General features: G+C 37.7%; 10 protein-coding genes across 20 annotated transcripts; 5 read left to right on the top strand and 5 right to left on the bottom strand.

Moving 5' to 3' along the window:
- The first annotated feature begins 2,995 nt into the window (after positions 1 to 2,995).
- On the top strand, positions 2,996 to 5,529 carry LOC100250835 (acid phosphatase 1). The gene is made up of 3 exons (XM_002283349.5): positions 2,996 to 3,624; positions 4,797 to 5,006; positions 5,182 to 5,529. The coding sequence occupies exons 1-3, from the start codon at positions 3,089 to 3,091 to the stop codon at positions 5,357 to 5,359; spliced, it is 924 nt and encodes a 307-aa protein (XP_002283385.2). The 5' UTR covers positions 2,996 to 3,088; the 3' UTR covers positions 5,360 to 5,529.
- Positions 5,530 to 5,952: 423 nt separating this feature from the next.
- On the bottom strand, positions 5,953 to 7,968 carry LOC100254286 (leucine-rich repeat extensin-like protein 4). Its single transcript, XM_002280209.5, has one exon. The coding sequence runs from the start codon at positions 7,395 to 7,397 to the stop codon at positions 6,147 to 6,149; it is 1,251 nt and encodes a 416-aa protein (XP_002280245.2). The 5' UTR covers positions 7,398 to 7,968; the 3' UTR covers positions 5,953 to 6,146.
- A 4,964-nt stretch (positions 7,969 to 12,932) lies between these two features.
- On the top strand, positions 12,933 to 16,975 carry LOC100255975 (phosphatidylglycerophosphate phosphatase PTPMT2). Of its 2 annotated transcripts, none has more exons than XM_002283305.5 (7): positions 12,933 to 13,242; positions 13,384 to 13,632; positions 14,124 to 14,246; positions 15,365 to 15,458; positions 15,573 to 15,655; positions 15,872 to 15,961; positions 16,439 to 16,975. In XM_002283305.5, the coding sequence occupies exons 2-7, from the start codon at positions 13,438 to 13,440 to the stop codon at positions 16,694 to 16,696; spliced, it is 843 nt and encodes a 280-aa protein (XP_002283341.2). In that variant the 5' UTR covers positions 12,933 to 13,242; positions 13,384 to 13,437; the 3' UTR covers positions 16,697 to 16,975. The 2 variants fall into 2 exon arrangements, with proteins under 2 accessions (XP_002283341.2, XP_010656247.1); XM_010657945.3 differs by having other exon boundaries at positions 12,971 to 13,248.
- A 3,990-nt stretch (positions 16,976 to 20,965) lies between these two features.
- LOC100261063 (NAC domain-containing protein 75) lies at positions 20,966 to 26,707 on the bottom strand. Of its 8 annotated transcripts, none has more exons than XM_059740542.1 (8): positions 26,531 to 26,704; positions 26,331 to 26,459; positions 25,071 to 25,384; positions 24,735 to 24,912; positions 23,992 to 24,554; positions 23,129 to 23,434; positions 22,608 to 22,709; positions 20,966 to 21,679 (listed from the first exon to the last, which is right to left on the bottom strand). In XM_059740542.1, exons 3-8 carry the CDS (start codon positions 25,191 to 25,193, stop codon positions 21,590 to 21,592), a joined length of 1,362 nt encoding a protein of 453 aa, XP_059596525.1. In that variant the 5' UTR covers positions 25,194 to 25,384; positions 26,331 to 26,459; positions 26,531 to 26,704; the 3' UTR covers positions 20,966 to 21,589. The 8 variants fall into 8 exon arrangements, with proteins under 8 accessions (XP_059596525.1, XP_010656242.1, XP_010656246.1 ...); XM_010657940.3 differs by having other exon boundaries at positions 20,966 to 21,685; positions 22,608 to 22,712; positions 26,531 to 26,703; XM_010657944.3 differs by lacking the exon at positions 26,331 to 26,459 and having other exon boundaries at positions 22,608 to 22,712; positions 26,531 to 26,707.
- A 2,627-nt stretch (positions 26,708 to 29,334) lies between these two features.
- LOC100266273 (mitochondrial-processing peptidase subunit alpha) lies at positions 29,335 to 35,583 on the bottom strand. Of its 2 annotated transcripts, XM_002283274.5 has the most exons (13): positions 35,244 to 35,583; positions 34,174 to 34,416; positions 33,765 to 34,061; positions 33,516 to 33,683; positions 33,233 to 33,400; positions 33,064 to 33,144; positions 32,807 to 32,873; positions 32,439 to 32,536; positions 31,353 to 31,425; positions 31,166 to 31,236; positions 30,991 to 31,040; positions 29,866 to 29,978; positions 29,335 to 29,767 (listed from the first exon to the last, which is right to left on the bottom strand). In XM_002283274.5, exons 1-13 carry the CDS (start codon positions 35,280 to 35,282, stop codon positions 29,715 to 29,717), a joined length of 1,521 nt encoding a protein of 506 aa, XP_002283310.1. In that variant the 5' UTR covers positions 35,283 to 35,583; the 3' UTR covers positions 29,335 to 29,714. The 2 variants fall into 2 exon arrangements, with proteins under 2 accessions (XP_002283310.1, XP_059596609.1); XM_059740626.1 differs by having other exon boundaries at positions 29,335 to 29,978; positions 35,244 to 35,478.
- Positions 35,584 to 37,824: 2,241 nt separating this feature from the next.
- Positions 37,825 to 40,059, top strand: LOC100264581 (nudix hydrolase 8). The gene is made up of 9 exons (XM_002280178.4): positions 37,825 to 38,107; positions 38,200 to 38,468; positions 38,597 to 38,662; positions 38,800 to 38,937; positions 39,022 to 39,096; positions 39,194 to 39,244; positions 39,352 to 39,386; positions 39,544 to 39,652; positions 39,749 to 40,059. The coding sequence occupies exons 1-9, from the start codon at positions 37,996 to 37,998 to the stop codon at positions 39,932 to 39,934; spliced, it is 1,041 nt and encodes a 346-aa protein (XP_002280214.1). The 5' UTR covers positions 37,825 to 37,995; the 3' UTR covers positions 39,935 to 40,059.
- A 2,119-nt stretch (positions 40,060 to 42,178) lies between these two features.
- On the top strand, positions 42,179 to 49,557 carry LOC100243946 (ATP-dependent 6-phosphofructokinase 3). Its single transcript, XM_002283238.3, has 13 exons — positions 42,179 to 42,855; positions 44,180 to 44,226; positions 44,358 to 44,397; positions 44,749 to 44,811; positions 44,901 to 45,038; positions 45,261 to 45,419; positions 45,547 to 45,600; positions 45,784 to 45,852; positions 46,011 to 46,140; positions 47,349 to 47,614; positions 48,090 to 48,138; positions 48,219 to 48,373; positions 49,114 to 49,557. The coding sequence occupies exons 1-13, from the start codon at positions 42,610 to 42,612 to the stop codon at positions 49,315 to 49,317; spliced, it is 1,620 nt and encodes a 539-aa protein (XP_002283274.1). The 5' UTR covers positions 42,179 to 42,609; the 3' UTR covers positions 49,318 to 49,557.
- A 10,235-nt stretch (positions 49,558 to 59,792) lies between these two features.
- On the top strand, positions 59,793 to 63,288 carry LOC100249106 (AP-4 complex subunit sigma). The gene is made up of 4 exons (XM_002283143.5): positions 59,793 to 60,073; positions 60,865 to 60,951; positions 62,706 to 62,774; positions 62,912 to 63,288. Exons 1-4 carry the CDS (start codon positions 59,933 to 59,935, stop codon positions 63,044 to 63,046), a joined length of 432 nt encoding a protein of 143 aa, XP_002283179.1. The 5' UTR covers positions 59,793 to 59,932; the 3' UTR covers positions 63,047 to 63,288.
- Positions 63,289 to 65,161: 1,873 nt separating this feature from the next.
- Positions 65,162 to 69,324, bottom strand: LOC100247429 (glutathione hydrolase 3). 2 transcript variants are annotated; one of them, XM_019223154.2, is made up of 8 exons: positions 69,041 to 69,324; positions 68,792 to 68,947; positions 67,748 to 68,085; positions 66,976 to 67,494; positions 66,446 to 66,681; positions 66,089 to 66,353; positions 65,806 to 65,943; positions 65,162 to 65,723 (listed from the first exon to the last, which is right to left on the bottom strand). In XM_019223154.2, exons 2-8 carry the CDS (start codon positions 68,901 to 68,903, stop codon positions 65,451 to 65,453), a joined length of 1,881 nt encoding a protein of 626 aa, XP_019078699.1. In that variant the 5' UTR covers positions 68,904 to 68,947; positions 69,041 to 69,324; the 3' UTR covers positions 65,162 to 65,450. The 2 variants fall into 2 exon arrangements, with proteins under 2 accessions (XP_019078699.1, XP_002280190.1); XM_002280154.4 differs by having other exon boundaries at positions 68,792 to 69,049.
- Positions 69,325 to 70,976: 1,652 nt separating this feature from the next.
- Positions 70,977 to 117,194, bottom strand: LOC100252538 (uncharacterized). The gene is made up of 22 exons (XM_059740863.1): positions 115,936 to 117,194; positions 102,037 to 102,152; positions 101,645 to 101,853; positions 100,673 to 100,792; positions 90,675 to 90,803; positions 90,405 to 90,530; positions 88,784 to 88,839; positions 88,587 to 88,686; positions 88,360 to 88,477; positions 87,913 to 88,122; positions 79,485 to 79,815; positions 78,632 to 78,725; positions 77,904 to 78,012; positions 77,223 to 77,494; positions 76,963 to 77,090; positions 76,597 to 76,831; positions 73,159 to 73,347; positions 72,732 to 73,021; positions 72,471 to 72,645; positions 72,107 to 72,349; positions 71,511 to 71,587; positions 70,977 to 71,367 (listed from the first exon to the last, which is right to left on the bottom strand). The coding sequence occupies exons 1-22, from the start codon at positions 116,760 to 116,762 to the stop codon at positions 71,220 to 71,222; spliced, it is 4,302 nt and encodes a 1,433-aa protein (XP_059596846.1). The 5' UTR covers positions 116,763 to 117,194; the 3' UTR covers positions 70,977 to 71,219.
- Positions 117,195 to 119,634: the final 2,440 nt, after the last annotated feature.

The raw sequence follows: 119,634 nt of genomic DNA, 5'->3' as shown, positions 1-119,634 counted from the left end.
AAATAAAAAAATAGATTAAAAGTTGATAAATTATTTTTTTTATTACTTCAAACTCATTTTATTTATTTTAACTCATCAATATAAAGATTAAATAATTTAGAAATACATAAGTTTTTAATTAATTTTAATTATATTTGATTTTCTTTTATATTTTTCATAAGACAACCAAACATGAGAAAATCATTTTCTTTAACATTTTTTTTCTTTCCTTTGTACTTTCGGGGAACCAAACATAATAAAGAAAAAATTATTTAGAAGTTTTGAGGAAATCATCTATAAATTATTTATGAAAAAACATTATAAATGATTTTTTTATCATTATAAGTAATTTTTTTTAATTTTTTAAATATTATTTAAATTTTGTCAAACATTTAAGATTTTTTTAAAATATTTTTTAGATTAAAAACTCTTTTTAAAATCATAATCAAATAAGTGCAACAATATGCATTGATTAAAGTCCAAGGATTAAAAAAAATAAAAAATGGAACGTTGGATCAAGAAATCTGAATTGATTCATACGTGCCCCTTACCCAACGCAAGCTTCACTAAAACAAACATAAGTAAAGCCAACTGGCCCCTTGAATATTAGCACATATAAAAGGGTTCCCATTGGCAACCAAAATGTAAAGAGGTCACCATTTGTTTTATTTTTCAGAAATATGGAGCAAGTTTGTATTCCCAATGGGTTGACAAAAATATATATATATAAAGAAGAATTTCATATTATCTTTAGATATGTCTAAGAATCCAAATTTGATTATTTCATTGACAAATTTTTTTACCTCAAATTGTGAATGAAACTACGAATGTGAGATCCATCGAAGTTTCAGAACACAAGAGCTTTAACTTTTGTTTTCATAAAGAAAACCAAAAGAAAAACTTTAAGAGAGGATCTTAAGGAGAAAACCTTTTTTTTTTTTTTTGTTAAAAAGAAGTATGCACTTCTTTTATATTTATAGCAGTTCCTATGTAGTTAAAAAAAAAACCTCCTAGAAACTATTCCCTACACTTTTAAAAGTAGTAAGTCAAGTCAGATTAACCCAATTAGGCATCCAAACCCATGTCCAATATCTCCCACTTGTACAAGATGAGCTAAAATAACCTAATCAATAATATCCAAGTTCATCTTATTTTTCTTTTGAAGGTAATTCATATAAGGAAATGAATCATGCAACCATGTGAGCACATTGACAATTTGAAAGGTATAATTTTATGTGCCTACTCAAGACTTATTTAGTTAGATTTTAATGTATACACTTAATCCTTCAAAGTTGAATACTTTACAATATTATAAGTGTATTCATAATTATATTAGTTATAAAAGCAATATGTGAATAAATCTTTGTCAATGTAACCTGAAAAAATCTTTATTTTGAACTCACATATTTTATATTCAAATTTATTGTTTGTCCAACACGTTTCATAAAGATAAATTATTTTATTTATATTGGAAACATATCAAAATAGCAACATTAATTTGTCACTTCAAAACATAGCCAAAAGTACAAAAGAGTACTTTAACGGGCTATTATAATTGCAATATGCCCTAAGGATATTACGTAGTGAGAATACAAAGATTGATCACTTACTTTCCTCATTTATCATATTCAAATACATGTAGTACAAATAAATTCAATTAACATTATACAACTAGAAATGGAAGCACATGAGATTGTTGAACAAGATCATATCTGTTTTGGTTTAGTGCACTTTATGACCAAAGTGACTCTTGTTGCCACAATTGTAACATTTTAACTTTCTCTTATCCCTCTTAATACACTAAAACTTCTTGCATGCCCTAGACTTCTCTTTCTTTGAATCATCATTAGACTCAAATTTCTTATTCTTTTTAAAGAATTTTATATTACGCTTAAAGCTTGAAGCTTTACACGAGTTCGATTCAGTTACATAAGCTTATTCATTAGGCTTAACAATTGTTAGTCACTCGACTTCTAATTCAAGATGGTAAACTATATCATCTAAAGTCTTTATGCTCTCATTATGTGTCATGTTCACTACCATGTGTTCTTAGCTTCTTGGTAGAAATCTGATGATAGCCTCAACTTATTGCTCACTGAGGACATGTCCCGATGCCTTAAACTCTTTTATCGTTCTTTTTATCTCCTTAAAATATTGGTTCATATTATGGTTTGGTCTTATCTTATAACTTCCAAATTTCATTACAGCCTATCTTAGCTTTGTAGTAGAAAGACCACCATACTTTTATTTAAGAGTTTTTCACATTTCTTGAGTAGTCTTGTATACTTCATACTCAATCAAAAGGTCATCTTCCATATGACTTAGCAATGTAATGCGAGCTAGAGAGTTCTTTCTCTTCCAAATCACATAAGTCTCTTGATCCCTTTTATGTTGAGTAAAGTTCCCCTTGTTCAAATTCTTGCAATACATGATTTAGTGTTTTAAGAGCTTCTTGCTCTTCAAGGATATATCGAACTTTACGATGCCAAATCTCATCATTATCCCTATCCAATTTCTCCCTCTTATTTAATTATGTTATGATGTTCTTAGATGTAATGTCTGAGTATTTAGTTATACTATAATGTTCTTAATTGTAATCTGACATTTCCAGTTTTAAAGAGATATTGCACGATCTTATTAATTTCTCCCTCTTGTTTAGATTTGAAATTGTTTTCTTCTAACATAATTTCCACCCATTCAATATTATCCTTGCCTAATCACACAAATTCCTTTTTGAGAAAATGTTTGAAATCATAGGTGTCAAATCATTTTCTTATACACCCATTCAATATTGTCCTTGTTTAATCACAATGTTCAATATTGTCCTTGTTTAATCACAATGTTACTTTCTTGCGTTACATAAATTGTTGTCATCTTTATTTCAAACATCAGAGGCTAACATGAAATTATAAGGAAATTTTTTTTTTTAAAAAAATCTGCAACTGTGTAGGAAGAAAATGATCCAAAAAAAAATCCAGTCCACATATGAAGACTGGTGGACATCCTCCACATTACACCATTGATTCCTCAATTCATTCCCTGTAAAAGGCACGTGCGTAACATTATCGTTATCAAACATTTCCTCCTTTTTATAGTATCCTCTATTAATATGAACAGCTCGATCATCACCCACAGTATTTATACCATATCCATCCCACACCCAACACCCAACACCCAACCTATACTCTCTCCCTATTCGCTTCTCAATCCAGACCCAGAAAGCTCCTTCGAAATCGAAGGGCTTTCTCGGTTTCCTCCCATGGATTCCGGCCGCCTTCTCCTCTTCTCCCTCTCTCTCGCCCTCGTTTCTCGCGCCTTTTCCGATTCCCTCATCCGAATCACGCCGGATCGCCGCAGCTCCACCAAGCTCTCCAGAGACGATGTCCTCTTCTGTGATAGCTGGAGATTCACCGTCGAGACCAACGACGCCGGAGTCTGGGTGTCTGTTCCAGACAGGTGCGTGCAGTGGGTAAAGGATTACATGACCGGCGACCGGTACAGGTCGGACTCGGAGTTCGCGGCCGACGACTCGCTGTCGTTCGCCAAGACGGTGCAGATTGCCGGCGATGGCAAGGACGTCTGGGTTTTCGACATTGACGAGACCCTGCTCTCCAATCTGCCCTACTACGCGGCCCACGGTTTCGGGTAAGGGATAGAATCGTAGCCGTTGGATTTGTCGAATGTTGCCACGTGACGTGGATGTATTTGGCCTTATCCTGGTTGTGGATTGGTTGGTAGAGATACCATTAATTAAAAAAGAAGTCTAAAAACTTGGGCTTGTCAGAGCATACCCTTTTTCACATACGTTTGAATCGCACGACAGTGAACCGTACGTTAGGTTAAATAAATCTACCTTCGTGCTTCCGTCACAGGAAGGCGAATGGCACAGTGGGGTGAGTCACTTCGGTCCAAACCCTATTCATTCGATAATAGACCCGCATCTACTAGAAATTTGATTGACTGGGTTCTGTTTGCTTCTTTCACCCTCCACTCTTTTGAATTCAGTATTGCATTCTCGGCCATTATTGTTGGCAGTAAAATGGTAGATTGATTATGCTCTGGAATCTGTTCTTTGTGAGATGATAGCTGCATTTTCATTCCAGATGCTGTTATGCATTTTTGACTTCCCCCCACGTCTTAGGATCAACCACTCTCCTAGTCCTAGCCCACTTGATTGTTACCGCATATGGGTTTTTGCTTTCGGCAGCCAACCAAGACAAACTTGTGTCCTTTCTAACCTTTTTGACCGAATAAAAGTGTGGCAATGATGTAGAAGAAAATGATCATTTTTGTCACCAACAATGGAGGAAACCCCCTTTCTCCAAACCACTCAAGGAGTAGCAGGAGGGCCAAAGGAACGGTTTCTCAACGCTATGAGAAAGGAAATTAAGGTCATGATTTGATAGAGTATGTGGCAGTAGATAGATTGCACAGTTGATCCCAGATAGTTGGGAGAAAGCTTTGTCAGATTGAAATTGAGTGAGGTTAGAATTGGATCAGATCTCACTATCTTTTAGAGTTTTTGTTTGATTTGTGAAGAAAACTAATACATTTTGGATGACTTATATTTGTTGCTCAAGATAGATAAACCTCCACTAACATGAAAGAGTGTTACTGAAATTTTATGAGTTGTGCTTCTTTCCCCATGTACCTGTTTTGTCCCCTAACATGAAAGATGTGTTCTAGAGAGATTAATTCATGAACGATCATGAGGCATACGAGTTCATTGATTTCTACTGCTAAGACTGTTGCCACAGAGTGGAGAACTTTATTGTTGGTTTATTGAACTTATTTAGACCCACTTGTTTTGGACATAGGTCGGAGGCCTTTGATGATTCAACATTCGATGAATGGGTGAATTTGGCTGAGGCACCTGCTTTGCAGGCGAGTTTGAGGTTGTACAGGGAGGTTGAACAGCTGGGATTCAAGATAGTTCTGATAACTGGGCGGATTGAACCCCAGAGGAATGTCACAGAGAAAAACCTTGTATATGCGGGGTACAGTAATTGGGAAAGGCTTTTCTTAAGGTATATTAGCCAATTTGGATTGATGTTTGTAAATCTCTTTACACACCTTATATATTAATATCAATCAATATTTGCTTTAAGCACTTATGCTTAAGAAGTTACTGATATAAAGAACTAACCATTTATGTAAAATGTCATTGGTTAAATGATGATTGAACCTTGGTGAATGAAACAGGGGGCGTGCAGATAGTGGCAAAACAGCCCTAGTCTACAAATCTGAGAAGCGAAGGGAGTTAGAAGATGAGGGTTATAGGATCCATGGAAGCTCTGGAGATCAGTGGAGTGACTTGTTGGGTTTCGCAATAGCTAGACGGTCCTTTAAACTTCCAAATCCAATGTACTACATTCCTTAATGCAAAAAAAAACTAATAATAGCATTAGGCAGTTGTGCCAATGTTATTGTAATTCATTTGCTTGTTTGGAAGTTCTTAGACTCTGGTTATTCACCACAATTCTTTCAAACAATTTGTATGTACTTGTGGTTTTGAGAGGTTGTAGGTGCTTACAAGGCTTGTCTTGTTAACGTTGTTGGTTAATCTCTTGAGTTCTTGCTTCCTATGGTTAGGGAGGGATGGTTTTTTTGAGTCTTACCAGATTACAAAAATGATGTCCAATCTCGTTTCCATAAATCCCATTTCGAAAAAATTTCATGGGATATTGGTTAACTGGATTTCTGAGAGTGACTTGAAAAGAGTCATGATAAGAGCTGCTGCTGCAACTTCTTTTAAGGATGGATTGAGATCTCTTTCTGGAAGAGAGAAAAAACAGGGTTGAGTGCAGAAACATAATTTTATGATAGGATAAATCTTATATTAGGATGCGCCATGAATGGTGTAGCACGGCAATTGCGTGTGAGAGATAAAAGATATTTTTATATTATTTATTTTCTAATATTTTGTCTTGCAAGTCAAAGATATGATTAAAGCACTCCAGCCAGAATCATACATTAAGGGACTAAAATAAATTCATTTCTATCACTTTCTGAGCATGTCTTATCCATTCAAGAGAGATAATAACTTACAGATGTACTGAATCCAGAAAAATAAATTAGGAAGCTCTGCATCATAATTACTGTCATTTGATGAAAGAGACGTCACCAACCTGTTTTACAGCACTGGTCTCCCTCTCTGTCTCTCTCCCTCATGGAGATGATGGGCTTGGATCAGTCTCTGGGCTTCCAACCAACCCACAAATGAGGGGCCTTGCAGAAGGGATTCTCAAGCAGTTCAACCCACCTCCCGGAATCACAGAGCAATCTGGTTGAGGCCTCTGCATGTCCCTTCCCGGAATGCAGTTCACTGAGAAATCAAAACCCACATTCCTGAAGAACAGCTTGGAGCATTCTTGCCCAAACCCAGAAAAGAAATTGTAAGCCACAGTCAGATTCACAATGCTTCTCAGTGAACAGACCAGGTCTGAGAGTGACCCAGACAGCTTGTTGTGTGCCAAATTAAGAACTTCAATCTCCTCAAGACAAGAAATTGAATTTGGCAAATGGCCCATCAGTGAGTTGTGGCTCAAATCCAAAACTTCCATTCCATCCCACATCCCAACTCCCTCAGGAATGCACCCTGTTAATTGGTTGTTGAGGAACAAAATCTCCTTCAATTTAGGATTCATGTACGCAAAGCTAGTTGGGATGTTCCCACTGAACTTGTTGTTAGCCAAATTTATCACAGAAGCTGGTGAGTTCCCCAAATTTGGAGGAAGTTCGCCATCAAACTGGTTATTGTTGATTATGATGGCGTCAAGCTCCTTGTTGAAGAGATCATCAGGAATGGGCCCTGCAAAGTTGTTGAATCTGATGTCCAGATATATGAGATTAGGCATGAGAAGAGTCACTGTAGGGAAAGGACCCGAGAAGTGGTTGTTACTTAGGTCCAACTCTTTGAGAGAGAGGAGATATCTGAAACTTTCAGGAACTGTGCCTGTGAATCTGTTGCCGCTGAGGTGGAGGAGAGACATGTCCGTAAGGACAGAAAGTTCCTTCACAAGAGTGCCCTGAAGATTTGCACGGTTGAGATCTATTCCTGCAACAACAGGGCCGGTTTGTCCAGACCCATCTTCTTCAGGATCTGCACAGAAGACTCCTCTGTAAGCACACACATTGGAGCCAACCCAAGTGCGCAAAACCTTCAATGGGTCATCTGTAATAGCAGATTTCCATGCCTGGAGAGCTGTGTACGCACTGCTGAGGCTTGAAGCTGTATACCCAGGTGGGTTTTGGCCGTCAATCCCACCACCAATCCACACAGATGCACCCCCACCACCACCCCCACCATCACCATTGCCAATTCCAACACCAATTCCGGCACCCACCCCAAAATCACCTTCTGTTGGAAGTACTTGGAGGAGGAGAAAAGCCAGAACCCAACTCTTCTCCATTTTCATCTCAATAATAAGATGCCTACTGCTTGTACACTAGTGTAAAAATATAGCTGAAGGCTGGAGCATTAAAGGAAGAAATTTGATGGGATTAATCTCTCCTCAACTCTGCTTTTATTTTTTCACTTGCTAACATTTATTTATCCATGTCCACATTTGTGGGCTTCACTGTTCTACAACCTTTTCCGTACGCAAATGACTTATGATTGCTGAAAGCATATACACAGTAGAAAAGCTGCTGAATTTGTTGAAGAATACCAGTTATGAATACTTTAATAAAACAACAAACCGATGCATGATTTTCTTGGTTAAACATTACATTTGAGGCAAATCATATTCTATATTTATCTTAATTTCCCACTTCATATGATTGATGCTTACCTCCCTTTCCATTCTGTTCGGTGTTTGAATTTATTCTTGCATGAATGATGGCACAAGAGCACAAGTGCGTCACATCATAATTTTCTCTAATGATGGTAACATGCTCTGTTCTCGTATGTGAGGGGTGGAGAGTATGGCAAAGGTCATCTTTAAGATGAAAGGAAACCCATCTGGAAGTGATTTTGACAAAGCTAGTGGGCTTGAATTTGGAACCCAATCGGATGGCAGCTAGCTCCCATGGCAACCAATTTACCACCAAAAAATTTATAAAATGAAAAAAGAAAAAAGGACTCTTTGGTTGCAATTCTACTGGCACGCTATAAGTGGAAGACCTGCAAAGTCGTTGTTTTGAAGCATGGCCACATGAAAATTCAAATACCCTATAAACAAAGTGATGTGATTTTAGTATTTAGTATGTTGGTACATAGAAAAAGTGGTGATGCTTGTTGAGTCCCCTACACTCATCAATGACCCCGTTGATCTTTTTACAGTAAGACAAATCCAGCTCGAGTTCCTCCCCTATTGATCTTGTGAACCCACAATCATTTTGGAGTGCAATTTTGCTTTAATTTGTTAAAAATTATGATCATTGCTAAAACCAAAGTTTGTCCTTTTGTTGTTTGGACTGGTGCTAGATTGGGTCTGTGCATTCACGTGGTTAAATTTTGGTGAATTGCGGTAGGTGTAGGTTCCATTGCAGTGCTCTGTAAGGTGTTCATCTTGTCTCCACCCCTTTCTCAGGTAGATTTTGGCTTGCCCATCAACAAATTGGATGTGCAGGTGAGGCATTTTTTACCTGTGTTGGAGCTCTGGAATGGTATGCATAATGGGGTCGCCATGGGCTCCAACATTGATACCTTTGATGGATGCTTATGATAATTAAAGTGTACTCGGTTGATAGGGGATATGCTAGAGGACACACCTAGTTTATATCTTATTTGCTTATCATTTTCTAGGTTTCGTCATGCCCAGGGAAGATGACTGGACAGAGTCTATGAGCCCACCTCAAAAATTGGCTTCTGGTGAAGTGGTGGCTTTGAGATTGGGGCTGGACCATGAGGCATGGGCACATGCTTTCGTGGGGCGGTGTCAAGGGTACATGGTCCTAGTTCGTGCTCTATGTCCCCACATGTTGACCATCTCTAAAAAAAAAATTCATATACATATCAAGTAAAAACTTTTTTTTCTACCTAATATTGAATATTGCAATCATTTCATATGTGTCTCGTAAGATCACAAAATCAAATAAATTCTTACATTAAAAACGTTATAATACTATTTATAAAGACTCACACTCAACCCTATAAATATTATCCATTCTAAGTTTCACGACTTTAAAATATATTTATATAATTAAGAATAACTTATAAATAACATCATACTTTTTCTCTTATCTAATGTCAAAAGTACATTACCCTTGAGATTTAGAGTAATATAATTACTCGTTACTGTCTGCTAACAAAGGAGGAAAACAAGGCCACTCCCACGCCATTTCAAGCATTTGAGGCACCAGACAGCAGCGAACAAGAGATCGTCCATGTGTTGAAGGAGACCTGAACTTGAAGGACGTCATGGGCCTGTGCATGGTGTGGTCAAGGCATTAACTTGACCAACCAACCAGTCCAGTGTTAGAAGATAGGAAGCAGATGGGCAGGTGGCAACCCTTTCAACTAAAAGCATTCACCTAATTCACTAAATATGGTTGATTCTTGAAAAACCGTACACAGTGATTCCTTCATGATGGATTCAACTATAATCAAAAGATTCAATGAGCCATTTCAAAGCATGGGTTTGTGGCCAGGTCTTGGGTTTGTGTGGGCTCGGATTGGTGGCTAATCGAAGCTTAAATCTAAATTAAGAAACAATTAATCTAAATTCAATCCAATCTAACTTTAACAGGAGCTATTTAACACAATTCCAAGCTCATTTTTCTAACGATTTGGTTGTATTAAGTTCAGTTGATTGGCTTTTTCATGTTGTATGTTGCAAAATCTATCCACAAATGTTTTTTAATCTTTTATTTTATTTTATAAATTTAAACTAACTTTTGAAAAATAAATAAGATCAAATTTCAATACAATAACAAAAAAATAATAATAAATTCATATGTCCTTTTTAGAGAAATGAAAAAGGATATAATATAATTATAATGTGATATTTTTTAAAAAAATTAAAAATAAATAGGTAAAATAAATATTACTATATAGTATATATATAAATTATAAATATTATAAAAATATTAAATAGAATTTGGATTCGGCTTAATATGATATCTTACATTTAATTGAAGAAAAAGTTCTTAATGCTATGTATGTATAGACTCTTTTTAATATTACATACACATTTTAAAGTCATGAGAATTCGTTAGTTTTAGAACGATCAATATGTATTGAGTTGAGAACAGATCACTATAAATGATGTTAAAGTCAATTATCAATTAAACTTAAAAGTTCGTTTGACCCCACAAGGAGTATCTGTCTATTTGGTGCAATCTTGTGGACATAAATTAAGACATTATATGAGAGTTTGTTTGAACTAGATGTTGTATGAAACGATTATGATATCTTATATTGAATAGAAGAAAATATTTATGATCTTATATAAGGACGTTTTATTTGCATAAGGAATATTGATTATGATATCCCACATCAAATAAGAGAAAAAATGTATAATCTTATATAAGGACATTGTATTTATATTAAAAGATGATTATGATATTCTACATCTGGATAACGAAAAAATAATCTCCTCCAGCCATTATACTTAGGGGTGTTTGGTACGTCGGAATAGGGAATGGAAATAATATTTTGTTTCCTTTCCTATTTCTTAGTGGAATGGAATGAATTTGATGATTCCATTTCTAGCATTTGGATGAACTTAGGAATGCAAGATTGGAATGATTACTTGTTTCCATTCCAATGTTTGATAATAATAGGAATGGAAATGAAAAGGAAATAAATTTACAATAATATCCTTACATATAATTTAAAATATTTTTTTATTTTTACTTTTATTTTAAAAAAATAAAATTTGAGAGGTTTTTTGTTATTAAATAATAAGACTAAAAAATATATATATACTCAATAAATAAAAAATTAACCATAAAAAATCGTATAACCCTAATGCACAAATATTCAATTATTATTTTTATTAAAAATTTGAATAATTTGTCATGCTTAAGTAGTTATAAAATTATATTTTTCAAAAAAAAATTATTTATTATAATATTTAAATTCTCAAAGCTAGCAAATGTTTTTCCTATTTTCAAAAGAGGAAATAAAAGAATTCAAATTTATTCTAATTTTCAACAAGTATCATATCCGATAAAATCCATAACCTTAAAAAATTTTAAATATTCATTTTTTTTTATCAAAATTTTAAATAATTTGTCATGCAAAAAAAGCTATAGAATTATATTTTACTAAGAAAAAAAAAGAGAAAAAAAATATAAGAAGATATAAATTGTCAAAGCTACCAAATACTTATTTCTTATTTGCAAAAAAGGAAATAAAAAAACACAAACTTTATTATAATATTTTTTCCCTAACCATTAAAAATTTTTGAAATCGAAAAATCTTTTTCCAACCATTTCAATTTTTCTCTCCAGTTTCCATTATTCCAAACATAAATTAATAAAAAAAAAAGTTAATCGATTTATAGAGAAGAAGAAACACATATAAAGAAATAGAAGAAGAAAGAGAAAATAAGGTAAACTTGATCGAAGATGTAGAAGGAAGTTTTCAGAACCTAGTTGCAGCAAACAATGACGAATCCTAGATCCAACAATCAAAATGAACATCCAAAACCCTATAAATTAGAAATTGATTTTTTTTTTTTTAAATATCGTGGAAGGTTTAATTGATTCAATTTAGAAGAATCACTTGTTGTAGAGAATTGGATGAAGAGTGGGTCTCTAGCTTTGCAAAGAAGATAAGAACTGGATGATGAATGGATCTCTACCTTTACAAAGAAGATAAACATCGGGTTTGAAAAACAAGATAAGAGGGTAAAATAGTAATTAGGTTATTTTATATTATCAAATAGGTTTAATGAATCAGAATACCACCTACTTTTAATGAATGCAAATCCAACTCATAAGTTGGATTTGATTTCTGCCGGAATAATTTTTTATTTCATTTCCACATTCTTAACATTTATCCAAACACAGGAATAAGAGAGAAAATGAATGAGATGTCTATTCCCACTCTCTATTCCCGTGTACCAAACACCCCCTTAAGACTTAAGTTATCTTGAAAGCACCAATGGGAAAACTATATGATTTTCTTCGCCTTATTTCCAATGAAGGTGACATATAAAGACAACTATGATATTATCCATTCAAAGAAAGATGATTCAAGATTAAGAGATATGTGTACATTCCAAATTGAATTAGTCCACATTCCATATCTTATCTTTTAAGTCTTGGCCAAAGTTTTCTATTCAACCTTACTCATATAAGATTGAAAAAACCAAAATCATGTGTATATCTTTATTTATGGAAAAAAAATAAAAAGCATGATTTCAAAACTTTAATTCTATCTTTGTCTTCTAGAAAATTTGAGAAAAAAATAAATCAAATTAATAAATTATTTTAAATAATTTTTAAAATTTATTTTAATTACATAAATTTATAATTAATTTTAATTACAATTATTTTTTTTTTCATATTTTTTGTGATAGTCATATATTAGAAAATAATTTTTTATAGATTTTTTTTCCTTTTTATAAATCCCAAATAATAAAATTTGTCATGAAAAAAAAAATTGGAAGTTTAAAATACATAAAATTTATTAAAATGTGATTAATGAAAAGGGATAAATTTTTAATGGTATTTATTATTTTTAACATTTTAAAAGAAAGGATATGAAAAAAAAAATTTGGAAGTTTAAAATACATAAAATTTATTAAAATGTGATTAATGAAAAGGGATAAATTTTTAATGGTATTTATTATTTTTAACATTTTAAAAGAAAGGATTAATAAGTGGGGGTTACAATATCCACGTCTTAAAAAGGGAAATCTCATTGGATGACGTGGCAACAAAACGGATGGGGTTGTTCTTATTTCATGATGACGTGGCAAGAATACAGCAAAAAGCACAAATTGCAGAGAGGGTGGAGTGTAGTAAAGCAGAAGCCTCTACACACAGGGTCACATCGTAATTAAAACAAAGTCCAAGGGCATAACTAAATCACTACATGGTTCTCTCTCCATGCATTGACCCTCTCTTGTAAATAAATTAAAAATAAATTGCCAAAAAAATTACAAAAACTTTCTCGATTCGATAACCTTATTGGACGCATGAAGTCACATGACTGTTTCTTTCTCAATCTCGATCCTGAAGACACCGAGAATCGCAGTAATAGTGCCAGCTCTCGAAGGAGAATCACTAAAAGCCTTCCAATTTCATATGCTGCTGTAGAGAATCCATTTTCTCTGCTTTCGTTTGGTGTAATTTTCGTACAATTTGGTAAAGGTTTGGAATCCGCAGTACCAATTTTATTCTGGGGTTTCTTTCTTTTGTTCCAATTGTGTTATTCGGTTCGATTTCTTTGGTTTTTCTTTTCTGTCTATTTGATTGTAAACTGGACTTTAATTTGTGTAATATCAGGTTGTTAGGGTTTGGATTGATCAGGGTTGGTCTTAGGGTTTCGAATATTTAGAAATGAAGATCGAAGATTTGGATGATGTTGAATCTGATGGGAAGGAGAGTGTTTATAGAAGGCAGGTTGTTAAGGTTGATGCCAAGATGGCTTTGGTCGGGGCGGGGGCTCGGATCCTCTTCTACCCGACTCTTCTGTATAATGTGTTTCGGAACAAGATTCAGGCGGAGTTCAGATGGTGGGATGAAGTTGATCAGGTTTTGTTTTCTCTGATTTTTGTGCTTATTTTAATGATTTTTGTTTTTTCATGATAGATTTCATGTTTATCCTATGTTTGATTGCTGATAGGAGGTGGGTAAAGGAAGCGAATTGAGTTTGAACTTTAGATATTAGATTTTTCATTGTTTTGGAGCACAAAAAAGAAAAAAATTTCCTAATCCAATTATATGGGTTAATTGTGGTGTGTATTCAATTTTTGGTTATCCATATAGAGAAAGGACATATGAGGTTTAAAATTTTCTTTTGTTTTGTCTTCCATGGTATTCTGGGAAGCCAAACTGAAGGTTTGATGTCTTTATGGTTTTGAAATTCATGCTATGCATATGTATATGAATCGTTGCAGGAGTGTTTTTTGAGTTTTTGGTCCTTTGATTTTCTGGAATGGTCATGACATCCTGGGACTGTCAAAAAGCTCACTTTGATTTTTATTTATTTTTTTAATTCATTTTGCAAATATCATATGTTTCAGTTCCTTCTGCTTGGTGCGGTTCCATTTCCCAAGGATGTCCCACGGCTGAAGCAGCTTGGTGTAGGTGGCGTAATTACTTTAAATGAACCTTATGAAACTTTGGTTCCCACGTCCTTGTATCATGTGAGTGGTTCTTGACAATATGATGCAGTTAGATTGTTATCCCTTATATTGATATGATTTTGTGGCTTTTGTAATTGAAGATTATGAGTTTATCACATCAGAATCATAACTAAAGCATATAAGTCAAATTATAACAAATAGCATTATGTCATCCCTTCTATTGATATGCTTGGATTGGCTTTTGTTGTTGAGGATTATGAGTTTATCACATCAGAATCATAACTAAAACATATAAGTCAAATTATAACAAATAGCACCATGCTTGAAGAAAATATTGTGGCAGTGCTTAATGAGTAATTTCTTTAGTGGATTGGACATGTGTATTCAATGCTTGTGGTCTGTCCATTCCTTGCTTTTTTAAAACATGTAATTGTGCTGTTAAACTCTGCATCAAATCATTCAAGACTAGAATAAAATTGAGGGGCATCCTCTTTCTGGGGCCTAGGTACCGCTTTTACTATGACTGGTTGGGGAGGGTCCCAGGGATGAAAAGCTAGGATGTATTTAGGGAGTGGTCTATTAGTCATCTGTTCTAGCATTTAGGAAAGAAGAAAATATAGGGTTTGTTGCTCCAGAGGTAATCAATTAACTCTTCATGACAAATGGTCTTATGAAAGGAAGTGTTTTTTGTCTATAAAAATAAAAAATAAAAAAAAATAAAAAAAAGTGTTTAAAACAAATTGATTTTACTATATTGTTCTTAGTACTAGAAATTTTTGTATAAATACTTAAATAAATGAATTGGTATTTGTTTTCGTTCATGAATATTCCTTAATTCCATTTTTTGATTGTTGACATTAGATTTTATAGATTGTTTGAATTTCAGGTAAGGAGAAGGTTTTTTTTGGGTCCTTACCTCTTTGCTTATATTGGGCTTTGATTGTATACTTCATGTTAATACATGCCCTCTTTTTGCCCATAAACAAAAAAAAAAAAAAAAAAATCCATTTTTGATTGTTATCTTCAAAAGCCAAAATATTAGTATATCATAGAGCTCATCTTAGATATCATCAATGTATCCTTTGCTATTATTCCCTTTAAGTATTTAAAATTTTGGCTTGAACATTCTTTTTTGTGGATTTATGACCTCTCCCATTCCATTGTTTGATGGTTTTCAGGCTCATGAGATAGACCACCTGGTAATTCCCACAAGAGATTACCTTTTTGCTCCTTCATTTGTGGATATTAGCCGTGCTGTAGATTTCATTCATAGTGAGCAATTCTTCTTTGACTTTACATCTGCCAGTTCTGTGATTCTTAGATGCCATGGTGTGTAGTTGAGATGAAAGTTTCTTTTCTTTTTGGGTTTTCCCTTCTGGGGAACAGAGAATGCATCTTCCGGTAGAACTACTTATGTTCATTGTAAAGCTGGACGAGGAAGGAGCACAACTATTGTGCTTTGCTATTTGGTAACATTTCATCCTCTTCATTGAATTGCACCCCCTTTTGTTAGGCACCTTCGAACAGACTTTCTAATTGCCTATTAAAAAAAAAAACCTGTGTTGAAACTTTTTTATCTGTTGCCAAAGGTTTTCCTGTTGGGTTAGCTGAATGTCAAATGTTTTAGTTCTTATCTCTTGTATAAACGTTATAAAGTTGAGGTTTTGTTTTCTCAAATTTTGCAGGTTGAGTATAAGCACATGACACCTGCTGCTGCCCTGGAATATGTTCGTTCTAGAAGACCACGTGTGCTATTAGCTCCCTCACAGTGGAAGGTAAGCAGTAAGGCTTCATTTATTTTGTATTTTTTGGTGCTTTTAATACAATTGCTTAATTTATTTTGTAAAACGGAAAACCTGTAGGGTTTCTGTAAGTTCTTGTTGTAGCTTCTTACTACATCCCACCTATGGAAGGGAACAAGCAAAAAAGGTGATCTACAATGAGTCTCGAAAAAATGTGATCTTGACTGGGCTGAGGCCAATTTAGTCTATGCCCAGGAGAATTTAGAAATTAGTTAGATACTTTACATAGGACTTCATTCGAAAGTTTGTCAAGGAGACTTTGTCACACGGAACAAGATGGAGTCTGCAACTTTTTGAGGGAACTGTCCCCTTGCAATGCAAGGTTATCTTACATATTAAGATAGTTATAGCTATTTGTTCTCAAAATGTTGGCAGTACTAGGGTTTTATAACCAATATTTTGCTCAGTATTTTTTCTTGTTTCTTACACATCAATGATTATAATAAGCAGGCTGTTCAAGAATATAACAAGCGCCAATTAGCAACTACTACATCATATTCTCCATCTGGAGATGCAGTGCTGATAACAAAAGCAGATCTAGAAGGTTATCAAAGCAATTGTGATGATGCTGGCAAGGAGCTGGCAATTATTGCCCGAGTGGTGAGGGCTAGACCCATGGCAAGGCTGTCCTGCCTGTTTGCATCCTTGAAATTTTCTGGTGGCTGCGGACCTGTTTCTAGGCAGCTGTCTGAGGCACGTGCTTGTTAAGTCCCATGGTCTTCATGGTGGTTTGTACAGAAAAGCATTATGGAAATAATTGTAGAAGGATGATCAATTTCCCATGCTTTCGGTATCATTGTGTTTAGCAGAGAAGAAAAAAGGTGAAAAGAGAAAAAGAAAGTTAAAGAGCTCTTCCATGTTGTGTATAAATATAACACTGAATTGATGGGTGAGGAGTGATCTGCAATTTCTACTTGTACATAACCTTTGCTTCAGTTTTTATTTGTTTCAGTCTACTGCTTATGAAGCCTGGGGCTTTTGTACCAACGAGGCACACTCTTTAAGGTTTCCACTCTGAGAAATTCTAGTATTTTTTGAGTGAGTGTTGTTGAGCATGCTATTTTCTTTGTCCCACACTGGGGACAAGAGATGGGTCTAGCAGAGATGCAGGAAAGCAATTGACAGCAGTTGTTCCAATTTGTTCCTTCCATTGCTAGGTCATCCGCACATGTTCTCGAGTCTTTAAGTGTGCAGCCCTAATAGCTGGTGTGATCAAATGGTGCCAAACACTAACAGTGATAGCGGATGCCAGTCATCCGAGGTCAGTTTGCAGGCTACCTCTTACTGCTCCTATTGGCAGTTTGAAGTTGTGGAATTAGTCCATATGGGCTTAGTTTGCAGTATGCATATTTACGACTCCTTTCCTTTTTAGTCAAGAATTAAGCAGCCTCTTTTCCTTTTTAAAATAGAATTTGCTTTTATATTTTGTTCTTGAGGGTGACTACTGACAACCCCAAAAATTCCATTTTAACAGGTTCTCACATTTGCCAGTAGCTGAAGCCCATTATGTCTCTTTGAATGACTAGTTGTTCACTTCAATTTTTCTTAATTGATTTATTGTCTTAAAGACTTTGGGCCCATGGATCTTATATGTGTATGCCTCATATTTGCCTCTAGGTCAACCTGATCACTTGGCATGTACCCAATTGATCACAATGTTCGCTCCATTTGCATTGGAGCTAAACAGGATCTATAGAATTTAGAAGTTTGGTGTACTTTTATGGTAGAATAAATATACGCATAGACTAATCAAGTCTTCCCAAATATATGAACAAATTCATCCGGGTACTTTAACTTTGTTAATGGTTTGATACCATTACTATGTTGATTGATCCTTATCCATGTCCGGGAGCCATATTAAATTGTATCAACACCCAGAGTGGCATTCCTTCTATATTCCATCATTCTCTTTCGCACCTCTTTGTTGCCTTTTTAACCCACTCCCATTACATTATATTAAACTTGCATTTGTAGTCCATTGTACGGTCACTTCCACATTGTCCTTCTTATTCCTCGCATTTTTTTGCTTAGTTCAACCAAATGGGAACCACCAAACCTATTAACTTCATTGTCTTTCTAAAAAAAAAAAAAAATGGCCTAGCCTTTTTAAACACGAATCATATCTGATATCTTAAAAATTCTCTCTAGAATATTTCAAATGTTAGGCATTAACCTAAGGATATGGCGTAAACAAAGAAATCTGAGTTCTTGAACCAAGTAAGAAAACTAGTAGTTCCAACTACTCCCCAACTCTCCTAGTGGAGTAGGATCCTCTCTGCTTCTACCCATCAGTGCTTCCACCTACCAGTACTACTGCCTATCTGTAACTTGACTAAACCCAATCCAAACAGATAATTAAAAATTCGAAGGTTCCATTTTTTGCATTTGGGCATGTGGGAAGCCCACTGATGACTGAACCCATGTTGAATGGAAAGTAAAATAGCCTATAGCAAATGTTGGGTCTCACTCTCTCCTGTACTACAAAGACTTGATGTTAAAAAATGAAAATCAAACTGGACCCATGAAGTACAATGGAGGGGAGGTGAGATTGATTTTGTAGCATTGGAGGAGGAGGCAGTGTGCATGGGTGTGGTGGGTTTGTACCTGAAAAGAGAGGAAGGTGATGAGGCACTTCTTGTTGAAGAATCCAAAAAAGGTGGGTATGGACACATGTTGTGATATTCCTTCTTGCACTATCAACAATTCTTCCTGCAACTTCTTTATGGGACCAAATCTGCACACAGAGGAACCCTAAAACACTGCTAACACTTCCCCCTCTCCAAAAGCATCCAAAATCTTCTATAAAGTGAAAGAATTGAATATCACCTTTTTAGGTTGAACAAGACTTGTCATTCTTTTTCATATTGCATGTGGAAAGAGACACTTGCCCTTCCCCCCCACAACCCCCTTCCACTCTATTTTCGCTCTTTTAATATTATAAATGTATCTCCTTCCCCACCACCACCACATTACCACCGCCGTTCCATTTTGGATTTTCCATTTATTAGCAAAAAGTAACCCAAAGAATCTCAGTCTCAACTTAAATTCAACGCCTCACTGAATGACATATATCACCCTTACATTTCTATTATTATCATTGTTCAGTTGACCAATTAACATCAAACCAGTACATAATCCAAAGAGAAAGAGGATTTGATACAATATCATATGCAGAAATATTCAAAGATAATACAAAAAGTTTAGAGATTTAGTGATGTTATAATCAATAGGAACATTCCAGGAACCTCAGCATCCAAGAAATTTTATCTACATATGACAAAACCTTCACAATACTCATTTTCCAAAAGTGGCAGAGTTAATTCTCTTTCCTTTGGGTTGTAATTGTACAAACACAGTGTTGGCCTAAACTTTCAATACATTTCATTACATTAAGCAAGCATTCTCCTAATTAATGTCTTGGTTGTTGTTTTCAAGTTAATTTTTGGAGAGCATGAATGGATCTTAGTTTAGAACACAAAGACAAAGTTCTTGAAATCACCTGTGGGAGAAAGATTTGATACGAGCATCATAAAGTGAAATGCAAAACAGTACAGCCATCTTTTGCACCGAAAAGATCTTTTGGAAAACAAACTAAAGATGTATGGCTTTTTTTTAAAATACACTTTTAAGAGAAACTTCGCATTTGAGTCATGAATGGGGGGTTATAGGAAAAAGATTGGTATGTGATGGATACTTGCTCTTTGAATGTGTCTGCTGGAATAAACCAAACTGAATCATTACAAAATTTCATGCATGCTGATTAAGAGCTATGCATGATACCGAAAATTTGATTAATCATCATGCTTTGTTAATAACTTCTGCTTTACGGCCTTTTACTCATGTCGTGTGCGAGAAATAATGGGGTCTTAGCAGATGAGTAATTATGAATTAGTAGTAAGAAATCCATATTGTTAATGGCATGTATAAATATGGAAGAAGATTGTGATGGGGGGAGGTAGGAGACATCGGTAATTTCTAAGTTAAAGTTTATTCTTGTCCTCTCATTCCTTGGTCTGTCTTTATTCCCTAGAGAAACTACTATGAAGTTGCCTGATCAGTTCCATGTTGATTTTTGCTTTATTTCATGCACGTCCCATAAAAGAAAAGATGGCATGCACGTTACTCTCTCTTTCTTTCTCTTTCTTTCTTTCTTTCTTTCTTTCTTTGATGAGTTAAGCACATCTCTATTCTCTACTATGTAATGTTGCTGATGAAAAGGCTCGAATCTGGAATAGAATAAAGCTATAAAGAGCTCTCTCTCCCTCTTTCTCTCAAGTAACAGAAAACAAAGGGAGTGATATAAAATGTGACTTCTGTTACTACTGTATGGGGATTCTAAATTTCCGGAACCATTAACCTAATCCCACCTCCTCATTTGCTCCTTTTTTCTTTCTTTCTAGTAATACCTAATTAAAGAACCCAATCAACACCCTGGGCATGGAATGAAGTTCAGATAATGTATATTAACCTTTATCCTTGCTGCAGTATCCCATTCCCTTAATGAAGTTCTACTTTTATGGCAAAGTTTGGAAATAATTCATCAAACAGCTGTAGTACAGGTACTGATGGAGCTCTCACTGACAATTGCTTAAGGAAAGAAGGGCATTCACAATCAAATGATTCAGTTTTTTCTTAATAATGTAACTCAAATTTATCTCCATTAATATGGTAATAAGAGTGCTACTATATATATATATATATATATATATATATATATATATATATAGAGAGAGAGAGAGAGAGAGAGAGAGAGATAGAAATTGTGTTATCTTTTGAGAACAATATGATATTAGGGCTCTAAAGTAGTAATCATAGTGATGTGAAAATTTGGTTTAGGAATGTGACAAGACCTATTGATATCAAAGCAGGTAAAGTGTGAGGCACTCTTGTACTCTTCAACATCCATTGAGACATGCTTTGTTTGTAATAATAGCAAGGCTAAGCCATGTTTGGAAAGGGAGGCAACAAAGACGCCAATAATATCGAAACACATCTTTATTTTCTGTAAAGGGAAATCATATGAACCCCAATATTCATATAGTAATCTACTAGGAAAGTGTTTAAACACAACACAATTAACAATGATCCTGTCGAAATTTGCACAACCCCTTTGGTATTTTCTTTAAAAAGAAAAAGAAGAAGAAGAAGAAATTATACAAACAACTACAAATAAATAAATAATAAGAATAGGCATATATAAAGATGATACTGTAATGATAATGGTGATGATTTTCATGGTGGGATGGGATTTGCTTTGGGTCTTTGGTTCTCCTTCTATTGTCAGTAGAGCAGCAGCCTTTCTTGGTTTCTTTTCTTTTCTTTGGTTTTCTTTCTTTTTCCTTTTGTTCTCTCTCTCTCTTTCCAACATTCCAGCATGGACTGTTGCACAGTTAGTTCAGTTGAGCCATCAGACACCTTCTAGCCAGGCCCCCAAGTAAAAAGAAAGGGAAACAATAAAAGCAAACCATGGTTGGGGGTTCTTGGACTCGTCTTGAAAAGAACTTCAGGAAGACTTCAAGTACTAATGATGATGATAATGATGTTGTCTCCGAGAGTATTTTGTTTATTCTCCTTTATTTTTATTTTTATTTTTTTTTGCTTCTACCCATGATGATCCGGGTTGTCAGGGTCAGGCCAGAAGGGAGAGTACTTCAACCAGTCTGCTTCCTGTGGGTTTGTGATGGATGACTCCTGCAACTCCCACCCCCAAAAAGGAAAAAAACTAAATTAATAAACAAATACAAGCATGCATCTGTACATTAGGTTAATTTAGGGTACAAAAAGCTTATCATATATTAAAAAAAACAATAAATTAAGCAGGAAGCTTCCTCCTTCTGTCATTTTTTTCTTCCTCAAATTGTCTTCTTGTGGTGGGTTTTTTCTTCATGTCAGGCCACAAATAAAACCCTTAATTAACTCCTTCCACCATTTTTTCTCAATTTCCTTGATTACTACAATGTTAATGGGTGGTCACATCGCCTTTGTTTTCTGTGTTAAGGAAAAGAGGTGTAATAAAGTCATGAAACCCTCCATTTTATATTGTATCTATGTTGATTGATTCTTGTATCCCGTGCCTCCAAAACCACACGTGGAAAAAGTTTTCTGGTCATTTCCAAACTCTCATTCACTACTTCCACAGCAAATTCAAAATGAAAATCAGGCTCAAGAGAAAAGTTTCAGCTTCAGTTAGTCACTTCCCTTTGTTGTTCAAAAGAAACCTAAAGGGAGATCCTTGTTTCTTGATCAATATTTCCACAATATCAGCTTCTCATTTCACATTAGCTAATTAATTTTAAAGATAAATTCTTCGAGAGTCTACTCATGCTAGAGATCTAGTCTTCCTCTTTTTTCTCTTTAATTTTTGAAGTTGCATATGATATAAGATGACATGAAATAATCTTAAAAACCGCCTAAACATGGAAATGAAAAAGAGAAAAAGAGATAAAGAGAAAAAGAAAAAGGCTTCTAGTTTCTCATCTTTAGTTTAGAATAATTACTAATAAAGATATTGATTTCTATCTTTTTCTCTCTTTTTTTATTTTAGTTGCCTACATATTCTTTGGTTGGTGTCATGGCATACATGGCTCATGGATTTCAGAGTCAAAAAGTTCATACTTACTTCTTTGATATCAGTTGAAGTGCAGCCCATTATGAGTTCCTCCAAGCCAGATGCAGACCTCCCCCCTAGTTTATGATGTTGCTGCTGCGGCTGCTGGTGATGCTGCTGCTCAGAATCCATTTAAGAAAAACAACAAAATACCCATGTAAATGATCATGTCTACAACTATTAGATTGGCAAGTGAAATGACAGTTGTTTGCCTGCAATTTAACAGACACCAAAAACCATCAATGAGTTACTGGGTCGTGTCTCAAACTCAGTCACTGTACACCCGAGTTGCACTTTTATGCAACTTGGTTTATATATATATATATATTTAAATATATATTTGAATATGTCCGACAGATACAGATATACATAAGTACTTTTAATTTTATTTGAAAAAAAATAACAAAACGACATTTTATCGAAAAAAAGCAAGATAACATTATTGATTTTGTTTGACAAATTAACGTAACGACATTTTATCTGTCAGAAAAGCAGGCCGAATAAGAAAAATACATGTGAGGGTGCATTATTACCTGAAAATTTTCATTTTGGAGCATTATTCTAGAGACATGGTAGGAGTCTTCATCAAGAATAATGGAGGTGTGATGGAGGGGTGGGGGAGAGATGATGGCGGAGATGGAATGTGAAGGCCTGGTGATGTGGAAGGCAGCAGTGGCGAGTTGATGATGTGGATGGTGGTGATGGTGGTGGTGGTGTTGGGGTTGGGGTTGGGGGTCATGGGTCACGTGGTGTGGCCTCTGGTGGTCGTGGATCTCATGCTCTTCGCATGTTCCAGATGCTGGGGCCTCCCTTGCCGTTGAAGCCTCTCCAATGCCCACCTGCAACAAACAACACAACACAACACCAAGACACGCACCCATGAATGAGTTTGCTAGCCAGTCCATTTTCACACTCTTTTTCTTCTATTTTTTTTCCTTTTTCATAACTTTCTTTTTTTGGGTATTTTCTTCTCATTTATTCTTTCTTTATCTTTGGTTAGATGATGGGGATAATCAAGTGAGGTCCCTAGAGTTTTTCATGCTGTTTGTGCAAGCAATTGGAATGAGAAAAAGCAACCCTAGATAAAGCTTTTGTCACTGTTCTTTCTCTTTACTATTTTTTTTTCTTTATCAAATGATACAATTAAACTATTGTTCATGTTGATGGTAAATCCTATAAGCAAAAACCCTTTTATTTGTTTATTTATTTATTTTTTAAATTTTGTTTAAACTAAAGCATGTATTGATAATTAATCAAACTTCATGTTTCAAGGTCAATGCAGTTGTTGGTTTCTCTCTTTGTTTCTTAGTCATCAGTAAATGTTTGAACATGGAAGAAAATAAATGGAAGGTTTAGATAATGAAAAGATTGATTAATATTGGATGAAGAAAAGTACCTCATCAAAGCTTTTCCTGAATGGGGCAAAACTAAAATGATCAGATTTCAACTGCTGAATATCCAAAGGACTGTAACTTGATATTGCAGCACCAACCCCAGCTCCAGACAGTTCATCTCTCTGGGGAATTACTTCCTTGGAAGAACAGCTCCCGCTACCACTATCTCGACGGCTATTAGGCTCACTGTTTCCTTCACCAGTGGTTGCACTGCGGTCGGACCAATTACATTGCCTTGGTTGCGTCTGATAGAATATCTTTGAGACCACAAGCTCACCCTCTTTCTCTTCCTCAAGCTGCCCCAGGTGGTACTGGTGCATGACCCAGTTGGTCTTTTCAGGTTTTCTGTTTTTCCCAAAATTCGTATAGAGGACTAGAATTTTCTTGCACCCTTTCTGTTTGCCATTCACCATCACCGGCCTGGTCTTGCCGGTTTTATGCCACCGGGTTTCTCCGCCTTGCAAATCGCATTCGGTTTGAATTTTCCTTCTCTTTCTTGTTCCAGTAGTGTAGGCTTTGGAAGGTCTATGGAAGAAATGCCTGCTCAAACCATCTCTTGTAACTCCTGTAGGAAAAAAGAAATAAAAATGAAGCATTGCCAAAATCAAAGTTAGGTTAACTTAGGTGCAACAAACTGAAAGACAATGGGATTCTTGGAAAGTCATAACAAACCCTAGAAATGATGAGAATACAATAAAATTTTACATTGAATAATGTTTAAAAAAAAGGAAATTTAATTTGGTACCTGGAAGCTTTTCAGGATGAGTATAGCATATCCCATCTTCTCCTTCAATGGTAGGGATGAATTCATCTATCAAAGGGTGAGATTTCATGTCCTTGGCTTCTACCTTTGCTTCAAGGTGCTCTATCAGTTCTTGGTCTGTTGGATCAAATTTCACTCCAGCTGGTAGACCTAACCAGTCCTGAAAACCCCATCCGAAAATCAAAATCGGGTAAAAATGAAGGATTCAAATATGGTTTTTGTTCAGAAAAAAACCAGCAAAGTCGGATGAATGGATTCTTTATTTTTTCTATGAGAATCTTGTAGCTGAAGGGAAGAATATGATGAAATTATACCCACCGGCTTTGTTTCGAGCTTGTGTCCGCAACCGGGGCACTGCTTGGATCCACACATCTGATGCTCTTCAAGCTTGGCATCAATGAGATCAGAGCTGCTGATGGAGCCCAAGTGAGTCTTATTCATTGTTCTTCCAACTTGTACGTAGAGGAGAGACTTTTCTTAGTTCTCTCAACTTGACCGAAAATCTTCTACAAAATTCTCATCTTTATACAACAAACCACTATTCATGTCCCAAAAAACTCTCTACAGTTGGGAACTTCGGTTTAAAGTAATACCCTTCTCATAAGTTTGATTGAGATCTGATGTTCCGTGGACTATAAAAAGAAAAACAAATTGATGGGTATGTTAGCGTGAGCTTTAAAACCCTGAAAATCCAAATCACAAAAGGAAAAACTATATATAAACAGTTGTTGGAATTGTGATTTTCGGACATTTATCAAGGCAACAACAGCAACAAAGTTGCCGAAGATTCTGTGAAAAACAAAAGAACAAGAAAACAACAAAAGGGAAACTGAAAATAAATGGAGTGGCAATAAAAACAAGCTGATAAACAACCTTGTGTATATCTTCTACCAGCCTAGTTCAATCTAAATAAAACAAGAAAACCTAGGAAACCCAAGTGAGAAACACAACCAAAACCAAAGGAAAACTGGTGAGAATAGGAGGGGGAGAGAAAAGGGATTGAGGAGAGGAGGAAGAGAGGAATTAAAAGAAGAAACTGTCACTGTGGGATCGAGCTATAAACTCACTTTAACCATGGAAAACATCAGAATTCCCTCTACTTTAACTGAAGCCAGTGAGAAAAAGGAAAAGGTTTCTCATACCTACATATCACCTTTAAGTCCTTGCTAATTTGAGTAGAGTATGTAGGCGGATTTTTGAGAGAGAGAGAGAGAGAGAGAGAAGAGGATAGAAAGAAAGAGAAAGAAAACCCCGGTTGGTTGTTCTAAAGCTAGCTCAAGCCATCCCACACCTTTGTTTTGAGCCTTGACTACTAAAGCAAAAGCAAGCAACGGCCTTCACAGCTGTTACTAAGGGCACACATTCAAAAGCACAGCAACCAAACCCCATCTCTATTATACTCTAATCTATTCCTTCTGATGAAAAAAAACACAAATATATGTATTTTATTTGATGCAGAAAAGGATGATATCAAAACCAATGAAAGTTCAAAGCCAGAATTTTTGTGAAGACCAAATATCAACTTCAAGCAGTGACAGTAAAGTTTTGAGTAGTAAAGACGAAATCAAAGAAAATTACATTATTTTTGAATAACAGATTCTCATTAGAAACAGTTTGTATTTGTTGCAGCCAAAACTTTTGCTCAAGCCTAAATGGAGAGAGAGGCAGATGCTTGGCTTCTACTTTTTCATATATAAACTTCTTCACCTGTGAGAAGAGGGAGTGGAAGAATTTGTGAAAAATGGAAACATGGAGAAGAAAAGATGATAAGAACTCACATGGGTTTTGAGCTGGAGTGCTGATCATGATTCTCAAGCCATGAATGTTGCAGAGAAGGAGAGAGAGAGAGAGAGAAAGAGAGAGATGAGTTACAGGAGGTTGCTTGATATGCAAGGCAAATGAGCAGTATACTTGATGGACCACCACCACTCCCCTTGTAATTAGACCTTATAAAAATCACCTATAAACAATACCCAAAAATAAAAAATATAGAAAAAAAAAAATCTACAAAACTTCAAGCAGAAGCACCCAATAAATTAGCCCATCTTAAAAAAAAAGCCTAAGAAAAACAAAACAATTGTCATTCTTTTTGGATGTATTATTTATGTACATAACATGCTGTTCTAGGGTTTTGTGTCTTTCCAATTCATGGGGTTTGTCTAATGTGCTTCACTCCACACCCTCTGTTCAATCAGACTTGACCCACCCCCACCATTATCTGACCCCACCATGAAAATCTTCACACTCCCCCCCAAAAGCAACTTGATCTAAGATGATGGTGTGCATTCACGTTTATTGCATTCTTTTGGGCGGTCAAGAATCAATGATGATGGATGTCCAGTGATATGTTTGTAGAACCAGATGGTCATCATTCCTCATTTGTCTCTTATCTTTTCTCTTCCCTGTGTTTAACTCACTAAATCCAATTAATATCATGCCCTCTCAAGAATATATTCTACATTTTTATTTCAAAATATTGCAACCCAGCCTCAAATTCATACTTGGATCTCCATTAAATTTTGTATGGCTTCCTTGGATATGTATACAAATATATCATATTTCAGATTTCTACTTTTGTCCCAAGGAATCAAATTTCTTGTGATTATCCAATGAGTTGACTCTTGACTGCCTTGCAATGGAACCCACATGTATTTTTTTCTTGATTCACCACATATGCCCCAAATAATACCCTGGTATTCATTTTTTTTATTTGTTTTTTTCCTTTAATTTCTTGAATTGCATAAAAGGGATACTTCCAGTTTATCATCATACTAAATTCTCAGTAATATTCTGCCACTATATACATATATAAATACATCAAATATCCCAGTCCCAACACTTTCTAGGGTACATTTAGCAGCACCCACATAATATTTTATGACATCCTTCTACCCATTTTGCAAAGAAAAATATTCTAAAATATACAAGTTTTTTAAAGATGCTTTATGGGTTTATATTCATAATTATTAATGAGCTTTTTGAAGTGAATTTCAATACAAGAGTGGGTTTTGATGAACATGATATTAGTATTGCTGGGAGTCCCCACTAGTATATTGAATTGAAAATTCCATGTGTGATGCATGTATACGGTATTTGACACTGCACAAACATGGCTGAACAACACATGATCCTCGTATTCCTGCTAATTAATAGTAAAGCGACCCAGCTTTATCAGCATGCATAAAAATTGGGTTACAAAGTCACATTAATGGAGCAACAATTTTTGGTAGGTCCATGCTGAACCAATTGTCATTTCTAGGAACAAACACCAATAATACACCCACCACCCTTTTTCCCCTTCATAAAAGGGCCCCTGCATCCTGTTCCCCCTCATAACATGTGTGCATTTTGAGCTTCTTTTACTTCAAATTTTGTTCCTTCCAAGTTCCAACATATATTTTTGGGCATTTGCTACAGGTCAATTCAGTAGAGTTTGGAATACCTCAGCAAGTTTTGACAATATAGTGTGTTCCATTATCCAATTTTACATCAGGGGTCCACAGAAGAAGTCATGATGCCCCCGGAAAAAGAAAAGGGGAGACTGTTTCATACTTAACGAATATGGCTTACCTTGTGATGTTTACTGGCATCTTTTTCTACTATTGTGACCTTTTGCAGTATCACCAGTTTTGAGACATTAATGATAGTGTGATCAAAATTAAAGGGTTTTAAGAAGATGGCACCCAATGAAACATCAATTTTATAATCCCATAGGCACTCAGAACCAATCATAAGGACTATAAACATTAATGTTCGGTATATTTTTCGCCAGACAGATTACTCTTTGTCAACAAGATTGTAACTGATGAAATGAGTGGTTGGCGAAGAATTTTGACTTAAAGAAGCCCCAGCTCTGGAAAACAATGACAATGGAGATAGAAACAGGGGAGAAAGATGGCGTCAATAGAGAGGAAAGGTTGTGCCCATTTCAAACGTTTGCGAAAAGAGGAAGTTGGGATTTGTTACAAGTTTTGTGATGTGAGTTGGGTTTGACCCCTAATCCTGGGGGCAAGGATGATGTTAGGTTCATCTAATACTGGCTGTTCCTTCTATTTTACTCCACCATCCTTTTTCAATCAGAACAAATAAGGTTGTCAACTCCCAGGGAATTGATAAAGATGGTCCCCTTCGATTCATTCACCATGCATTTTTTGAGCTTCAATTGAGAAAAATGTTGAGAATACCATCATTGCAGCTCAGGCATGTTTCCCAAATGTCGGTATGATATGTAAGTTAGTTGAATGCCTCGGGACCAGCTAGCCCATAATATCCCACTGTATCTTTCCAAGTTTTCGAGAATGTAGTGAGATTTTTTCTCCCTTTGGTCCACTGCTAATCATAGTGGTTATCATCCGCACTTAGCTAACATTCTCATATCTAATCATGAGCACAAGTCAAAATCTGCAAACTTGCCTTTCGGGTCACTGCATGAGGAATGGCATTAATTCATAAGAAGAAATAACAGGCAGCCCATCATCGAATGAAACAAATTTGAACCCAGTAGCAAAATGTGGGGAGTTTTGATGTGGTTGTTTAGGAACGTGCTAATGAATAGATGGAAAAAAAATAAAAAAACAATCAATGAGGCTTGAGACTCTGATTCACATAAAGGCAAAACCAAACGGGGAAAAAAAGAGAAGAAATGCAAAATTTCAGTGACAAATGAAATTGACAATTACATCAAACATAGAAACGAAACCGTATCTGTCAAAGACCCTGAAACTCTGCCAGCAACAAATACAAAGGGTCAGAACAAGAGCTGTGCATCAAAATGTAGCTTGCCCAGGATCACCAAATTATTTTATTAAGATGGAGAATGTTTAAAATTACTTTCTTATTCTCAACAGGTGTTGGCTGTAAGAGAGCTTGACGATAAGCATACATCCAACAAAAGCATACGTCCAACAAATTAAGGACAATAAACAGGTGCCACTACCCAGCTTCTGGCATATATAAGTGATGTCACTTTGATTGGAACTTGCTGCTTACATTTTCGTAGCTTGGTACAAAAATAACTGGGAAACAAATGCAACGATTAAGAAGAGAAAAGGTCACCACAACATGCTAATGAAACATAAAACAGTTAAGGGTTTCCAGGAAATAGAAAAGTTACCATCTCCGTACGATGCCATTGTGAGAGGGGAAGAAAGAAGCTTCTGGGTGATGGAAGCAATATCCTTCAAAGTAACCTCATCCACAGCCTTCAAGAAATGATCCACAGGTTTCCTAAAGTGACAAGAGTTTCAATTAATATTAAGAAGTACATTCTAGAATACTGGGAATGCCAATGCACCAGCAAGAATGCAAAAAGGTGTCCAAACTAGGTGGTTCATTTAGCAAAGGCTACAATGGAAATCAACTGATTCTGTACAATGCTGATCAAGAACGGGACAGAGTTTGAGAGGCCTTTTAAAGGACAGCAGAACCCCCAGTCATATGTCCACTTGAATCTCACCACTCATTGAGAATGGATTTATTGAATGACTGACAGTTTGAAAGAAGCTGATGTTGTCAAGAACATAATTAACTTCATGTTGCAGGGACCAATGAATGTGGAACCCACATTAAATTATGGAGAACCAAAGACCTGATCAGGGTTTGGACCTCTATGTGGGGTTCACAAGTTCAGTTATCTTTTTCTTCAAGTAATGGGAATTCATTAATTCGGTTATAATAAGGTCAAATTGGCTGGCCCCTCAGCACTTTTCCACTATTACTGAATTGTAAAGTTCAGCTATTATAGAACCTTCAGATAGACCGCTAAAAATAAGAGTGGTTGTTTGGAACCCTCCAGGAGAAGAAGCAAACTGTATTTGTTTGTTTCTGCATCTATTTGTATTCCAACTATGTTTGAATATAGGTAGCTAGCCTTTCAGTTGTAACATATGAAACCAAAATTACAGTGGCCCTGAATGCTAATTAAAGACATGCTTGTTTTTTACTATGAAAGTGAATTGTTTAAATATGGATCTGCAAAGGCATTAAGGGCAGAACATGCCGCTTGGTTAAAGATATTCATCATTAGTTCACAATTCTTTCTCCTAGTACAAAATAAGCATGCATTAATTCAACATCCAAAACACTAATTTGGTTCATATGTAAAGGTATAAAGGGTAAATGCATGATTGGTCTCTCAATAGAAGCATATAAGAAAACAAAGGATGAGAGCCTCGTCCCTTACTGTTAGGGTAAATTTAGTTCAAAAGTCACTGAAGAAAACCAACCACTCAGACCATACCTCTCTCCATATGTCAAGATTTGTCTACCTATATCTTCTGATGCAACCATCTGCAAGATAAACCTTCATCATGAGCTCATACAAAAATGATACCAGTTGCAAAAAAATGCAGCCCTAAACAATGTTTCAAATTCAAATAAAATAAAAAAGGGACGAATTTCAAGAAAATGGTTACTCTAGATTCCAAGTTCATCAGAACAGCAGTCTTCGTGGTCTGTTTGGCACGATCTAGCTGTACTTGGTCAACTTTCAGCCAGAAAGAAATGGAAGAGGAGAGAAGAGGGGGGAATGAGCAAATAATGTCAGTAAAATCCTTTTAAGCAAGTTCCCATCAAGAAAAAATACCAGCTTTTGGAGCAAACCTTGTCCAGGTGTTGCAACTGCAACCAGTTCTTTAGCTGCTATATCAATGGCTTTTGATACAAAATCAGAGCCCTGAATCCAAAAACATGAGAAATATCAGTTAAGAGAGGTTATAAAAATACAAGACTCACCAAAAAAATAAGTTACCAAATACATGCACATTTATTCCATTGTCTAAAGTAATTACTGTCCTATACCTAAAGACCAGCCATGCCAAGTGAATTTTTTTCCATGCATAGAAGGAAAAAAAGGTGTACAGGTTGGCTGTTGAGGGGTTGTTGGGAAGAATTATTATGGCATCATTGTAGTACAAAAGGTAGCAAATGTATCATGACAATCTTCTCCAACGATACACCCTTTTCAGTTGTAATTTCATATAATTCAATGTGGATTTCAGCCCAGAATTTTTTTATAAGCCTAGACAAAGGGTTTCAAAGTAATTAACGTTTTACATTTTCAAAAGTCTTTTAATTTTATTTAGTTCAAGTAAGGTTGATTTCCTAGCTTTATTATTACTGTGATTAGTTCCAAGTAATGCTGATTAGTGTATCTTCTAAAAAATCAATGAATGAAAAACACAAAACTTGCCAGCTTTCAATGTTTTCTTGTTTATGTGATGCAAGCTGAACCTAGGTATGAAGTTTAAGGTTTCTGGGGTGATTCATAGAATCCCATCATTTCTCTTTCACTTTCATGTACCGCATCAAATATCAACGGCATTTCTACCAGCAATGCAAAGGATAAAAATGAAAAACTGAAATTCATGCAAATACTAGAAACAGAATACAACATGATCAACTAGACAAAAAAATCAACATAAAACTAGTTGAAGGAATTGATAAGTCACTTCAATAGAATGCATCAATAATAATTATATTAACAATGCCAAAAAAAAAATGAAAATGCCAAAAAAATTAATATGACAACTAGAGAGCATGTGCAGGAAAAGTTAGGCAACTCATACAGATAAAGAATGTGATCACGTGAAATTATAGGAAACATACATCAGAAATTACATTTTGGGTGTATAAGATAAATATTTTCATATCTATCCCAATAACTGAAAGTTCAAAGAGCTGGCTTACAGTGGTAGCTTGAATTCCAAATAAGCCGGTATTATTGTAGATACTGTTGAATGCAGAGAATGACTGAATTTGTGGATATGTGTTCAAGACACGAAGATCTGCTTGTCATTGGTTAAAGTATTCAAATGTCAAAGTCATAAAACCAGTAATAACTTAAAATACAAAATGAGAATGAGTAGAAAAGAGAATTGATGCCAGTGATATCGTTGTATGATAAGCATGTGATATACATACTGTGTACTGTATGTTTTAACTAATAACTTATGTACATATGCAATACTGAATGCACAAGTATGCAAAATGTGTTGCATGTATCTCAACCTCAACTTAAAACTCTGAATGCACACGTGTGTATCTGAGAAACTTACATAGTCGTGAGTACATCCCTTTTCCAGGACCACCAGCAGAGAAAGATCCACCTCCTCCCATTAGCATCTGCAGAAAGTGGGACTTATTATTACTTCCTAACTTGGCACCAAATAAGAACAGGAGTGACATATTTGAAAGCTAAGGGACCTGGAAAGAATGCAATTCTAACCACATTTTGTAAATAATGCTAGAAAGAACAAGAAATTATTTCAAGCACATTGATTCACCATAGGAACCTGAAATAAAAATCCAATACCTGAAGAACTGTCAAAGTCATTGCTTCCTTCTCCTTATGCCAACCACCGGGAACTTCAAAGGCCAGAGCAAAATGTGTTTTCTGGCATATAAGAAAGAAATAACAGTTATTAATTGGTAATGCACATTGAACAAAGAATATTTTTAAACAGAACATTTATTATACACACCCCTGAGTCAGCTTGACAGCGATAATCACCTCCAACATACACAGATTTAGGTTCCTCAGGACGAGGAACACTGGGTAGGTCAGAGAGAAGTGGTTCTGCAACAGATAACAGTTCCTCATGTTCAACCCCAGAAGCCGCAAGTACCATCCGAGGAGCAGTATAATTTAACTGAAATGCCCAAGCCAATCCACCGCTTAAGAACACAAAAGATCCAGAAAAATGGACACTGTAAAGTAATATGGTTTGCAAAACAAATTGGTCTAATACATTCTTTACAACTTACAGCAACAAACTCCTCCAAAATTGTGCTGTCTAATCTGTTTATTGCAGATTCTGGAGCTAAAAGAGGATTTGCCAAAGCCCCAGAATATCCAGCTGAGTGAAGCGCCTCCAAAAGCAAGCCTTGAGGATTGTTGGAAGCTTCTCCAATCTCAGCTTTCACCTTTTCAAGCTACAGAAGGCAGAATGCAGCTTCAATACAAGCATCTGCAAGCATGAAAACTGATAGTCGACAATCATGGTGATATCTTACCTGTTCACTGACCTCCCAGTCAAGGAATGCGGGGTTCCTCACAGAATCAATAAGAAGCTCTACCATTTCAGGAACATAAGTTTTGAGAGCATCAAAGGTGTACCCCATCTGTTCCCGAGAGGCTGATGCTGTCACATTGCCACCAATTGCCTCCACTTCTCGTATAACGCGTAGGTAGCTCCTGTTTATTGTGCTCTTGAAGGCCATACGCTCAAGAAGGTGTGTGGCTCCAAATGAGATTGGTGTCTCATATATTGATCCACAGTCAACATATAACCCTATTGAGGCAGCAGGATTCTGCTCCAGAAAGCCAATCAACAGCAGGTTTGTCAGTACAACATAAACTTAATATCCTTCACAAGTAGGAATAACAGAGAGGCATTGATTTTATAAAGGTAGCCACACTTACAGCTGATGTTTCTGAGGCTATTTTGACACCATTGGAAATAGTTGTTATCTTAACCTTACTGGGCTCAACATAGTCAGGCAGTGCAGGTGGGAGAGCAACATTGGGAAGTGGGAAGTCAAGAGGAGGCAGTGTCTTGGACTTGTCTCCGATCAGCCAGCTAAATAAACCTCCAGAAGATGATGAGCTTGTGGCAACAGCACTTGAACTTGCAAATCTGATAAGGGCCCTACTGCCTGCACGGCCCTAATCCCATTTTTTGATACCGGGGCATGCCACATCCACACTATGTCAGACTAATCGTAAAACATGCATATAATTCTGTGCTACTGAATTACAGCTTAAAAGAGAAGATAAGAGCGCAACATAACCAAGACACCACAATGGCACACCATGAAATGGCTATCAGTTCTTTAATTATCCCTTTTGAGATTGTTACACAATCTAAATAGCCACAAAAACCAATCTTCTAGCATTCCAAGTAAGTCTAAATTCTTGGGTTGATGCAGAAGGCACCCAAACCATCTAATCCAGCGACATTTGGTTGCCTGGTTGCCCGAGACCATATTTCACCTACAGTTAGAACACACTGGAACACAATTTCTCCTTTTTTTTAATTGTAGAACAGTTCTTTTGTGGATTTGGGTTCCTCAAGTCACTTGGTGCAAAAATCAACCAAACAGCGAATTCGAATTATAGGTTCAAATTCCAGACGACCAAAGAAATTCCTTCATCCAACTCTAGAGAAAAGAAAAGAAAATGCCCAGTTGTTGGCACCTATGTTCTCTATTGTATGAAGATTTCAATTCGGCCAAGCCAAATAATTTCATCAACCTCAGTTGGTGGAGGATATTATTTAAAAATAATAATAAAAGAAGAAAGAAGAAAAATCATCAATATCCGTAAATTTCATTTTCTTTTCCTACATTTTCCCAACAGCCAAACGGAGCCACATCCAATAACATATCAATCACCCAAAAAATCACCACTGAACTACGATCAGATCTAAAAACTAGACAGATTGTAGTTACGATATCAAAAATCAAAGAGGGAAGATTCAGAATGGTGCTGACCTTGAGTGCCCTAACACGCGAAGCTGCGGTTCTGTACATGTCGATCGAACACTGTGAAACCCTAGAAAGAATCCACTGGGCCGAGGTTGTGGGAGACTTGGAGATCAGCTACGAAAGAGAACGATGGCTGCGTCCTTTGGGAATGAAACCCGAACACGTGTCAAATCTCAGCAGTTTTCATCAGCAATCAGGTGTGAGCCGTTTGATGTTTGGGAAGATAGGATCTCAGCCGTCCAACTTGGTGACTCGTGGCACCTTCTGACCTTGACCCAACCATATGATGTGATATTCTTTTACTAGAATGGTTATACGGCCATGCAACCCAAAGTTTGTATCACTGAAAATGTTCACATGTTTTGAAATATTTTTATTTCAATTTTTAGATAAGTTTGAAAGTAGTATGACGATATTTTTTACAAAATAAAAATATTTATACATTATGTTTTTTTTAAAATATATTTTTCAAATAATTTAAAAAGAGAAAAACAATTCTAGGTTTTCTTATTATAATTACTTGAAAATTAGGTATAGTACAAATAGAGTTTAAATAGATTTATAAAGAAAAGAAATAAAAAAAAATGATTAATTTGAAATAAAAGATAGAATGACTAATTTACCTTGCTCTTGAAAAAATACAATAATTTTAATATAAGGAATAAATAACTCTAACATCCTCGTAAACTCATTATGCGCCTACAAGAAGCATTAAGAGCTTGCCAACCAAAAGCTGAAAAAACAAAAGCAGATATGACTTGATAAACAAGTCTGCAATCTATAGGAAAAAAGAAACAAAAAACAAAATAAGAGTATCAATATGCTTAGTTATTTCATAAAAGATAGAGTTGTATGCAACCTGTTATCATAAGAAAGAGAAACTCTCGTCTCAACAAGACAAGTAACTAGTGTAACCAAATCATCTCATTAATGGTAGATGTCATAATACAATACTTAGCTTTTGTAAAAGATCAATAAATAATAGTTTATTTTTTGCTTTTCTAAGAAATAAGAGAATTCCCCCAAAAAATATACAAAATTTTGTGATAGACTTATGATCTTTTAGATCATTGACCCAATCAACATTAGAATATGCATGCATCTCCAAAAAGGAAGTGGACAGAAGTAAAAGACTTTGAAATAGAGTGTCTTGAAAATACTTTCATAATATAAAACCAATAGTCTAATAAAGTATAGTAGAAGAGACAACAATTAACAAATAATGTGAATAACATAAGCAATGCCCAAAAATGTACTAGTGAGATAGACCAAGCCACCAACAATAGTTCGATATGAAGTAGGGTCTAACAATAGGTTACCATTAGAAGAAGAAATTGACACACTCATGGTGAAATTCTATGATGAAACACAATGAAAAAAAATTTCAAGGCAAAAGTTGTGTATGGGATTAAACCCTCTTTAATGAGATCCCGAATTAAAAGGTTCATTAAAATCAATCTTCCTTTGATATCATGTGAGATTCAAAAGAATCATATACAAAAAAGGGGAAAAAAAAGTTTAGGATTCCTTACTATGATCGGCTAAAAAAAATAGTTGTAACACAAATATAGTTTAAATTACAATCAAAAGAAATATAAAAGAAAAAGGTTAATTTGAAATAAAAAATGACTAATTTACCCTCAGTGCTAAAAAGAAATATAATGATTCTAACATAATAACTGTACGGAAGTGTATAATTATAACTTATTTATATAAAAAAATAATTAGGTTTACTAAAAAAGTAGTAAGAAAAAAAAATAATTCTGAAGTGAGCATGTTAAGATTGATTGAATGGCCTTGGCCTAGGTGGGTTCTAGAATTTTAACCATAAATATATATTCTTTATTAATTCAAGCGGGCATGTCGAAGCGTTTCTTGCAATACACTCACACATGGCATAAATGCCGAGTCACAATTCCATAGATGAGCACCTCATGTTCTTTGTGTCTTGGATTCCATAGATCATCTAATCCCATTCCAGCCATCCATTTGGAGTAGTAACGTAAGCACCTTGTGGCTAATGCAAGAGTACGGAATAGAACATTGCTTCTTGTTCAAATGATTCGGCATTCCTTTCGTTAATTGGAATATCATGAAATCTCTCTATATGTTCTCCAAGCATAGAGTCAGCTAAGCTTACCAATTTCCCCAAATTTGAACTAAAAACAAAGACAAGATTACCCCAGATGCTTCTACTGCTGAGACCAGCATACAAGTGGGGAGAATGGTCCAGCAACAGAAGAATAAGATCACTTCCATATATGAAGCAAGTGGATGATAAGCTATAATCCTCTGTTTTCAAAAAGTAGAATGTTGGGGTCCAAAATGTTAATGTTCCTAACAAAGTACGGGTTTGAAATAGATTAAGCATAAAGTCTAAAAATTGCTGAAATGGGGAGCATATTCCCATCCCTTCTGTACACGAATATGGATGAGTATACTGACAGTAGTAGTGGAAGGACTAGTTGCACCCATTCATTCAGAGCGATTTATCATAACTTTTAAGTTTGTCTCTATAAAAGAGTATGAGATGATTAGTGTCAGCGCTTTAACGATCTGCATTAGACATTAGCAAGCTTTATTATCATTAGTTAAAATTTGAACTGACATCCCTTTCATCCTACTTGTCTTTCAGGATGCTATTCTCTGTAATATTCACACCTTTCCTTCTGCAGGCCCATGAGCGTCCCTCATGAGCAATATTAATAGCATATGCAATGAGAATTCCGATCCATCATAATTTCCTTGAACAGTGGCCATGGAAGCAGCAGTGAAGGGCTGGCATTTCTCTGGTTTATATTGCCAGAGTTATTCAGAGAAGCCTAGAGTTTCATGGAGAGAGAGTTGCAGTTTCCAGGGATTGTCAAGGGGTAGGATCATTTTGTCCTAGTCCCTTTGTTTACTTCTCTTTTTATGAAAGCAATAGACAACTGTGAATAAACTCTCATTCTGTTATCCACAGGTTTCTGGAGGAAGACACTTCCTTTAGAAGTTAATAGTTCTGAGCCGAATTCCTCCTCCATTCCATCTCTAAGAGGTGGCTATGTGCTCAGGAGAAAAGGGATACAAGTTTTATCTCCCCATATATCATCACCAAGCGTTCCCGTCGAATTTCTTGATGCATGGGAGGATGAGTACGACGGGGTTGTTATCAACCCAGAGAACTTACCCTCAAGTGCAAATGCTTTTGCATCTGCCCTTCGGGCTTCTATGTCCAACTGGGAGTTAAAGGCACGAGACAAAGCAACACCTAATCTGCAATAAACACACTCAAATCAGCAAATCATACTAACTACTAAGTTTTTATAAAGTAGAGACAAGCTTCTGAAAATTGATAACTGATTTAATTGACAATGCAGGGGAAAAGGGGAATATGGCTCAAGATTCTGCTAGAGCAAGCTGACCTTGTTCCAATAGCAATTCAGGTAATGGTTACCTACTTCATTTGAATGTAACTTCAATGGCATATTATGAATCACTTTGCTGATACGATCTTCTGGAATTCATCTATTCACTAGCCTAAAAGAAAAATTGCTTTAACTCTGGGGTTCTTGGGTTCTAGGAGGGCTTCAACTTCCATCATGCTGAACCCGGGTATGTCATGTTAACATACTGGCTTCCTAATGAGCCCTGCTTGCTCCCAGCTAGCCCTTCACATCAAATTGGCATAGGAGGATTCGTGATGAACCATAAAAGAGAGGTACTCATATTTATGGTCCTAAATCTTTTTCCCTGCGGCTTTCTACAATTTTAGAGCTCCACATTACAATTTGAGTGTATTTAGGTCCTTGTGGTGAAAGAAAAATGTCCATGTAGCTGCTCTGGGGTGTGGAAGTTACCTACTGGTTATATTAACAAGGTATTCATTTTCGGTTCTTGATGATTAATATTTCCTCTGCTGTTCTGCATCTCCTTGATAGGAATAATAAAGGATTCTTACTTTTGGTTCATGTCAGTCTGAAGAAATATTCTCTGGAGCTGTAAGAGAAGTTAAAGAAGAAACTGGAGTAAGAATATATTAATCTCCCCATGTTGTTGTTGCTGTTACTATTCAACTTTATTGTTAGTGTTTGATTTCTTATGAGATGCCCTTCTCTCTTCTTTTTCTTTGCAGATTGACACAATTTTCTTGGAAATGGTTGCTTTCAGGTGAGCACTGGCCATTTTCCTGAAAATAGTTTCTGAAAATCAAAGAGAATAAATTATACATCTTTCCATGAAGAAAACAATCCGGGGCATTAGCAAACCAATATTAGATTTGGCTATAACTTACTTATCTTTGTCTTTCTTTGGTGCAACCTAATAGACATGCCCACCTCGTGGCATTCGAGCAATCAGACTTGCTCTTTGTCTGCATGCTTAAGCCTCTGACCTTTGAAATCACAGTAGATGAGAAGGAGATTCAAGCTGCGAAGGTAATTGAAGGCTTTGATTTTACAGACTGATCAGTTTTGTCTTCCTCTCTTTGTTTTCTCTCAACTGATTGTGCTGGCATTATTCTGCTTCTTTAGTGGATGCCTCTTGATGAATTTGTAAGCCAGCCATTCTATAAAGAAGACCACATGTCCAGAAAGGTCATCGACATCTGTATTTCGAAATACGACAATCGTTACAATGGATTCATTGCTCATCAGATGACTTCAAAACTTGACAGAAAACTGTCATACTTGTACTACAACGAGCCCGAAAAAATTTAGTCACAGGTTTCCCTGCCATCAGAAGGGGCTAGCTAATGGCCTCATGAACATTTATGTTGCTTTTGCTTTTTGGATTCTGATCTTAAGTAATTATGAACATGCTCCCCAAAGACTCAAATTAATTAGCATGTAACAACAGGCCTACTTTCCCCTTCCTTCAAGTGCACAATCCCAAAATCATTCAATGTGATCTCCCAGAGTAGTTTCTACAGAGAACCCCCTGCTCCATTGTTCAGAATTAGGCGCTATAGGGGGTAAGAATCTAGTGATCAAAACAAGAATGTCCCTGCACAAGCTGACCACCATTGAAAAGGAAATCGGTTCAGTGTGTGTGAAAATGATGGCTCAATAGATTATAGCCAATAAATTTGGATGCTTTAAAGCTGTGACACCAGTGTGGGGAATCCTAGAGATGTCAACCCCAGAAAACAATTTCTTTTCCTCAACTAAATGATTATTAAATTTGTTTCTTTAATCACTTTCATCAGCTGCATACCATAAAATATGTTAATAATTATAATAGTAACACTGTGTCAGTTTCGCTGCAACATGGAGCGAGGAGCACATCAAGATCAGCGCATGCCCGGGTGTGGTTCCCATACGTGCTTATGCATAAACACATGATATGAAAGGTAAGAGAGAGAGAGAGAGAGGAAAAAGTTTAAAACTGATGAAAGAAACTGCCTAGAAAATATGGGTTTCATTTATTTACTCGAAAACCGTAGACTATATTGGTAGGATCCCAGAAAGATGTGGAAGGCTTCCAGAAGAGGCGTGACCGATGACCATTAATTGAAAGCGCCGCATCCACAAAATTCCAGACCCTCCATCCTCCCAAGGTCCATGAACATTGTTCCTTTTTTTCTTCTCATTTGGCGCGTCACGTAACCCCCGCGACCCCATCACCAAACTCTCCAACAAGGCGGCCGCGCTGGAAAGTGGGTCGCGCAACACGTGGAGTCAACCAGCGCCACCCAGTCTCACACATGCCCCATGCCCTTGAATACGACCTTAACAACACTTGTACGTAATGTATCACATCATCTTCCACGCCTGCCACAATGATAAAATACATAGCGGGAGGGGCATGGGGTTAACAGATTTAAACGTAGGATGAGCATAATGAAAATATTTTTATCAGACAGAGGGGACCACTAACGAGTTTTGAATTTGGTCTGGACGTGGATCCCATCGGCGGGTCCATGTTACTTTTTTTATAGTCGCTTTTTCAATGAAGGTGGCAGTCGACTGTTTTTTCACTCCCTGGTTTGAAGCCATTGTTTTATTGGGCATCCTTGAATGCCAAGAAAACCAGGGACGGACGCAGAGTTTTGGAGTCCGGTTTTGTCTCCCATTTATTTCGACTCCCGCAGATGGTCATGTTTTTATGAAGAGATTCGAGAAAAATGAGAAAAGTCTGTTCCCCTGCTTTTCTTTTTGCTGACCGAAATTTCAAACCTCCATACAATTTTCACTTTCGATTGTGGAAAAAGATTTGTCCCCCAAGTTTACGCCGCCAATCATAACCACTCCACGTTACAAGGGTCTATAGAAATAAATAAATAAATAAAATAATAATTATCTAATTTCCTCTACCAAGTTGCGTTATTGATTTTCGTCATTTATATATATATATATATATATATATATATTTAAAAGATGTATTATTCTAGTAGGTTTGACCGTGATTTAAACATATGTTAAAATGGAAATGTTTTTTTATAATTGAAAATTATTTTCAAAAAAGTGATTTTTTTTAAATATTGTAATAAAAATATTACTAAAATTATAAGAGATTAAAACCTTGATTTTTAAAAAATAGTTTTTAAAAATTATTATTTAAAAATACTATATTAAAATTATTTTAAATTTTTATTATATAAAAATTATAAAACAATTCTTAAAAACTGATTTTAAAAACTATTTTTTATAATTATTTTTAAACCAAACAAATTTTTTACGGTCTTTCTATTACATTATTTATAAATTATTATAAAAAAATTTAAAAATAGGATAATTATGTTTTAAAATATGTGAAATAAAATAATTAATGCAAAGATTGTGAAATCACAAGATGAAACAATCAAACATATAAAGAATTCAATTCAATTCAAATCAAATTATTTAATATATTGATCCAACAACCATAATTAAATACTTATAAATGAATTTCAATAATTAAATGATAAAAAAAAAATTGAAAGCATGATACAACCTTTTTGGCATCAAAAAACAACACATGACACAAAATATGAAATGAAAAATCATCGACAATTTTAATGTAAGGGGATCGTGTGAAGAGAGTGAATAATTTTGAATGCATTGAAGACGCACGACACAAATAGAAAGGAAAAGATTTTTTCCTTTAAAAAATAAATTTAATAACTTTCTAAATACAGTAATTTACGCTTTTACTTTTCCTATAGAGAGAATCGGGAATATACCTTTTTCCACTGGCTTCCGGCTGTCTGTGAACTCCCGCTATAAGAAAGGCCCGAAGCGAAAGCGAAGCTTCGGCCTGTTGTTTCGGAAACATGTACCCGAACCGAACCTGAAAAGAGGTCTGCGTTTCAAATTTGGTTGGTCAAAATCGACATCAGCGTCGCCTCCTATAAATATGGCTGGGTCGTCTTCAGCTGCTTCAAAGCCGTCCTTTGATTGTCTGATTTTTTTGCATGGACTCCATTCATTGTTGTTCTTCAGTTTCTGCTATTAATTCACGCTCCTTTGATTCCTCTAATTCCAAATCTTTGACTTTGAATCTGCGCAACGGTTTCGCGTCTATTTCTAATCCCAAGGTCGGATCGTCGCTAGCTCCGATGGGAACTTTCGGTAATGCTCAGCCGAAGATCGTCACCGGCGATGCTGGATACGTGCTCGAGGATGTTCCTCATTTGGCCGATTATATTCCTGATCTTCCGGTATGAATTTGATCCCTTTCGCTTTTTTATTTTTTATTTTTTATTTTTTATTTTTTTTTATTTTTTGTTGAGTTGTGCCTCTATTTGGCTGCTGAGAAAGCGGCGGAAAGGAAGAGGAAATGAGATTTTGAATTGTCTTTGTTTTCCCATTTTCGGAGAAACTAGACTCAAGTGGGCCAAGCGGTAGAATTGTGATCAGCTTACCGGAGGCTCTAATCAGTTTTCAACTTTTGATTCTTTTCCAGTTTTTTCTCTGCAACCAACGGAACATGAAGTTTCTGCTTTAATTAGTTTTTGTTCAGTTTTGATCTTGTCCTAGGATAACCGTGACCATCCAAAGCTGAGAACTTTTCTTCACTTGAAAATTTTGTTTTGCTCTTTTTTAAACTGATTTTAAATTTGTCAGCTTTGATAGAGATCAAGTTTGTTCTGTTGTTGCTTTGCTTAAGATGGATTTTACCCCTTCTTTGAAACCCAAAATAGGGGAATATGAATTTTCTTTTTCTTTTTTATTTTCCTCTGGTTTCTCAGCAACTAAACAGAACGGAATTGTATAGACAAGGTTGGTTTAAGTAGCCCAGTTGCTTTACCTATGTTCTTATCCAATGCACAGTTGATTTCAATATTAATTAGTTTATATGATGTTTGTACATATTTCTGCAAGTATTATTCAAGTTTCAGAAATGATCAAGGTTCCATTTGGGTTTTGGATGTAGATCTCATATTTTATTTAGCTATTAGCTGTTTCTATCAACTGGGAAATGCAGGAGTTCAAAGTTAAGATCTAGAGTGTTTATATTTTTTTTAGCAGGTTGTCTTCCCAGAAATATTTGCAAGTTTTTGGTAAGTAAAATGCCTAAAAGTATTTGAAGTACCTTGCTGGCAAAGACATGTGCAGCTGCCATAGGTGTGAGATGCTTGTAGGTCTGACTTCTGCAGGTGGTTGCAATACACAATTTCACGAAGATGGTAGTTAGGGTTGACTCCTTTCTACATGTTCTGGAATCTGATGGAGTCCTTAAATCTCGTGCAACACCTATTCCTGGTTATTGAAAATACATGGATGTAGGAGTCTCATATGAACCAGTGAATTCAACCAATAACCAAATCTATACTAGAACATCCATTAAAATAATGAATTTTTATTGGGGGCTTAAATACCAACCACAAATCAAAACCCATCTTTACAGTATTGAAATTGTTTCTTTGTTTGGTTAATTCACTGTTTGGATGCTAAAACCATAATTTGATGTACTTCTTTGTTAATGCTACCTTATGGGAAATAGGCCGTGTCTGATGTGTCTCTGTTCTTTTTCTATGGCAGACCTATCACAATCCTTTGCAAGATAATCCTGCATACTCAGTTGTTAAGTAAGTTGATTTGGGTTCTCTAACCCTTCTAGCATATTTTTGTTTCAGTGCAGTTAAGTGCTGTGACATATGCTTCTGATTAATATTGATTAGAATTTATTATTCATCAAAGTAATGTTGGGTTTTTCCAGGCAATATTTTGTCAATGATGATGACTCTGTTGCCCAAAAGGTTAGCATTTTTTCATGAATTTCTTCTATTTTATGTTCTGTCTTCCCACAATATCTCCTTGTTATCTGAAAAAGAAATCATCAATGGCATATATAAATCTCAATTGAGAAAAAAACTTCCTTAATACTAGAAATGGTTTCAAGTTTGTCTGCTTAGGCATATATGCTGCCATCAACTGCCTTAGAGAGGTGATAAAAAACTAGTTTGAATAGCTAACTTCACCCAATTAAGTTGGTTCCCACATCTCAATGGATTGGATATAGCAGGGTATATGGGCACCATTTTATACATGATTGATAATGAAAATCATTTTTACTTTTATGTTTCCCCCTCTTTTGTCTTCTTTTGTAGATTGTTGTTCACAAGAGTAGTCCAAGAGGGACACATTTTCGACGTGCTGGACCCCGTCAAAAGGTAAGTCTTTGTTTGTTATATTCATGGAATTTGAAATGATAAAAGACAATAGGTTTTCTCTTAACATATTCTTTTGGGTTTTTTTCCAGGTGTATTTTGAGTCTGATGAAGTTCATGCATGTATTGTGACATGTGGTGGTTTATGCCCTGGCCTCAACACAGTGATTAGGGAAATAGTATGTGGCTTGAACTACATGTATGGTGTAAACAGAGTCCTGGGGATAGCTGTGAGTTGTTACAATTTCCATCTCAGTATCTTTATGTAGCATTTCCATTTTTCTATTGCAGTCCATTCAATTCTTCTTTTACATAAGGTGATTTGTTCTGAAATTCAGGTGTCCATGCAATACTGAAACTGCTAATACAAGCAAGAAATAATTATAGATCAACTGATTTTCTAATGCTTAATTTGGTGTATCTACAACCTGATGACACTGATGGATCTGTAGGGAGGATACAGGGGTTTCTATTCTCGAAATACAACTTCTTTAACACCAAAGGTCGTGAATGATATTCATAAACGTGGGGGAACCATACTTGGGACATCACGAGGTGGCCATGATACCTCAAAGATAGTTGACAGTATTCAGGATCGTGGAATCAATCAGGTCTGTAGACAATACTATTTCTTGTCCAAGTTATCTGAGTCACACTTTCGGAGTTTTGTGTATTTGCTACACCTGGGCACACCTCTTCAATGCATGGACGTTAGATTTATAGCTTTGTTGATCTCAGGTTTACATAATTGGAGGTGATGGAACTCAAAAAGGGGCATCTGTGATTTTTGAGGTAATTTTATTTGTAAAACTGGAATATCGTAAGTCATAGTTTGAGAAATGCTGCATATAAATTTACCAGTTCCTTTTTCTCTGTTCTCAGAAATCCTGCTGTTTGTGACATTTCCTAAGCTATTTTTGGGCTAAAATGATATGCTGTAGCTGAACCCTATTGAACTGATTGTTAATTGTGCAGGAAATTCAAAGGCGTGGTCTAAAAGTTGCAGTTGCTGGAATTCCCAAAACAATTGATAATGACATTCCGGTACATCTCTTTGTTTCCTTAATTGCTGATTATAGGACCGGTTGGATATTACACCTGATTTATTGCATAGATATAAATTCAAAAACAATTTTTTTCCTATTTTTTATTGACCAATTCTCTTTTTAGTTGATTTTTACCTCCGACTATTGCTGGTACAGGTTATTGACAAGTCCTTTGGCTTTGACACTGCTGTTGAGGAGGCCCAACGTGCTATTAATGCAGCACATGTTGAATCTGAAAGTATCGAGAATTGTATTGGTGTTGTCAAGTTAATGGGTCGCTACAGCGGTAAGTTTCATGTCTTTATTGTCCATATGTTCATCTGCCTCACTTCTTTTAAGGTAGTCTTCATGTCAACAGCTCTTCTATTCTGAGAATGCATGGAGGAGCTTGCGTAGGAGTTAGGATCAAGTATTCAGCTAAACACCCCACTTCTTGGAGTCACTTAGCAAATTCTTTTTCACTACACCAATTAATATTCTCGGAAATGCTAGAAATTGCTTGAACACAATCTAAATAGCTATAGAGTTAAAGCTCTACGGATGGCAAAATAGATTATGCCAGTTGTTCTGTCATGATGTGATTTACTCTTTATATGATTAACAATCAGTGTGACATATATCATTTTTAGTATAATTAATGTTATCTATTATGAGCACTGTCAAGTAATTTTTCTTTTAGTTTTTCATTTGTGCATAGAAACACTCTCAGGCATCCAAGAGGCTGTATCTAAGAAAATTAGGAGCGACAATTATGTTGTGCTGTCTTAGGAAATTACTCAACCAGGATACAACTCACTTAATGTTGTATCAAATTTTTTTGACATGGATAGGATCCTGGCATGATATGACCACCTATGTAACCCTTTCAATAAACAAGTCTCGAGTTGGTTTGAGTCATGTTTAGGTTGACATTACACCCAACATGATAATGATCCCTTTAATACAACAATAAATCTTTTAACCTGTTTAATGATTTAAATTTACATAAAATTGTAATCTAACTTGTTTTGACAAATGATTTATTAAAAGAATATAATAAAATAAATGTAAATTATACTAACAATTGCACAACTATATGAATTAAGCAGTGCTTATGTGATGTGTGCCATAATCTTAAATAGGTTGAATGGGTGGAACCCCTAACACAAACATATGCTGTTCAATAAATAGGTTTAGTGGCTTGACATGTTTGCAATAAAAATATGATCAAAGCAAAACCTACTTCATGCCATTTTTTGAGTTGTTTTCACAAGTCATGCTAAGAATTCCCACCTCTATAAGAACAAGTAAGAAGTAAATATCTAAAAGTTGATAGCTCTTACCAATTTATATATGGTTAATCCAGTTAATTCCTTACAACCAATCATTATGGTTTTTCTTTTGGACTTGATTGTCTTGTCACTGACAGAGCTGTCCATTTTCTTTCTCCTATTTATGTTTCTGTTCTAAGTTTGCATTGCTCTCTCTACAATCTAAATTGGATTTGTGGTGCAGGGTTTATTGCAATGCATGCTACCCTGGCCAGCCGAGATGTGGACTGTTGCTTGATTCCAGAATCACCCTTTTATCTTGAAGGGCCAGGTGGACTTTTTGAATACATAGAAAAGCGACTCAAAGAAAATGGGCACATGGTTATTGTAATGGCTGAAGGTGCTGGTCAGGAACTTCTTTCTGAGAGCATGCGCTATGCAGACAAGCAGGATGCTTCAGGAAACAAGCTTCTCCAAGATGTTGGGCTGTGGATATCGCAGAAAATCAGGGTAGGGATTCTGACCAAAGTTGTACTATATATATAAAATCATCTACATTTATATGATTGGTTTGTTGGCGCATTACATTTATCTGTCTGCTTTTGTGCACATGCATTTTCAAGCTTACTTATCTTGAGCTTTTGAAAATGTAATTGAACTTAACAATTTTCCACATAATTTAATATATGTTTGTTGTCATTTTGGCTTTTTATTCAATATCTTACTGAAAGCTTCTGACTTGAAAAGAAATTCCTTCCATGGAGCAGTAAGGTAGTCCATGAAAGACTACACTGTTTGTTGGGGAACTAGGATGGGAAGATTACTGCTTCCTTTACAAGCCATATATTGCAAAAAGTTATGGTTCTTTTTTTTCTTTTCCTTGTTATTGGAGCAAGTTGATAAGTGAAATTTTTATGCTACAATCACAAGACTTGAAACTCATGGGATTTAGATAAATTCATCAGTTTAATTTCTTTGTTTGCAGGATCATTTCTCAACAAGTAAAAGGATGGGCATAACTCTCAAATATATAGGTTTGTATACACTATCTTTCTAATATATAGAAGCTGGGCAATGGCTGGTCTAACCAAGTGCTGCACTTTTTGTCTATCAGATCCTACGTATATGATCCGTGCTGTTCCAAGCAATGCATCTGACAATGTCTATTGCACACTTCTTGCTCAAAGTGCTGTTCATGGAGCAATGGCAGGGTACACAGGGTTTACAGTTGGGCCTGTCAATGGCAGACATTCTTATATACCTTTCTATGTGAGTTAGCATTTTCATTAAAAAAATTTATTGGTTTTGTTGAATAACTAAAAAATAATTTATTGATTTGGATGAGCATGGTAAAAGAAAAAGGGAATTGTTGACATTTGTTCACCTTTTCTAATAAATATCTAACTTAATAAAAAACAAAAAAAATTAATCCTGCCACTCCCTCTTCTTTGGACCCTTTTCGCACACTCTGTCACACACATGCCTAGGGACACACACATGATCTCTCGTATTTTATTCTTGAATTGTGTTCATATGTAACCAAAAAAAACTCCCTCTTCTTTGGACCCTTTTCGCACACTCTGTCACACACATGCCTACAGGGACACACACATGATCTCTCGTATTTTATTCTTAAATTGTGTTCATATGTAACCAAAAAAAATCTTTGAATACAATGTTATGTGAGATTTGCTTTATCAAAAAGCAAATAGAGAATTGGGTGTTTTTATTTGACAATTACTAGTGGTGTCCTTTTCTGCAACTGTGTACAACTTGACATAAAGGTTGTTTTTGTTGGACAAGGATCAAGGTGGGTAGGACTGTTAATGACTTTTCAAAGTTAGCATTAGGCAGAAGAAAGTTCAAAGTTCTGATTCCTTTTAAATGTATCCCCCTGCCTTCCTTCAAACAGGAGAATAAAAGAAATGCTATATAAGATAGTACAACATTCTAGTAATAGGGAAACTACCACCTCTAACTGCTTTACTTGTTGGATGGTTGGTCTGCAGCGAATTATTGAAAGACAGAACAAAGTTGTGATAACAGATAGAATGTGGGCTAGGCTTCTGTCTTCTACCAATCAGCCAAGCTTTTTGAGCCCTGAAGACATTATTGAAGACAAGAAAGAGGAAGCACCGCAATCCCAGTTGTTGAATGGGGAGAGTGGTAGAGATGATGAGGCATTTGAGAAAGTGATCAGCAATGCATGTTGAGATTTGTACGGTAATGTTCTGTAGATTGTTACTGTTATTGCTTAGCTTGCAGTTCCAAGAATTTGTTATCTACTCTGAACCTTGATTCTATTGTTTTGGCTTTCATGAAGTTCATGTACTTAGTATAAAAACATGAAGTTCATGCCAAAAGTTAGTCCACTATATTTGGACATCTGTATTGCTGAGATGTAATATGAAAAGACAGTATTTCCTTGAAGGCTTAAGTGCCTTTCTGGTGCCCATGTTTGTGTAGCTAAATCCCTTCTTAGCATTGGAATATTTATCTGAAAGTAATTAAATTCAGATTCAGAATTTGTAGAACCCTTGTCTTGATTAATCGCAAAATTTGCAACTTGAAGGGTGGTGGGGGTCTTTGTGGATGAAAATGGAACCTGCATAAAATCATTGCTTTGATCTTATGCAGCCTCCTTTATTTCCATCTTTCCATCTCAATTCAGAATATGTCTAATTTCTGAACAAGTTCCTTGGTTTGTTGTCTTGTGATTGAAGCCTGTGATGGTAATCACATCTAGAGAAAAATTGGGATATATTCATTTGAGGCATCACTTCCTAACTCAATCATGTTTGGGTTATTCATCACTGTTTACTTCTATGAGAACGATGCAACAGAAGTTAGGAGTAGGATTGTTATAGGCACGGTCTGGATTTGGTTTTGAAAAGTTTAAAAACATCTTCTTGTGTGTGTAATAACTAATAATAGCTTCTATAAATTAGGATTTAATAAAGATGTTTGGAATGGATAGTATGCAACCTAATTATTGGTGGAGTCGGACTTAAGAGTTGACAACAAATGGTGCGCTAGGCAAGGCTAGGTGGTCGATCCACGCACTGAATTAGCAAAAGACACTCAGGCAGGAATTCACCCAAGTTTCGCATCCGATAAGCAAGTCAACCAATAACGACAAAGACAACAAAGTCAATGCCTATAGATCCTACTCCGTACTCCGTGCTGATTGTTTTATGATGCAGTGCGTGATCGAGGCATAGTGTCACAAGCTGACCCAAATGAGCCTCCCCATGGCCTTATATAGGGCCAGGAAGCTTCTGGAGACTCCTAGAATGGGAAGAGTGTGGAAGGTTCTAGAGAAGTCTGGAGGAGTCCACACAATTCTACACTATGGTGGAAGGCACAAGAGGAGCCCGGGGCTTTCTAGAGAAGTCTAGAAGACTCTTGTATATACTTGTATATAGGCTTGTAACTAGAATGATGTAGGACATTCTAGAATAGTCTTGAGATGTAAGGAACCCTCCAAGGTTCCAGAGAGTTCCATTGGTGCCTATAAATAGGTGAGGGCCTCATTTGGCCAAGGCACCAAGCAAGTGAGCATCCAAGCACTTGTAAAGGCTTCTTTGAGTAATAGAAAGCTTCCATTCTTTAAGGAGTTGCCTACCAAGCTTCTTAAGCTTTTGAGTCGCGAGTGTCTTAGCCGGGTGAGCTAAGTATAGGGAGCAAGGCTGACTTAGCAAGATCAAGCGTCTTGGCTTGTCTAAGTGCCGCACGAGCTTAGTGAACGACTAAGTCCGTGACAAGTGGTATCAGAGCGCGGTTACGAGGTGGGCATACCAAAGGAAGCATGTCGGGCTCTAACGTGGAGGAGACTAGCGAGCAAACCCGTGGACGGGAGATGGAGCATACTACACGGGGCAGAGGCAGGAAGGATAAGTCTCGTGACGCCTTAGCCAACATGGAGGCAAGGCTAGCCAAGGTGGAGCTAGCCATGGCGGACACCCGGGAAGGGGTGGACTTGATTGAGCAAGGCATGGAGAAGGGATTAGAGGATCTAAGGGAACAGATCCAAGACCTTCGCGAGGGTGTGCTAGGCTCACAAGTTCAGCCGGTGTCACACGAGGAGTTCATGTCCTTCCAAGACAAGGTCATGACCATGTTCGCTAGTGTGGAGTCAAGGATGGAGGCCTTGGCTGCACGCATGGATGCCCGAGACCAAGAGATCCGACAAGAGCTGGCCATCTATAAGTCGGCGGTGTCAGCACGAGTTATGGCCACTCATGAGGCACCAAGGGTGGAGGTGCCCAAGCCACACATGTTCAGTGGCAAGAGGGATGCCAAGGAGCTGGATAACTTCTTGTGGCACATGGAACGTTACTTTGAGGCCATTGCATTGGTGGATGAAGCCACTAAGGTACGCACCGCAACCCTCTACCTCACTGATAATGCTACTCTATGGTGGCGTCGACGGTTTGCCGACATAGAAAGAGGGACGTGCACCATAGACACATGGGATGCCTTCAAGAGAGAAATCAAGAGGCAATTCTATCCCGAAGACGTGGCTTACCTAGCAAGGAAGAGTTTGAAGCGTCTCAAGCACACGGGCTCAATCCGTGAGTATGTTAAAGAATTCTCTACTCTCATGCTTGAGATACCTAACATGGCTGAGGAGGAGCTACTGTTTAACTTCATGGACAACCTGCAAAGTTGGGCCGAGCAAGAGTTGAGGAGACGTGGTGTCCAAGACTTAGCCACGGCTATGGCAGTAGCTGAGTCCTTGGTGGATTATAGGAGAGGAGACTCTTCCAAGCCCAAGCCACCATCCAAGGGTAACCAGGCTAAAGGTGGGGGAGACAAGAGGTCGCAAGGCCACACTTCTAAGGAAGAATCAAGCAAAGGCCCTAGTGGCAAGGATGGCAAAGGCAAGGACAAGCGGAAGGAGTTCAAGCCCAGGACCAATTGCTTCTTGTGCGATGGTCCGCATTGGGCACGGGACTGCCCTAAGAGGAAGGCTTTAAATGCTATGATCGAGGAGAAGGAGCAGGAAGACGATGCTAAGATGGGATCGTTGCAGCTCTTAAATGCCCTTAAGGCCAAGCCGATGCCTAAGACGCCTCAAAGCAAAGGGCTGATGTACGTGGAGGCCCTTGTGAATGGTAAGGCCACCAAGGCCCTGGTGGACACAGGTGCCACTCACAACTTTGTCTCGGAGGATGAGGCAAGAAGGTTGGAGCTCCAAGCATCCAAAGAAGGAGGATGGCTCAAGGCAGTCAATTCAGCTGCCAAGCCATCACAGGGAGTAGCTCGCGGGGTGATTATGCACATTGGCCCGTGGGAAGGAAGGGTCGACTTCACAGTGGCACCCATGGACGACTTCAAGATGGTACTAGGAATGGATTTCCTACAGAAGGTCAAGGCTGTGCCACTACCTTTCCTACGCTCAATGGCTATCCTAGAGGAGGAGAAGCCGTGCATGGTCCCTACGGTCACTGAAGGTACGCTCAAGACCCCTATGCTATCTGCTATGCAAGTAAAGAAGGGGTTAAAGAGGGAAGAGGTGACCTACCTCGCCACCTTAAAGGAAGAAAAGGATGATGGGTCAGGAGAACCCATTCCTAAGGAAATCGAGGGGGTCCTTGATGAGTTCAAGGACGTGATGCCGCCCGAGTTGCCTAAGAGACTTCCTCCTAGGAGAGAGGAAGATCACAAGATTGAGTTGGAGCCAGGAGCCAAGCCCCCTGCTATGGGGCCATATAGGATGGCACCACCTGAGTTGGAGGAGCTAAGGAGACAACTCAAGGAGTTGCTAGATGCGGGGTTCATCCAACCATCCAAGGCTCCCTATGGCGCGCCGGTTCTATTTCAAAAGAAGCATGATGGGTCCCTACGAATGTGCATAGATTACCGGGCACTCAATAAGGTGACGGTGAAGAACAAGTATCCCATCCCGCTCATTGCTGACTTGTTCGATCAACTTGGAAGGGCCAGGTACTTCACGAAGCTGGACTTAAGGTCGGGCTATTACCAAGTCAGGATTGCGGAGGGAGATGAGCCGAAGACTACGTGTGTGACCAGGTATGGCTCATATGAGTTCTTAGTGATGCCTTTTGGACTCACCAATGCCCCAGCAACGTTCTGCACCCTCATGAACAAGATCTTCCACCCATACTTGGACAAGTTCGTGGTGGTGTACTTGGATGACATAGTCATCTATAGTAACACTCTAAAGGAGCACAAAGAGCACTTGAGGAAGGTCCTTAAGATCTTGAGGCAGAACGAGCTATACGTAAAGAGGGAGAAATGTTCGTTTGCTAAGGAGGAAGTGAGCTTCCTTGGGCATCGTATCAGAGATGGCAAGCTGATGATGGATAATAGCAAGGTGAAGGCCATCCAAGAATGGGATCCACCAACCAAGGTACCTCAACTTAGATCTTTCCTTGGTCTAGTTAATTATTACCGGCGGTTCATAAAGGGTTATTCGGCAAGGGCTGCCCCACTCACTGATCTTCTCAAGAAGAATAAGGCATGGGAATGGGATGGAAGGTGCCAACAAGCCTTTGAGGACTTGAGGAAGGCTGTGACTGAGGAGCCAGTGTTGGCACTACCCGACCACACCAAGGTCTTTGAGGTACACACAGATGCCTCAGACTTCGCTATTGGGGGAGTCCTTATGCAAGAGAGGCACCCAATCGCATTTGAGAGTCGCAAGCTAAACGACGCGGAGAGGCGTTACACGGTGCAAGAAAAGGAGATGACCGCTATCGTCCACTGCTTGCGCACCTGGAAGCACTATCTGCTAGGGTCTCACTTCATAGTGAAGACCGACAATGTGGCCACTAGCTACTTCCAGACACAGAAGAAGCTGAGTCCTAAACAAGCTAGGTGGCAAGACTTCCTGGCCGAGTTCGACTATACGCTGGAGTATAAGCCAGGAAGTGCTAACCATGTGGCCGACGCCCTAAGTCGCAAAGCCGAACTAGCGTCCATGACGAGTCAGCCCCAAGGAGATATAGTGGATCTTCTAAGGGAGGGACTGCAACATGATCCAGTGGCTAAAAGCCTTATCGCCCTGGCTCATGAAGGAAAGACTAAGCGATTTTGGGTGGAGGACGGCCTACTCTATACCAAAGGGAGACGACTCTACGTGCCTAAGTGGGGGAACATAAGGAGGAACCTGATTAAGGAGTGCCATGACACCAAGTGGGCTGGGCACCCTGGGCAACGACGCACTAGGGCACTACTTGAGTCGGCGTATTATTGGCCTCAGATACGGGACGAGGTTGAGGCCTATGTGAGGACTTGTCTTGTGTGCCAACAAGACAAGGTGGAGCAGCGACAACCTAGAGGCCTGTTAGAGCCACTACCTATAGCAGAACGCCCATGGGACAGCGTCACCATGGACTTCATCATCGGGCTACCCAAGTCAGAGGACAATGGGTCTGTCATAGTGGTGGTGGACAGGTTCTCTAAGTATGCAACCTTCATAGCAGCCCCGACTGACTGCACGGCGGAAGAGACGGCAAGGCTATTCCTAAAGCACGTAGTCAAGTATTGGGGGTTGCCTAAGTTCATCATCAGTGATCGCGACCCGCGCTTCACTGGGAAGTTTTGGACGGAACTCTTCAAGCTTATGGGTTCGGAGCTTCACTTCTCCACAAGCTTTCACCCACAGACAGATGGACAGACTGAGAGGGTAAACGCTTTATTGGAGCTCTACCTAAGGCACGTCGTGAGTGCCAACCAGAAAGATTGGGCTAAGTTGCTAGATGTAGCCCAGTTCTCATACAACCTACAAAGGAGTGAGGCGACCAACAAGAGTCCGTTCGAGCTAGCTACGGGACAACAACCGTTAACTCCTCACACCCTAACAATTGGCTACACGGGGAGAAGTCCAGCGGCTTTCAAGTTCGCAAAAGGGTGGCACGAGCAAGCTGATATAGCACGCTCATACTTGGACAAGGCCGCTAAGAAAATGAAGAAGTGGGCTGACAAGAAGCGACGACACACGGAGTATAAGGTCGGAGACATGGTGCTTGTCAAGCTCCTTCCTCAACAATTCAAGTCCCTAAGGCCGGTGCACAAGGGCCTTGTGAGGAGGTATGAAGGACCCTTCCCCATACTTGGGAAGGTCGGCAAGGTGTCCTATAGAGTCGAGCTGCCCCCGAGGTTGAAGATTCATCCTGTCTTCCATGCCAGCTACTTGAAGCCCTATCATGAAGACAAGGATAATCCAAGCCGAGGGTTGTCCAAGAGGGCACCTACAGCGGTCGTGACCTCCTATGATAAGGAGGTAGAACTCATCCTCGCAGACCGGGTCATCAGGAGACGAGGGGTACCTCCTGCTACGGAATACTTAGTAAAATGGAAGGGACTACCGGAAAGCGAGGCCAGCTGGGAGCCAGCAGAGGCACTATGGCAGTTCCAGGAACAGATCGAGCGGTTCCGGGCAGAAGGCGCGACGAGGACGTCTGCGGCATAGGTGGGGGAGAGTGTCACAAGCTGACCCAAATGAGCCTCCCCATGGCCTTATATAGGGCCAGGAAGCTTCTGGAGACTCCTAGAATAGGAAGAGTGTGGAAGGTTCTAGAGAAGTCTGGAGGAGTCCACACAATTCTACACTATGGTGGAAGGCACAAGAGGAGCCCGGGGCTTTCTAGAGAAGTCTAGAAGACTCTTGTATATACTTGTATATAGGCTTGTAACTAGAATGATGTAGGACATTCTAGAATAGTCTTGAGATGTAAGGAACCCTCCAAGGTTCCAGAGAGTTCCATTGGTGCCTATAAATAGGTGAGGGCCTCATTTGGCCAAGGCACCAAGCAAGTGAGCATCCAAGCACTTGTAAAGGCTTCTTTGAGTAATAGAAAGCTTCCATTCTTTAAGGAGTTGCCTACCAAGCTTCTTAAGCTTTTGAGTCGCGAGTGTCTTAGCCGGGTGAGCTAAGTATAGGGAGCAAGGCTGACTTAGCAAGATCAAGCGTCTTGGCTTGTCTAAGTGCCGCACGAGCTTAGTGAACGACTAAGTCCGTGACAATAGGCTAGGGATAGAGAGGCTCGCTAATTACTGCTTTATGGCCACAAATGCTCTATCAAATTGGGCTGTCCAACCGAACTTTTAAGCATAGCATATTATGTTTAAAAAAAAAGCGGGTGTGGAGAATGACAAGCTGGTTGACCATAAACGACGAGGAGGGGGGGGAGCTTTGTTGCTCACCCATCCTTGGATGTGATCATGGGTAGATGGTTTGTTTACCATAGAATAAGGTGAGCACTCACAAATTTTGGTTGACTTCGGAGAGAGCTGCTTAGCACGAGCCAAGCTACTAAGGGGGCAATTGCTCCTATATGGACTTTGGAATGTCTTCTTCTTGTGGCACAGTTGTTCAGTCATCTATAGTAGCCCGTTTGGTTGCTGGCAATGCTCTGCCTATTACACCTATAGCTCACCTTAGAGGGCTAACCGAGGGCTTCTTAGATCAATGTTACTTTTGTAGAGTGGCTACATACCTTGAAATGAGAGTGGAAGAGGCTGAAAGATTACTAGTCTCAAAAGTTAGAATCTAATTCTAAAACTCATGAGGTTTATATAGACTCTCTATTGGGTTTGAGCAACTTTGGCTCACCTTGGCCTTATGACACTTAATCTACCTTATTAAATCCTAATTAATTAATTAATCTTAATGATTAATTAATTAATTAATCTTAATGATTAATTAATTAATTAACTCAATTCAAATAAATAATAAATAATTAATCATAAAATCCTATATAACCTTATGCTTTTACCAAAATGTCAATATGCATATAAAAGATTAATTCTCCATAAATCCTTAAAACTTTTTGTTAGAAATATTAGGCTAATCCAACCTATGGTAATCAACCTAGAGGGGAGGTGAATAGGATGATGGTCTCTTTTAAAAATTTAAACAAGTGAATGCAAGAGACAATTATATGCAAGTATATAATAATCAATATATAGACAATTGCATATAAATTAAAGAGTAAGGAAGAGAGAATGCAAACACAAGAGTTTATAGTGGTTCGGCGCAACCCAGCCTACATCCACTCTCCTCTAGCTTCAATCCCGAGCTTGAGGTTCCACTAATCCAAGGCTTCCAAACCAAGCCTTCAAGCAATACAATTGGATTATGGTTCCAATTCACCCTTTTGGACTTTTCGCTCCAAACACCCTTTACACTTCTTAAGAGATATCCCTCTCTTGAACAACCCCTCAAGTGATACCCCACACTTGAGAAACTTCCTTTCAAAGATTTACAAATGAATGATCTCTCAAAAATCCTAGTACAAGAATTTTAAGCTCAAATGATATAAGAAAAACTAAGATGGAATGGTGTACTAAAGATATGCAAGTTTTGAAATAATGGTGCACTCAAAAATACTCTTCCAAGGTTCAAATATAATAAAAAAAGATTTGGAAAGGTTAAACTCATGAAACAATGAAGATTAGAGCCTTTTTATAGAAGAAAAAAACCAAACTAGCCGTTTAGGGTTCGACCAGTCGAGCTAAGGGTCGACCGGTTGACTAGCCGTTATCATTAATGCTTGGAAAGTGACCGTTGGGCCTCAACTAGACCTCAACCGGTTGGGGTTCAACCTTGACCGGGAAGAAAAGGCCACTAGGAGAGAGAGAAACTTTTTGGTCTCCCTCAACTGGTTCTCGACGGGACGAGCACAACTGATCGACCGGTTGAACTGGTTGAGCCATTTTTTGGCTCAATACCCAACCTTTTTCAACTTAAAACCTTTTAACACAAGTTTGAAAATAATTTAACACAAGATTTTAGTTGAAAACATGAAATCATCCAATTCTTAAGATATTTAAAACAATATTACTCTTGAATGATTTTGGTGCATAAATGAAGAATGAAATGCATGAAAGTCCTAGTGCACCAACAACCTTACAAAGAGATCTTATGAAGTTTTGGTCCTGAAAAACTCTTCTCTTTGAAGTGGTCTTCTTCTTCATGATTTCTCATTGGCTTGATTTGTCTTTGTAATTGCCACTTTGGAAATTGTTTTGCTTAATCACACTTGAAATATAATCATTAGTTCTAAACCTTGTTCTGTTATCATCAAAATCAAGATTAACCAAACCTTGGTTTCACACTTTTTATGCCAACAAAGAGAATATAAGAGTAGGAACCATTGGGACCTATAAAAATACTGGTTCCCTCATATTTCAATTTTAAAGTAACATAACATTTCATTAAAGAAAGTCCACTGCATTATAGTATCCTATGTTATTACATCTAAATAAGCATTTATCAATTCCAATTTAATCATTTTCTTCAATTTATGACCTACTATCTACTGCATGCAAACTCTCCTTGAACCGGTATTCGTAATCTAACAAAATCGATGTTATCATCCTCTTAATATTACTTTGCATTCTTTTTAGTCTCATATCCTTCTATCATGTAATCAATGGACATAATCTAGTTCATAAAATATATATGTTAAATTCTACTTAAGGAATTAGTGCGGCATCATAGATTTCTTGATCACAAGTTCTTTAAGGCATCTAAAGGAACACATCGTCTCAATCTTATAAGAAATTATGGTGTTTTTATTAAAAATATCTATTATCATATGTCTTAGTTATCAAATACTCAATCCATAGGAAATATATAATCATCTCATGATTTTACCGATAAGACAAAGCCATTGAAAACCTCAACACTAACTTAATATTTTCTTAAGGTTGACAGTTCATGTACATAGTAGCTCAATAAAATCATGAGTATTTGATAGTTAATATTATGATTCAATATAGGTTTTATTCTATGTATAGTCATACACACTAGTACACTCATCATGGAAAACTCATTTTGATGTCTATAATATTAAATGAATCGCCTAAGTTCATAAAATGATTATAAACTACTTATCAACTTGTAAAAAATCTATGATTTGGATCTTTTATATAACTCCTAATATACCTCAAACCATGTATAATAGAAATGATGTAGGCCTAAATACTCGAATAAATACAAACATGGATAGAATAGAGGAACTTAAAATCTCATTTGTTATATTATATCTTGCTTTTAAGGGTTTTTATCTTAATAGCATTAATTTTCTCCATGTTAGAGTGAATGTTGTTACCATCAAAGATGAGCATGGAGAGTGATTGAGGAGCAAGTCAAACGTTATGCCTTTGTTAGTGTTATTGATTTATATCAAAGACAAGCAATCGTTAAAAAATGTTAAGACACACGTGACCTATGACTGGCATGTGCTTCCTTTATTATACCCTTTGGTCGTTGTTCAACTAGGATCAAAGGCACCTTCACTATACTTCTAATTATGTATTATGTAGTTGAGCCCACCTTTAACAATATCATCTAAAAATTAAAACATAAAATTGTTATTTAAAACATGGTTTGGATTTTTTTTATTTTCCTATTTATAAAAGAAAATTTTATTTCTTATTATGTTTTTAATTTTTATAAATATTAAACATGTTTGTTAATTATATAATAAAAAATAAAAAGAAACAATTTATATAACTTTGTGAGGATAAAACAAATTACCACATGTAATTTTTTTTTTTCAAATTTAATTTCAAAGCAAAAATCGAAAAGTAAAATTACAATCAAACTAACTTTACCTTAATTTACCCAATTGTACATGTTAGTGATAATATTCTATGAAAAAATAATCCAAAAAACCTAAGAATAATCAAGTTAGAAATTAGAATTTAGAACACAATTTACGAACCCAATGAACAAAACGGGTCGGATCCGAATGCTTTATATATGGCGGATGGTACCCGTAATCCTTGACCTCCAGGCCAAAACCCTTTCCCCTAGGTTCTCAGGCAAAATCGAATTGAAGATCAGCAAAAATGGGGATCAGATTCATATTGATGGTGAACAAGCAAGGCCAGACCCGTCTCGCTCAGTACTACGAGTACCTCAACCTGGAAGAACGACGCGCTCTCGAAGGCGAGATCGTTCGCAAGTGCCTTGCCCGTAATGAGCAGCAGGTCTTTATTTCTCATCCAATTGCTAGTTTTTTAAATGAATCCGTTTTAGTTTCTTGTTTCTTGTTTTTTTTTTTTCCTGGAAACAATGTTTTGTTTTATTAGTGATTGATCCTCAGAGAAAGGGATTTTTCTTTCTGGGCGTGTTAGGTTGCTTGGGCATAGAAAATTTCAACTCTGCGGTGTTTGAAAGTTCTTTGCTTTCTGTGGAAATATTTGCTTTTGTGAGTTGGCGATGTGAATTTGTGATTGGATCAACAGAACAGTTCCAATTCAAATTCCTCAGCATCAATTGGTGTGATAAGCACAACCCTAGTCCAAGTGTTTGGGAAGTGCAAGTAATCTTATCCGGCGAGGTCTTTTTCAGATCCAATTGTTAATTTTTGAATCGAATCTTTTTCAATTTCTTGCTTTTCCAAGGACTCAAAACTAGTGTTTTTGTTTAAGTCGTTATTGTCCTTCAGAAAATCAAGCTGTCGTTATTGTCCTTCAGAGACACCTTCTGGGTATGTTTGGTTGCTGGGAATTGGAAATTTTTAAAAACTGTTTGTGTTAAAGAAATTTAACTTTCTGGATTTGAACCTTCAATTCAATTACATACAATCATATAAATCGACAAATTGATCCCGATTCTAATTCTGATGCCCCAGTTTGGTTCAATAAACACAGCCTTTGGGGTGTCCAAGTGCTTGTTAAAGTGCACCTGTTGTGCTAATAGTTCTATTACGTTTGATGGCAAATGCTTCTGCCTTTTTTTTCTCCCTCTTAATAATATTTTCTGCATGTGTGAACAGTGTTCATTTGTTGAGCATCGGACCTACAAAATTGTGTACAGGCGCTACGCATCACTCTTTTTCTTGGTTGGAGTTGACAATGGTGAAGTAAGTGATCTTTTCCTTATTATGAAATGGTTCTTCACTCGGATCCTGAAATGCCATGCCACCAAAGATATAGTTTTTGAGTGCAATTTAGGTATAACATCTGAATTGTTTTGAGTTAAGGACTGCTAATTCCATCTGGCTCTAAAGTGCATGTCACAGGCCCTCCATCTGTGCCACTGTTGGGTATCTGGTCGGTGTTTTAGTTTGTGGATTATGTGCTTCTAAGGAGTTTTGGAGTTGGCAATTCTCATCCACTTGAAAATAGTGGGGGAATATCATTGTGATAGGTCAATTTTTTAATATAATCATACAAAAGTTGGACAGTATAGTCTGATGCTTATTCATGCTGATTTAAGGTGTGAATTTGGTTGCTTGTTCTATAAGTTTAGAATCTTATTATCTCTACACTGAGATTTAGAGAAGGTGATATTATATGTATGATTTAGAACCAAATCCATAGGCACACTGGAATAATAGAACTGATCCTTCCCTGTTTTTAGTCAGTTCATATTTGACAGTAACACCTACTTTATCAGTTTTAGGACCTGTGTATAGTCGTTTATGCTTACGACATGTTTAATGGTGAATCAGTGATTGCCAGTAATTATAGTTGTCTCTTGTTCTAAACCTTGCTCCAAGGCTAAAAGGCTATCTTGTTGCGAACTAAAATTTGCAAGCCTAGAGCAATGTAAAATGTCTCTCTTGTTGAAGAATATGATCTCAGCCTACTTGCATTTTTTAGATGCTTTTTTGATCCCTTCAACTTGCTTAGTTATACTTGCATTTTGGGTGTGAAAGGGCTCTAGTAGAAAGCTTGTTCAGTTTAGGATTTGATAAAAAAATTTGGTGGCAATAGGGATGAAAATTGGATGTTGACAAAACAAAATACTAGAAAAGAGTTCATTTGTGAACAGAATTGAAAGTGTAATAAAATAACTAGGAGCAGATGATTGTGGTGTGTACTCTCTCCTAGCAATTTATGAGAGCTTTCTTTTTACATTAAAACCTTGTTATTTCCTAGAAAAGTCATATGGCCTATGTTACATGAACATTTCATGATGTATGTATCTGAAATTCCTTTTGTTAGACACAAACCCAATAGGTATTTCCAACAAAGAAAAATAAGAACCAATTCCTAGTCCATTCTAAGTAAAGTTAGATTAACATCAGTTATTTTATCTTAGTTATAAACTTGAATTTGACTTTCAGTATAGAAGGAGATAAAATGGATATCATGTTATTAAGTTGTGTCCTTAGGTCCGAAGACCTTTGTGATTAAATGAATTTGGCTCTGAGCTCAACTCTCTGGTGTTTGTTATGTCAAACCACACACACAACAACTGCCTTTGATGTGTGAGCTGAAAGGAGCCAAAGCCTAGGGTGTCATAAAACATGTCTTCTATTTAAGAACACATGAATAATGCCTACTTAAACCATGTGTCCACTTAAATAGAAACAAACTGTGATGAAGGATACTATTTAGAAGATCCCATTTGATGCACAGGAGTGAAAAGGTTAATAAAACAACAAATTAAAAATAAGATAAAATTGCAAGGGAGAATCCAATTGTGAGCTTAAGGGAACAAAAATGATTGTGGATTAAAACCTTATTATTTATTAGCAAAGTCATTAGGACATTGTAAGCTGACCTTTTAGTGTGTATTACCTCAAATGACCGAGAGAGGTTCTTCTCTTCTTTATCTCAATCATCATGTGACATGTTTTTCTACATTAATTTCATTGGTTTTTTGCAGAATGAACTTGCGATTCTGGAGTTCATACATCTGTTAGTCGAAACCATGGACCGCCATTTTGGCAATGTGGTAAGTCTTCCCATGAAATGATCAGAAAGGACTTCTGACCTATCTTCCAAGTTTTGATCTTCCCCATTCTGGTCCATATAATACATGTCATGGTAATTGTTTCATTTCTTTTATTTCTTGTCTGTCTAAATTTGCAGTGTGAACTAGACATCATGTTCCATCTGGAGAAAGCGCATTTCATGCTGGAGGAAATGGTCATGAATGGGTGTATTGTTGAGACAAGCAAGGCTAACATTCTGGCCCCAATACAGCTGATGGACAAAGCATCATAAAATTTCCACTGCCAAGCCAGGAATTTCCCTCTGAATCAAGAGGCTTGGATCTCATTTGTGTTATTACCTTGTTGTACAACATGCAAAAGACACAGCATGAGTACAGTTTTCTATAAAAACGTAAAGATCATTTGTTGATTGAATAGATCATGTAGTAAAATATGGGTACTCAGATTGATTTGGAAGTGCCTAAACTTATTCTTTGGAAATTGATGGCAAGTTTCATGGAACTGTTAGAAAAATCCTTTGAGACAGCATTTTATGAACCCTAAGAACCATGTCTGGACATGGGGTGAACTGAGCTTAATAATCCTTGGGATACAGTAAAAGCTGAGTTACTTTTACAGTGCTTCTAATATTAATGAATGGTATCAATTTCTAACCGCCTTATCAGAAATTTCTCCTGGTTTAATTGTAACTATTGAATATGGGGGAGAGTTAAAACCCACAATGCTGAGATTCAGCAATGGTGAATGATATTTCTGTACTGGGTGCTGTAGGATTATTGTTCAATGTTAGTTCGAGAAAGGTGAAAATCTGGATTTAGAGGGATATCTTAGCACTCTCCTGATGGTTCCAAAAGGGTCTGCCTCTCAAGCACTTAGGAATAGTTGGTTTGATTTTGTTTCATGCATGTCTTGTAGAGTGTTAGATCCTAGCTATATCAATCCAAGATAATCACCCTCGCAGGTGAATAGTATGAAGATCACTTTTTACCAATTTAAACTTAGAAAGCAAGTGACAATTGTATGTAATAATATAACAAATATAATAAAAAATAATTTGATATATATTAAAAAGAGCAAGGAAAAGAGAAATACGAACTCAAGATTTTGTGGTGGTTCGATATAACCTCGTCTATGTCTACTCTTCTTAAATTGGATGGTGAGGATTTTACTAAATAAAATTCTCAAGCCTTCAAGCTTTTCACTTGGATTATGATTCCAAGAGAAGCTAAAGCTTGCAAACTATTCTTTTTGAATTATGGTTCTAAAACACCCACTTAAGATATACTTCACTTCTGAGTAATTTTCACAAGATTACACTTTAATAGAGAATTGACTTTACAAAATCCTAGTACAAGTCTAAGCTCAAATGGATGTAAGGTAAACTAGGATTAAGGCACACTAAATGGATATAGAAATTTGAAAGCAAAGTCCATTGAAAAAACTCTTCTTTAAGACTCAAATAAAATTCTTTGAACTCTCCTCCATGAAAAATAGCAAGTTTGGAACCTTGAAATAGATGTTGGAAGCCTAAATTAACCGCTAAACACAATATGAGGTTGACCTGTCAACCAACTAATCGAACTAATACTAGTTATTGGATGGTAGAAGGTACAAAAAGTGACCATTAGATCATAAGAGCTCTATTGTTCGATCATCAATTCAATTGATTGAATGAACAATAACCAGTTGAGTGAATAGTAATTGATTGAGTCGCTTGACTTAAATCTTGGTCAAACATACAAAAAATATGAAAAAATGATGTAAAATGACTTTTAATGACTCAAATTATTTTGATATGAAAACTTAATATTGAAAAACCTTGTTTAAATAATAAAATACATGTCAAAATATGGTTTGTATCCTTAAAACAATCAATCTCATTTTTTATGAAAGTCATTAAAAGACGTGTAACTGAACTCTAAGATTTTTGTAACTTTCACATCTTTAGCACAAAATCTTTCAAGAAACTTAGCTAGATAAACATAAACTCCTTATCATTTTGAGTATCTTTTTAACTATAAATGATACTTAAGCAAAGGTGATTTTCATTTAGAAAGATTCATCATCCAATTTATAAAAGAATAAAATAGATTTAGGCACTTGATATTTTAAATGCCTCAAATAAAAATATAGTACAATTTGAACTTGATGCATTAACATCCGTGCAAAGAAATCCTAGATAAATAATCTTGATTAATCTTCTTTTTAAGATCTTTTGATTATGTTTTATTTTCCTTTGACTTGACTTATTTGAATGTCAATCACTTCGAAGATCTTCTTAAACGCATTTAAGATAAATCAATAGTTTCAAGTCTTATTTTATTATCATCAAAGTCAAGATTAAACAAACTTTGGTTTCATATACAAGATTCTATAATCACTTGACTTGCACCAAAGAAACATTAAATTCATTTGAGAGCAAGGAATCACCCTCATAACATCAACTCCATTTTTCTAGCATTAAAAACATGAACACTACTTCTGAAGTGGTTGAAGAATAAAATATGGTCATGGCTTTCAGTTGTGGTTCAAAGAAAAAGAATCAATCTAAGTAGCTAGGGATCGTTTACATTATTGTTTTTCATTAAACTCATCAAAAAAGATCTTCTAATACAGCATGCTGGTGGACCCCTTAACCTTTACACAGGATATTTCAATTAATCAAGAACTAAGGATCACACAGCAGCTGGCCTCCCATCTTTTCTAGGGTCACTTACAGCAGTAAGGGTTCCATGGAATGTTTCTGCATTAAAATCTTTGCCATTTTTTCTGCCCATGTCAATGGGCTTTTCAAGGGTTTGAACAACAAGCTGGCTGATTGCACCCCCTGCCTTAGCCTCCAGTCGATGCCCCCTTTCCGCCAAGAAAAGCTTCCTTTCCTCTGAAAGCTCTATGTGGTCACCATCAATCACCGTCCAGTTTTCATAGAAAACCACATTGGGTATTAGCTGCACAGAATCAAGATTAAATCAAAGGACTGCTTCTAAAATGTGGGTTCATATATTCTAAGTTTAGGATCAGGTTGCAAACCCTGTGGTAGACCCTTGGACTCTGAACGGCAGCTAGAGGTTCCATCCCAAAGATAAAATGGTTGAGGAAAACCTGAAGCACTGCCGGAATTATGTATATACCACCACTACCGCCGATGACCCCGGCTAGCTGGTTGTCCTGGCAAGTGATCCAAAGGAAGAACAACTTATCAAAAAAAGATACAATTGTCCAAGGAACTAGTAAGAAAAATGCAAGAGACAAGCCCTTTTTGGAGATAAATTAACCATGCATTTGTAGTCACTTCTAGCTTAATCACACTTACCTTCACAACAATGATTGGAGTCATGGAAGATAGAGGTCTCTTGTTTGGTTTGATAAAATTTGCAGGAGCAGGAGGGAGTCTGTCAGGAGATAATTCTGTTGGGGTTGAGAAGTCATCCATCTCATTGTTAAGCACAATGCCAGTAGATGGAGATAGAACCCCTGCTCCAAAACCATAATTTACAGTTGTTGTCATAGACACAGCATTTCGATCTGCATCAACAATGCAGAAATGGCTGGTTCCATGATCCCTAAGCTGACTATACCTGGCAATCCAGAAATAAAAGTTTCAGCATCACAACCATGTTGATGACAATACTAGACTACTGGAATTATTATTAGGGCAGGCAGTTTGTACCTGTTCAAATAGTAATCTGGAGAGAAAGTTGTATTGTCAAGTATCTTTTGCCGAATTGTGTCAGCGAAAGATGGAGAAAGCATATCAGATGTATAGTTATTAATATTTACAAAATGAGGATCGCCCAAGTTCATTCGGATGGCAAACATATGTTTCAGTGCTTCAACCATGCGATGAAGACCCAGGGATCCTCTTGCAGCATCTGAACTCCCATAGCTATTGAAGATGTTTAGAACCTATTTTTCACCAAACTTTAGAATGTGAGTCCACATGCTTCTCAAGCAAAAATATGGGATTGTAGGGAAATAAAATTCAACATATGTCATCCAAAAATCAGCTAAACCAAGGTCCTAATACTCAGCCCCACCAACTGGTATATGAGTTCCATTAATCAAAGTGGTTAGAGTCATTCAATTGGCATGCCATACCACTAGGAGAAAGTGTAGGGATTTTCCATACTAGAATTGAACCGTACTAAAGGGCTACAAAGAGAACAGAAGAGTGTAAAAAGGAAGAGGAAGAACACCCACCAAGGAAAGCCCGAGCGTTCCACTTGAAGGAGGTGGCATTCCAAATATAGTGTACCCCATGGTATTCACAGCCATTGCATCAGTTACATCCACTCTGTAATTCCTTAAATCTTCCATAGTGAGAATCCCACCTGCCTTTCTCACATCCTTGATTAGCTTCTCCCCTACAGCTCCATTGTAGAAGGCTTGTGGCCCTTGTTCTGCTACTGCCTCTAAGCTGTTGCCAAGTTCCAGATTATAGCATATATCCCCCGCTTGTAACAGCTTCCCATTTGGAGCAAATACTTGTCGTAATCCAGGATCATTCAGGATCAACTGGGCACCATTAGCTATGGCCTTTGCGAGATAAGGAGCAACCACAAACCCATATTTAGCTAGTCGTATGGCTGGTTGGAATAAACTCCTCCAAGCCAGTCGCCCATGTTTCAACCAAGCTTCATGAAGGCCAGCTATCTCCCCAGGAACACCCATAGCCAGTGCACCTAGATACTTGGCTCTGGGATTGTTCTCATACATGTTCTGTTTGTTCAGAAATACATCATTATATCACAGCCAGGAGACAAACACACATTAATTGAACTCTGGAGAAAATGGTTTGAAGTTCCCCTACCATCCAATGGGTCCAGCCTAAAAGAGACCTCTAGTAGAAATGACAACTTGACTGAGCTTCTGTGATGTGAGATATCTGATAGATTGGACCCATTGAAACAAGGGTCCAACCAGACCATGTCAACCTGTTCTAAGGATTGAAGTTAAGGAGAGAATTAGGAACCTGTGAAGCAGCTAAGGGAGCAGTTTCCCTCATGTCAAAAGCCTCGGATTTTGAGGTTGATGAAGATCGAACAATCATGAAAGCTCCACCTCCTATTCCACTTGCCATCGGATTAACTATCCCCACACACAATGCAGTTGCAACTGCAGCATCAACAGCATGCCCTCCCTTTCTAAGCATAAATGCACCGATTTTAGAACAACGGCCATCATCAGCAGCAACCACACCCTGCTTTGATTCAACGATGCCAGCATCTTCAATTTCTGTCTTCTCATTATACTTGCTCTCAGCTGTGAGTGACAAGCTAGTTGAATTGCCCACAAACCCAAGTACAAGGCCTATAACAGGAACCAAGCAATATGCTCAACATTAAATGGAATATACCCCATGAAAGCGAAATGTGAACAGCACACAAGTCTAAAAAAAAAAAAGAAAAGGTAAATCCAATGGCACTCTTCTACAGAAAAAACAGTGTCCTTATCATGCTTTTAGGATTAGCTCATATTCACATGAAAGCAATCTCAATTCAGATTCGCAAATCACACCTAAATAGAATTGAAACTTCACGAGTAAAATTCGGGAAAGTCAATCAGATTTTTCAAGTCCCAACACTTTCCACAGGCACAGCCGTCCAAGAAAACGTTTGGAATTTATGGAAAACCAATCAAATAGTCTTGGCAAAAAAACTCAAGACAAAAACCCATCTCCAACCGGGGCCACCCGTTTATGGGCATGGATCTGCCAAGCTTATCTAGCAGTTACGTGCATAAATGATAACGCCCAACCACCACTACATCCAATGAAAGCCAGACGCATCCCAACGTAATTAAATTCTCACAATAAAGATAAAAAATGAAATTCCAAGAAAAGGAAACAAAAGAACTGAATCAAAACGAAAGAACCCCAAAACCCCAAGCCAAAAACAAGAAAACAATCAGCCCACACCCATCTCTCATCATTGGGTTTCATCATCATCATCAAATCTTAAGAGAGACCCAGAAAGTCGAGACAAATAATTGCATTAAAAAGCAGTGAAAAACCCACATGTGATGGTGGCTATGAAAGCAAGGAAGAAGCACAGAGCTCTGCCAAAACTCCTCTTCTTGGAGTGGTCACCATAGCCCAGAAGTGGATCCTCCATGCCCGGCTGCCCCATTTCCACACCCCCACAAAATAGACAACTGCCAGATGACGAAAAACCTATAAGAACTCAATTCAGTTCCAACTGCCAATACCTATATATACATACAAAGAGAAGAAGAAGCAGTATAGGATATGAAACTAGTACTCAACCTTAACCTTGACATCAGTTGGACACAGCAAAACGCTAAAGCAGAGTGGCGGGCCACCATCCGCCAATCACAACGCCTTATGATCGAGTGTGGGGCCACTCACGTGCATTAAAATATCGTCACCACTGACGCCTTTTCCACCGTTGATCGGCTTTGCTTCTACCTCGGCGCATATTTTTGGAAAATACCCAAAATGTCATATAACAAAAGATTCTGGTCAAATAATTGTTACGTTTTTCGGAAGGATGAGAAAGAAAAACGAAAGATGATTGTAGACTCTAATTAGGCCTAAGAAATTGATGCCCACGATTTTTGAATTTGAATTAGCCGTGCTCAATTAAAATTACCCTAGGTGGGAGTGACCATCATTTGATTTTAAGAAATTGATGCCCATCAATTTTGAATTTGAATTTGAATTTAGATTTGAATTTGAATTTGAATTTAGCCTAAGTGGAGTGTGATCATCACTTATTTTATATGATTATCAGTTTCACGTGATAAAGGAATTTAAAATTATGAGTTTTGCTTCACTTAAAATTATTGCTATGAAATTAAATCTACTTCTTATTAACTAATTTGAAGTTGTCAAAATTAGTTAATAAGAAATAGATTTAATTTCATAGCAATAATGTTATTGGAAGAAGAATATTAATTGCATGTCATTTTTATTATCTACATAACAACTTCATATTTAGTTTTTAAAAAAGTTGAGGGAAAATAGGGGAAAAAAAGTGAAGGAGAATAAAGAAAAGATTTAAAATCAATGGAGTATTTATGTATTTTCTCCAATTTATTTTATTTATTTTAATTATTAAATTATTTAAATATATATAAAATTTTAATTAATTTTATTTATATTTTCTATAATAAAATTAAACATAAAAAATTATTTTGTTAGTATTAGGTTTGGGTGCTAAAGTGGGCTGGCCCAACCCGACTCAATAAATGTGAAAATTGAGTAGTTTTTAAAATTTTTAAAACTATCCAAAAGTTGTCGCTATTAAATAAATAAATAAGTTTTTCTTTCCTATGAAAACTCTCTCCTTAAACACTAATGAGAGAGATAATATATGCTTTTTCTTCTTTCTCTCTCCCACTAAAAACAAATAAAAATACAATTCTTCTAAAAAATTAAAAGTCATTTCTCTTGAAGTTTTTTTTATTTTCTCCGAAAAATAAATGTCTAAACTCTTATGCCATGAAAAAAAATATTCTCATATTAATAGTCAATAAAACAATCAATCATGATTTTTGAACATTTCAGAAGATGACTAGATAGCCTTATTTTTTATCGATTTTTAAATTATTTTTTTCTTTCCTTAAAAGAACTATAATATTAATAAAATCAAATACAAGAAAATTATTGTTTAATATTTTTTTTTCTTTCCTCAAAATAACCAAGTATAAGCTTAGTAAATAGAAGCCACTTTTAGACCTCACTTGAAGTGATTTTGGCTCAAATATTTTTACCTTTCAACACTTATGTTAATAATACTTCACTCAATTTTAAAGAAAATCATTTAATATTTAAGTATAAATTTAAAAATAATTTTTGAAAAAAATCACCTATGATTAACCATAAATCACTTCAAATAATTTTTAAAATTAATAAATGCCTAATTTTTACAAGAAAACGCTTCCAAACATTAAGATCACTCTCAAAAGTGCTCTTAATCACAAATATGTGCTAATGAAAAAAATGTTTTCCTACTAAAAGTGTTTCTTATAAAGTACTTTCTGCAAGCTGTATCATCATCATCTCCAGTGAACCTCCACAAGCCTCATGAGAAGAAAGATGAAAAGGTCTGTGAGATTTAGGTTAGTCACAAATGTGGAGAACACTTGGAAGCTCATGGATGGGCTGGCTACCAGAATTTCCACATTGGCAATGGCCATGATTAATACGGAGAGATTCTGAAAAGAGAAGACAAGCTCTGTAAAGAATAGGCTCAAGCCTACTTTTAATATAATGGAGAAACATACAGCATAGAGTCCAGGAGGAATACATAATAATTAATGCCTCTCTCTCTCACCTTTAAACGCCACTCACTCACCTCACTCTCAAAACATACCAGAGATAAGAGAGTAGAACCAAAAAAAAAAAAAGATCTGAAAAGGGGGGATGGAGAAAGGTGTGTCTTGACTTGACTTGGGATGTAGTATCTGGTCAGTGAATGCCTTCATGACTCCCAGAACACATTGGGGTCATTGCTATACAAAGAGTGATCTTGAATTTCTAGGTTAGCCACATGGCGATTGATGAGTCGTGCTTGGATAATTTTACACAGCACAAGTCCAGAAGGAAGCATCCACCATTCACTTTCATCCCTGCACTCACCATCACCATCACCACCACATAATGCTTAGAAAATTTTCACAATGTAACAGCTACAGCTGCTGCAATCACTAATACAAACTAGTAATACTGCTATCAAACAATTATCATCAATCAGCTGATAAGGGCTCCTTACATGCTAAAATTCCAGGACTGAAAGTTTACATGCTTTTTGCTTTTGTAATGAAAAAATCCACATATGAAGGCAATTACCTGTTACAAGAAAGAAAAGTAATTGTAAATTTCACAATCCTGAAAGAGAACATTTTGTGTTTCAATATCATAGAATTAAAGAAATGAGCCTAAATAATTGAAGAGTCAGACAGGATTAGAGCTCTAGGAAACAATTCTAGGATACATCTAAAACGCTTATTCAGACAGGATGTCAACATTCCATAAAACAAAGTTCTGAAGTGCCAAAACGAGGATCATTATGTAAATCAGTAAAGGATTGACACATTTTTATTGCAAATCATTCCATTATCATTGTTATGAATATTGACTAAGATATATTTGCTCCTGGGAGAAATTACTAACTCTGGATTGATAGGTAAAGTATGGTGGAATTATTTTAAGTCAATCATTAACAGTTCATGAATTACTCAGAATATTACGTTGCTTGGGGAATTTCAGTGATTTGCCCATGTCTATGCAGTACTTCTTGAAGCTTCAACTTATGCTTGATTTTTTATTTTTTTTTAATATTTAAGGCAGAGAGAGAGAACAACTTACAACATTAATCAAGGATGTTATATTCCACAGAGCACACACACGTGCAAGACCAGCCGATCGCCTAGGTCCATGGGTAAACAAAGCACTGATTCCAGATGGGAAAGGGAACAGTATGCCCAGGGGAAGGATACACAAAACTAAGAGGAAATCCTGTAGTGAAATAGAATACATCTGAAGCAAAGTAAGCAAAACTAAGCTAATATCTCCTAAGAGCAGAGCAGAGATGACCAAACCAACAAGATCCTGCAATAATGCAAAAAGAAGATGTTGAGCAAAAGGAAGAAAGAGCATCCTAAAAGTTCCACCAGATACTAATATTTATATATGGTAGATTCTATAGTCATACTGCAAGAAATAAAATTACCTGATGACCAACAGGTTTAGTATTATGAATGATAAAAGAGAAGGGGTAACATATAGCACTCTTCTCCTGAAGCTTTTGTAAGTTCTTAGCATGCAATATCCCTCCAAATATCTTTTTACAAGGGATTAGATGTTCACTGGCTCCCAAATGATCCGGCAGATTTCCCCTCCGAGTACTACACAAATTACAGATTAAAAACAAGAAACCAAAATATAAAATGGCAGCAAAAGAACCCCAAAAATATGACATGCAAATTGTTACCGTGACAGATGCTCAGGAAATGAAGATCCATCTACACCTTCAACAGATGTTGGCACGCTTTCATCTTCCGAAGCACATACAAGAAGTCCAAACTGGCGATAGCCACAAGCTGTTGGCTGAAACCAAGCCAGATCAATGCGTACACCATATGTGCATAAGGTAGGGTTTGCATGAGTTTCAAGCCAGCTGACAACAGAACCCAAAGTTATCCTTAGGTGTCCACAGCAAACTAGGCGCAGTTGAGCATTCAGACCAGCCACAAGTCTATACCATATGGTGGGTGGGACAGACTGAACCAAAAAACAATCAAAAGAATTTATTTCCATAGAAAATACAATTAAAAAAAAGGTTACATGGTTTGAAGAACTCGTATAAATGACAATCTTAAATAGTCAATTATCTTAATCAATAAGAGATAGCTAGCTACCTGACTCATGAGGCTTGTTAAAATATTATCATTGTGCAGAGAGAAAGGAGCCAAGTAACTTCCATCTCCACCAAAAACTAGAGATAATGGAAATCTTTGATGAAGACGAGGAGGGAGGTCAGTTCTCTTTTCATCTCCACCAAGGAAAAAGTCCACATAAGCAAGCATTAGATCAGAAGTTGCAGCTACCTGCGGTCACATGCCATAAATAGCAAAGTCAAGGCTGTTGATTTCCATTATTATCAAGCAAGTTACAAGGAACATAAGCTTATGGCACTAGGAAAGGACAATCAATTTAAATCAATCAGACATTCCTCATCCCAACTACTAGGGAACAGTAACAGGGTAACAGAAATTTGCTTAGTGTCATCTTGTCAAAAGCCATCCTCATCAGTGACTCCAGGAGATATTGATTTCCATCAGGGTCAAACAGAGACAAGCAATGTTATAATATGTGAACCGATAAAGAAACAAGGTTAGATGGAACATCAGCATTGGTCAATCTACAATGCTTTATCACAACTATTTGGAAGTCGGTAACAGAAATGCTACTTCACAAAGCAAGACTTGTCACTGACTTTTCCCCTTTTCTTTTTCTTTTCTGAAAGGCAAATAGAAAATTAGATTAAGGGTGCCTAACCAAAAGAAGAGGCACATACCCAGTACATTAGGACTATAAAAAGAGCTCAAGAACCAGCAAGAAAACAAAAAACATAAAACTGAAAAGAAACTTGTACAGAGTAAACTTGATCCAATCCCAAATGAGATCCATGAAGAAATGTTAGAACTCTGGCTCCCATAAGAATTACCAGCACTGGTTGGGATTAGAAGTTTTTTTTTTTTTTTTTTTGTCCTGTTCCGTTCTGCATATCCCATAGAGGCCAAGAATTCTGAACTAAGCAAAATGGCAGAAATGGATCCAGGTAACTGACCTAAGTAGTAGGAATAAGGTTTTTTCAAGTTGAGTTGGGTAACCTTCAGGATCAAGAATACTAAAGGAAGAAATAAAACTTGCAGCTCCATGACAACAGAAGAGAAGTTAAATTTTGGAAAGATCGATGGTGTGGAGACCTATCCTCAGAAGAATCTTTCCTGACATTATTCTCCATAGCCATCTTTAAAGATTCATGGGTAGCAGAAGTGTGGGAGCAAGTTGGGAGGGAGGGAGGTGGCATCGTCAATTCTCAAGGTATTCCACGATTGGGAAATTGAAGAAGTGGTGGTCTTTTTACAAAGATTGCAATTGAGCTCAGTCAAGAGAGATGAGGAAGATAGAATGGGTTCAAAGGAAAATAAGTGTGGCAAGTTCTCTGTTAAATCTTTATACTTCTACCTTGCTCAGTGAAGATAGTAATTTCTTGCAAACATAGTGTGAAATCCCTGGGTATCTATAAAGGTGGAATTCATTTCTTTGGGAAGCTACTTGGGGAAGGATTTTGACAATCGATCAACTCAAAAGGAGAGGATGGATAATACCAAATAGATGCTTTATACACAAAGATGAGGAAGAATCGGCTGATCATATGCTCCCTCATTGCTCTAAACCAGGTATCTTGTGCAGCTAGTTTTCTCTCTGTTTGGTGTGGCTTGGATGATGTATTCAACAGTAAGAGAAACTGTTTTGAGTTGGCATGGTTCATAGGAAAGAAACAGAAAAAAGCTTAAAAGTGTTGCTACCTTGTGCCTATTTGGATGTTATGGAAGAAAAGAAATAGAAATCATCTGAACACATTGAGCAGTCAAACCAAGCAAATAAATATGCTTTTTTTAGCATATTTTGGGAATGAGTTAGAGTGTACATAGATGACATTCATCAACCATGATAGGCTTTTTTGATTGGATTGACTCCAAGTAAGGAGAGGAAGCTGGTTTTTTTGTTTTCTCGCTTCTTGTTGCTTGTGGTCGATACCCATTATATACATTGTGTGTACTTTGGTGCACCCTTTTTTTAGGCACTGTTAATACATTTTCACCTTTTGCTAAACCAAAAAGAAAAAAAAAAATTGTTTTCCTGTTGGTTGTTTACAGCGTGAAGCAGAAGAAGCAAGCCTATAGGAGGACAGGTGCCTCATTTCCTCTTTGGTGCATTTGGGAGGAGCAAAGTACAAGAATCCTTGATGATTTTGAGCTCTCCTATTCAAAATTATCTTCTTACAGGTAACCACAAGTGGAATAAGCTCATTAAAAAATAAGATGCTTTTATACAATCACTTTTTTTTTCTTCTTTTTTTTTTCTTTTTTTTTTTTTTGGGGGGTATGCATTCTGCTTGTTAAAATTATAAGATGTTTATATTTTATAAGATCTGTTGTTTTCAGTAAACATTCAGCATCCCCATTCCTGAACTCACACTTGCTGCAGCTCCACTGGTTTCTATATGTGATTGACGTAGCCATTTTCTACCAATAAAAACTTTAATGTAGAAGTTTAAAAAAGAAAGTGAGATGAAGATACTCAACTAGATTATGAAAAAGAACAAAGGTATAAGGAAAATAAAATTCTCCCTTAATTTTAAAACTAACACCCCTTGTTGAAGAGATTCAGAAGGGACAAATGAAGGGTGACTCAAGCTCTGAAATTGTCTTTTACAATGAATTCTTTGCTAATGTTGCGCAAAGTATTATTTATATCATTGTTTCTTCTCTCTCCCCACTTATATAACTCAAAGCAAACAAAGGGTCAAGTACTAGAGGAATTTAACACTGATGTCAACATGCTTAAAATTTAGAATACCACCAACATTGAGACCCTTGAATCTTGACCATTACACTTCTCTGGGGTGAGAAAACCTAAAGAATAGATGGAGTGCTGCAGACAAGACAACACAAATTTTGAATGACGGATGATTTTATTTGCATCACACAAGTCCAACAAAAAAAGATAGATTCATGATTGTTGCAAAAAAAGTGAATGTGGAAGAGATTTTGTGAAGAGGGGGGGGGGGGGGGGGGGGCCTTCAGTCCATCATCAATGATTTTTTTTTCATTTTTGTTGATAGGTAAAGTTGTTTCCATTAGGACTTGAACCTGTAACCTCCTACAAACCCTTTGTCACCCTTTACCTTGACTTGGGCCATCATAAATGATTTGCAAATACTTGAAATACCATCAAAGTTGATCCTTGAAATTTTTTAAGGTAAAAACACAGAAAACCTAGAGACTGGAAACAATAGCACCAAAAACAACAACAACAACAACCACCACAATGAAAAACAAAACAAAAAAAAACAACAAATTCTGAGCGAACGTTCCACAATTAATTTGGGTAACATCCCACAACCTAACCAGTCCAATAAGAAAGATCATATTTGTTTCGATGATTTCGTTTTTAAAATTAAAAACAACATATTAAATGCAATGAATTGATAAATACAAAGAAAGGCTAGATTTATGAATGCCTGAAAAAAGCAGTTAGAAGAGATTTTTTGTGAAGAGATAAACCTTAAGCCCTTCATACAGAGCACGTGAACGGCAAGAACGTAAGCAAGCATGATCATATTCTGAGCGAACAAATTCACGAAGTCGTTGCAATTTCTTTTTCCGTCGTCGCTGTAGCCATGACCATGAGAGTGGATATGCAAGAATGCAGAGAATGCTGTACACTGATCCTTCCCACCACTGATAAGCAGCTAAACCATTAATCTCATTCACAAATCTAGTGAATGCATCCTCATATCTGCCATGTAGAAGATTATTGAAAAAATCATAACATGAAGCAATTAAAAAATCATTAAATTTTTTGGTTCATTGTAACTGAATATTCACTATTACCATTGTACATGAAAGAGAGAGAGAGAGAGAGCTTACACAATTTCTATTACTTGTTCTGGAGGAAAGCGAGGGAGATGCCATGGTTCCCTAAAAGTATTAGGTCCATTAAAATACATTCTATGCACATGATTTTGGGATTCCTCGGTTCTATTCGTTTCCAAAACCTGAAAGACAATAGGATTATCGCCCTCAGAATAGACTGTAGAGTTAGCAGCTTGATTTAAATGTTGGCACTTAATTTGATCAATATGCCATGAGAAGAATTAATTGTGCAAGGAACTAAATTGGTGGATAACCTCATTCAAGGACTCCAGGAAAGGGAAGGAGTGATCAATCCGAGAGCTACGTCGAGGGGGCACAAGGGCTGGTAATTCATCCGCACTAACATATTTCATCCGTGCAACACTGAGCACCAGGGCCAACAGAATGAGGAGCCCTAAAAGAATAAGACCAAATAACCATGGCCCACCAAAAGTGTAGATCAGCTCTTCCAGTGCTGTATAACAGTGTGGCATGTGATATCTGTCAGAAACGCATTTGTAAGGACAAGGACTTTCAGCAGCGCCACCTGTTAAAAGGAAAGAAATAAGATTTTGGTGAAAAACTGACCATCCCTCTTTCCTTGCCATGATAACATAGCTAACCCAATCCACACAAAACCCCCAACCACAACCTCATAACCACCATAAAAATTAAATAAATAAATAAAGAGCCTACCCTGAAAGACAACACATATGCGCATGTGTGTGTGAGAGAGAGATGTGACTCTCAGTCTAAGAAAAAAACAATTATCCCGCCCAATGACATATTTCAAGTTTCTAGAAAGAAATATTAGAACAATACTGATCTGATTCTTAGCCAAAAGGCCGAGAAAGGTATAAGAAATATTAGGACAATACTGTGCAAGTAAAAGCATGCATAAAAAATACCAGAGCTTTCAGCATAAGAAAGCAACCAAAGAAAAATTTAAGAGATACCTCGAACAGAAATATATATGGCACGATGTGGAAGCTCGTGGGATGGGCAATTATAACAAAGGGCTTCATCAGATCCACTGACATTCTTAAATGTACCAATTGGGCACTCCTGCAGTACAATTTACGTAAACACAATATCTCCATCACTATCTCCAACATCTATGAAAGTTAATATATACATTTCTCAAAGTTTTTATCTAAAGTTTCCAAGTCCTTTCCTAACATATGCTCTTTCTAAACTGATATTGATATTCACCAATATCTTCATAATTTCAAAACCTCAACATACTAGTTGATACTGATATCTTTTTTATGGGAAACAATTCATCAGAAAGCATCCTTCATGACCTCGTTAGCAGGGGAAATGAATAAAGGGAAATGATATGAACTGCAAAGACTCATTTGAGAAACAAACTGATATATAGGTCTACCAACAGCTCACCGACTAAATGATATATAGTTCCAGCAATTGGCTGAAAATGTGTTAAAAAGTTCAAATGTGTGAGGATATGTGCAAATTTAGGTAAAATACCAGCAAGAACAAACAATGAACCAATCAGCCAAAGCAAACTTTAAGTCAACTGAAGTTTTTGGCCTCTGCTGACTACATAAAAGTTTTAGACAGAATGTGCATCAACTTCATGCTAGATCTAAGATAAAGCTTACAATAAAATAGACCATAATATAAGTCCAAAGGATTCAATGACATGATAATATTTCAAAGCTACCTTACAGAAGATCCCATAGAGGCCCTTTGGACAGGCTTTTCCAGTAACAGTTCCATTTTCCCCTGAATGGCCCTGACCTTTACCAAGTCCTCCCCTGCCATGGAAAGAAAAAAGGTTCAAAATCTGAGGAACTTATCCAGCATTTTCTTAAGCACCAAGGCTACATGGGAAAGATTTAGGGACCAACAATAAAGTTGCCCTACCGCAGAGATTAGAAATATCAAAATCATAACTTTATTTACGTATTTTATTTATTTTTAGTGCAATTGAAGATTTCCACCACCTCTCACCTTTAACAATAATCATTTAAAGAAACTGCCAATTATTCCTATATTATTTCAGCAACTTAATAGCAACAAGTTACTGGAACTAAATGGTTTATCAAGGATTTTACCCAATTGAGTTTAATCTCGGTCTCAATTTGTCCTATTAGTGAGATCTCAATTGGCTATCACTCTAGTGGATAAATCCCTATCCAAAGTGCAGTATGTCACAAGACCCACAACTATATATGCACTTAATTTTGAGCATTATACAAAGAAATCAAATGAAAGGAAAAAAGAATCAGAAGTAACATATTGATGACATATTTTCCAAAGTTCGGTTATTTCATAACTATTAATTATCTCATGATGAGTTCTACAAGGTTGAATATTACAATTTTTAAATTGAATCCGAGCATCAGTGTGGGGTAGTTTGCTCAAAACACAAAGGTGATCTGTGCTAAAATCATTATTAAATAAAAAGGACCATCAATATAAGGACCCTTCAACATTTATGTTAAGCAACATACTAGGACAAGAGGCTTAAGCAAGTGAACTAGTGAAATAATCATATATGATTAGATACAAACCCAGTATAGATGCTTCCCTCCACACTTGCTATGGGCAGATACCCATCCCCAATGGGTATGTCAGACCAATGAAAGTGAACTCTTCCACCACCTCCACCACCTCCACCATTGGGACTACCATATCCTCCAGCAGCTGAAATTCGAGAAGAATTCGCAAAGGCCAATGTATGAATAAACAAAAGAATGGTTCCACCAGATCCACCTCCAGACCCCATGTTTGAAATGATCCCATCATCCCCTTTTTTTATATTTTCTCCAAAGTTTTGTCCATCAGATCTAAGTGAACCATTGACATACAAACTTGACAATGAGTGCTCCAATGAACCCATCACTGTTCAAAAAATGAAAATATAAAGTAATAACTATTTATGCATACAAAAGAAATAATAAAAACAAAATGTAACTAGACCAGAATCATTAACATAAGCGCAACATGAAAACTGAGCTTAAGCAATAACTAAGTCTGATAAATTAAACTCACAATTATCTCCTACCGGCCTTCAGACACAAACAAAAAAATCCCACCCATAAATTAGACCATAGATCCACCTGCTACTAAAGCATCAGACAAATGGAATCACTAGCATTTGATTATATTTTCATCTCTTAAATAATAAAATATTGGACTAATAAAAGAAATGTGGCATAAGTACAGAAAAGAGATGTACACTGAAGATACAATAATGCAAAGGTTGCTACTTCTTGTTTCTGAATGATCTATGTAGACATCCCTTGGACTGGGTTGCACCCCCCTTTTGTCACAATCTAATTTAAATTTTGTTTGCCTAACAGGAAAGAAAGAAAAAAAAATGGTTGCTACTTTTCGTTATTGAGGGCATAAGAATCACAAGCAAGTTTCTAAAGGGGGAAAAGAACACAAAACATCCGCAGGATGTGAATGGTAACCCAAGTTTTGAGGCATTTCTTTTTCCCTATGGATGAAAATACAACTACATGAAAAAAGGTAAAAGAAAGAATGTTAAAAGAGGCGAATCAATTCCCAAACTGATATCAAGAAAACGTCATGCAAGTGCCATTTCCTCTAAACTTCCTTCAAATGACCCAAAGTAGAGATTATTGCTTCAAGGCTACCAAATTGCAATTACCCACTGTTGAATATAATGAATTTATAGTGTACAATCTTTCCTTCTTTTAATATAGGTCACATGTATGGTAGTTAGGACTCCTAGCCTTGTATATATATATATATATATATATATTTTCTCAATTGTAAGTAGATACTACATGAATGAGAATCAAGGTTTTCTTCTCTCTCTCTCTTAACATGGTATCAGAGCCAAGGGAGAAAACCTAATTCTTTCCAGTTTCCTCGTGTCATCAATTCCGGGAAACCTTCCTGTGACCGTGTTTCATTCCGGTCACCTTCCCCAGACCCCAAAGCTTTCCGGTCGGTCGAATCGTCGTCAAAAAACATTCACCGCCGACGAATTTTCCGGCGAACTTTTCCGGCGATGTCTTTTTCCGACACCGCAAGGAGCGCCTGGAGGAGATCTCCAATTTTTCCCAAAGCACCGGAGCCAGAAAACCACCCACGCGCCAGCCACGCGCATTTTTCCGGTCGGCGGCTACATCTCACGCGCCGGCGCGTGAGCCACTTTCCGGCGACGCGCTTCCTCCTCCAGCCTCGCCTGACGCCAACTAGCCACCCTTCATACTTGTTTCTGCCATCCGAGCCCTGCACGTGCCTCTTTTGGGGTTCTTTTGTCTCCGCCGGCCCTCCGAACAGTTTTTCTGGCGTCTTCCGGCTATTTTTTCTCAACCCCAATCCCTGCACGTGCCTTGGGAAGTGTTCTTCTACCTTTCCAGTGGTGCCACGGTTGTTTTTTTCTTTTCTATTTGGTCTCTCACACGGGCGATGCTTCAGTTTTTCCTTCTTCAGCCGCATCTGAAGCCGTATTAGGGCTCTCTTCGATCCAAATATACTTCATTCTCCAGATAAGTGGATATGGCTACTAAAACTTCCATTTTTTCCTCTGTCATATCTGGATCTCCTATGATTACTTCGGAGAAATTGGTTGGCAGTGAAAATTATCTTTCTTGGTTTGCCTCTGTTAAACTTTGGTTTATGGGACAAGGATATGAGGATCACTTGGTTACACAGGAGGCAAATATCCTTGAGGTTGAGCCCGTACAGTGGAGAAAGATAGATGCCCAGTTATGTAGTGTATTATGGCAATCAGTTGATCCTAAGATCCTTCTTCATCTTCGGGCCTACAAAACTTGTTTTAAATTTTGGACTCAGACTAAAGGATTATACACGAATGATATCCAACGTCTTTATAAGGTGGCTTCTGCTATTGTCCATATCAGCCAATAGGACTTGGATCTATCTACTTATATTGGTCAGATTGCCTCTCTTAAGGAGGAGTTCTTATCTGTGATGTCTCTTACTCCTGATGTTGGGGCTTAACAAACACAGCTTGATAAGTTCTTTATGGTCCTTACTCTTATTGGCCTCCATCCGGATCTTGAGCCTGTCCGCGATCAAATTTTTGGTAGTTCATCAGTTCCGTCCTTGGATGATGTGTTTGCTCGCCTCCTTCGTATCTCGTCCACTTAGACTTTGTCATCTAATAGCATTTCAGATTCTTCTGTGTTAGTTTCTCACACTACCTCTCGAGGAGGACGCAGTGGTAACCGAGGTAGAGGTCAACATCCTCATTGCACCTATTGCAATAAACTTGGCCACACTCGCAATCGTTGCTATCAGTTACATGGACGGCCTCCTCGCACTGCCCATGTGGCCCAGTCCTCTGATTCTCAGCTGCCTTAGCCTCCGAGCTCCTCCGCATCTCAGGCATCTCAGGCTTCTGTTGCCTCTGTTGCCCAGCCTGGTAATGCTTATGCCTGCCTTACCCACACATCTTCTCTTGGACCCTGGATTCTAGATTTTGGAGCTTCTGATCACATATCTGGTAATAAGGATATTTTCTCCTCTATTACTACTACCTCTGCTTTACCTACTGTTACCTTAGCTAATGGTTCTCAAACTGTAGCTAAAGGTATTGGTTTGGCCCTTCCTCTGCCTTCTCTACCTCTCACTTCTGTCCTTTATACTCCTGAATGTCCTTTTAATCTTATTTCCATCAGCAAAATCACTCGTACTCTTAATTGCTCTATTACCTTTTCTGATAAATTTGTGACCTTACAGGACCGGAGTACGGGGAAGACGATTGGCATAGAACGTGAATCTCAAGGCCTCTATCACCTCACCTCGGATTCATCTCCTGCAGTTTGCATTTCCACTGATGCTCCTCTCCTCATTCACAGTCGTTTGGGTCACCCTAGTCTCTCCAAGTTCCAGAAGATGGTCCCTCGTTTTTCCACTTTATCGTCACTTTCGTGTGAGTCATGTCAGCTTGGGAAACATACTCGTGTCTCGTTCCCAAAGCGTTTAAATAATCGGGCAAAGTCTCCTTTTGAGTTTGTCCACACTGATGTTTGGGGTCCTTGTCGAACTGCGTCTACTTTAGGATTTCAGTATTTTGTCACTTTCATTGATGACTATTCTCGATGTACTTGGTTATTTTTAATGAAAAATCGAGCTGAGTTATTCTCTATTTTCCAGAAATTTTATGCTGAAATCCAGACCCAGTTCAATATTTCTATTCGTGTGTTACGCAGTGATAATGCTAGGGAATATTTTTCAGCCTCATTTACTTCATTTATGGCTCATCATGGGATTCTTCATCAGTCTTCTTGTGCTCATACTCCTCAACAAAATGGGGTAACTGAACGCAAGAATCGACATCTTGTTGAGACAGCTCGTACCATCCTCCTCCATAGTAATGTTCCTTTTCGTTTTTGGGGGGACGTTGTTCTTACCGCTTGTTATTTGATTAATCATATGCCCTCCTCTGTTTTACATGATCAAATTCCTCATTACCTTCTCTTCCCTGACCAACCACTTTATTTCCTTGCTCCTCGTGTCTTTGGTTGTACTTGCTTTGTTCATATTCTCACTCCTGGACAAGACAAGCTTTCCGCCAAAGCCATGAAGTGCCTCTTCTTGGGATATTCCAAACTTCAGAAGGGTTATCGTTGTTATTCCCTTGAGACTAATCGATACTTTATCTCCGCTAATGTCACTTTCTTTGAGGACTCACCATTCTTTTCCACCACTTCTGAGTCTCTTCCTGTTTCTGAAGTCTTGCCCCTTCCCATTGTCTCCCCATCTGATGTTGTGCCTCCTCGACCACTTCAGGTTTATCATCGTCGCCCTCGTGTCGCTGCTCCTCTCCCTTTTGCTGAGGCACCTACTGACTCACTTCCTATCCCTTCGGCTTTTCCTACCCCGGCTCTGCCTTCTCCTGATGATTTACCCATTGCTATTCGGAAAGGTACTCGCTCTACTCATAATCCTCATCCTATTTACAATTTTTTGAGTTATCATCAATTATCTTCACCCTATTCTACTTTTGTTTCTGCTATATCCTCTGTTTCTCTTCCAAAGAGCACCCATGAAGCTCTTTCCCATCCAGGCTGGCGACAGGCAATGGTGGATGAAATGGCTGCTCTGCACTCTAATGGCACTTGGGATCTTGTTGTTTTACCCTCTGGTAAATCTACAGTTGGCTGTCGTTGGGTCTATGCAGTTAAGGTTGGTCCTGATGGTCAGGTTGATCGCCTTAAGGCCCGCTTAGTTGCTAAAGGGTATACTCAGGTTTATGGTTCTGATTATGGTGACACATTGTCCCATGTTGCCAAGATTGCTTCTGTCCGCTTGCTTCTCTCCATGGCTGCTATGTGCTCTTGGCCTCTTTATCAGTTGGATATTAAAAATGTCTTCCTTCATGGTGATCTTGTCGAGGAAGTTTATATGAAGCAACCTCCTGGTTTTGTTGCTCAGGGGGAGTCTGGTTTAGTGTGCAGGTTACGTCGTTCTCTATATGGCTTGAAACAATCTCCTCGAGTATGGTTTGGCCGTTTTAATTCTGTTGTTCAAGAGTTTGGCATGCTTCGCAGTACAGCAGACCATTCAGTTTTCTATCATCATAACTCCTTGGGGCAGTGTATTTATCTGGTTGTTTATGTGGACGACATCGTCATTACAGGCAGTGATCAGGATGGTATTCAAAAACTAAAGCAACATCTTTTTACCCACTTTCAGACCAAAGACTTGGAGAAACTCAAGTATTTATTGGGAATTGAGATAGCTCAATCCAGTTCCAGTGTGGTCCTTTCCCAAAGGAAGTATGCTTTAAACATCCTAAAAGAAACTGGTATGTTAGACTATAAACCGATAGACACACCTATGGATCCGAATGTCAAACTTGTACCAAGATAGGAGGAGCCTTTAGGAGACCCTATGAGATATCGACGGCTCGTAGGTAAATTGAACTATCTCACCATTACTCGTTCAGACATTTCTTTTCCTGTGAGTGTTGTTAGTCAATTCCTACAGTCACCATGTGATAGCCATTGGGATGCCGTAATCCGCATTCTTCGATATATCAAAAGTACACCAGGCCAAGGTGTGTTGTACGAGAACAGAGGTCATACTCAGGTTGTTGGTTACACAGATGCAGATTGAGCTGGCTCACCCACAGATAGACGTTCCACTTCAGGGTACTGTGTTTTTATTAGAGTTAATCTAATATCTTGGAAGAGTAAGAAACAAAATGTAGTGGTCAGATCTTGTGCTGAAGCTGAGTATCGAGCTATGGCTTTGGCAACATGTGAACTCATATAGTTGAGACATCTTCTTCGAGAGTTGAGATTTGGAAATGACGAACAGATGAAACTCATCTGTGATAACCAGGCCGCATTACATATTGCATCCAATCCAGTCTTTCATGAAAGGACCAAACATATTGAAGTTGACTGTCACTTCATTAGAGAGAAGATCGCATCAGGATGTGTTGCTACAAGTTTTGTTAATTCAAATGATCAACTAGCAGACATCTTCATTAAATCTCTCAGAGGTCCTAGGATTAAATACATTTGTAACAAGCTTGGTGCATATGACGTATATGCTCCAGCTTGAGGGGGAGTGTTGAATATAATGAATTTATAGTGTACAATCTTTCCTTTTTTTAATATAGGTCACATGTATGGTAGTTAGGACTCCTAAGCTTGTATATATATATTTTCTCAATTATAAGTAGACACTACATGAATGAGAATCAAGGTTTTCTTTTCTCTCTCTCTTAACACCCACTAACAGTTAAAGAAACATTAATCTAATTGGCTAAATAACATGAGAAAATGGAGCATTTAAATAATCAACATAAGTAAGGCCAGAATTTAGAAGGACCAAGGGAAGAGGCTACATGTTAAATCATTACAAGAGACAAGGCAAAACATTAAGACTTGGGGTATAAGTATCAAATACTTTTTGATTCACTACAAAACAAATTCAAAAATGGGGAAAACAGAACAAACCAAAAAAAAAGAAAGAAAGAAAGAAAAAGGTCCAAACAACCAAAAGAGAGAAGTAAAAAAATTGTAGGCAGTATTAGTATAACCTTTGTTTCTAATGTATTAAAGAAAACCAAAAAAAATATGTAAGTTAGAGCTTCACTATGAAGCCTACCAAATACCAAAACCTGCTTTTAATGATGAGAGGAGCATTAATCTGACTAATCTTTTTGATAGGCAAATAGATAAGATTAAGAGCACTTGCAGAAAAGGGGTGCAACCCCAGTACACGACGAGCATATAGAGAGTGCAAAAACAAACACAAGCAAAAAACCAGCACTAAAAGAAAATACCTATACAACCTATCCTTTACTCATGAGATCTATCAGGGAAAGAAATAGGCAGTGGGGCTAATTTTTAAATAATATAATGAAATGGAATACTTAAGTATGCAATGGAGCTAATGCCATAGCTTTAAAAGACAAGATACTAAATTCTCCAGGACAATGGACACACCATAAAGCCATGGAACATAAGTATCACCTATTCTTTAAAATTACAATCAAAACAATAAAAGTGGGAAAGAATGAAAAGGAAAAAGGTTGTTCTCCCCAAGAGCTTGAAAACAAAAGCATATGGTTAAACTTGCTCTTTTTCAAAATAGAAACAAAATATATCGAAAAAGGGAATAAGAGCAAATAATGAGAGAAGAGGAGGAAACCTCATGGTAGAGCAAGCAAGGATTTAATTGCTTATATTAAAAATCATATGATAAACTTCAATAGACAAACTTAATTTCAGTAAACAATTGATAAGTGCAATTTTTAAGGAATTTCAAGGCTAACAAAATTTGAAAAAATCAAGATTCGGTTATTGATCAATTTTTCATATCAGTCATTTATTAAGATGCAAATAAGGATTCAAACATGTATTCAAATACATATTTGAAAAGATTAAATTGCAGGATAGTGATTCTAAACCTCTGATAATGACCATCAATGCAATCCTCAATCTGAAATTAGAGGCTCAAAAGGCCTGTCCATATTCCAACTGTGTTTGAGAAAGTTAAAAAACCAAGAAAGGAACAGCTTACCTTGGTTTCCATTTTTTGGAAGAAAAAAAAAAGGAAAAGATATTCCTAGAAATCCTAAAACCAAAAATTCAATTACATAACTTATTTTGGTCAAATTTTATTTTCTCATAGTTTTTAGATAATAATAAATTATTAAAATGGATGCATTTCCAAAATTTCTCAATTTGAACACAAAAACCTTGCACCCAAGTTTCATGTAAAGTCAGTTCTTTTATACCATGCATTTAAATTGGTAAAGTGTTCCAAAAATTAGGGGAGCACATTGAAGATAAGCAGCCCAGTCCAGATGATGTTTTGTTTGTTTGGATTCATTATGACTGTTTGTGGTGATTATCATATAGATTCCTAACTTAAAGTCAAATTTAGTAGTTTATAAATTTTTCTGTTATCCATCTTGTTCTTGAAAGTATAATTTTAACCATACATTTAGAATGTTGATGTATAGCATAAGATTTTTCCAAGGACCCCACAAGGCAGGAACAGCACTGTATAATATCTTTTATTTATTCTTTCAGAAATTTATTCAGAACCATCATAACAAAAGGTTTTACAAAACCAATGGAGAAAAACAAATGAATCACAAAGGATAGGGATATTTACAAAAATAGTCCAACTGATGGGTGATCTGCAGAACTCCTAAAATATTTTTCAGGCTGAATTTCTTAGCAATGTTAGATGTGTTCCTGAAGAATGACACTTAACTTCTTCTCTAGTGACTCGAGCATTGGGACCCTAATGCTGAACCTGGAGGCATTTTGAGTGTGGCATCAACAAATAAATAACAGATATCACGTAAGCAAATGGGGATTTGAGTGCAGATGGATGCACCTGGTGATCCTTATCATTTTGCAGCAGTCTTGTCTAAAGAGTAACACAAAATACATACATACAAAAGCATACATACAAACATACATGGATATATATTATATATAGTTATCATATCCAAAAGCTCACCAATGATCCCTCCACCTGCAGTTGCACCCGGTAGACTAACATTTCCACTTCCACTACCAAGTTCACAAGGCAGATCAGCATCTCCATATGCAACACCACCCTCAATATAACTGCCATTGTAATATCCATCCCCACCATTGCCACCATGCCCACCGCCACCACCAAGGCCATTGCTAAAAACTTTTCCTCTGCCCACCCCACCTGTGCAGCCTGCACAAGTCCATATTTCATAGAAAATAATTTAACCCCTACATAATTTAAATTAAATCTAATAAAGAGAAGATTTAAATTTTAAAAAAAAATAATGTTATGTAAATCTAGGAAACTTCAGGAACTAGAAAATAAAAATAATGAAAGAACATGGTGTTTATTATTTCATGTCCAAATGAACTTGCTGATCATGGATTGTGTTGAAATTTTTTAACAGTTAAGGGGAAAAATTCATACCCAGCCCCGATGCACTTATCATTCCAGAACAGTGGACAACCACAGTTCTAACCCAGTGGAAATGAATAACAGATCCTTCTATGAGGCCTTCAACAATAATATCTTCAACTCGACAGATCTGCAGAAACAAACCAACCAACCATATAAGAAACCAAAAACCCATCACAGCACAAAGGGTATAACCTAACCAAGATCATAATTAATAATCAATCTGATAAAAGGAACACCTGAAGTGTGAAGGGCAGTGAAGAGTTCACATTGCAATCTTCAGGTGGATGAAGTAGTTCCATGGGGCAATCCTGGCGTTCACAGTAGAGTCGTGGTGTCCTACCATTTATTCATCAAAATAGAAATTCAACCAAGTAGAAATAATGGCAGCCTGTGCATAATTTGTGACTGAAAGTGTATATTATTCAAAACTTACACATCATTATCACTGGCATTCTCCAATGGACCCCGCAGAACAGATCCAGGTCCAACCTTCATGTGAAAAAGATAATTTCAAGATTTTTCAAAACTCAACCACATCCAAGGAGCAGGAGAACAATGTCATGACATCAAATGATGCATAAAGCAGGCTAAAGAATTTCAAATTTCAGAACACATAATAGGAAACAGTTAAATTCAATGGGGCATAGGGAAAATTATGAAATGAACAGTACACAAGCATACGTGCATAAGTAATAAAATTTAAAAAATCTAAAAACATGTCTAATTGTCAGCACAATGTATTTGTTTAAATTTAGGGATAAAGGTAGACCTAACATTCAATATATTTCTAGAAACTTGTTCAAAATATAAACACCAAAGCAACTTAATCCAATCATTTATTCATATTAAATAATATGATTGATCATAATAGTTCTACGAATTTAATCTTTCAATTAATGAGAGAGAGAGAGAGAGAGAGGGAGGGAGGGATCAAACTGCTCTCCCAAATATATTCGAGTTTGTCAGCTTCAGAAATTCAATCTGCCTCTCTCCCCTCCGCTCTGGCTAACAAAGCCTCCCTATTTTTTGGTTCATTTATAAAACGCTTATTTCAGACCAAGAGGAGAGCCACAAGAAGCAGGGAGTTAGTCTCCTGATCAATTCGACAGTCTTAACCATAGGCCTTGAGTCTTGTGAGCACTTCAAAACTGAAGGATTGGCCCAGATGACTTTAGGCATTTGCCTTGAGCCTCACACCAAGAATAGTAACAAGGTATAAGCCACTCGTCTTTCAACTTATGTTCAAGACATGAACACTACATTAAATAAAATATACACCCAATGGATCAAATAACATCCAAATGGGCACATTAAGGCACCAGTTCTTGTAGTCAATTTAATCTAAGAGTTAATAAACAAATCCCAAACATAAAATGAACCATTAAATTGAAGTATGTAATCTAAAAAAATAAAAATAAATAAACAAAGATTCCTTCTCTATCTAAAGTCATTAGCATATCAAAAGTTTGTCCATATTATCCCTCTACTCAACTATGAGAATGAGCCCAAACCTGAAGCATGGACCACCCAGCACAACAAAAAATGCGGAATGGTGAAGTTTGAACAATGCCATTCTAAGGTTAAAAGAAAGCAATGAATACAAAATTACATTATATTTTGACCATTAATTCCAATTTTCAAGTACAACATCTGAAATAGGCTTACTGAAAATTATGAGAACCAGAAGATATTCAACAATTTTCCCAAAGTCAAAGACACCATCAAAATGTAATTGTTAGCAAGGGCAAAGGAAGACCATCCAATAAGCCAGGAAACTAAACAGTATTAGGTACATACAATTTCCACCACATAAAATAGAGACAGAAAAGGAAGACTAGAAGAGGAATGGCAATTTATACAAAATGAATTTTTGGCCTTTGCTTGGCTGCCAAAATTATTCTAATTTTTTCCTCTAACAAGAAAGACAAACAGATGATTTCAAATGACTCAAAAATGCCTAAATTTCTTTCTAAGCTAGCCGATTTGGTTTTGAAAAGAATATTCAAATTAAAGAAAATATGCACAGTGAAATGCATGGGGAGATTTTGTCTTACATTGATACTGTAAAATAATGACAGAATCAGACGCTGTGCTTCAATTAGATCTCCTGGTCCAGACAAATTCAGCAAACCTTGGCCATGAACTCCCAGATTTGCATTAGAATGTATCACAGATGATTCCTGACAACCAAATATGATTGGCATATCATACATGAAAGCAACATAAATCATGGTTTTGCAGTAAAAAAAAAAAAAAAAAAAAAAAAAAAAAAAAAGAGACACTGGTGGATTACAAGGTTTTTTTAGTTGTTTTGTTTGAAATACCTTGAGAACCACTAAATTGCTGGCCTCAAGCAAAGAAGTTGCAACAAGTGAATCACCACCACCATCTATAAGCATTTTGGAATTCCACATCAAGTGCACTTTGACAGACATGCGAAGAGCCCCATATATCTAAATAGAAAATAAAAATGAAATGGGATATTATTACATATAGTAATGTTACAGTATTCAAATCAACAAATTCCAAAAGGAAGCAATTTTTTTATCAGACCAATAAGGAGTGATTAAATTGCCGCAGTTACATATGGCAATAAGCAGAGGCAATGATAATACAGAGCTTAAGTAGAGTTATGAATGTCTCCAGAAGTTTGTGTCATTAAGATGAGCTGATGAAGAAGCACCACCAAATCAAGAACTTGTGGTGCTAAAAATTCACTGAGCAAATGCATGATATAATTCCAAAAGAAAACACTCATTCTTGTATCTCTTTTCCAGTCCAACTGTCATTAAGATGAGCTGATGAAGAAGCACCACCAAATTAAGAACGTTTGCTGATAAAAATTCACTAAGCAAGTGCATGATAAAATTTCAAAAGAAAACACATGTAAAATAAAATAAAACAGCATAGAATTGTGTAGACAATTAATGCTAAACAGAAGTTTAAAAAAATAAATAAATAAACAAGCAAGGGGCTTGAGGAGAATAGAGATGAAATCCTTCAAATGTGAATTTATGAATACCTGAAGAAAGTGCTACACCCAAATGAGCAGATAAAGAAGCAAACAGCAAGAGTATGAATAAACAGTAATCATGATATGTAGGAAAAACACAAGATAAACTCCATACTAAAAATAATAATAATAATAATAATATGTGCAGATGAAGAAGTGAAACGCAAGATAAAATCCAAAATAATAATGATGATCATGGTGATAATGATTATAATAATAATTGGCAAATAAATAGAATATCTAAGAACCATATACTTAATTACAGAATCGAAGTTCAAAAAGAAAATTTGAGCAGGACACCAAAGGAAGATAGAGATAAAATAAGTTTGATATGAAGCCATCAATGTAAAGATAATCCACCTTTCTTGTAATTAACTTCCCTAATATCTCAGACATGCATAGAACAAACATTTCTCTCAAACCATGGGAGCAAGGACAAGCTGATATGAAGGTGCAACAGGACATTGTGAGTCAGAATTAATTGATTTGATTGGCAAGGAAGGGGGAGGATGGGGACAAGGACAGAATGAAACTTCTAAAGAGCTGGTCTTATAAAAGCTAAAATTTGGGTTGGAAATATGGATAAGAATTTGTGAAAGTCCAATATAATTGAAAATCAAAGGATAGCTTCATCCCAACTTCCATTTTCAAAGAAATGGAGAGGAAGTTTGCATGGTGGAAAAAACAAGTTAGAGAAGAAGTTATTGTGATTGCAAAAGTTTCAATGCAGACATGTTAATGCAAGAACACAAAGATAAAACGATCCACATATTAAAGTAGATAAGGTTTTAACGTCATTTAGTCAACTATACCTACATCCACAAACGAGACTTAAGTATTAATATTCAATGAGATTCAATGAGTTCTATCATCCATGCTTTTGTGGACTTTTAATATAGATTTTCTGAGTTTTTTATTGGATCCTTAGTTAAACCTTTTACAAAATAAGGCTTAGTTGACTTCCAATTAACCTTTTAAATGGAAGGAAAAAGAGAGATTGAGAAGACTAAAGGAATTGGTAATTGTCTTAGTGGTTGATCTCGTATAAAATCTAATTATTGATAGATAAAAGATATCACTTCAATTGGTGGACAAAGAAGAAGGACAGATAGATATAAACACCAATGGGCAATATAATATAACAATTGGATATGATTATATTCCTTAGAGGATCCTATTAATGATGGTAATAGTAATGTTGAAAACTATTTGATGAACCCATAAGACAGCTAAAATTTTTTAGAGAAAAATGAACTAAATTAAAAAATATTAACAATGAAAAATAATTAATTTTATCATTACTAAGTTTGTCTTTTTTCTTATTCAATTTTCTTGTGACTTTATGAATTTTTGTTATTTTTTTATATTTTTTTAATTATTTATTTGTTTAAGTTGAGGCTTACGCCTCATTCTACCTCAAGGCTTAAGTCTCACCTCATTTAGGCAAAACACCTCAAGACCGCCTTTGGCCTTTTAAAACATTGTCATGACCTAGAATATTTATAAAGATATTCCTAATAAATTTCCTTATTCTATAAAGAATTTAATTGTGATGACATATGAACTTAGGAAATTATATATAATATTTTATAACAAAAAGAAATATATATAACAATTAAGAATTTGAGACACTTTCCAACAACCTCCACCTTGGATTATTTTTTTATTTTTTATTTTTTTTTATAGGCAAAAGAGCAATAGATTGAAGATGGATTAAATTCCATTCTGTCAATTTTCTATCACTCTATAATACACTCTTTCAAGAAATTTATTTGAACCAAATCCTTACTCCATACCACAGCTTCATTGTGTGTTATGCTTTCCTAGCATGCCACGGTCCCCTTCATGTACCACAATCTTGTTGTGCATCATGATCCCCTTGCTTCTTGTATCACATTCCGATAAGAAAATAATTAACTTCACCTTCAACTAAAATTCCTTTTACAATCCTTTTTTATGCTCTATTCTCTTTGCTCTTCTAGAAATCTTTAACCAAGGCCTTGATAACCTAGGAATAATAATCAGGTTTTCCAATAGAGAAAGAAAGTTATGATACACCCATTATACTGGGGGGTTCAGGAAAGCAGAAGTTGTTATCCATTTCTCCATTTCAGCAAATCCTGGTGTCATTTTTGTATCTAAATTTCGATACCAAAAAAAAAAAAGAACAGATTAGATATGGTTTGCTATAATTTTTTACAAAAAAAAAAAAAATCAACAGAGCTTTCAGATGTCATTTGATTGACACAGCAATCAGAAATGGAAGATTTGTTAAGAGTCAAAGGAAATTTCTGGGACGTAGATCGCCTATAGATTTGCTGAATTTGGAGGTGACTAATTGCAACAGATAATTGAATCTAAGTTTCTTGATCTCGTCATTTTTCCATTTATCCTCCCTACTATCTGATAGTTTAACACATTGCAAATTGCATGAGGGTGTAAGAAGGATCTGCCATTCAGAAAGCAGTTTCTGAAAAGAGGGAAGCTCCTATTTGGATCTTTGTTAATGCCCATTCAGGAGGATTTTGCAGAAAAGAAGTTCTTTTTGGTTTTTTGCTAAAGCTGTGACTGAGGAACCCTTAAGTGTTCAGGGGCAATGTGATAAGGGCTTTTTCTAAGCAAGGTGGATCAAGGATGGTTATAGAGGCAGAGATCCTAGCCCTGATGAAAAGCTCAACTAAGGTGAAAACTTTAGAGATTAGCAATTTCCCAATGGAAGGAAGATTGCCAATTGTTATCTCATGAGTTGCTCAAGGGAAGAGGGAGCATGAAAATGGGATATGTTGATCTGAAAGATGTTTTGATCTTTTAAAAATGAGCCTGCTTTTCACCAAAATTTATTATCCTCAATATCTCTACAACATTGTGAGATGGAGGAGAGAGAAAGACCTAGAGAGAGAGTGAGTGAAGGAGACGGTGAAGAGAGCTGGTTCGAAGGCGCGAATGGGGACTCAGAGGGGTACCTCAAGGTAGGGGGTCGGAAAAGGAGGTTTGGGGTTGAGTCAAAAATCTTTGAGATCGAGGTAGAGAAGAAGAAGGGTAGGACATTTATTTTCATAACGGAAAGCAAAGGAGGCGTCTCTTCTTGGATTAAGCTGGGGCCGGCAAGTTTGGGGCCGCTCATTAAAGGCCTGGTTTTCTGCTCAAAGGACATGAGGACTGGCCATTGGGAGAAACGCTGGCAAGAGAATGGGAGATTTTTCTCTTTAGAGCGCGGTGAAAACAAAGGGGGATGTTTCCTTAAGCTGGGGGTTTTAGATCGGGAAAAAAAGAGGTTCAATATCTTTGTTCCCAGGGGCAGAGGAGCAAAAGGGGGATGGTCTCTCTTGGTGGAGGCGCTGCGTGAGATGGAGTCTATCTCAGGCCGGCAAGTGAGACAGAAGGATAAGGAAATTTTTTGGTCACCTTTGAGGGGAAAGTCCTTTGCGGAGGTGGTAAAGCAGAACCACAGCATCGGAGAAGAGGTGGCTAGGGTGCGTGTGGACAACAGTGCATTATGTGTGAATTTGGAGAAGCTAGCCCACTGTCTTGTCGGGTGCTGGAACTCAACGAGAGGAGGGGGGGAAGATTTAAGAAGTTGGGGGACCCAAATGTCAAAATTATGGGGGTTAAAGGGCAATTTAGGCTTGGCCAAATTGGAAAATGGCAAGGCATTGTTGGAATTTGGGCTGTTATCAGAAGCTGAGAAAGCCCTAGATATGGCGGAAATTTCGGTTGGAGGCTTCGTCATTCGACTGGAGAAATGGAGCCCAAGGTCGGGATGCTTAATGGAGGAAGAGAAAGTAAGAGAGGCATGGGTAAGGATAGTGGGTCTTCCCATCTCTCTATGGAATCGGGACATCTTGAGCAAGGTAGGAGAGGCATGCGGGGGTTTTTTGGGCATGGATGCTAAAACAGAGAGGATGGAGGAGCTTCAGTGGGCAAGAATCCGGGTAAGGAGGATCGAGGAGAAGACTCCTAATATGGTGGAAATATGGATGGGAAATATGTGTTACTCCCTAACCCTGTGGTGGGAGACCAGGCCGACGCTGAGCGTGTCGCCGACGGGAGGGAAAGGGAAATCTGTTGTAACAGAGGGTGAGGTAGAGGGTGAGGCCCATTCACGCGAGGGCAAGCGCGTGAAGGAGGCCAAAGGGGGTTCGAGGCCTGAGGTGCAGATGCAGTCGGCGGATGGGACGCGAAGACTGACCTCCGGGTCGGGGCGCCCCATGGAGTGCTCTCATGGGCCTTATGGGCTGCAGTTAAAGCCTCAAGGAACAGAAAGCGTGCAGAGTGGACAGGTTGGGCTGGGCTCTCTGATGAGGCCTTGTGGGACTGAGGGCTTTAATCAGTCCTCCTCCTCTGTGGCCTCTCTTGGGCCAAAGGAAAATAGACGGATCGAGGCTTGGAGGCCCACGGTGGAGGCGGGACTGGTAGCTGAGAAGGAGCCGAGTGACCACCTTGCTGAGGCCCAGAGATGCGGCCCAAGCCACGCGGGAAGCCCACTCTCTTATATGTCCCTGGTTTGGGAGAAGGATGGGATGCGATGGCTGGGTGAGGCAGAGCTCCCCCCCTTAGAGCGATCGAAGACTGACCTTGCCCTGGTGGAGGAAGCGTCGAGGTATGTTATGGTCCAGTCCGATTGCTTGATCCCTGTGCTTCCCTCTTCCCCTCTTTCTTTTTTCGGTCGGACTCCAGTGGGGGAGTATTGCGACCTTTCTGGACTCGGAGAGAAGCGTGACGAGGATGAGAATCCGCTTCAAATGCTCATGGGCATGGAGCCACCTGTGAGTGAGCCTGTCGAATGCTGGGATTTGGTGGAGGCCAGCAAGGACAGAATTGATGTTATTGGAAAAGGGTTGGACTCCGATCAAATAGTGCCAATTGGTAATAAGGCAGGAGGGGAGCTAAGCTGGGAGAAGAGTGATCTGGCCAAGTTTAGTAAATTTTTGGGGTTTTCAACAGAAGGTCGAGAAAAGGACATTATGGAATTCTTGGTGAAAATTCGTAAAAGAAGGGAAAGTGTCCACAGCAAAACCTTCCTGGAGAAATCCAAATTTGAGAGAGAATTGAAGAGATTGGAGTGTTCCATCAACTATGAAAAGGAGAAAAAGCAAAATGGTGAAGTGAAAGTAAGGGGGTGCCAAATTACGGAAGTAAATGAAGCTAAGAATCATTAGCTGGAATGTTCGTGGAGCCAATGATAGCTCCAAAAGAAGGGTTATTAAGGCAGTTATAAGAAGTCAGAGGGTGGACCTGTTTTGTATTCAGGAGACCAAATTTCAAACTTTGTCGGAGGGTTTGGTAAAAAGTTTGGGTTCTGGAAGGTGGTCTAATTGGGTGGCTTTAGACGCCTTGGGCTCTGCGGGAGGGATTCTGGTGTGTTGGGACAAAAGGTCTTTGGAGGTGATGGAGACGGAGGTAGGAAGGTTCTCAGTCTCCTGTAGGTTTAGGAATGTGGAAGATGGGATGTCCTGGATCTTTACAGGGGTGTATGGGCCTTTCTCCAAAGAGGATAGAGATTGTCTGTGGGAAGAGCTAGGGGCGATCAGAGGCTTGTGGGAAGATCCCTAGTGCTTAGGGAGGGACTTCAATGTCATATTATCCCAGCGGGAAAGGAGCAGACAGGGAAGGTTGTCTGGTGCCATGAGAAGTTTTGCCCAAATAGTTGACGATTTAGAACTCATTGATCTCCCAATGCAAGGGGGTATTGCCACTTGGAATGGGGACAGGAATAATCAATCCTGGGCTAGACTAGATAGGTTTTTGGTGACTCAACAGTGGCTAGATATGTTTTGTGGGGTAGCCCAATGCAGAATGCATAGACCCATTTCCAATCATTTTCCTATCTTGCTGATGGGTGGGGGGATAAGGAGAGGACCCACTCCGTTTAGATTCGAGAATATGTGGCTGAAAGTGGACGGGTTCATTGATCTTCTCCGAGGATGGTGGCAAGGGATTGAGGTGAGAGGAAGGGCCAGTTTCAGATTGGCCTATAAGATGAAGGTTTTGAAGCACAACATTAAAGTTTGGAATAGGGAGGTGTTTGGAAGGCTGGAAGTCAACAAAAATTCTGCCCTCCAGCAGTTGGAGTATTGGGATGGAGTGGAGAGTGAAAGGACCTTGACTTCAGCTAAAGCTGAGCAGAAAAAACAAGCCAAGGATGCCTTCCATCATTGGGTGCTTTTGGAAGAGGTTCATTGGAGGCAGAAATCTAGGGAGCTATGGCTTAAGGAAAGGGATAGGAATACGGGTTACTTCCACCGTATGGCAAATGCCCATCGTAGGAATAACTCCATGGATAGGATTATGATTAATGGGGAGCTGTTGACCGAGGATCAAGAGGTGAGGGACGGGATAGTGAATGAATTCCAGAAATTACTCTCAGAAGAGCAGGGGTGGAGAGCGGATATTGAGGGGCTGCAGTTCAAACAACTTAGTTCTAGGGAGGCTAATGGTCTGGAGGTGCCTTTCTCTGTGGAGGAAATCCATTCTGCTTTGATGGAGATGGGGGGTGACAAAACTCCTGGCCCGGATGGCTTTTCAGTGGCCTTTTGGCAAGAGTGTTGGGATTTTGTGAAGGAGGAGGTGGTGGAAATGTTTAAGGAGTTCTTTGAGCATGGGTCCTTTGCTAAGTCTCTCAATACTACTTTTTTGGTCCTTATTCCTAAGAAAGGAGGAGCTGAAGACTTGAGGGACTTCAGGCCAATCAGCTTGCTTGGGGGTTTGTATAAACTCTTAGCCAAAGTCCTAGCCAATAGGCTAAAGAAAGTGCTGGATAGGGTGGTTTCTGTTGACCAAAATGCCTTTGTGAGAGGGAGACAGATTTTGGATGCTTCTTTAGTAGCTAATGAGGTGATAGATTATTGGAAGAAAAGAAAAGAGAAAGGGTTAATTTGCAAGTTGGACATTGAAAAAGCCTATGATAGCATCAACGGGAAGTTTCTTATGAAGGTTCTTCGGAAGATGGGCTTTGGGTCTCGCTGGAGGGATTGGATGTGGTGGTGTATTTCTACTGCCAAATTCTCCATATTAATCAATGGGGTTCCAGCTGGGTTCTTTTCGAATTCAAAGGGGTTGAGGCAAGGAGACCCCCTCTCTCCTTACCTCTTTGTCCTGGGTATGGAAGTGCTTAGCACTCTTATAAGACGGGCTGGTGAGGGTGGCTTCATTTCAGGCTGTAGACTGAGGGGGAGAGGAGGGGAAGAGCTGGTTGTCTCTCATCTGCTTTTCGCTGACGACACTCTCATCTTTTGCGAAGCTAGAAGAGAGCAACTTGTCAATCTTAGCTGGATATTGACGTGGTTTGAGGCGGCCTCCGGCCTCAAAATTAACCTGGCTAAGAGTGTCCTAATTCCGATGGGGGAAGTGGATGAGCTGGAGGAGTTGGCGACTGAGCTAGGATGCAGATTGGGGGCTTTACCCACTGTTTACTTGGGGCTGCCCCTTGGAGCCCACCATAAAACCTCTTCTTCTTGGGATGGGGTGGAAGAGAGAATGAGAAGAAGATTTGCCCAGTGGAAAAGGCAGTATATTTCGAAGGGGGGAAGAATTACTCTCATCAAGAGCACTTTGGCCAGCATACCCATCTATCTTCTTTCCCATATTCGCATTCCTAAGGCTGTGGCAAAAAGGATTGAAAGAATTCAAAGAGACTTCTTGTGGGGGGGAGGATGCTTGGAAGGGAAAGCTCACTTGATAAATTGGAAGGTGGTCTGCAGCCCTAAGGAGGAGGGTGGTTTAGGCATCCGAAAGATAGACTTGTTGAACAAAGCCTTGTTGGGAAAATGGGTTTGGAGATATGCCTATGAGAAGGATAACCTTTGGAAAACTGTGATAGGGGTGAAATACGGTCAAGAGGGATGTGGGTGGAAGACAAAGGAAGTGTGTGGGCCTTTTGGGGTGGGGTTGTGGAAGGACATCATGAAGGAGGTGGATTGGTGCTGGGAGAACATTGATTTTAAGGTTGGGAAGGGGAATAGAGTTTTGTTCTGGATGGATAAGTGGTGTGGCAATGAGGTGCTTGCTCAATCTTATCCGCAGTTGTTTACCTTGGCGGGTCACAAGAATGCCAAAATTTGTGAAGTGTGGGACTCTAGCATGGGTCAAGGAGGTTGGAATCTCAGGTTGGCTAGAGACCTCAATGACTGGGAGATGGAGCAGATAGGAGATATGTTGAATCTGTTGAAGGACTTCAGGACTTCTCTTGAAGAGGACTCAGTGAGATGGAAGTGGGAAGGCAATGGAGTTTATGGGGCTAAGGGGGCCTACAAAATTTTGAGCGGCTCTTCAGCCGGGGTTTTCCCGTATAGGCGCATTTGGATGGATAAGGTTCCAACAAAAGTGTCTTTTTTTGCTTGGGAAGCCTCGTGGGGGAAGATCCTTACTTTGGATAAGCTTCAGAGAAGGGGGTGGCAGCTCCCAAACCGGTGCTTCCTATGCGGCTATGAAGAGGAAAGTGCGAATCACATCCTCTTACATTGTACAGTGACTAAAACTATTTGGAAGATTACCCTTGCCATTTTTGGAGTTCAATGGGTCTTCCCAGAGTCAGTTATAGAGGTGTTACTTAGTTGGAGGGGTTCTTTTGTGGGGAAAAAAAGAAAGAAGATATGGAATTCCATTCCGGTGTGCATATTTTGGACGGTTTGGAAGGAAAGGAATAGGTTAGCTTTCAGGGGAGGGTCTTTAGATATTCAGAAATTCAAGAATTCTTTTGTATGTAATTTGTGGAGTTGGGCTAGGGTGTACAATGGTGAGGAAACATACTCTCTTTTAGGTTTTTTGGAGTGGCTTGGAACCACTTGAGGGTGGGTGAGGATGGGTGGGGTTTTTTTTCCCCTTTTTTGTTTTTTCTAGCCTTGTGTAGGGTTGTTCAGTATACTCCCTGTATATGTGTGGCTTTTTAGCCTTTTCTAATATATTTGGTTGTTTATCAAAAAAAAATGAGCCTGCTTTTCTCAAATGTTGAGATGTACCAACGTGGTACTGGAACAACTGGCTATCAGAGGAGGTTTACTGCTAGAAGCTTTTGCCCAGGATACCCTACCCCATAAGTGTTTATCTGGATCTTTGGTTCCTTACAACTAGTTTGATGATTTAGGCTCATATCTTATGGGTTCAGCTGAAACCATTTTGTTTGTGGTCACTTTCCATTGTTTGTATCTAAGGAAAGTCGATCCTTCTTGTATCCTTTATTTTTTTTTATATAAATCCATGAAATGTGTGTTTCTTATCAAAATTAAAATTAAAAACAAAAAGAGAATCATACATAGGGCAATAGATCACCAACCAAAAAACAATAGAGAAGACGTATTGCCTGCCACTTGCCTTGATCACCGAGTCACTCATTAAAAGCTCTTCTGCCATCAATTCAAACTCTGATGAGGCATAATGTGCAAGCCCAAAGCTCAAAACTGCGCCACATGATAAATGAAGTTGTCCTTGAACCTACGTAATGCATTAGTAAATAAATTTAGGGAAACAGTACACCACAATGGAACCACTTAAATTCTATTTCAGAATTTATAAAAAAATATTGAAAGAAGATATCTGTGAGTTGAAAGAGAAACATAAGAAAAAGTAACCGAGGTAAAGAATTCTAATTGCAGTAAAACATGAAGATGAGAAAAGACAAATCCAATTTATGCCAACACAGGAAATGTGACTCTTCCCCTAATGAAACAACTTAGCTGAAAAGGAAGAGGAACTAATGCCAATGAGAAACAACATTTTCCTAGGCTATTTTAGACCACAAACACAAAATAAATATGAGAATTTTCTAAAAAAAATGGTAAAAGAAAAAACAATACAGAAAAATTTTAAAAAGATACAAAGATTGAAGAAATTCAAAAATAAACAAAACAAGGAAGTCAGCAGTGCAGGAAATAGGTGTCGTTTCCTATCAAAAAAAAAAAAAAAATAGGTGTCGTGTGGAACTTCCTAAAGCAACAAAATATGACTTGTATATGCCAGCTCAACTTAGGGAGAGAAAAAGGCAGCCCATCATCTCATCCAAATTTCTTAATTTCCGGCTCAGTAGCACAAATGCCACCCCCACCCAGCCCCACAAACCAAAAAAATAATAATAATAATATTAATAATCTACTTTAATCGACCACATCTATTTAACACAGTTTATTCCCAGATCAATACAATGTTTCAATGACAAAACAGCATGCAAGATTAGAAAATCATCTTGCCAAAGAAGGCCTTTCATCTCAACAACACAACAGCCATTACCTAGAAAGGCAATAAAGAGAATATTCAAAAATGAAAACTATATGTTAGCACTTCAATGACCTGCACACGACTCCAGAGCAAAGGAACAGAGGCCTTGGCATGATTTAGAACATAAACATTTGTCCAAAGTGGCTGATTAGGGAACTCAAGGAGAAGCGTGTCAGTATCTGTAGATAAGTTGTGGTTGCTGACAATAAGTCTCCTAGGAACAGCATCATAATATGTCCCTGCAGCACCTGAATTTTCAGGACAGCCAAAGCTCCTGCCCCCTGCAAAAATAGATATTGAGCTTCTAGTGACACAATAAGGCTCCACAAACAGCAAAGGTACTGGTGTAAATATAATATATGTTAAGTGGCAGTGGGGGAGGTGTTGTGGTGTGTGATCAATGCAGCATTCCTCTTATTCATTTCATCAGATACAAGCTCTTCCTCAAAGTATAACAGTTTTACCATGAACCAAGAATTTTAAATCATCATGCCTGCTGAAAACATTGATAGAAACTCTTCCACCACCACCTCCAGCAAACCCATTACCTCCAGCCGCACTTATTCTGCCACTTCCAGTCCTGCGCTTCATATGGGAATATTATGTCAATAAGGTTTCCAAGAACAGTTAGAGATTATAAACTAATTAATTATATCACTATACAAGTATACATTAAGAAGAAAAGTGCCTGCAAGTGTGATTTGAAGGATGCATGAGTACAAATGTAAAACTACCCTGTTCAGATGACTACATACTTTTCGCTCCTCACTAAGAACTACACAACCCTTCACCCAAAAGGATTCCCTTTTCCAAGTCCTTTTTCAGAAACACAGTCTTGACGTCCATTTCTTTTCCAATTCCATGCAAGGACTTGACTAGTCTACATACCTGTTGCTCCTTTCCAAGGACCATAACCCTTTGACCAGTCCATATAAATTTCCTTTTCTACTTTCTCATTCAAAAACACAAACTTGATATCCATTCCTTTTCAATTCCTCATTCAAAAATGCAGTCTAGACGTCCATCTAAGGAATTACCAGGTTATGGATAGAAGCATAGTTGTTAAGTCATAAAACATATAGTGTACACACTTTTCTTTTTTACTTTTTCTTTTTTTGTATCATGCATCATATCATATTGTGTATAGTAAATTTCTTATATAGGGAAAAACTAAATAGAAAAAATATGCATACATGTACATATAAATTGGAAGCATGAAATATGGAATAATATGGTACCAATGTCAGGAATGATAGTAAGATTTAAAGGTTTTAAACTATAACATAACATTTAAATACATTGAATACTAAAGTTTCGAAAATTTCGATTTAACAAAATATAAGTTTAACGTATAGGTTCATCAAGAAATTCACAAAAATAAACTTTTAAATTTTTTAGATATAATTTTTAGTTCCAAATTTTACTAGGCATATGTACTTATATTTTTTTTTTTTTTTGATAAGTAAAGCAAGATATATTAAAAAAGGGCAAAGAGTTACAAGTATACAGGGGGTATACAAAGCAACAAGCCCCTCAAAAAGCCAAAAAAATAGCGAGCCTCACCATCCCTTAGATGGACGCCAACCATTCTAGGAACCCTATAAGGGACATACGCTCCTTACCAATATACAATCTAGCCCAACTCCACAAACTACACACAAAAGAATTCTTAAGCTTTTGGATATTAAGCTCTCCTCCCCTAAAAGCTAACCTATTTCTTTCCTTCCAAACCGTCCAAAAAATACACAACGGAATGGATTTCCATATCTTTTTCCTTTTCTTTCCCACGAAAGGGCCCCTCCAGCTAGTTAGAACCTCCTTTACAGTTTCTGGAAAAACCCACTGCACACCTGATAACCCAAGAACAATATCCCACAAAACTCTGACTACTATACAATGAATAAGAAGGTGATTTACAGTTTCTTCTTCACAACCACATAGAAAGCAGCAGTTAGGAAGTTGCCATCCTCTTTTCTGAAGTCTATCAAGAGTGAGCACCCTCCCCCAAGTAGCCTCCCAAGCGTAGAATGCAACCTTGGTTGGAACTGAATCCACCCAAATGCATCTAGCAGGAAAACCAATATCATTCGGTCTGGTCACCAATCTATAGGCTTCTTTCACCCTAAATTTACCATTCCTTCCTCCCTTCCAACGGACTGAGTCTTCCTCCATAGAAGGCTTGAAATCCCTCAACACATGCAACAATTTCCCTATCATCTCCATCTCCCAATCATTAAAGTCCCTCAAAAATCTTAGATTCCACCCCCCTTGGCCAAAATTCTGATCCCACATCTCCTCCACAGTCGCATTCCTATGCGAAGCCATAGCATATAGGTGGGGGAAACTTTGGGCCAGCCTTGTATCCTCACACCAAACATCAGTCCAAAAGTTGATTTTGTTTCCTTTCCCAACTATGAACCCCATGTTATCCCAGCACCAGTCAGATTCCTTCCATATTTCCTTCCAAACCCCCACACCGATAGTTCCATAAGCCTTCTTTGCTCTCCATCCAAGGCCCTCTTGCCCATATTTCGCTACTATCACTTGTTTCCATAGATCATCTCTATCAATAGCAAATCTCCAGACCCATTTACCAAGCAAAGCTTTGTTCAGGAACACCAACTTCCTTAGGCCTAGACCTCCCTTGCTTTTATCCTCACAGATCGCCTCCCACTTGATGAGATGAGCTTTCTTTTCCTCACTTCCCCCTCCCCATAAGAAATCTCTTTGAACTTTATCTAACCTCTTAGCCACTGACTTAGGCATTCGGAACAAAGACATGTGATAGATTGGCATGCTAGCCAACACGCTTCTTATAAGAGTGATTCTCCCCCCTTTTGAAATATATTGACGTTTCCACCGTGCTAGTCTCCTTCTCACTTTCTCTTCCACCCCATCCCAAACTGAAGAGGCTTTATACGGAGCCCCTAAGGGCAAGCCCAAATACTGAGAAGGAAGAGATCCCACCCTACATCCTAATTCCACTGCCATCTCCTCAATCTCCTCCACCACACCAACTGGGATGATTTCACTTTTGTCCAAGTTGATCCTTAGGCCTGATGCTGCTTCAAACCACAAGAGAATCCAACTCAAGTATGTTAAGTGCTCTTTGTTAGCCTCACAGAACACGATTGTATCATCAGCAAAGAAAAGATGGGAGATTTTTAGATTGTGCCTCCTATCACCCTTGATACTGCAACCTGTAAGATAGCCCCCCACAACCGCCCTCCTAATTAGGGCATCTAGCACTTCCATTCCCAAGACGAAGAGGTAAGGGGACAATGGATCCCCTTGACGGAGCCCTTTAGAACTCGGGAAGAAGCCAGCTGGGACCCCATTAACCAGAACTGAGAACTTGGCTGTAGAAATACAACTCCACATCCACCCCAACCACCTAGGACCAAAGCCCATTTTGTGAAGAGTCTTCAGCAGGAAGTTCCAATTAATGCTGTCATACGCTTTCTCAATATCCAACTTGCATATGAGCCCTTTCTCTTTTCTTTTCTGCCATGAGTCTATCACCTCATTTGCAATAAGAGAAGCATCAAGGATTTGCCTCCCCATCACAAACGCATTCTGAGTAGGGGCTACCACTTTGTTTAGCACTCTCTTGAGTCTATTAGCTAACACTTTAGCCATCAATTTGTATAGCCCCCCCAGGAGGCTAATGGGTCTAAAGTCACCCAAGTCATCCGCTCCCCCTTTCTTAGGAATCAGAACCAGGAAAGTGTTATTGAGGCTCTTGAGGAAGGATCCTTGCTCATGAAACTCCTTAAACATCTCCAAGATCTCCTCTTTCACGAAATCCCAAGAGCTTTGCCAAAACGCCATAGTAAAACCATCCGGCCCAGGGGCTTTATCCCCACTCATATCCATTAAAGCAGAATGGATCTCATCTTCAGAGAATGGAACCTCCAGACTCTCTGCTTCTTGGTGACTAATCCGGTCTAATTGGATCCCCTCAATATCCGCCTTCCACCCCACTTCTTCTGAAAGCCTCTGCTGAAAAGCATTTGCAATCCCCTCCCTTACTTCTTGATTCTCTTCCAACCAAACCCCATCAATTTTTACTCTATCCAACGTATTGTTGTTACGGTGAGCATTCGCCATTCGATGAAAAAATCCCGTATTCTTGTCCCCTTCCTTAAGCCACACCTCCCTTGATAGTTGTCTCCAATGACTTTCTTCCAACATAACCCATTTTTTATAGCTTTCCTTTGCTTCCTTTTTTAATTCTGTCTCTTCCAAGGACAAGCTTCTTTCACATTCCACACCATCCCAATGGTCCACTTGCTGCAAGGCTGCTCTTTTGTTATCTTCCAGGTTACCAAAGACCTCTCTATTCCAAACTTTCAGTTTCTGTTTGAGCTCTTTCGTCTTTGCTGCCAGTCTGTAACTAGCTGTACCCCTGACCTCTATTTCCCTCCACCAACCCCGGACAAGGTCAAGAAAGCCCTCAACCTTTAGCCACATATTTTCGAACCTGAAAGGAGAAGGACCTCTCCTTAACCCACCTCCTTCTAGCAGAATAGGGAAATGGTCTGAAACAGGACGGGGCAGCCTCCTTTGATTCACCCCACTGAATTTGTCTAGCCAGCTAGGAGACACCAAGAACCTATCCAACCTTGCCCAGGATTGGTTATTCAGGCCCCCACTCCAAGTAAACGCTCCCCCTTGCAAGGGAAGGTCTACCAGCCCTAAATCATCAATAATATGAGCAAACCTCCTCATGTTCGGAGTTATCCTTCCTTGGCGGTTTCTTTCTCCTTGATAAAGGGTACTGTTAAAATCACCTCCTAGGCACCAAGGCTCGTCCCAAATCCCTCTTACAGCCCCCAGCTCTTCCCACAGTCCCTCTCTTGCCTCTCTGATGAAAGGACCATAGACTCCCGTAAACACCCAAACAGTCCCATCCTCCACATTCTTGAATCTACACGACAGTGAGTACTGTCCTTCCTCCCAGTCCACAACTTCCATCAATCTTTTATCCCAACAAATCAACAAACCTCCCGCTGTCCCATCCGCATCCAAGGCCCTCCAATCTAAGAATCTACCCGAGCCTAAACTTCTCACCACCCCCTCCGACATTGGCTGAATTTTTGTCTCCTGAATACACAGTAAATCAACTTTTTGATTCCTTATAAAAGTCTTGATGATTTTCCTCTTGGCCCTATCATTAGCCCCCCTCACATTCCAACTTAATAGCTTCAGCTTCATGTATCTACTGCAAGCTGATCCCCTTTGCCCTGTAGAAGGCTTCTTTGCTTACCCCCTTTCTCATAATTAACTGAGCACTCCAGTCTCTTCAATTCCCTCTCAAATTTTGACTTCTCCATCAATGCTTTGCTATGAATTTTCTCCCGTCTCTTCCTTATTTTGACCAAGAAGTTCAAAATTTCCTTCTCCAACCCTTCTGTGGAAAAACCCAAAAAATGACTGAACTTGGCCAAACTACTTTCTTCCCATCTATCCTCTTTCTCTCCACAGGCTTGTAGAAATTCTATCCTCTCTGTGTTCCACTCCACCCCCCTAGCCAGGTTTGGATCCTTATTGAATTCGACCATATCCCAGCATCCCTTATCATCCATTCCGGGCCCACCATCAGTGTTTTCCTTCAAGACCCCAGAATGATCGAAAGACTCCCCCACCGGAGCCCGATCAAAAGAATACAAGATGAGGTGGGAAGACCCATAACCCCTTTCCCTCTCTATCCTTAGACCAGAATCATACCTCATGGCCTCCTCTGCCAATGCCTTATCTGTTGCTGAAGGTATGACTTTCTCCCTTGACGTCCTTGCTTCCTCTGACTCCCATATGATTAGGTGTTCCCCCTCTAAAGAGCTTCCATTGCTGGCACTTTTGCAATCCACAAGCCTTCTTCTCTCCATTGGTTCTTTACTTTTATTACGGGCTGTGGGTTGATTTAAACTGACCTCTTCCAATACTACCTCTGGGCCACTCCCAATCTGAGCCCATCTTTTGGGCTGGCTAGCTTCTGGACCACAAAGACTGACTGTCCTCTCAATTAATACTTGGACCCCCTCTGCATTCAGCCCATCTGGGCCCTTTTCTATTGCCCCTGCACTTGTCACCTGGGCCTGATATCCTTTTGAAACCCAGCCCAAGTTACTAGCCTTCCAACCCATTCTGTTTTCTGGATTTAATAAACCCATGGGCCGTTCGAAGTGGGCCTGGGACTTAACTTGGGTGGCTTCATTCATATAGCCTACCCCTTCATCAGCCCAAGACTTGGATGGCCTAGCCTGCATCCCCACCCCCTCTTTCAGCACACCCTTCAATTTTAGGCCCAATAGATCCGACTTACAGCCCCTATGCCCCTTGGGCCCTGACTGTTGGGCCCAATCCTCTGTCCCCTCCCATCCCCTGTCCCTCGTCTGCCTCCCTGTCCCCTCCTCTGACGGTACCAGAGCCTCAGTTCTATCAACGACCGCTTCCCTCTCCACACGCGAGCCGGCGCGTGAGCTACTCTCGTCCCTGACCTCCTCCCATCTGTGGCTAGCAGCCCTTAGCTTCTTGACTGTCGGCCTGAACTCCCACCAGAGTGCAAGCGTGAGGACTTCCTCCTCGAACTCGATCTCCAGCGTACTCGGCTTGTTACCACCGGTCGATCTAACCAGGATCCGAGCCCATTGAAGCTCTTCCAGCTTCTTCGTCTTCGAGTCGATGTCGATGAAGCCTCCACATTCCTCCCCCACCCTTCTCAACACAGTCGGATTCCACAGTAGCACTGGTAGCCCAAAAATTCTGACCCACATCTCGTTGCTTTCTTCCTTCTCCACTCTGCAACCATCCCATGGTCTCCATTTATCGAACCCCAGCCTTCTCGCTCCCACCCTTTTTTCACCTGAGAGGGAGGCCCGTTTAGCTTCTTCCAAGTGTTCAAACTCCAACAAAACTCTACTATCTTCCAATTTTGCCAGCCCTAGGCTCCCTTTCAGACCCCAAGAACTCGCCAAAAACCTCCCCCATTTTTCCAAATCTTCTTCATCCCCAAAACTAGGGTTCCAATTCCCGACGACACAGTACTCCAATTTTTCCAAATTACTTTGTATTTCCTTCCTCCCTACCTTCACTTGAACTGGGCTTATACCTCTATACGTCGGTTTCTTCACCATTTCCGCAAAAGATCTCTTCAGATCCATGTTTTTCCTAGACTTTTCACCTTGCATTTGGTTCTTTCTGTCGATTGACATGCGTAGGACCTGTAGATTTTCCATCATTGCAGCCCATCCCATTTTTTCCTTTCTACCTTTTGGGATAAAGATCCGGTATTGTTTTCTTTCCGAGTCTGTTACCTCAAGCCTGAGAAAACATCCCGCTTGATTTGCACTTCGCAGCAGCGAGAAGGATCTCCCCTGTTCTTTCCACTCCTTCACCCACCGATCTTCCTTCTCCTCCCTTATGCAGTGGTTTAGGCCCTCCATTAGGAACCCTAAGCTCGCCAAACCCATTCTGACCCAAGACGAGACTCCCCCTTTGCTTTCCTCTATAACTATTTGGGGTTTTCCTCTTCTCACTAACAGATCCAGCCCAAACATCTTGGATTCGACTGCGAACCCTCTTCGCCGCCTTCGATTCCCCACTTTATCGTCATCCCCCTCGCCATCGTCGTCTTGCCATTTTCCTTCCTCTCGATCACTGCCGCGACCCCTCTCTCTCTCACCCATTTTCCAATACACTGAGACTTTTGAGGATGTGGCTTTAATATATGTACTTATATGTGTTGTTGATATACATGTCTTTATATATCAGCTTTAAAGTTCCAACATTTTATACTCCCAAAACAAATATATCAAGTAAAAGTTTTTATTCATCAATTACCATCATTTTCAATGTCAAAATTAAAATCATTCAAATAGAAATTCTTCAATATTCACTATAAGAATAAATTTACTTAACTACCAACATGACCTTTGACAACAAGAATGTAGCTTTTTACATAGAATTATTTTACCTCTCTCTCCATTTTATGACCAATTTATAACCTTACCATAGCATTTTAAACAATTAATCTAAGAATTTTTTTAATAAAAAATGGAATTTGATTTTTCTTAAAAATTATGAAAAATAATTAAAAATGTATGTATTTTTTTTTTTTAGGTAAAAAAAAGAGTATATATATAAAATAAAATAAAAACACCAAAAATAGCATCCCAAAGTATACAAGAAGTATAAACCAGCTACCCAAAGACTCAACCAAGCAAGGGGAAGGAAAAAAACATAAAACATCACCTACCCTCACTTGGAATCTAGCCAATTAATAAAGCCAAAAAAAAAAGGCATAGGGCCCACATCTACAAACATCCTAGACCAAGACAACAAAATACAAACAAAAGAGTTTTTCATCCTCTGAACTAAAAACTTTGCATTATCAAAAGTTAGCGTGTTCGTTTCCTTCCAAACAATCCAAAAAATATATAAAGGGGTCATCTTCCAAGACTTTCTATGAACTTTACCCAAGAAAGACCCATGCCACCCAAAGAGTGCTTTAACAGAACATTCCAATGAGAGTAAAACGCAATTTTCATAGAATCCTTGACTTTGGACAGTGAACAAGAATGTGATCAACAATTTCTTCTTCAAAGTGGCAAAGAAAACATTTGTTTGCCCAAGAAAACCCCCTCCTTTGGACCTAATCCAAAGTTAAGACTTTTCCCCATGTCACCTCCCATGTGAAAAAATCCACCTTAGGTGGCACGCAAGAACTCTAAATGATGCTCCACAGGAACAATAAAGGGTCACTGGGCTCCAAAGCGAAAGAAAAGGATTTAACTGAGAACTTACTGTTCTTTGACTCCTTCCAAACCACCATGTCTTCCTCATTCCTATACATCCTTTTGTCTTGAAGTTTCAGTAGAAAACGCTTCACACTTTCCACCTCTAAATCATTAAAAGGCCTAGAGAAACAAGGAGCCCATCCACTCTCTTCAACTACTAAGTTCCAAACGTCCGCCACCCAAACTTCCTTAGAAGCAACTAAGGCAAATAAAGAGGGGAAGGAAACACATAATGGTTTGTCTCCACATCACTTATACCTCATATCATATCATGCATCATATATGCATCATAAGATACACTTAAATATAATATGGATTGCAATTTCATAAAAATTGTATCATATCATTGTTTCAAATCGTGTATTGTAAATTTTTAACAACTCATCAAGACTAAAGGAAATCCTAGTGAAAGGGGCATAGATATCAAAGTAATCTACTTCTTTCCTTTATTTATACCCAGGACAACTAGCCTAGCCCTAAAATTTTTTATTGACCAATATGGTTTTAATTCCTCTTAAAAATCCATTTGCACCAATGGTTTTTGCACCAAATGGTAAATCCATGATTTCCCAACACCTAAGTATGGTTAGACATTATTGATTTTATTTGGCTATTTATCGTCTCTTTCCAAAATGATGCATCAGGAGATGCCATAACTACTTTATACATTTTAGGGTCTTCATTCACAAGGAATGAATAAACATTATCTCCAAGGTTTGTTTCTTTTCTATTTTTTTTACTTCTTAATTGAATTTCAAAATTTTCATTAAACTTGTCTCTAGATATTTCCTAGCACAATTTAATTTAATTTTTTTATCTTAATCTTCATCATAGTTTTAAAAGGTGCACTAAAAGGCACAAGGTGCACTTAAGGCATATAGACATCCGGGGCCTAGGCACAAAGTGCAAGCTTTAGTGAAGTGAGATGCACCTCAAGTCACATGTATAAATTTTATATATACAATACCATTATGAGGTAGGGACAATCAATCTAATCAAAAGCACTTTATCAAACCTTCCAATCTATCTCATGTCCTTGTTTGTCATTCCAAGAAAGGTCGATTCAATACTCAAAAAGATCCAAAGAGACTTTCTATGGGGAGGTGGTGTGCTAGAGAAAAAACCTCATCTAGTGAATTGGAATTCAATCTGCTTAGAAAAGAAGATCAAATATCACAATATCCGTAATCTTTCAACCTTAAACAAGACTTTGCATGGTAAGTGGGTTTGAAGATTTGCTACAAAAAATGAGTCGTTTTGAGACAAATCATTATAGGGAAGTTTGAAGAGGATGATGGGGGGCAGTGTTCGAGAGGGGTGAGATCATAAGAGAAGGATTTGGAATGAGGGTGTGGAAAGCTATCATAAATGAGTAAGAAGGTATAAAAAGTAGATCTCACTTTACAGTTGGGAATGGGAGAGGGGTTAAACTCTGGAAAGTTCTTTAGTGTGAGGATTTACCCTTGAAAGAAGTCTTCCCAAACTTATTCTCTATCACATCCAACAAAGATGGGTGGGTAGCAGAGGCGTGAGAGTAGGTTGGTCAAAAGGGAGGTCAAAGCCCCCACTCTTCAAGGCAAGTCAAAGATTGGGAGCTTAAGGAAGTAAAGTTTTTTTATATATATAGAAACTGTAAACATTTTCGATTCAAAGGAAAGTGGAGGACAAATTGTGATGGAATGAGGCCAAGATTGGCAATTTTCGATTAAATCCTTTCTTTCATCCTCAGTCACAGGAGATGAAAAACCCTTCCTAACAAGTGTAGTGTGGAACACATGGGCACCAACAAAGGTTGACTTCTTTGCTTGGGAAGCAACTTGGAGTCATAGTTTGAAAAGATGCAACGTGCACCTAAGGAGCAAAAGTCTCATACAACTTAGGTGAAACACAAGGCGTGAGCCTAAGTGAAGTGAGTTGCAACTTGAGATGCATATAAATTTTATAAAATATGATTCAAAGTCTAATCCAATCAATTAAAAATTTAAGATTCCAAACATTTAAAAGGAACATTCAATAACAATGTATCAAAATTATATAAATTTTAATATACAATTAGAAATTTCAAGAATAAAAGTGTTTAAAAAGGAAGAGTAAAGTAGACAAAGCATGCCTCTTCAACAAGGCACATGTGTAGGCAAGCAAGACATTATACCTTGTGCCTAAGTGCGCTTATAGCGCACCTTTTAAAACTATTCTTGGAGTATAATTTTAGCATTGGACTAGCTTAAAAGGACTTTTGCCAAATAAGTGTTATTTGTGCAAAGGCAACGAAGAAACAATGGATTACTTACTTCTCCATTGCTCCAAAGCAAGTATGTTATGGCAGTAGTTATTTTCTCTCTTTGGAGTGGTTTAGGTGATGCACTTTTCAATTAGAAGGAACCTTTTGGGATGACATTCCTTTGTGGGAAAGAAATGGAAAAAAAAATGTGGAGGGCTACACCCTTGTGCTTGTTTTGGACTCTTTGGAAGGAAAGGAACGAGAAGGCTTTTAATAGCATTGAGACGTCAAACTCAACCAATCAAATCCAAGTTTTTGTATACTTTTGTAAATTGCATCAAAGTGTACATGAAACTTGGTAGATTGGTCGAGCTTAAAGCAAAGGAAAGAGTTTTTGGTTTATCTTCTCCACATTTAGACTAGGCGTCTTTTGTATACTTCATGTGTCTTTAGGGCACCTCCTTTTATGCGCTTTTAATATGTTTTCTCGAGAAAGGGTTGGTGGCAATAAAGTAAGTGAAGAGACATTTCCTCGAATTAGGTCAAATCAAACTAGCTACCGAAAGGAAGCTCTAATCTCTACCTCTTGAACTCCCATTAGCATCATCAAAGGGTTAGATAACATCTATCCTAGGCACAATAATCATCAAATATTATCCAAAACTTCACATTAATCAACAAAAAAATATTAAAAAAAAAAAAAAAGAGTTCCAAGCATATAAACTATCATATTATCATTATGTAATTATTTTTATTTTTTTTGATAGGCAAAAGCAGAAATATATTAGAAGATGGCACCAAGAGGAAAACCCAAAAGCATACAGGGAGTATACAAAAGGACCCTTAAGGCACACCCAAGGGAAGAGAAAAAACAAACCCGACCCTTATCTAGCGCCTAGCCAATCAAGAAAACTAGGTAAAGAGAGAGGACCTTCATTTACAATTGATTTTGTCCACACCCAAAGATTACAAACAAAAGAATTTTTCAGCCTATGAACCGAAAAGTCCTCATTATCGAAAGCAATCTTGTTTCTTTCCATCCAAACCGCCCAAAAGAGGCACAACGGGGCTGCCTTCCACACCTTACTATGCTTCTTGCCCAACATAAAGCCCCTCCATTCAACAAGGGTCTCTCTAGCCGAAGATGGAAGGACCCAACACACTCCAAAAAGGGCGAACAATAAATCCCATAACTCTCTTGCCTTGGAGCAATGAATAAGAATATGATCAATTGACTCCTCTTCCTCACAGCACAGAAAACATCTGTTAACAACAGCCCACCCCCTCTTTTTAAGCTGATCCATAGTAAGCACCTTACCCCAAGAAGCCTCCCAAGCAAAGAAACATACTTTGGAAGGCACACTAGGGTTCCATATCAAACCATGAGGGAAAAAACCAGCTCTTCTTGAAGATAGATCATTATAGAGTGATCTAACTGAAAAACTCCCATTCGAAGTCACTTTCCACATCATTCTATCTTCCATAAGAGGACTAAGCCTTGCACCTCGGATTGCCAAAAGAAGCCTCTCCACCTCCTCCACCTCCCAATCATTGAAGGGCCTAGAAAATCTAGGACTCCAAACCCCTTCCACTCCCGAAGTGTCCCAAAACTCCTCTACCCAAGCCTCCTTAGAGGAAGCAAAAGCATACAAGGAGGGAAAAGAATTGCATAAGGGGACGTTCCCCCACCATAAATCTTTCCAAAATTTTACCCTTCTACCATTCCAAAATCATTATGTAATTATTATGATAAATGGATTATGAACAATCTATAAAATAAACATAAATCACAATGTATTCGGTTTGAAAATAAAAATAAAAAATGAGATAAATATTATAGTATCATTATATAATTATCACAATAAATATAGATATCATTATCTAGTATGATAAAGATAAATAAAATAAATGAGGCCTAAAAAAATCAATATAAAATTATAAATGAGAAATACAAATTTCAAGCCATGAAAAAAATACACCACTGAGTGAAGAAATATGAGGTTTGAGCCTCTGAGCACCCACAGGTATGCCCTTCTTCTTCCTCTTCCTTCCTCCCTTTCTCCTTCCTCTCTTCTTCTTCTTCTTCTCTCCTCTTCTCCTTTGATAGTCACAATTTTGGAGATTCAAAGCCCTAATTTGGGTCTTTTTTTCTTTTATTTCAAAGAGCAAAGCACACCATTTTGGTGTTGCTCTTAAAAAGAAAAAAGAACAGGGCAAAACAACGCCATTTTAACCTTGTTTTGGGAGAGAAAAGAAGACATGCCAACAGGGAGTCCCACATCTGGGTGAGAAGCGCATGCCTCATGTGCCTAGGCCGCTACTCCTTGAAGGTGATGCGCCTTACCTCAAGCAAGGCATTGAGAGGATTGTGTGGTTACACCTTGTGCCTAGGCACACCTTTTAAAACTATGATCTTCATATGAAAGATAGTCTCAAAGAAATCAACATTTTTTATCTCCATTATGGTGTTTATCTATATTAGATTACTATCAGATTTAACCACTAGGAATCTATGTATTGCACTGTTTTTCAGCAATATCCTATGAACCTTAAGGGTTTTGGACTTAGTTTTCTCTTCTTAGGTTCAGAGTAAGGGAACTTTCACAAAGCACCCCTGCACATTGAGGTATGCTAGATTGGGTGCATGACCCTTCCATAGCTCGTGTACTGTCCTACTAGTCCTTTTTTAGGGCATCCTATTGCACATGTGACACACAAAGAAGGTAGCTTCCCCTCACAAGTGATATGATGCCTAAAGCCGGTTCAAAGGAGTAAAGAGGTGTTATTTCATGAATAATAATCTCATGGTTTTCACAAAAGGAGTTGAAGACATTTGATCATGATCACCAGCTAGAATGGAGTGAGGGAAGGCAAGGAACAGGTCTTCTTGGGCAACTTGAGGCCCTCGTTTGTGATCAGCAAAAGCATGTAGAGGAAATAAAAAAAAAATTATAGGTACCATGTACCTGAAATTCTTTTCTTCTCTACAACTTCTCATGCCCATCATGAAGTCACATCCTTCAAATCCTCTTGTTTAACTTTTTAATCTTTACTAAACCATTGCCAAACAACTTTGTTTTAACATTTAATGGTTCACAAATTTGAATAAGTGGAGCAATACAAAAAAGAATGCATGAAAATGGGTGCATGCAGTAACTGAAATGATAAAAAGAAAACACATAATACTGGGCAATCAAAAGACATTTCAGCCGATGCATTAGGTCGGACAATTGAAGAAGCATGCAAAGGGGGAAAAAAATTTGATAAGCCACCAACAAATAAGGTATGCAATCATGAATGGGTAATCGTTTTTTAGTCAAGCCAATCAAGAGAGAAGAGACTACATTCTAGGGGCCTTGATGTAGATGCTGCCACCAGACCCTCCACCACCCTTAACACCCCCATCACCTCCATCTGCCACGAGACTCCCGCAAACTTCAATTGCACTTTCCACCTCAAACTCAATTCGCCCCCCTCCACCCCCACCATAATCCTCTTCTTTACTTGTAGTCCCCCCCTTGCTCCCATAACTCTTTGGCTCATCCAGTGACGACCACGAGTATGCATCCCCACCCCACACATCCTCTGGAAGCTTAGTATTATCAGTAACACAACTCGCCCCTCTCCCTCCATGCCCTCCACCAGAGCCCTGAACTCCCGATGGCGTCCCACTGGTCTGCGGTGGCGGTGCACCCGCCAGTGCCGTCACATTGATGATAGAACCGTCACTCAAGCTCGCATTTTGCGCTTCCACAAACACAGTACCCGCTATTATCGATGAATTCACACCCATAACGAATTCACCACTAATATTAACCAAAATTGAGCATCCCACCATAGGGCAGCTAACAATTACACCGGAAAGTATATGCAAGCTCCCAATCCCCTCTATATACACATCCTTCCCAAAATTCAAACTGGAATTGAGCTCGCATATGGTATCAAACGACCCGTTTCCGCCAAGATCCCCTTCACACGACAGCGACGGAGGATGGGGTGGCGAAGCCGGAGGTGGCGGCGACGGAGGCGTGTAATCACCGTTAAATGAATTGAAATCGAAGTCGACGATGGATAATTCATCGTTTTCACCCAAGATAAAACTAGGGTTTATGATAAAAAGGATAAACGTATTAAGAATGATGTGAAGAACACATGAAGAAACTGTCGCCATTCAAAGGACCGAAACTCATTACAGAAACAAACCCTAATTCTGAAATGAACAACCAGAGAAAATAAAAAGGAAAATGAAAAAAAAAATCTAATTTATCAGTGGAAACATCATCAAAGCATTATGACTGTATCAGGTATTGATTAAAGAGGATCTGAATGGGAAATCCAAGGCGAAAAATGGGGGAATTCCACAGATGAGTAAAAATGAAATCATTTCCGGGGATTTTTCTTTATTAGTTTCTATGCGTAGTCTATGGACAAATTGTAGGAAGGGAATGATAGAGAGGGACGCAGGAGGGACGCAGTAGGAAAAGGTGAAGAAGACGAAAATGTAAGCTTGGATTGATTTCTAAAAACCACAGCTCTGGGGACCGTTTGGGGGTAATTTTTTCAATTTTCTCTACAACTCCATGGAAGATCAAGCCCTAATGTTAACCTTTATTAACCTCCAAATATCTCACATAAGTCATATCTTAATTTTTATAAAAAAAAATATATTATTTTTTCTTAAAACTTTAAAAAAACACACACACACTTTTTTGCCTCCCAAATGTCAATCCAACGTCAACTATTGTTCTTCTGTACACAATTTTGAAATTATTTCAAAAATTATTTTATATTTAATAAAATTTCAAAATACCAATACCATTTTTTGAAAATCATCGTTGAGTTTGACTTTAACTTCTACCTCAAATCTAATTCTATATTTGGTTTCCAAATACTTGAAATAAGTAAAATATAGATAAAATATGAAAAGTATCTTCACTCGAACTTAACAGTCGAGTTGCTAACGCAAATGTAAAAAGATATAGACTCTAAAAAATCAAAAACTTTTTTTAAAACTCAATAAGTGTTTCTATATTTGTTTAACTAACTATGTTTTAAGAATGCATGACTTAAAATAATAATAATAATAAAACTTAATATAAAAGTAAAAAAATATACTATTTCCTATAGAAACTTTATTATGGCATAAGTTTTTTCATATTTAATAAATATTTTTACAATACCAATATAACCATTTACTAATTATTGTTTTGGGTTCATGATTAGGGTCTTAAAACCAATTTGAGATCAGTTAAATACCTTGAGTTCTTTATATTACATAAATCATATATCATATATGTACTATTGGAACACATATTTTGCTCTAATCAACAACTAGCTAACATGAATTCTCAACTAGCCTAAATCAAGTCTCACAGTTATCTTTCCACTTCCTTTTGGTATGTTACTAGCAGACATTTACATATCAAAATATGTAAAAAGGAATCTTTCCATTTCAATCAAATAAGTATTTTGGAGAGGCTTAATATAGTCTAAGGTGGTGTTTGTTTTTTTGGATTTTTGCTGAAAACCATTTAGTTTTAGAATTTAGGTTGTTTGTTTTTTTATTTTTTCATGACTTATTATAAACTTTTTACTAAATAGAAAAAGCCAAAATATGTGGCTTTTTCTAAATAGAAAAAATAACACAATTATTTTTTTTATTTTTTAATACTTAATAAAAATAAAATACTACAAAAACAAATAACCTAATATTTAATACTATTAAGTATTAAGGTTCTATTTAGAATTAAGTAAAAAAACAAACACCACCTAAGTTTCTCGTCAAATTACCTAATAGTTGTTTGTGGTACTATGAAGGCACTTGGGACTGGAAAAAAATGGAATTCGTTGATGGAAGAGTGTGTAGTACAACATTAACCATTCTCCTTGGGAAAATTAAATATTGTTTTTAGTCCAATTTCTCTAAGGTAGTTGTTGAAACATTAATTCGCTCACTTTTGATTAGATAACAAAATTTGTCATGCTTATAGGTGAAAAGCAAAGTGGAGTGAATAACATTAAGTTAAAAGTTAGCATCAATTTTGTGCCTTCAAAGTTTATAGGAAATTTGATGGAATTATATAATTAAGTTGGAAATTTACTAGTTGATCGAAAGATATGAGGACGTTCAATGACTTGTTTTCATCTCAAGAATCAAATTCTCATTCCCTTATGGCCTTGATATGGCCCTTCTCCCAACTTTCAATATCGCATGGGAAGTTCAAAATCAAGGGGCAAGATCTCTTTAAGGGGACAACAAGTACACGCATACTTTTCTTTTTATCTCATTTAAGATATGTAAGAAAAAAAATATCCCCTAAGCTAAGGCTTAAGTTGAACCAATGATGTAGCACTAGGCATCGAGAGGTAGACAAATGACATGGGAATATATTCGACAAGGGTGGAGCTAAAAGAAATGGAAGAATCCTCGAATGAGAGACTAAAAAATAAGTCTAAATCAATCTATAAATGAGAACAGTGAAGTGTGTTATTGGTAGTTGTCAATTAAAAAATTAGGATCTTTGCAATATGGCAAGAGATCAATCCTTTTGCCTACTTAGTATAAAAAGCCAAACATACTCTCAAAGGGGTCCAAGATATACGAAGTGGCCATGGGTTGGAGAAAAAAGAAAGAAAAATCTAAAAAGTAAAAATAAAATAAAAGATGAAAAAAGGAGACATAAAAATGATGAAGAATGAGTAATGGAACCAATGGAGGCAAAAAAACAAACAAAGAACAATGGAATACGAAAATAATAAAAGTAAAGGGTGATAAGAATTGGAAAAAGAGAGCATAAGGAAGGTTCATAGGAAAGTCTTCAATGAAAGTAGAAATGGGTTCCTAAAAGTGCTCATAAACAATTATTTACATGGGAGATGATGAACCTTAGGTGCACTATGTTTGTATGTCATTTATGGTTTAAAATGCCCATTCACCGACTAATGTGTGTTTGAATTTCCAAAAGGCATGATCCCTAGAAAAGAAACATCATTATAGTGACCTCACTACCAAATTAATTGAACACTTCAAATGATTGTCGCGA

This window comes from Vitis vinifera, chromosome 11 (assembly GCF_030704535.1).
Source record: "Vitis vinifera cultivar Pinot Noir 40024 chromosome 11, ASM3070453v1".
Classification (NCBI taxonomy): domain Eukaryota; kingdom Viridiplantae; phylum Streptophyta; class Magnoliopsida; order Vitales; family Vitaceae; genus Vitis; species Vitis vinifera.
The sequence above is the reverse complement of the archived record's forward strand: the minus strand, read 5'-3'. Positions and strand labels throughout refer to the sequence as shown.

Bases quoted from the DNA above. Each gene is read 5' to 3' on its own strand.
- LOC100250835 (XM_002283349.5), top strand. From the start codon at position 3,089: ATGAACAGCTCGATCATCACCCACAGTATTTATACCATATCCATCCCA. The intron at 3,625-4,796 runs GTAAGGGATAGA...TTTTGGACATAG, and splicing joins TACGCGGCCCACGGTTTCGG to GTCGGAGGCCTTTGATGATT. The intron at 5,007-5,181 runs GTATATTAGCCA...TGAATGAAACAG, and splicing joins TGGGAAAGGCTTTTCTTAAG to GGGGCGTGCAGATAGTGGCA.
- LOC100252538 (XM_059740863.1), bottom strand. From the start codon at position 116,762: ATGGCGACAGTTTCTTCATGTGTTCTTCACATCATTCTTAATACGTTT. The intron at 102,153-115,935 runs GTAGTCTCTTCT...TATGAAGCGCAG, and splicing joins TACATCAAGGCCCCTAGAAT to GACTGGAAGTGGCAGAATAA. The intron at 73,348-76,596 runs GTTTATCTCTTC...ATGTGACCGCAG, and splicing joins CTCTGTATGAAGGGCTTAAG to GTAGCTGCAACTTCTGATCT.
- LOC100249106 (XM_002283143.5), top strand. From the start codon at position 59,933: ATGGGGATCAGATTCATATTGATGGTGAACAAGCAAGGCCAGACCCGT. The intron at 60,074-60,864 runs GTCTTTATTTCT...ATGTGTGAACAG, and splicing joins TTGCCCGTAATGAGCAGCAG to TGTTCATTTGTTGAGCATCG. The intron at 62,775-62,911 runs GTAAGTCTTCCC...CTAAATTTGCAG, and splicing joins ACCGCCATTTTGGCAATGTG to TGTGAACTAGACATCATGTT.
- LOC100266273 (XM_059740626.1), bottom strand. From the start codon at position 35,282: ATGTACAGAACCGCAGCTTCGCGTGTTAGGGCACTCAAG. The intron at 34,417-35,243 runs GTCAGCACCATT...AAATGGGATTAG, and splicing joins CGCGTGTTAGGGCACTCAAG to GGCCGTGCAGGCAGTAGGGC. The intron at 33,145-33,232 runs GTGTGTATAATA...CTTATATGCCAG, and splicing joins GCTGTCAAGCTGACTCAGGG to AAAACACATTTTGCTCTGGC.
- LOC100264581 (XM_002280178.4), top strand. From the start codon at position 37,996: ATGGAAGCAGCAGTGAAGGGCTGGCATTTCTCTGGTTTATATTGCCAG. The intron at 38,108-38,199 runs GTAGGATCATTT...TGTTATCCACAG, and splicing joins TTTCCAGGGATTGTCAAGGG to GTTTCTGGAGGAAGACACTT. The intron at 39,097-39,193 runs GTATTCATTTTC...GGTTCATGTCAG, and splicing joins CTACTGGTTATATTAACAAG to TCTGAAGAAATATTCTCTGG.
- LOC100247429 (XM_019223154.2), bottom strand. From the start codon at position 68,903: ATGGGGCAGCCGGGCATGGAGGATCCACTTCTGGGCTATGGTGACCAC. The intron at 66,682-66,975 runs GTGGGTGTTCTT...GGTGAAAAATAG, and splicing joins GAACGCTCGGGCTTTCCTTG to GTTCTAAACATCTTCAATAG. The intron at 66,354-66,445 runs GTACAAACTGCC...CTGGATTGCCAG, and splicing joins CCAGATTACTATTTGAACAG to GTATAGTCAGCTTAGGGATC.
- LOC100243946 (XM_002283238.3), top strand. From the start codon at position 42,610: ATGGACTCCATTCATTGTTGTTCTTCAGTTTCTGCTATTAATTCACGC. The intron at 42,856-44,179 runs GTATGAATTTGA...TTTCTATGGCAG, and splicing joins ATTATATTCCTGATCTTCCG to ACCTATCACAATCCTTTGCA. The intron at 44,227-44,357 runs GTAAGTTGATTT...GGGTTTTTCCAG, and splicing joins CCTGCATACTCAGTTGTTAA to GCAATATTTTGTCAATGATG.
- LOC100254286 (XM_002280209.5), bottom strand. From the start codon at position 7,397: ATGAAAATGGAGAAGAGTTGGGTTCTGGCTTTTCTCCTCCTCCAAGTA.
- LOC100261063 (XM_010657940.3), bottom strand. From the start codon at position 25,193: ATGAATAAGACTCACTTGGGCTCCATCAGCAGCTCTGATCTCATTGAT. The intron at 23,435-23,991 runs GTACTTTTCTTC...TGTTTGTTGCAG, and splicing joins TCAGGAAAAGCTTTGATGAG to GTGGGCATTGGAGAGGCTTC. The intron at 22,713-23,128 runs GTAATAATGCAC...GATTCTGAGCAG, and splicing joins TCCAAAATGAAAATTTTCAG to CAGCATCACCAGCAGCCGCA.
- LOC100255975 (XM_002283305.5), top strand. From the start codon at position 13,438: ATGAAGATCGAAGATTTGGATGATGTTGAATCTGATGGGAAGGAGAGT. The intron at 14,247-15,364 runs GTGAGTGGTTCT...GATGGTTTTCAG, and splicing joins TTCCCACGTCCTTGTATCAT to GCTCATGAGATAGACCACCT. The intron at 15,656-15,871 runs GTAACATTTCAT...CAAATTTTGCAG, and splicing joins CTATTGTGCTTTGCTATTTG to GTTGAGTATAAGCACATGAC.